This window comes from Bubalus bubalis, chromosome 2 (genome assembly GCF_019923935.1).
Source record: "Bubalus bubalis isolate 160015118507 breed Murrah chromosome 2, NDDB_SH_1, whole genome shotgun sequence".
NCBI lineage: Eukaryota > Metazoa > Chordata > Mammalia > Artiodactyla > Bovidae > Bubalus > Bubalus bubalis.
In genome coordinates, this window is record NC_059158.1 from 123,323,347 (window position 1) to 123,462,837 (window position 139,491).

The window sequence follows — 139,491 nt, forward strand, 5'->3', positions numbered from 1 at the left end:
AAGACTTACAGAATTTATCTTCAAGTTGCTTCTGCTTTCAACCCTTCAAGCACCCCTGGGCTAGGACACCAAAGAGCCCAACTATCTTAGAATAAGAAGAGGGGAGAATACAGAGGACCACACACAAATTCCTGTCTCTATAGTACTCTGTCCCCTTGTGCTGGAGACCTTGAGGAAGGGCAGTCACCAGGCCTTTGCACAACAGGTAGGCTCCAACACATTTCCATGAAATATAGGAGACCTAAGACCACAGAATGCTCACTAGATCAGAGAAGCCCCTTTCATCCCAGGGCTGTAAGAATTTGGAAAATGGAGAGGTAGGGGGGTTGGACTCATTCCGAGGCTTCTTAGAATTCTCCTCTTCCTTTTCAGTCACTGTGTTTCATCTTACACTTTGCCAAGCCTCTCATCAATGTCTTAGTCTGGAAGCATCCACCAGCTGTGGTACATGCATTAAAGAGCTGAGTGACATAGACAGCACTGGGAGCTGAAATTAGACACCAATAGAGTCCCCAAAGCTACAAAAAGACACTGCTACTTCAAATCTACTGTCAGGGGTTTCCCTGGTGGTCCAGCAGTTAAGAATCCACCTTGCAAAGCAGGGGACACCAGTTCAATCCCTGGTCCGGGAAGACTCAAATGCTGCTCAACTACTGAGCCCTCGTGTCATGCTGCAACCACTGAAGCTTGTGTGCCTTGAGCCTGTGCTCTGCAATGAGAGAAGACACCACAACAAGAAGCCCACACACAGCAATGAAGAGAAGCCCTCACTCCCCATGCAGCAACAAATATTTAGCACAGCCAAAAATGAAAAATAAGGAATTTTTTTTTAAAGTTTTAAAATCTACTCTAGGCCCCACTCCCAGCACAAGCTCAGCCCTCTGTCTACACAAAAAGTTCTCTTCTAATGGCCAGACTGAAGCCAAACCATGAAGGGAACCCACAGAGGTAATTCTGTACCATGCCGTATTGGTTTTTAATTCTGTTCACTAACTCAAAATGATGTTTTAAAAATTGTTTTAAATAATTCAGAAACAAACACAGGGGTTTTTGTAAACTGTTAGGGGTTAAAGGCATTGCCAAATCATGTGTGAGAACACTCAGCCTTTAAAAGGGAAGCAAGACACACCTTGTGCAAAGTAATTTTTATGTCCTTGAGCTGCGAGTCTCTCTTTGCTCCCGGAGCTGTGGGCACTGCTTTAAAGCTCAAAAAAAGAGAGCTCCCAAGGCCTTCCACCAAGTAGAATGTTTTCACAAACATCACTGGTTTGGGAAGGAACTGGCTTAAGCATCTAACTTCAGCCGAACAAAGGAAGTTGCACATAAGGCAGTATACTTGGAAGCTTTTAACAAAGGATCTATTAAGACTTGTTCACCACCTCTTGATCCTTACCTTCAAAAAATAATCCTCAACAAATAAGTAGGAGCATTTTCTGAAGCATGAACACCTTACTGGTATTCATTGTAGAAATAAGGAAGATTACAGAGGTGCAACTGACTAAAAGTAGCCATTGGTTTTGTAATAATTAGGCACAGATTTCTGAAACAAATTAAAATTTTAGGCAGTAGAAACCACAGGACCATTTTGAACAGGAGTACAACAAATCATTTACTGGTTGAAGGCTTTGACTTTCTGCTGAAGTACTGCAAGGCCGACTTGACAGGTGTACAAACCTACCTTCTGCTGCTGCTGCTGCTAAGCCACTTCAGTCACATCCGATTCTTTGTGACTCTATGGACTGTAGCCTGCCAGGCTCCTCTGTCCATGGGATTCTCTAGGCAAGAATAGGAGTGAGTTGTCATGCCCTCTTCCAGGGGATCTTTCCAATCCAGGGATCGCACCCGCGCCTCTTCCATCTCCTGCACTGGCAGGTGGGTTCTAGCACCTCCTGGAAAGCCCATCCACTAAGCACAGTCTTTGACAAAGGGCTCAGCCCTCTCTGCCCTGGCAACTCGGAGGCCCAGCGGCCTCTGCTGACACCTGGTGGCAGAAGAGCAGGCAGATGGCGCTGAGTCCACGGAGGATTTCCTTCCACCTGCCCTGCTGCCTGGACTTCTGGTCTGCAGTGGATATCGGCTAAAACGGCAAGAATGATGTTACATTAGAGGAAGAGCTGCTGTGTAAGATCGTCACATTAATGGCCAGAAATTAATCAGCACCAATAAAGAATCCCAAGCAAGTATCTAGAAAATTCAAATGGCAAAATCTGCTTTTCAAAATTGTTCTTCCCATAGATGAAATTTGTTTGAACAACCTCTGTATCCACCTTTCTGGAATCCATTCATTCTACCAGCTCCTGCCCTTATCCCCATTTTAAGCAAGTTATATCCAGAGAATAGAAAAAGAATAGTCCTTATTCTTTTAAAGGGGGCATTTAAATTGTTCTGCTGTTGTCAATTAACTCAATCCTAACTGGGAACAATGCCAACCAGAAGAAAAGGGACAGGTACAAGAAACATTTAACATTGTTAATGGTTAGCTGCATTCAAGGACAAGGCTCTGCAGGAAAGGGAATAAGATGGGAAGATTTCTTGGAAAAAGAAAAATGAATTCTTCACCAGGTCCCAAGAACATTACTGGGCTGTATCATTGGAGCCAACAGGTCAAGAGAAAATTGGCAAGCAGCAGGAAATACTTGTAAAGGCTTGGCTCTACTGCCCAGTGTTTGATGTAGGACAACCCCATTCTCTGTTTAGATTGTCCCTAAATAGGATGAATGGTCTTCTTTGTGAAAACGGCCAACATATAGTTCCTCCCAAAACAGAGTATCTGTATGCCAGGCACTGAGTAGGCCATTTTGCTAAAGCTCAGAGCAATCCTGTGCAGTCAGTTATTATCCCCCTCCCCCCCACCATGTAATGGGAGAAAAGGGGCTTCCCAGGTGGCTCAGTGGGAAAGAATCTGCCTGCCAATGCAGGAGACACAGGTTCGATCCCTGGGTTGGGAAGATCCCCTGGAGAATGAAATGGCAGCCCACTTCAGTATTCTTGCCTGGGAAATCCCATAGACAGAGACTGGAGGGCCACAGTCCATGGGGTCACAAGAGTGGGACACAACTTGGCAACTAAACAACAACAGTAGAAGAAACTGAGACCCAGAGAGGCCGAGCGGCTTGCCCAAGGGTACACCTCCGAACGCGTGACGGTGTGTCTGTCCTTCCAACCCAGCGCTGACTTCAGAGCCAATGCTCTTTTCTCCTGCTCACACTTGCTTAAAGCAAACAGTGAAAGATAAACAATTCCAATACAGGCAGAAGTGTACCATTTGCCTTTTTCAATTTGTATAATTTTAAATGTCACCACAAGTTCACTTCTAGGTCACTTTTAAAACAAGAAACTTTGCTTTAAGGCAAGTAGGGGAAAAAATACTGCTGTAATTTGTACAGTTGTAGGATCCACTGTGCAGTTTTCTACTCAGTTTTCCAGGGATGGTTCAAACAGAAAGAGATGACAATCTAGGACACCTGTCTTGTCTATTGTGAGTGCTCAACACTGTGTTTTTTTCCAGCTGGTAAAAAACCCTCACACGAGGTGCATGATGGCCTCCAGGCACACACAGGGACTGCACAGTGAAGAGAGCTGTCAGCTGCACGCATCGGCAGGTGTGACAGCCACCAGGTTCAGACAAATAAACACCAACTCTAACAAGATTTTTAATCTCATTTCCTCAATACCATTTGAAACACATATGCCCTAAGGACTGCTGGCCAATTACTACAGGGCCCAGTCTATTAGTATACAAATCTAGATGACTGTTTTCAAGTAAAAAAGTGTCTAGAACTCATCCAATCTACTTCGAGTCTACTTTGCTAAGAGATGAGCTTCAAGAGTCTATAAAGTTTTAAGATTCAGATATAGTCCCAAAGGCATTCATTCAAGAAATATTTATGCTGGGCTATTGCCAGCATGGTTCTATATAGTGGGGACAGCCTGGTAGCAGACTGACCAGAAACAGATTTTTTTTAAGAGTAGATAGAGTTAGAAGGGACTTCTAACTTATCCACTGGTGGTGCAGTAGATAAGAATCTGCCTGCCAATGTAAGGGACACAGGATCAATCTGATCTGGGAGGATTCCACATGCCTTAGAGCCTCAACTACTGAGCCCACGTGCTGCAATTACTGAAGCCCTCACACCTAGAGCCTGTGCTCCATAACTAGAAAAGCCACTGCAATGAGAAGTCCATCACTGCAACTAGAGAAAGCCCGCACAAAGTAACAAAGATCCAGTGCAGCCAAAAATGAATGAATGAATAAAATTACTAAAAAATCAGGAGTCCACAGCATCTAGTTGTCATTTAAAACTGTGAGATGCACGAGGTCATCAAGGGAGTAGAAAGGCAAAGAAGATGAGGAAGGACCAGTAAAGGAAATCAGGATGAGTGGCCAGGGGAGCACCAGAAAGCCGAATGAAGACAAGCAGGAGGGTGCCAAGTGAATCTGTATCAAGTGCTTCTGATAGGCCCAGTAATTTGAAGCCAAAGCATCATACTCCTTTGGCAAGAGGGAATCCACTGGTGATCCTGACCAGACCCAAGTCAGTACAGTGATGGGGATGAAATCCCAACTAGAGTGAGTTCAAGGGAAAATGGGAAGAGAGAAAGTGGGGAAAATAGGGTATGATTCACTCTGTTAAGGAACTTTGCTGTAAAGGGAAAATGGGACAACTGTTGTGGGTCAAGATGAGAAACGTTACAGCATGTTTATATGTTTATACACTGGTGGGAATGATCTGGGGGACAGGGCAGATGTGACAACACAAGAGAGGGAGAGAGGCCAAGTGCTGTGGTTCTTGAAAGGCAGGGATGGATACACAAGTAGAGGCCAGACTCGAAAGGAGTATTCTCATTCATCAGTAACTGGCGGGACAGAAGCAAGCTATCTTCTGATGACTTCTATTTTCTCAAGTGAAATAGGAAGCAGGGATAGCAGCTCAAAGTTGGAAGGGAGGTGTTAAAATTGAGGGCCAAGGAGAGTGATGGAACTAGGGAAGTGTAAGAACTGCAGGGCAGCATTAGGAACTCACCTGAGTTTAGCAGTCACAAACCAAACAAAACGGTTTGTCAGCCCACATGTTTTTATCCAGCCAGGCAAACGTGGAGAAGGCAGAGGGTAGAATTTAGCCTGGGGACTTGGGAGTTCAGTCGCTAAGTTGTGTCCAACTCTCCACAACCCCATGGACTGCAGCACACCAGGCTTTCCTGTCCTTCACCATCTCCCAGGGCTTGCTCAAACTTACGTCCATTGAATCGGTGATGCCATCCAACTATCTCCCCCTCTGTCACCCCCTTCTCTTCTTGCCTTCAATCTTTTCCATCAGGGCCTTTTCCAATGAGTCAGCTCTTCGCATCAGGTGGCCAAAGTATTGGAGCTTCAGCTTCAGCATCAGTCCTTCCAATGAATATTCAGGGTTGATTTCCTTTAAGGTTGACTGGCTTGATTTCCTTGCTGTCCAAGGGACTCACAAGAGTCTTCTCCAAAGGACCAGAGAATCTCAGTGGGGTTAGGAGAAGCGACAGTGGAAAGACAGTAGAGTCAATGCTGGTGGCCTCTTGCAAGTCTGAAGAACTGCAGGAGGGGGCACCAGAGGGAAAGAACTGGAAAGACAATACACAGTGGTTGACGAATGAGAGGCATGATATTGAGAAGTTATGGACTAGGATGTGATTCGGAGAAGGCAATGGCACCCCACTCCAGTACTCTTGCCTGGAAAATCCTATGGACGGAGGAGCCTGGAAGGCTGCAGTCCAAGCAATCGCTGAGGGTCGGACATGACTGAGCGACTTCACTTTCACTTTTCACTTTCATGCATTGGAGAAGGAAATTGCAACCCACTCCAGTGTTCTTGCCTGGAGAATCCCAGGGACAGGGGAGCCTGGTGGGCTGCTGTCTATGGGGTCGCACAGAGTCGGACACGACTGAAGCAATGCAGCAGCAGCAGCAGCAGGATGTGACTAGTGATGATAACTATGGCTAAAGTGTGAACATGAGAGTAAGCAGTTGGCTGAGACAGTCGAGCTGCAAGGCTCCATGGTACCGGAAGGCTTGTCTATACCAAATCATGACAGCAGTAGTACTGGCATGAGCCAAAAGCGGACCTGAGTTTGCAAGGAATAAGCGGGACTGGTGCTGGGTCCTGCAACAAGGGGTTGGGCAGGCAGGTGATGTACAGTCTGATGGCAGAAAGCACAAAACTGGGGATTATGTGAGGGAAGAAGAGGCAAAGAGGCAATAATGATGAAATTAAATGAGATTCTTGTTTTTCACTATGTAGGACTGAACAAAGAAAGGAATGCAGATAATAGTCCTTGATCTTTCTCGCTCTCATTTCCCACCAAGTGAGAAATGGGGGGAAGAAGCCCCTACAATCTTGTCTTTATCACTTGCCTTAGTCCTGTTAAAGAATCAGAGCCTCTACTCACTCATGAACGAAAAAAATTGTATTATTTGGGGTGGCATTTTTCCTGTGTATTGGACTTATGAATGAAGCTAAAACCAAAGGCCTGATCTCTAAGGCATTCCCAGCATTCCCCAAACCATATGCCTTCACATATTTCAGGAGTCGTATGACATCACCTGGGACCTGAAATGCATTTTCTCCATCCTAAATCTTGCTGCCTATGAATGACATTATTGACTGAATACTTGTGTGAAGAGCCAGAAGCACAGAAGAGTTGAGTCACTGCTCTCTAGAAAACCCACATCATAATGCAGCATGACACATATCCTGTATGTTTTCTTTTAAGTCATTGCACATTATATAATCCTCTCACTGACTAACAATCAAAAAAAAAATGAGTCTCCAAGGGCCGTTATCCAAGGTCAGTGTTAGTATTATAACCCAAAATGCACACCTGGGGATGGGAGAACTGGTCTCCGGTCTGATTCATTGAAGAAATACATCTCCCTTGATGGAGAGAAATGACAAAAGCCATGCTCTTCTCTATCACGCTGGAAGTGCTGAGTGAAAGGTCGATAGTGGCCATGAGCTTCACGCAGGAGGTTCAAAGTGAAAGACGGGTATTTTCCAGGCCCTCAGACACCCAAGCTCCCCCATCATGATGGTGGGGTTCAAAATGTTCACCTCAAACCAAGGAATTAACTATAGACTTGCTTCAGTTACCTTTGCTAACTAACCTGATTAACTATGAGAGTGTTTTAAGAGTAAAATAAAAGGAAACTGCCTATAACCAATAATCAGAGCCCCTCCCCTAATACACATGCATGCCCACACAGTGAAGAAAAAATGAACAAGTCCAGATCCTTGGACTTACTTGTCTTACTTGGACTTTTCTGTGTTCTTGAGATGTGGTTCAGCAGCCTCAGACTCCTCTGGCCCCTGCCCCTGCATGCCCGAAGTAAGAAAGCCTCATTTTTCCCTCCCCTCCCATCCTTAGCAATGAGCAGCAGTTTCCCAAGAGGCCCAGGCCAGGCCAGCTCTCTGGGTGTCCCACATAGGCAAGAGCATCACCACCTCTCCTGCATGTATCTAAAACAGGCAGAAAGAGAAGGGAAATAAAACACCTTTGCTGTGTTAAAAAGCCTCAGACACATAAAACTAGGTGTGGTTATTAAGTAGGGCTAGAGCCTGTGTGTTTGTTTGGCACAAGAAGAGGAAGAAAGTTCTCTTCAACTGAGAATGGCCAAAATGCTTGGAGAAGGGGTGACAATCAACAGAAATGGGACACCACCTCTCAGCCCATGGTTGACAACCTTCATATCATGTTTCTCCAAGTGCCCAACACACCTTGTTTTTCAAGAGTGGCAGAACATGGTATCTGAAGCCAGAAGAAACCCGCTCTTTGACCTTCCAGATTTTAGGCCTTGGGCAAGTGGCTTAATACCTGAGTGCATCAGGGTCTGGGGCTTCAAACTGAAGCTGATGCTGCTTCATGATTCGTGACTATCGTAAGACACTCGATGAGCACTTACCCCACACCAGGCCCTGCCTATTAAGTGCCCTGTGGGCAGTGTCTCACTTGACACTACGATCCTGTAAGGTGGGCATCATCACCTCCACTTCACAGATGGAGCTACTCATAGCTCTATCCAACTCGAGGACTTAATATATAAAACACATGCAGTGTCTGGTACACAGTGATTTTTCAAAAAGAAAATGAGACTTCCAGGACTTCCCTGGTGGTCCAGTGGTTAAGAATCCACCTGCCAATGCAAGGGACACCAGTGTGATCCCTGGTCTGGGAAGATTCCACATGCCTCAAGGCAAGTAGACTCGTGTGCCAGAACTACTGAGCCCCTGAGCCACAATTACTGAGCCCAAGTACTGCAAATACTGAAGCCTGCTCACCCTAGAGTCTGTGCTTCACAAGAGAAGCCACCGCAATGAGAAGCCTGAGAACTACAACAAGAGAGCATTCCACACTTGATCCAACTAGAGAAAGCCCACACACGGCACGAAGACCCAGCACAGCCAAAAATAAATAAAGGTTTTAAAAAGAAAGAAAATGAGACTTCTATATATATGAGAATATTTTACAGTATACTAACATATATATGGAATTTAGAAAGATTGTAACGATAACCCTGTATGCGAGACAGCAAAAGAGACACAGATGTATAGAACAGTCTTTTGGACTCTGTGGGAGAGGGAGGAGGGGGATGATTTGGGAGAATGGCATTGAAACATGTATAATATCATATATGAAACAAATCGCCAGTCCAGGTTCGATGCATGATACTGGATGCTTGGGGCTGGTCCACTGAGACGACCCAGAGGGATGGTACAGGGAGGGAGGGGGGAGGGAGGTTCAGGATGGGGAACACGTGTACACCTGTGGCGGATTCATGTTGATGCATGGCAAAATCAATACAATATTGTAAAGTAAAAAAAATAATAAAAATATTTTCAATTAAAAGATAAATAAAATATTCAAATGATAATGCTTTAAAATGCACACTTAAAAACTGATATATGTGCAGAAAAAAAAAAAAAAACAAAGTATGAACACCAAGTCATGCAAAAAGAGACCACTGAAGTGCATTTTATTTCACCTTAGAGTTGTTTTCAGTTATTTTACTTAGGCTGCATTGAGTCTTCGCTGCATCTTTGGGGATCTTTCATCATTGTTCACAGACTCCTTAGTTGTGGTGCTTGAACGTTACAGTGCACGGGCTCAGTATCTGCAACTCACAGGCTTGGTTGCTCCATAGCATGTGAAATTTAAGTTCCTGCACCGGGGATTGAACCCATGCCCCCTGCATTGCAAGGTGGATTCATAACCCCTGAACCACCAGGAAAGTCCTCTAGAGTTGTTTTTAACAAGCACGTATTACTTGTATAACTCAAAACACATCAAAAAGATCAGAAACATTTAAAAAATACATAGAAAAAATAACCTAGGTGGAATATGCCAAAATATTAATAGCAATTGTCTGATGGGTTCTTTTCTTGCCTCTTTTAATTTCTATACGTGTACTAGTTTTTACTAATTTTTAACACAGATACATTCTCCTTAAATATTACAGATAAAGCCTTTTACCACTTTCATCTCCCAATCCTAGGCCCCTACCAAGGGGTAATTAATGTTATCAGTTTGGTGTATGTTCTTTTGTGTATATGTACATATGTGTATACAATGTGTGTATTCATACACACACATGTCTATATAACATTATATATATTATCATTTTGTGCTTTTAAAACAAATGACATCAGTTTGAGACCCTTTGCAATTTCACCCATCAAGATGTCTCAAAGATTATCAAACATTATTGCTTAGATGTCACTAAGCAATATGAATGGCCCTCAATGTTTTAGATTAAGTAGCAACACACAGTATAGATACACCAAATGTCACTTGCTGCTGCTGCTGCTAAGTTGCTTCAATCGTGTCCGACTCTATGCAACCCCATAGACGGCAGCCCCACCAGGGTCCCCCGTCCCTGGGATTCTCCAGGCAAGAACACTGGAGTGGGTTGCCATTTCCTTCTCCAATGCATGAAAGTGAAAAGTGAAGTCGCTCAGTCATGTCTGACTCTTAGCGACCCCATGGACTGCAGCCCACCAGGCTCCTCCGTCCATGGGATTTTCCAGGCAAGAGTACTGGAGTGGGGTGCCATCACCTTCTCCAAAATGTCACTTAGCTACTCTCTACTAACAGCATTTAGTGTTTTTCTACTAAAAATAATTCTGCAGTCAATTCTTTTATAAATGCCTTCTTCTGCAGGCTTTAGAGGGTTTCCTTGAGATTCATTTTAAGAAGTGGAACTGCTAGGTCAAGAGAAGACACACATTTGTTATTTTAACAGACAGTCCATCAAATTGCTTGACTAAGTGACTGCACATGAATTTATACTCCCTGTGTAGGCACACATCACTGTCAATACTTGCTAACAAAACCTTTAACTTTTTGCCAACTTGATGAATAAAAATGACTCTCCACTGTTTTAATTTCCTTGAATCACAGGATGTGTGTCTTTTCAAATTTTTATAAGCCATATGTTTCCTTTTTTACAAATTTCTTCTGTACAAAATGTATCCATTTTTCTGTTGCAGGTTTGTCCTTTTCTCATTGATTTTTATAAGAGTTCTTCATATATTCTGGAAACTAATCCTCTGTCAACCTTATATGTGCAAGTAGCTTTTCCCAGTCTTTGTCTTTCAACCTGTTTATATTGGCAGAGAGTGGGAGAAGAATCTAGTTTTTCATACCAATACATCAAATTCAGCAAATGATGGCATTTGCACGTTTTGTGTTTTAAAGCCAGCCTTACCCTGAGGTCATAAAAATAATCACTTTTTTTCTAATAAATTCATTTCTTTTTTCATGTTTATTTAGTCCATCTGAAATTTCAGTGAATGGTAGGAAGTAAGGTCCTTAATCATTTTTTTAAGACCTGCTGCTGCTGCTGCTGCTAAGTCGCTTCAGTCGTGTCCGACTCTGTGAGACCCCATAGACGGCAGCCCACCAGGCTCCCCCATCCCTGGGATTCTCCAGGCAAGAACACTGGAGTGGGTTGCCATTTCCTTCTCCAATGCATGATAGTGAAAAGTGAAAGTGAAGTCGCTCAGTCATGTCCGACTCTAGCGACCTCATGGACTACAGCCTACCAGGCTCCTCTGTCCATGGGATTTTCCAGGCAAAAGTACTGGAGTGTAGGCAGGTGCTAAATATACAACTTTTTTCCACTGATTATAAACACCTTTATTATATTCTAAGTTTCCATAGACATCAATCAGTTTCTATTCACTGATGTTTTGGTTTGCTGTATCACAATCAAGCTGTTTTAATTACTTCAGTTTTACAAAGTATTTTGACACGGGGTAGGCAATCCTCCCTATGCCTTGTTTTTACAAATTGATCTTGGCTCTTCTTATACATTTGCTTTTCCAAATGAACCTTAAAATCAATTTGTCCAATCCCAATATAAATACTGAGGTTGCACTAAATTACAGATTAGATATAAATCAACATCTTTACTACACACCAAAGTTTCCATCTATGAACGTGTAGTATCTCTCTACTTAGGTCTCTTATATCTTCTAGTTAACAGTTTTATAGCTTTTGTGCACATTTTAAGCTCATTATTAAGCACTCAAAGTCTCCTGTTAGTTCTTATAACTTGTCAGTTGATTCTCCTGCAATCATATTACCTGCAAATGTTTTGTCTCCTCCTTTTCAACGCCTGTGGTTCTCACTACTTTTCTTATGCACTGGCTGCAGTATGAAGCAGGACCATTCTGAATCGTACTGGTAATAGTAGTCCTCCCCATCCCATTCATCTCACAGGTTTGCTAAGCACTTCTCCATTAGTGTGTTTCCTGTGGGTAACCTTCATCAGGTTAGGGAGACTCTGTTCTACTGTTATTCACACATGGCGTTGCACATCATCATATGCTTCTTTCTGGCATCTCTTGAGATAGCACAATTTCCTTCTTCTTTATAGATTTTGCAAATTATGTACAATGGTAAATTTTTTATGTTTTAAACCAATCTTTCACTCATGGTAAAAATCCTTCTTAGTCACAATATATTTTAATTTCTGACTTTTACATCTGTGTTTACAAGTGAGGAAAGGCTATATGCAACTTTCTAATAAGGAAAATAAATACAGGCCAAAACAAAGGTTAGACATACCTACATATTTTTGCATTATTTGTTAAAAAGAAAACATACAGGTAAAGAATGCTTAATTTTTATTAAAAAAGAAAAAAAAGTGTGGGTATACTGAATGTTTGAAAAATAATCAAACTGAATATGCTTCAACTTATTCTTCTACTTACTTAACTTTCTGTTTGGTTCAGGCTGTCACCATCAATGCAGTCACTTGCTCCAGCAAGAGGCTGGAAGAATTAAAGTCTCCTTTCCTCCTTCTTCTACACCTTCCACAACAGCCATTCAGCAAGTCCCAAAGATTCTACCTCATAGCTCTCCTAGGAGGCCACAGGATAAAATGGGCAAGGTCAAGAATTTAAGACAGACCTGGCTCCACTCACAGTGCACTGTGTTGCCTTGGCTAAGTTACTTTACCTCTCTGGGCCCTAATTTCTTCATCTATAAATAGATATGATACTATCAAGACTAAAGAGCTATGCATGCTAAATCACTTCAGTCATGTCTGACTCTTTTCAACCCTATGGACCACAGCCCACACCAGGCTCCTTTGTCCAGGGGATTCTCCAAGCAAGAATACTAGAATGGGTTGCCATGCCCTCCTCCAGGGGATATTCCCAATCCAGGGATCAAACCTGTGTCTCTTATGTCTCCTGCACTGGCAGGCAGGTTCTTTACCACTAGTGCCACCCTGGGAAGCCCCTTAAAGAATTGTGGTAAAAATTAAATAACACATGTAGCTACCCAACACAATGCCTGCCATCCAATGCATGACCAAAGGTTAGCACTACTTCAGCAAGGTCTCCTCTTCTCCCCCCCTTCTGTTGGGTCCTAGGTTGAGGCCTTTCAACCTTCACCTGGTCTATGACAACTATCTTCTAGTCTTTCTGCCATATGGACACTGCTGCCAAAGCTTAGTTTCTAATATACAAATCTAATCATGCAATTTACCTGTTTAAATCTTTCCAATGGCTCCCAACTACCTACTAGGTAAAGTTCCAACTCCTCAGCATGACTTATAAGGCCTAGCTCAATGGACTTTCTGCCCTTACCTTCTTCTACTCCAAGTGCTTTGCCTTTAAACAAAGCAACGCATCTTCTGGCTATGTTAACCAGACTTTCAAGTTTTATTTTTGTTTGTTTGTTTTAGCAGAATAGATTTTCTTATATTAGCCTCACCACAATGAAGCCTTACTAGCAATTTAAGGCTTCATGGAACAATTCAAGAGCCAACTAACCTCTCTCAGAGTTCTGATTAGATACATGCTGGCTGAGAGGGCCCCTTGAATCCACTATTCTTCAGATGCGGGTAGTCAGACATCAAAGTATTATTTTGAAAGAATGTATCATCCATGACTTAGACTTGTTCTCAATGGACAATCTCCTTCCAGAAGTGCAAACTTCCCACTACCTCCTCTCTCCAAATAAATGAGTTTGATTCTATTATACTTTGCTCCTGAAGTCAGGAAACCATGTTTCAGAAAAACACATTTCGGCAATGTTATTTGTGTGGGCTGTAACATGAAAAGAAAGAAGAAACTCTTATATCAGAAAACCTCCCTAAAATATACCCAATTTAATTTCATGTGTGGTGGTGTTTATCACAGTGAGTGAAAAGATGGCATTCATGGTCATAAGAGACTCCTATGGTCATTCATGGTCATAAGAATCCCTGCTAGACAAAGATAGTAACAGGAGCTCTAATTAGAAACTTTGGAGAAAACACAAAATAAAAGAGAATGACCTTAGTCTTATAATCTTTTTTAAATAATCCAACATGCAAGTCACCAAAATGACCTCTAATTTAGAGAAACAAATTCTAACTAAAGAGCCAACACTCCATGGTGATTTTTGAATAATTATTTCTTTCACTTAAAACCAGATGTTTTTCCCATAAATAAACACATTATTTTACAACAAGAAAGAAAGAAATGAGACCTGCACAAGAGAGAACACACCACAGATTTTACCTCAAATGGCAGAGGCTGGGATTAATTTTTTTAAGTTTATTTGTCAATTTCAGAAACTCACTAGTGGAATAAAGAGCTTAATACAAGTATGCAAAAAAGAAAGCTCTGTGAGGTTTTCACCAGGATGAAATGGGATTAGCTTTGTAGTTCTTATAGTCTTCTTCACAGAAGAATGCAATTTCAGTTTCACTGGCTGAAAAAAAAAGAAAAATAGAAAATGGAAAAAAATTTTAATGTAAAACTAGATTTTAAATAAGTATGGAAATCCATATTTCATTGATTCAGTGCTTCCAAGGCCTAAAGTTAGAAAAACAAGTATGGTTTCACATTTCACAAAATCACCAAGAAGTTTAAGTACGAGAATCTAGAATTCAACCAATTTAAAAGTAAAAAGAAAAATAACCAAAAAAATTAAAAACAAGAGTTAACACATGAATCTGGTTTCCAAGAAATCATAAAATGTTCATTTATAGTCCTCTTGACAATCCTAGAAATAATAAGCCATTATTTTTTTTTCCAAATGTGTTACTCTGTTCCTGAAGGAGGATAAAAACTCTTTTCTCCCCCCTCTGAAATTAGCCTGTAGGTATAATAATTTAATACTTAGAGGATCAGTAGAATATTTTACAGATCACTTTACATTCTCCCTCATGACCCATCAAAATATGTGTCTGAAGAAGTTAATTTTTTGCCCGCTTATGACTAATTCATGAGGCTTCAACAATATGCAAAGTGAAAGACACAAATTGGCTTCTACCGCAATACCTTCAAATACCTCTAATTATTCACAAGGGATATGGCACAGCTAAAGGACCCACAAAGGTTCAGAGCAGTCACAATTCTTTCAACCTAGCAGGTCAAGGACTCTGTCTTCTAAAACAGTAAGTCAGCAACATTATTAATTCAGACTGGAGACAAATCTGATGGAAAGCCTTCCAATTATTAAACATGCAATTCTTAAAGGTGTTGCACCAACAAGTTCCACATTTTTTAAATTAAATCAGAAGTTAATACAGCCTGCTTAGCTTTTACAGAAAGAGCAAAAGGGCCTTCAGAATCTTGACAAGAAAACAGACAAGATTATTTGTAATGAATACTGATCACTCAATTAACATATTCTCTAAAAACAGACAAGTGAAACTCTTCAAGCCAAATAAATAGGATAATCAGGAAGGATGCCAAGGATTACCACTGGTCTCCCAGTTTAAAGCTCTCATCTCTTCATTAGAATTTATCACAGAAGAATGAAATTAAAGAGCTTAGCATAACATTTCATTAAAAATGTTTTTGCTGGTTTTAAGTATACCAAATTTAATGTTTCTCAAACCTAAATTCCTGTGGTCTTTACAGAAAATATGGAAATGTTGAAAGAAGAAAATAAAATCACCCAGAGTCTCAGATCCTCATTCCAGCCCTTTTATATATTCAAGATTAAATGAAGATTAATCTTGATAAAAATCATATTATGAACTCTTGTTACAATAAGCCTGAGTGTGTGTGTGTGTAGGCAAGCAGGGAAGACACAGCAGAAAGAAACTGGGAACTGATGAGAGGGGCTGTATACAAATGCACCCTGGGCAAACAGTAAGTTAATATACAGTTAAATTTTACAAGAAAATGGCATTTAAATTAACAGCTAAGAGCTCTAGACTAGGAATTAGTAAAAAGTTGAAAAGGGGGCTTCAAAAAATTCAGTATTCAAAGAGAAGATATTCTGAGATCTATCCTTTAAATAAAAAGCTCCTTTTTTGAAGAGAAGCAAGCCCAAAGGTAGACCTACATAATTTGCAAGTGATTCTAATATCCTCCTCCTGATGTTAGGAGAATAAGCAAAAGTCCCCTGTTCTTAATAATCACAATGCAAGATTTCATACGAATGTGCTATTTACATACAGAACCTTACACAGTGCTTTGCCCACACAGCACTTTGCTCAATACACACTAAGTGTAATTACCATTTTCACTTAACCGCAGTTGACATTTATCTGTACCCCTTTTGAGAAACTAGTACATCTTACGGCTCTTCAGGATACCAATAATAGGTTTAGAATTAAATGAATGTATAGAAAGAACTGACAAAGCATTTCTGTTTTGACACATAAGTTCTCTTGGGTCTAATTAAGTTATAGATCAATCCATTATTTATATACTACAGGCTTAAAAATGAGGTCATCTAAGGTAAAGATTTTATTTTCAGATGAATGATTTTTTTTTTTTTTTTCCAGGAAAACTAGATTGACAAATGGGTTAAATTCAAATGGTCCAGGTTGATAAAAATGTTCACCCTTAACAAATTGGAGAATAACACACAAATTAGGAGTTAGCTGCTTTGAACATTCAAAAGAAAGACTTAAGGTGGATTTTAAATTTTAGTAACATTTCTTAAGCAGAAACAGAATATAATGTTTTTTCTTAAATCTACATAACCCTATTGAAAATGTCTGAGACAATGATTTCACGTATTTAGACTGAAAATTTACTTGCCAATTACAGTGAAAACAAATTGAAAAAAGATTTTCAAGACCTCTACATAATCACCCTTTCCTCCATTATCCCAAATTCTATTTAAAATGGCTCCAGAAGAACCCTCAGGAAGTCTACCACATGCTGGTCCCCTAGGGCACCTGATTTTAAATTAAATGTGCTGCAGGCGGCAGTGCACTCAGGTGCATAGTGCCTTGGCATGTGAATGGGAAATGAATGTGCATTCTCAAATCCAATAAATATACCACCAGCTCATCCCTTTGTCTTACTAGCAAATGAAACCAAATAAGAACTCTCCAAATACATTTGTGGATCATTTTAATACTGACTTTCATGTTTAATGAAATGAACACAAGCCAGGACATTCAAATGTTGGACATGAAATTAATTATTAAGAATTTTATGTTTCCATTATAAAATGCACATATATACACCTTGAATGGGAAAATAATAACTTCAATTTTTTTTTAAAAGAAGAAAAATCAATTTTAAATGCAAAAATCTCAGGAAAGTTGAGTATAATATATATACTTAAACTCCTCAACTAACTTATTTCAATAAACCCATCTATCAACAAGGATTTACTGTATGGCTTCTAAATCCCGAGCCTCATATCAAAGCTGTGTGCAGCACAGCAACTGTTGTCCAAGAAAGAGGCTGAGAAAAGTGTCCTGACTGCAGTACAGACAATTAATGATCAGAGCAGGTTGTAATGTGAATAATAACTCCAGATTATTGGCAAAAAAAAAAAAGCCAGGAAGGGCAAGGTGTGATTTCTGCAGCAATTTGACACCAAAAGGACAAAGTTTCACTGTCTCGCCTGGTCCAGGACTCATCCTTGCAAGTTTCACAAAAGTCTAATCTACAAATCATTCAAAACCATGCCCACAGCTGTGTTATATTTCTAACTTTTTGCCAAAGGAGGTCAACAATCCAACAAGTAGTTCCAAACAACCGTGTGTCTTTTATTTCTTATTTGCTTGAGAATCTGTTTTCAAGCTGGTTGAGAAAGATTTCAAACTACAGTTTGGAGAAAACAAATACAGAAATACATCTGACCTTTGATAGACTGGACACTGTGATTTCCACATCAGCATGCAAAGTAAAAATGTTAGTCGCTCAGTTGTGTCCGACTCTTTGTGACGCCATGGACTGTAGCCCTCCAGGTTTCTCAGTCATGGAATTCTCCAGACAAGAATACTAGAGTAGGTTGCCATTCCCTTCTCCAGGGGATATTCCTGACCAAGGAATCAAACCCGTGTCTCCTGCATCGGCGGGCAGATTCTTTACATCTGAGCTACCAGGGAAGCCCGAGGGGAGAGCAAAAAGGGAAGAATCATGTCTGGAAGGCTCCTTCTCATCTTCTTTCTCTGGGATCCCAAATTCCCAGGGCCTGCCACCTATTTTAGCAAGTACCAGATCATCGCTGCTGTGATGTTAACATTGAACAGCCAGTTAAACACGCTGTCAAAGCAGGAAAGCATGTATGCCCCAAGATATTACTACCTAAAAGAGAATGGGAAAGGGACTCAAACCTTCAGGAAACACTAACCATATATGATCCTGATAAAGAAGTGGAGCCAAGGAATCCTACAATTTGAGCTGCCTAGAAGGAAATGGCAACCCACTCCAGTGATCTTGCCTAGAGAATCCCAGGGACGGCGGAGCCTGGTGGGCTGCCGTCTATGGGGTCGCACAGAGTCGGACACGACTGAAGCGACTTAGCAGCAGCAGCAGCCAAGATCACCGGGAGGGGCCGGGCACCGAGACTGGGTTTCGGTTGTGGGCAGACAATAGAGGAGTGACTCACAAAGTGAAAACAAGCCACAGGGAACTGGGGAATTATTCCAAGATGTGGCCTGATGCGAACTCTTCCCAGAGGTGAGCACTTAGAGTCTGCCAGACTGTGTCTTGTTTTAACATATTTCCAGTAAAACACAACTGACTTTAGAAGAGTTACCCTATCTCAGTTTCTTTCCTAAACCGGAGACGATTCAAAAGATAGCAATAGTAGAATGCAGCAAAATCAAAGAGATAAAATATAACCCCAAAAATATTTAACATGAAAATTTATTACTTACGGGAATTAGTCCATAAAACCACAACTGTTAACAACAAGATCTTTAAATTATAAATAACAATTCTAGGTAAGGCCTTCTTCCACAAAACAAATCTTTTTATTGATGTATTTCAGGACTAAATCCACAAGCAAAAACCTCCCCTGACACCGAGCGTAGAATATACAATTGGGATCTGCAATGTAGATAAAAGGCTAGAGAATTTCTTGGTGAGAAAAGAAATCTTCAAACCAGTTTGTTCCCCTAATTTCCCCCCTCACAGTCTTTCTTTTCCTTTCATGATTTTTACAGAAAAGTCATAATGCTACATTTGTTACACTGGCCTTATTCCCATGGCAACTGGCTGTGATGGCAGAGTGACAGCTCTACAGCAAGATCAAGTGGTAAGAAGGGAGGAAGCGATGACTTAGAATTTTTCTCCTAAACCTCTTAAAAACCTAACCAGGCACAGCACCAAGGGAGGGAAAACTCCCTAGAAAAATCACACATTTCAAGTACTGCTTTTACAACTCTACTCCCACTTAAGAGTTTTTTGTTGCTCTCCAGGGGCCATCACCTCCTTCCCCATGAGTAATAACTGTGGCTTGTTCTCAAGGGTACAGAAACACTGCTCTCAGCAACAAAAGGGAACATGCAGAAGAGGGGGTTGCTCCCAACAGGGATGGAAGACACCCTCAACCAGGGCTACAGACTTGCCAGGGCATGAGAACAGTTTGAAGTGACAACCTGAAACCAGTGGAGAACCCATGAAAATGATCCGATTCTGATCGAAGATCTATATGGCCTTAAAACAAGAACGACCCAAAAAAAAAAAAAAAGTGATTTGATTTATACCTTTATAGGTGGTTTGTTATATAAGTCTGAAATTGATGACAATTAAACCAACAACTTGAGATTTTAACAAATTCAAAACATTTGTCAATTGCTTTCTCTAAAATGGTTTCCAAATAAAATGAAGTGTTTTTGAGGGCGTTTACATGCATTGCTCCAGATGCTTTCATATACATTCTTTTACTTCACCCTATGACAACCCTCTGAAATAGGTTTATTATTTCTGTTTCATTTTACAGAAATCAAAGTAGAAGTTCAGAGACTCTAAATGGCTTCCAGAAGGTCACAGATGCAGAACCATCATTCAAACCAATTTTCCCTAAATTTAGGAGTTGACTCCTTAAAATTGGGCCCTTACTTTATAAGTAATACATGTAAATTATAAAAGAAAGTTTAAATTACAAGAACAACTAGATAAAATGGAGAATAAAGAAAAAAACAATTGCTAGCAATGCCACCACCCAGGGAAAGCATTTTTATAATTTTACTATATGATCTCTTCTTCATATACATATACAGACATGTAAATACATATATTTAAAAATAAAAATGGCATCACACAATACATTTTCTATTTCCATTCAATAAAGCTCTACATCAATGAATCTCAGACCAGGAAGATGAGAGAACACTTCTGAATGTGCACCACAACCTTGGAGGAGTCACAGAGCTGAGGGAGCATACTTCTGCTGGCTTGGTAATAGATGTGACAGAAAATTACTTAGTAAGTTTGAGAAAGTCTTACTGGTAAAATTGATCAACAAAGATAGAGGTAATACACGTTCCCAACAGTAGTACAAGGGAACATCCATTTTCTAACATTCCTTCAGATACAACCACCATTCTTCGTGTCTGCTAGTCTTAAATTATTGCTTGTCTAAGGTCACCCAGACAGTACGTGGCAGTCAAGCTGCTAACCCAAGCACTCTGACTTCAGCCTCTAATTCTTAATCACTAAAGTAGTAAGCTACATAAAATTTAGTCTCTATTTTCATGTATATTGCTCTCGTTACTAACAGGGCTGAACTATTTTTTATGTTAGCTATTTCTTCTATCAGTAGTTTATTTCTCCTTTTTATGCTAATTATACGACCTCTTTATAAAGTCAGGCCTTCTTTGTCATATATGCTGCAAATATTTTTTCACAATTTATTGCTTCTCCTTTAACTCTGTTTATGTGGTCAAATCTATCATTTCTCCCTGCTTTATGGCTTCCGGCTTCAAGGGCATGCTTAGAAAGCTCTTTTCCCCAAGATTATGAAACTACTGACCTACATTTTATCTAAAAACTTTTTTACATTGCAAACATTTAATCTATATAGAATTTATTTTAGAATAAAGACTAAGAACTTAAGTTTTATTTTCTCAAATGTTTTGGCAATGGGCCCCACAGTTTCTGGCTAATTCATTCTCTTCTCCACTTATTTGAGATGTCAAAATTTTTTTATACCATGAAACTGCTTTTTAGTTGGTTTTTTAATTTTCTAGTCTTTTCCATGGAGCTGTCAATTTCTGTATCAATACTGCTGCTGCTGCTAAGTTGCTTCAGTCGTGTCCAACTCTGTAAGACCCCATAGACGGCAGCCCTCCAGGCTCCGCTGTCCCTGGGATTCTCCAGGCAAGAACACTGGAGTGGGTTGCCATTTCCTTCTCCAGTGCATGAAAGTGAAAACTGGAAGTGAAGATGCTCAGTCATGTCCCACTCTTAGCGACACCATGGACTGCAGCCTACCAGGCTCCTCCATCCATGGGATTTTCCAGGCAAGAGTACTGGAGTGGGGTGCCATTGCCTTCTCCGGCCTGTATCAATACCAGTCTGTTATACTAAGTATAGTTTCATGCTTAATAAGCAGTTAAGTGCTGCCTGCTGTAATAAAATAAGCACCAAATTAAGAAGAAATAAATGCCAAATTAAACATTGTTTTTTCAAATAACAGCAATCAATCTTATTTAGTCACAATATGCTAAGTCGCTTCAGTCATGTCTGACTCTGTGTGACCCCATAGACGGCAGCCTATCAGGCTCCCCTGTCCCTGGGATTCTCCAGGCAAGAACATTGGAGTGGGTTGCCATTTCCTTCTCCAAGTCACAATATGGAAAGACACTAAATCTAACCAAGAATATAGACTTAGACACAGAAAACAAGTCTGAGATTATATAACATGGCATTCAAAATCCTATCTAAGTTAGAGATGTCAGGAATCCACTTCAACCACATGCGTCATTTAAAAATGAATTCCTGACAGATGTGACAACAATAAAACACCTGTCAAAAAAATGTAAGGATTCCTAACATGGACTTCATGAACCTTAGAGTGTCCCTTGACCAGTGCATATAAAAAGTTAGAAGTAAGTGTGATTTGTGCTGCTTCATTATGTCAGAGGCATAATGCCTTCAACTGCTCACATTTCTCTCAAAACCTTTGCTGTACTACCACATCATCTGAGTATACATGTAAGTAGAATTATAGTGACATCTAATGGTCACAACACATGTCACACAGCATTTCTTTAAAATAAAACTGCATGCATATTCCAAATTGAAAGGTTAAATCAGGCAATTTTTCAGCTGCATACCATAGGCTCCTATTTGAAATTTCATGACTTGGTCGGATTGCAATGATTTGGATAACTATCAGAAACCATGCTGCTTGTTATACAAACAACATCTCACTTCATTATTCCACGATATTTCTACTGGGCCCTTTTCTCTTAAACTATCAGCTCAAATGAAGCTGATATGAGTAAGTAGGTTATTAAGTGAGTAATAACCTGTCAATCACTTAAAATAACCCTCAGCAGAATTCTGAGCATACTTTCTGGAAAGAACTATTTGCATGCTGAACATTGGGAGAGCAGATATCTCCTGCCCTCAGTCAAACGATCTGAATGTACATCATTCTTGTCCTTCCCCTCTGAATAATTATCAGGTAGTGTAAAGAGCACCAAGGGTAGCATTTACTTTGCATTAAGTTATCTAAATATAATCAGCCAGACATCACCATCCAGGCCGGGAAAGACAGTGCCCCCTCCAGCTCCGCATGCACACACACACACACACTTTCTCACCAATTCCAGCTGCTTTCAGGGTGCTATCTTCTTTTAACAGGAGTCTGTCATCATCTTCCAAACTCAACACAAGTTCATTTGTCTAGAAAGAAAAACAAATCCACTTTTTACCAGTACTTCTATTAGTTTCACATTTGGTGAGATTCCTCAAAGACAAATGAATTGTTACTTTGGGTCACAGCAATAATCCAAGTCACATTTTGTTCCCATTGCTGTAGGGAAAGCAGTGAACATGTACATAGTGAGTGCTTACTAAACACACGCTACATAAAGCACTAGGGAGGCAGGGCTAGAACACAGAGCTTTTGTGCTGGGGCTTGGTTAAAATTCAGGTTCCACAAATATCCAGCTGCGTGGTCTCAATACATTACATAGCCTTAGGGAAAAAAAAATGTAGGGGTAGCAATGCATCTTCTTATTGCCACGTGGTGAGGATGAACAGAGATGAAGTATATTAAACCCCCAGTGCAGTGTCAGTTACATAGGGAGTAGTGTTAGCTGTCAGTGTTCTGTTTCATCATCATCTCATCCTCACAATAACCCAGGAGGATTCAGAGACGTTAGGACACAGGCTCAGAGGATGCAGTCGAGGGACTAAGGTTCTGTTAGTGGAAACACTGACTGAAACCGCCCACCCTGGTCAGGCACGACAGTAACCATTTGCATGATTTTACAACAGAAGATCCTAGTAAGGAAAACAGAACTAACAAGCCACCACCAACTGGGAGAATTTGGGAAAGGTCAAAAGGAGATGCCACATGTCCTACTAATCTCCCAGAATCCTTCTCACTGGAATCCATCTTGGCTGAACAATGCTTGCTCCACCAGGAAGGACCCTGAGTCAGAATGACTGGCCAGAGACAACCCAGAAGCCTATCTCATCACCATAAAACCTGAGACTGCAGGCCACATGGTAGAGCAGTCCCCCTGGGTTCCCTTACCCTCCTGCTCTTCACCCGGGAGCCCCTTGCCAGTAAAGCCTCTTGCTTTGTCAGCATGGGTGTCTCCTCGGACAATTCATTTCCCAGTCTTAGACAAGAGCTCAGTCTTGGGTCCTGGTAGGTGTCCCTCTTCCTGCAACAGATCCAGTTTTGACCAGTCTGACTTCTGAGAGAAGCAAGCTTGCCTTTACTGAAAGCTCACGTATTTAAAAACCCTGCTCCAGCTAACAAACACTTGGTCCCAAGTCCTGTTAACTAACATTTCTCTTTGTGATTTAGGGAGAGTTTGCTCTCCAATGCTACTCACAAATCCACTTAAACATAAATGTTGATCCTGCCTCTAAACAGCACCTGGTAGTGAGCACTCGCTGGGCACACAGTACCACCTGTCAACCAGAACGCAGTTGTTTAGTACCAGATTCTCTTTCCAGAATATGGCTGAGAGAGAGGCTCAAAAGAAAGGCCTCTCAGCAGTCAAAAGAGCTGCCCCAGGAGCCACGCTCCACAGCTTTACTCACTAGAAAGAGCACAGGGGCTTAAACATGCACAGATTAAAAGGGGGGGAAAAAAACTACTGAAAAAATCATTTTAGAATAGGTAATATATACTCACAAGACAAAATGCTCCAAGTACATAGGGACAGAATGAGAAGTAGGCTTCTCCCTCCTCCACCCAGCAACCCAGCTCTCCTCCAGAGAATTTGTACTAATTCTTATGCATCCTTCCAGAGACTGTCCTTGTACCTTCCAGAGACTGTTGTTGTACATGTACATGCAGGCAGAGATGTGCCTATAAACTTTTCTACACAAACAATGGCATGGTATATGCTGTATTCTAACTTCTCTTAAAATATCTTAAAGTCATTCGGATACAACTGAACTTACAAAACAAAAAGAGACTCACAGACTTAGAGAACGAACTTATGGTTGCTGGGGGAAAGGACAGTCAGGGAGTTTGGGATGGACACATACATACTGCTATATTTAAAGTGGATAACCAACAAGGACCTACTGTATAGCACATGCAGCTCTGCTCAATGTCATGTGGCAGCCTAGATTGGGAGCAGGGTTTGGGAGAGAATGGATACATGTATATATATGGCTGAGTCCCTTAGCTGTTCACCTGAAACTCTCACAACATTGATTATCAGCTATACCCCAATACAAAAAAAAAAATCTTAAAATCATTCAAAATCAGTTTAAGAGCTGCATCATAATTTATCAAGGCTTCAGTATATTCCAATGGAAGGATTAACACTCTCTCTATCCCTACTGATGGACATTCAGGTTGTTTTCTATCTCTTCCTATCCTACTCAGTCCTGCATCAAATATCCTTGTCCATGTATCATTTGGTGTATGTACAAGTTTTGTCTGTAAGATAAATTCCTAGAAGTAGAACTATTCGGTCAGAGAGGAAGTACAATTTTTATTTTGACAGATATTTCCAAATTACTCTCCAAAGAAGCAGTACCCATTTATACCACCACTACCCATCACTGGGATTCCCTGGTGGCTCAGATGGTAAAGCATCTGCCTGCAATGCGAGAGACCTGGGTTCGATCCCTGGGTTGGGAAGATCCCCTGGAGAAGGAAATGGCAACCCACTCCAGTATTCTTTCCTAGAAAATTCCATGGACGGAGGAGCCTGGTGGGCTACAGTCCATGGGATCGCAAAGAGCTGGACACAACTGCGCAACTTCACTTCACTTCACCCATCACTGAGAGTCCCTGTTTCCCATACCCTCACCAGCACAGTGTATTATCGAAAGATTTTGATATTGCCAATCTAGCAAATGTAGATTAAGAATAGTGTTGTGGTGGCTTAGTCACTAAGTTGTGTCCAACTCTTGCGACCCCTGGACTGTAGCCCTCCATGTTCCTCTGTCCATAGGATTTTCCAGGCAAGAATACTGAAGTGGGTTGCCATTTCCTTCTCCAGGGGATCTTCCTGACCCAGGGATTGAACCTGGGTCTGCTGCACTGCAGGCAGATTCTCTATCTACTGAGCTACCAAGGAAGCCCCCAAGAAGAGTAATTTATATTTATTTGGGTGTGAATAAAGGTGTGAATAGTTTCTATTTTTTAATAAACTTGTTGGATAATTTTTTTAATGGAATTGTGGAATATTGTTACATTCTAAGAAAACCGAGCTTCCCTGAAGGCTCAGATGGTAAAGAATCTACCTGAAATGCAGGAGACCTGGGTTCAATCCCCAGGTCAGGAAGATCCTCTGGAGAAGGGAATGGCTACCCACGCCAGTCACAAAGAGTCGGACACAACTGAGTGACTAACACTCACTTTTCACTAAGAAAATTAGGTCTTTTCTGTAATACATGTTAGAAAATCTCCCAGTTTTCATTTGTTCCTTCATTTTCCTTCTAGAGCCTTTTTTTAAAAGAAGGTGCTTAATGTCTGCTGAATGAATAAAGGAAAATGTATCAATCTTTTATTTTTCTATTATACTTAAAAAGACCTTCAGTGTAAGATTACTTTAAAATCCCATGTTTCCTTAAAATATTTTTAATTAACTTCATCTTTTAAACTTCTAATCATAGAATATTTCAGACATAAAATGTATGCAGGATAGTACAATGAACCCTTTATGTACCCAACACCCAACTTGACCAAATTATCCATTCATGTTAATCTAGTTAATCTCTATCCTTACCTATGGGTTTCATCTCAGACTTATTTGAGTATTTATTTTGGCATAAGGAAAAGGATATGGATTCATTTAACTGTTTTCCAGTTGTTTCAATAACATTTACTGAATCCTCCATATTTTCTCCATAAATTTTAAATGCAATGTTCACTATATATTAAATTCCCATATATAATTGGGTCTATTTTTGGACTTCTGATTCTGTGTCTTTGAACTAACAGTTCATGTGACAGTACCACACTGTTTTAATTACTATAGTTTTACAATATGTCTTAATGTGCCAGGGTTAGTCACTCTCATTTCTCTTTCTTCTGACTATTCTTCATTATTTATCTTTTGCATGTTAGTTTTATAATCAGTTTCTTTAGCTTTTATATACACACCACATACACACACACACACACACGCATATATACAAATACATATATACACACAACTGTTACTAGAATTTTATTTGGGTGGCATTAAATTTGTAAATTAACTATAAGAGAACTGACATCTTCATACTGTTGCCTCTTCCCATCCAAATATCCTTTACATTTCCACTTAAATCTCATCTTATATCTCTCTTTGCATGTTTTTCTTTTTTGTTAAATTAAGGTGGAATTTCATATAAAGATAGCACATAGTTCTTAAGAGAAGTTCAGCTCAATGAGTCTGGACAACTGAATAACCTCTGCAATTTTAAAGTTTTCTTCTTAAAGATCTTGCATATTTCTTACAAAGTTTACTACAGGGTGTGACTTCTTTCTTTCATAAACTTTTAACAAGGATAGCTAACCGGTTTCCAAACTCACAAAATATAAGACAGAAATTGGGGTTTTTCTTTCAAATCTTGATAGGAATTATTATGACTTTGGGAGAAGGCAATGGCAACCCACTCCAGTGCTCTTGCCTGGAAAATCCCATGGATGGAGGAGCCTGGTAGGCTGCAGTCCATGGGGTCGCGAAGAGTCGGACATGACTGAGCGACTTCACTTTCACTTTTCACTTTCCTGCATCAGAGAAGGAAATGGCAACCCATTCCAGTGTTCTTGCCTGGAGAATCCCAGGGACGGGGGAGCCTGGTGGGCTGCCATCTATGGGGTCACACAGAGTCGGACACGACTGAAGCGACTTAGCAGCTGCAGCAGCATTATGACTTTACAAGTAGCCTACTGATTATACTCCATACTACACACATAGACACACAAGTACATTTTCTTGCCAAAATAAACCATACTATAGTAATTACTTGCACTGGACTACTGATTCATTCAATAAACACTGAGCTCATCATCCAAACAGGAGGCTTGGTGGGAAGGTATCCAGTCACTTTTTTATTGTGGTGATGGCACCAAATTTCTGTGGACACCTGGTAATTTCAATTAAGAAAGTCTAAACCTAGAAATTTGGGGAAATGGGGAACATGCCTTGTGAACAAGTTCATTAAGATACAGGAGTTAGTTGGAAGTTTTTCGCTTTGGCTAAGTAAGAAGACTAAAATTACAGCAGAGTTGGAAAACTGACTGGCTGGGCCAGTGATGTCTATAGGCCTTGTAAATGGGAAGCAGAATGCGCATAAAATGAGAAAAACGGTTGGCGGTTGGAAAAGGCACAAATAAGGAACATGTGGGTAAAAGTTTTAAGTCTTAAAACTGTATCTGTAAAAATATATTGACTCCTTCCTTACAAAAGTTAAAGAGGAAATCTGAAGAACTATCTCTTTACTGGGTTTCCCTGGTGGCTCAGGGGTAAAGAACCCACCTGGCAATGCAGGAGACACGGGTTCCATTCCTGGGTCTGGAAGATCCCCTGGAGAAGGAAATGGCAACCTACTCCAGGATTCTTGCCTGGGAAATCCCATGGACAAAGGAGCCTGGAGGGGCTACAGTCCATGGGGTTGCAAAAGAGTTGGACACAACTTAGCAACTAAATAACAACAATCTCAACTAGAATCTCTATGATTTAGATGAGAAGTTTATAAAGCCAGATTCCAGAAACATCCTCAGTGACTCAAATTTGTTTGGAGAATCTTTAAGTAAATACATGGCTCAACTGAAAAATGGGCTCTAATTTCACAACTCTAATGTGCCAAGATGGAACATATGTTTTAAATATAAGAAACAATTCTAAGATATTTCCAACTATAGCAGGAAAACTTTCTGATTTTTTTAAAATATCATAATACTGATTAATTTGAATATTATGAATTAGGTCTTCATTAGGATAAAGGAATACTCTATTTATTATTTCCTTTTAGGAAACATGAGCATATGAGCAAGCTATGATATAAATGCAACACTAAATGGAGGATGACAACCTTTTTAAAGAGCCTTTTTTTCATTTTAACTTTATTTATTTTCTTTCTACAATAAAATCAAGATTCCTACTCTCCACATTTTAGGGACAAGCCTAAAAACAGTCCTGGCTTGGACAAGAGAAAACGGATGGAGTCTGTGGCCAGATATAATTCTAGCATCCATACAAAGTAAAGATTCCATACCATAGTCCCAGACATACACAAGCACCAAATTTCAAAGCATTTGACAATTGGATGCTGTCAAATTTGTATACATAGTCCTTGGTATAGAAAAATAAAGTTACTGGAAAGAACCAGCTTGATTTTAGCTCAGGGAAACTGATTTCAGATTTCTGACCTCCAGAACTATAAGACAGTAAATGTGTGTTGTTTTAAGCCACAGGGGGAAAAAAATTTGAGTTACTAATCCACAGTCAACAGACATATCCTTATACCATCTTCTTTATGATCTCTTGTTATACATTTATTTGAAAGCTGACTGTGTTTGTGGGGGGCATCATCTATGACTAGCAAAGAGAATAAAATTAAATGAATCCATGAATAAACACTTCCTTCAAAAATTGTTATGGAAACATTCTTTTGAATGAGGCATTGTGCTAGGTACTGGAGATATGAGGAATAAAATACAGTCCCTTGTCCTTGAGTAGTTTCTATATAGAAGAGATTATTGTTTTAATGAGAAGTCTATACAAGGTCACTGAGATTCAAGAAAAAAGATCACTCTGGTCTATCTACATGAGATGCAAACATAAAAACATTGTTCTGAAAAAGTATGAAGACGGAAATGTAAACATACTATAAACACATAACTAAGCAGTCCTCTCTGTGGCAGCCCATGTCCTCTGTGAAACTAGCAAGCCTGTTTCCGAGAGCCACAGTACGGGGCCTTAACACACAGAGAGAGTCAAATGAGAGAAAACACGTTATTTTCATAATGCCCTCTTCTGGTATAGAAATAAGAAAATCAAAGAAATTGGACTAGATATAATATTTGATTTCCTTTATTTGTAAGCTGAATTTATTTCAACAAGTTTTATGCTTGTTAAACATTTGCTTGATATACTGGGTTGACCAAAAAGTTCATTCAAGTTTTTCTGCACCAGAAAAACCTGAACAAACTTTTTGGTCAACTCAATATATTAACAACATTTTTTTTTTAATTAACACTTTTTTAAAAAAGAATCTATTACCAATAGGAATACAATTTAGAGGGTTTTTTTTTTTCTTTTAATGGATAAAAGGCTATTTAAAGGGTAAATTAAAAATGAAAAATGCTACTATAATGAAAAATATCTTAGAAGTACACATGTTCATTCATTTATTCACTAAGTCAACCAAAATTGATTATCTGCTATGTGCCAGATACTGTACATATGAAACATACCTTTGATTTATGTGCTTGATGAACAATCTTCAGTTTATCTGAAAGAAAAAAAAAAAGTTGTCTTTTTACTAAAATTATTCTAAACCTTCGTTTCAAACTTATTAAAGTGAGATTAAAAGGCTTCCCTGGTGGCGCCAGTGGTAAAGGATCTACCAATGAAGGAGACACAAGAGATGAGGGTTCGATCTCTGGGTCAGGAAGATCCCCTGGAGAAGGAAATGACACCCCCTCCAGTATTCTCGCCTGGAAAATCCCACAGACAGCCGGGCCTGGTGGGCTGCAACCCATGGGGTCACAAAGTCAGACACAAGTGAGTGCACATACACAAAGTGAGATGAGGTGTGTGGTGAGCTGGGGAGGGTGGCAGCTAGGAAGGTGAGGAATCTGGGTCCCTGCCTTATGATCAGGTTCACTTAAAAATCTAATACGCAGTAAAAGAAATATTACATTTGCATATTATTAAAATTAAAGATCACTGTATAAAATATTTTAAAGCCCTTTGACAAATAGAGCTGTGTTTGTACCATAACCTGTAGTCAACTCAGCCCTTTTTCCCTTAGAAAACAGCTGAATGACATAACTCTATCTTGTTTGTTAGAGTCCCAAAATGCTAAGATTAGCAAATAAGGTTTTTTAAAAAGTCTGTCTTTGTTAATGTCTACTACTACTATTTTTCTACTAATCTCTCAGAAGAGATTCAGTGACAGGAGGTCAAATGATCATAGCAACAAGTTGCTACCACTCTCAGAATTTAAACACCATCAAAGATGCACTGGTAATCTGATCAAGGCTGCTAATACCCAAAGACTACCAATGTCTGTCTCCTGGTTTTCAAATACTGCACAGGCTCACACCATCTAATCTGCTTTATTCAATCTCTCCTTCACTCCTTAATCTGTTTATCTTGAAATCAGGCTACACTGTGTTTTTCTAGTAAGTAGTTTCTCTACATTGGGTATTTCTAACTGGGCAATAATTAGTTCTTAATTATATAACAGACAAAGCATTCAACAGGTTTAAATTCAGAAAGTTACTAAGTCTCCACTCAGTTTTACCTAGCCATTTAATTAATTTACTATGAAAGTGAAAGTTAAAGTGAAGTCACTCAGTCGTGTCCGACTCTTTGTGACCCCATGGACTGTAGCCTACCAGGCTCCTCCATCCATGGGATTTTCCAGGTAAGAATACTGGAGTGGGTTGCCATTTCCTTCTCCAGGGGATCTTCCCAACTCAGGGCTCAAACCCAGGTCTCCCGCATTGTAGATAGATGCTTTACCCTCTGAGCCATCAGGGAAGTCTAATTTACTATAGTTACATATATTATTATATCTGAATAAACTCTTAACCTTAAGCTAAAATTCATTTCTATCAATCATGCTATTTGATTCAACAAGGAATTTCAGTGAAATGAAAGATGCAGTAAAAGAAAAAAAAAACCTTGATTTAACTATGTTCTAATAATAAAGAAGAATTAGGGTACCTATTTAGTTAAGAACAGGCACTATGAAATGCTCATTATTTTAAATAGTAAACTTTCAATTGCCTATTACAATTTTTAATATAAGGTTGCCTTATAAAAATCAATCTTACCTAAGTGAAATATACACATTTAGGATGGCTAGAAATAAGCTTACAATGTACATAAGAAAACAAACAAATGTGACTTTTGAATTATCTATTATACTGAGTTACCTATTACACTCTTTTTCTCACTATAAATATATATTGTTTGTTACTAGAGACAAGTTAGAGAAGCCAATAGTAGTTGCTTTTTTTTTTTTTAAACAAAAGGACCTTGATTAAAGTCTATTATAATCGACCTGCAAAATTGCATACTGACCTCTCCAAGCGTCATCATGTTCTATATATTTTGCTAATAACTCTTTAAGTTAGAAATATCTTTGCTCTGATATGCTCTGCAACCCCACAATAAGGAGGCAACGTTTTATTTTTATTAGAAAAAGAAATGTTTTGAACATAAATTTTCACCAGATTTTTCTCTCCAACAGAAACTGGTAAGAATTGGGAAGAAAAGAAATGCCCCTTTCTTTGTTAAATCATCTTTTTCACTTGTTTTTACTTCTTAAAAAAAAAAAAAAAACAATTTTAATTATTAACAGAAACAACTTCTGCTGGTATGGTTTCCTTAGTGCAGATTTCTTGAGGAAAACAACCTCATAAAGATAAAAACAAGATTTACGTTTGCAGAGTATTTAATGTGTTCACATTGTTTAATGTAATCTCACACAGCCTTAGAAACAAACAGAATTAGCAGCCTCACACTGTACAACAACGAACATTCACTGCACACATACACCATGCCTAAACAAAAAGAATTTAAAAATAAGACAACATCCCCTGTGCTTTAAGAACACACTATCTGGCCAGGGTAAATCAGTAATAGATGCAGATGCCAATTAAATGGGAGGCAGGGCTCTGAGAAATCTCTGACTCTTGGCAGCCTGGCAGAGAGACTGGACCTTTGTCCAAGGGCACAGAGATGGCAACCAACAAAAATGAAATCTGACTCTGCCCTTTCCACTCCCCAACACCCAGTGTGTTCAGTCCCTCAGAGAGTGCAGCAATACTGCAGGACAAGGACAGGTGAGCAAGGAGCACTTCAGCGTTTCTTGTCAAAAACAAAGTGGCAGATTGTTAAAGAGCCAAACACAGTCAGTTGAATTCTACCAAAACCATGGTGGTTCTCTAATTTCCTCACAGGTAAATGTGTTCATTTTTCCTGCCAATTCATCTGAGTAGTATAGAAATAATAGGACAAGTGGATGTTAATAAGGTGGACTAATAAGAAAGATACATTATCTACCACCACGGAAAGAGAAAAAGGAATAAGGAAAAAGTACAAAATCAACTGCAAAACAAGGTTTAAATGGCAATAAAAACATATCTGGCAATAATTACTTCAATTATCAATTAAATGCTCCAATCAAAAAACTTAGAGTGACAGACTGGATAATAAAACAAGCTTACAATATGTTGCCTACAAGAGACCCACTTTAGGGTGAAGGACTCACATACATTGAGAGTGAGGGGATAGGAAAGACTCATGTATAGAGCTATAAAAGATCACAGCTGTGAGCACTCCTGAGGGAAAAACAAAACAGGAGGCAAACTCTCCCAAACTTCAGGAAGGAGTCGATTGATATTATAATATTAACAATACTGCAAAGCTACAGTAATCAAAATAGTGTGGTTTGGGACAAAAACAGACATATAGATCAATGGAACATAACAGAGAGCCCAGAAATAAAGCCACACATACAGTCAATTAATCTTTGACAAAGTGGCAACAGTATAAAAGGGGAAAGTCTCTTTAGTAAGTGATTCTGCCACATGTAAATCAGTAAAGTCAGAACACATCCATACAACATGCATAAAAATAAACTCAAAATGGCTTAAAGATGTAAACATAAGACAAGACACCATAATACTCCTAGAAGAGAACACAGACAAAACATTCTCTGACACAAATTGTACCAATATTTTCTTAGGTCAGTCTCCCAAGTTCAGTTCAGTCACTCAGTCATGTCTGACTCTTGGCGACCCCATGGACTGCAGCATGCCAGGCTTCCCTATCCATCACCAACTCTCAGAGCTTGCTCAAACTCATGTCCATCGAGTCGGTGATGCCATCCAACCATCTCATCCTCTGTCATCACCTTCTCCTCCTACCTTCAATCTTTCCCAGTATCAGGGTCTTTTTCAATAAGTCAGTTCTTCATATCAGGTGGCCAAAGTATTGGAGTTTCAGCTCTGGCATCAGTCCTTCCAATGAATATTCAGGACTGATTTCCCTTAGGATTGACTGGTTTGATCTCCTTGCAGTCCAAGGGACTTTCAAGAGTCTTATCCAACACCACAGTTCAAAAGCATCAATTCTTCGGCACTCAGCTTTCTTTATAGTCCAAGTCTCACATCCATACATGACTACTGGAAAAACCATTGCTTTGACTAGACAGATTTTTGTCAGCAAAGTAATGTCTCTGCTTTTTAATATGCTGTCTAGGTTTGTCATAGCTTTTCTTTGAAGGAGCAAGAATCTTTTAATTTCATGGCTGCAGCCACCATCTGCAGTGATTTTGGGGCTCAAGAAAATAAAGTCTCTCACTGTTTCCATTGTTTCCCCATCTATTTGCCATGAAGTGATGGGACCAGATGCCATGATCTTTGTTTTCTGAATGTTTAGTTTTAAGCTAGATTTTTCCCTCTCCTCTTTCACCATCATCAAGAGGCTCTTTACTTCCTCTTCATTTTCTGCCATAAGGGTGGTGTCATCTGCATATCTGAGGTTATTCACATTTCTCCCGGCAATCTTGGGTTTTATAGATGCAAAAATTACATATAGAATGGATGGACAACGAGGTCCTATTGTATAGCACAGGAAATTATATTCAATGTCCTGGGATAAATCATAATGAAAAAGAATACACACACACACACACACACACATACATATACATGAGTCACTCTGTTGTATAACAGAAATTATAAAGTATAATTCAATTAATAAATAAAACAAAAAAGGTTTTTAAAGATATTTTATGCAAACAAAAAGGATAAGAAAGCAGGGGTGGCAAAATACTCATGTCAGACAAAACACTTTTTAACAAAGGCCATAAAGAAAGAACGACAATATAAAATGATAAAAGAATCAATACAAGAAGATACTCCACCCTTTAACAAACTAATATATGTACCCAACATCACACCTAAATATACAAATACCAACAAAGGGAAAAATTGAAGGAATATATTATTTACCATCATGATGATTAGTAGCCAGATATTTTGATAACTTCACTATCTAAAACTTATCTTTCAAAATAATTTACATGGAACACAAGTTTGAATACACATCCACAGCATGTAAAAAAGGGAACCCATATGTAACTATGCCAATCTGAAGTGGCATCTGTAGGCAGATTCAAGTTTAAGGTTGTATTTCAAGGCTTGACACTTTGAAAGCCGTGAAAGACAGAACTGAAAAGTTTCATATTTACTTAATCATGCTTTTTATTCCTTTCTCTTATTCAATATTTAGTATGTAAATTCTTTAAGTCCAATAAATCAAAGTACTTTCGACTCAGTGCCTTTAACTTCTGCTTGACTACCCCTTGTGACCTCACAGTTAGTCTATGAATATTAAAATGCACACACACGGTGAAGACTGTGATTTCAAAGTATTTTATGTCATAAGTTGCTCTACCAAATGGCAGCAGAATTAAAAACCACTCCAGAAATGATCTAGGGTAATTAAAAATTTATGCTTTAAAATGTCTGCACCAATTAACAGAAATATTTATTAGGTGCATCGTAATTCTCAAGTGAAGTCTCAAATCCAAAGTTTGGTGAGTGTCAATATCCTGAAGGTTAATAACTGTACCATCTTTATAATGAATAATGAAACCTAGCTTCTTGACTTATTACTACATTTTAAAGTCAGTAACTGCAACATATAAAATTACTGTGTAACATGCTCAAGTTGTTGCTGTTGTTGTTTAGTCAGCTAAGTAGAGTCTGACTCTTTTGCTAAAAGCCCTATGGACTATTGCCCACCAGGCTCCTCTGTCCATGGGATTTTCCAGGCAAGAATACTGGAGTGGGTTGCCATTTCCTTCTCTGGGGGATCTTCCTGACCCCCATTGAACCTGCCTCTCCTGTGTTGGCTGGAGAAGGCAATGGCAACCCACTTCAGTACTCTTGCTTGGAAAATCCCATGGACAAAGCAGCCTGGTAGGCTGCAGTCCATGGAGTCTCGAAGAGTTGGACACGACTGAGTGACTTCACTTTCACTTTTCACTTTCATGCATTGGAGAAGGAAATGGCAACCCACTCCAGTGTTCTTGCCTGGAGAATCCCAGGGACAGAGGAGCCTGGTGGGCTGCCGTCTCTGGGGTTGCACTGAGTCAGACACGACTGAAATGACTTAGCAGCAGCAGCAGCAGCTCCTACGTTGGCAGATGAATTCTTTACCACTGAGGCACCAGGGAAGCCAACATACTCAAGTTATTGACATCTAAAATGTTAAATCTCTTCTTTTAATTCCCAGTCTTTAATCATTTCTCCTTTTCTGATTACCTAACAAAGCAATTCATTTCAAATCATTTTCCAAACATGCTATTCCTCATAAATACGCCACTTGATGACACAAGTAGTATTTGCTTTAACGATATACTAGAATTCCTATATTTTTAAATAACTTCCATATTGGTTTGTATATACAGATTGCAAACTCATTTTTGAAAACCAAATTTAAATTCACTTCAAAATAAAACTAATGTGAAATTATATGTTTTAAAAGAATAAGAAAAATTGGTTACCATATTTATAATTTCTGAATGGTGGTGGGAGGCTGGTTCTCAAAGGGATATCTGTAAGATAAAGAGTATTTTTATTATAAAATATTCAAATAGTCATAGTATTAAGAGAATTGGCATTTTATTATACAATAGCATCTACATACACTTGAAATATATAGTAAGTATGTGTGAAACATTATTATATAGTTGATGTTCATTTAGCACATGAATCTGAGAATCCCTTGGGGTCAGTAGTAGAAACCAAAGATTTAGAACAATCTTATCACTCTTACCAAAATTCATATAACCTATAATGTAACTACTCTAACTCAGTAAAGAAACTGTAAAATTTTCTTAAAACAGTGTTTTCAAACACTAGTATTAGTGTTCATTAATAATTAATTAAACTACAACCCTTACAGAGGGAATTAAGTAACATATATCTAAATTACATATGCATATATCCTTTGACCTAACAATTCCACGTGGAGAATTTACCATAGAAATATACTTTGCACACTCATGTGTGTGTGTGTATGTATGAAATGACTTAAACAAAGGTACTAACTATAGCACTGTTTGCAATAGTAAATGCCTGGGAAAATCCAAGTGTCTTTCAATGAGGGGACTTCCTAAATAAACTATAATATGTCCAAACAATTAAACATATTTTTCAACAACCAGTAAAACAACCAAAAAAGAAGGAGAAGGAAGCTCTTTACTAACATTGTAAGATCTTCAAGATATGTCAAGAGTAAAGAACGCAGATTTTCCTGGTAGTCCAGGTGGTTAAGAATCTGCCTGCCAGCGCAGAGAACATGGGTTCAATCCCTGGTCCAGAAGACCCCACATGCCACAGAGCAGCCAAGCCTGTGCGCCACAACTACTGAACCCACGCTCTAGAGCCTGGTGCTCCTTAACAAGAGAAGACACCACAATGGAAGCCTGTGCACAGCAATTAGAGAGTAGCCCCCGCGTGCCGCAACTAGAGGAAGCCTGTGCACAGCAATAAAGATCTAATGCAGCCAAAAATTAAATAAAAATTTTTTTTAAGAGCAAAGCAGGCATAAGGCAGAGCATTATTTTTAGTATGCTACCTTTTGAATAAAAGAGAGGAAAAATAAGAATATGTATTTGTTTTTGTTTATACTTCCATGGGAGAGAGCATGATGCACTGGTCAGATAAAGAACAGAAGTGGGAAGGAGATTTTCACTGTATTCCTTTTTACATATTCATCCTTAAAAACCATAGGAATGTGTTACCAAAGAAAACTTTTTTAAAAACCTACACATCTGAATTAGGAAAAGTGTTCAAGGACATTTAACCTTTTAAAGGTCAGTGAAAGTGAAAAAGTGTTATTTGCTAAGTTATGTCTGACTCTTTTGCAACCCCAGGGACTGTGGCCTACCAAGCTGCTCTGTCCATGGAATTTTCCAGGCAACAATACTGGAGTGGGTAGCCATTCCCTTCTCCAGAGTATCTTCCTGACCCAAGGATTAAACCCACATCTCTTGCATTGCAGGCAGATTCTCTACCACTGAGTCACCAGGAAAGCCCAAATTTTAAAGGTCAAATAAATACCAAAATTAAAATATAATTTATTCATTTACGTTACAAGCATTTAAAGTACCCACTACCAAGTATTCCAGGGACAGGGAAAATAAGAAGTTACTGAGACAAGTCCCCACTCTTGAGAGGGCACGCTCCCTGTGAATCCTGTAACAAAGGTGTGTTCACAGCTAGGGCTATGATCTCACCTGCCACATGCTAGAATCACCCAGCCCCACACTCGTAGATCAGATTCACAGCCGGCCAGTCCCAAGCATATTTAGACTCAAAATGAAAACCTGCTAAGATGATTCTTAGACAAACACAATCACAGGAGGCCAACCAGATGACAGGAATGAGTGAGGCTGGGCAAACAGGAGGGCCATGAGGTAAGAGCAAGCATCCCATTAAAGGAGGTGCAGTCCCTTCATTCTAATTGGTCACCTAAAGATTTAAATGGAAACACTAAGTCTGGGGTGAGGGGGAGGTTAGGTGAACTGTATTGACTTTTAAAATACTGTAGGCAGGGACTTCCCTGGTTATCCAGTGGTTGAATTCACCTTGCAAAGCAGGGGACACAGGTTCGATTCCTGATTGGGGAACTAAGATCCCCACACTGGTGGTGATTTGGTCCCTCAGTCATATCCTACTCTTGTGAACCCATGGACTATATCCCACCAGCTCCTCTGTCCATGGGATTTCCCAGGCAAGACATGCCACAGGGCAACAAGCCCACATGCCACAGTGAAGATCCCATGTGCAGCAACTAAGACCCAATGCAGCCAGAAAAGAAAAAAAGGGAAAAAAAAAAAAATGCTGTAGGCCAAAGGAAACCTGTCTGTGGAGTCCATATTCGCCTGCCCAACGTCCATCTGAAACCTCTGTTTTAGCCTTAGCGGAGCACAGAACTTCATTTTATCTTTTGTTTCTCACTTTTGAATTATAAGCCAAAGAAGTGTTGACTAAATATCAGAAGAATTAAATCTGTTTAATTTATTGCCATTTGTATTTCCTAAACTAGACAGCAAAACTCCCTGAAGAAAGGACTAAGGTACAGAAGAAACAGTGCCATGAAACTATTTTCATTTAGAGATGTCTACAGTCAGGACACCAAATCACCCCCTTAGACCTCACAAGTCTAGGCTTCTGAGAGAAGAGACTATGACAGAGATGAAAGGAGCCGTTTTTTTCCACCTGTGGATCTCAGCTCAGCTGTCACCTCCACATAGACGCCTTCCAGGACAGCCCTACTAAAAGAGGGGGTCTCCTCTCATATTCCTCCATTCATAACATTTTTTACAATTAGAGCTTTGTTTACTTAGTTTGGTCTCTCTTCTCTACTAATTCATAAATTCCTAGAGATTAAGACACAATGGCCTGTCTTCCCAAAACCTAGGACAGTGCCTGGCACATTATATGTTAATAAATGCTGGTTCCAGTGAGGGCGAGGACTACAGCCTATTTCCTTCATCATGTTGCCAAAGCCTAACAGAGTGCCTGGCACACGGCAGGTGCTCAAAAACAGACATGAGTAAAAATGCATCATTTAATCCCTTTAATCAGCAGGTTAGGGCACTGAGGTCCCAAGAAGGCAGTCGATCAGCCCAAAGTGTCAAGAGCCAGGACTAGAATCCAGCCCTCCCAACTTCCATCTGCCACACTAAGAAGGGTAGGACTAAAGCTGGTATCTTCTGCGGTGGCAAAAGAAAAGAAAGATTAGATGTTAAACACATTCTGGTGAGGTGAACTTTACATATAAAAATGCTTGAAGAGGAAGAGGAAAAGAACAAACACTTCCTTATGAAAAAGGTTGTTTCCCATTTTGTACCGCTATGAATACAGCCATGAGGATTCATATGTAGACATACACTTTCATTACACCTACAAGTGGAATGGCTGGGTTGTACAGTAGGTTCGTATGTTTAACTTGTCAAGAATTTGCCGAATCATCTTCCAAAGTGGTACCTTTTTAACGCTCACACTAGCAACATATAAGAAGCTCCAGTTCTTTCACATCCTAGCCAAAACCTTGGTTTTTAACTTCTAAAGCTTTCTTATTTCAGTCTTGTTAAGTGGGTGTGTTATGCTCTCATTGTGGTTTTAACTTGCATTTCACTAAAGACTCATGATGAGTATCACCGAATGTGCTTATTCGTCGTCCATATATTTTCTTTGATGAAGTGCATGTTCAAATATTTTGCCCATTTTTTTAATTGGGTTGTATGTCATATAACTTGAGTGGTAAGAGTTTGGTTTCTTTCTTTAGTTACTATTATTCTAGACATAAATTTCTTGTTGAATATATGTTTTACAAGTATTTTCTCCAAAGTCTGTGGTTTGCCTCTTCATTTTCTTAACAGTGTATTTTAAAAAGCAAAAGTTTTTAATTTTGATGAACCCTAGCTAGATTTTGGGGGGGGGTGCTCATTGTACTTTAATAAATTTTGCAAAATCAGTCTTTAAGATTTTCTCTTATGTTTTCTTTCAGAAGTTTTTATAGTTTCAGATTTTAAATTTAGGCCTTGACCAATCTCAAATCATTTTTTGTGTATGGCAACAGGTGAGAGTTCAAGTTCATTTATTTGCATGTGAATATCCAATTGCTTCAGCTCCTTTTTATTTATTTTTTTATTTTATTTTTAAACTTTACATAATTGTATTAGTTTTGCCAAATATCAAAATGAATCCACCACAGGTATACATGTGTTCCCCATCCTGAACCCTCCTCCCTCCTCCCTCCCCATTCCATCCCTCTGGGCCGTCCCAGTGCACCAGCCCCAAGCATCCAGTATCGTGCATCGAACCTGGACTGGCAACTCGTTTCATACATGATATTTTACATGTTTCAATGCCATTCTCCCAAATCTTCCCACCCTCTCCCTCTCTCACAGAGTCCATAAGACTGTTTCAGCTCCTTTTTAGAAAGATGACAGCTTCCCCTTAAAATGTTGTGACCAAAAACCAATTAAACATATGTATAATACTATTTCTGGACTATTTTTCATCGATACACATGTCATCTGTATAACAATACCGCTGAATCCTTCCTGATACAGTTTTACAGTAATAAGTCATTAAATCAGATAGTGTAACTCTTCCAACTTATTTCTTTCTGTGATTTATTTATATCATTATTTATTTATATATTATTGTCTTTTTTACTTTCCTTAAAATTTTTGAACACGTTAGAATAACTTATTCATAAAGTTTAGAATAAGTAGACATTATCTGAAGGAAAAAAGAAAGCTTGCTGAGATTCTGATTGGGATTGGAATCCATACATTATTTTGAGGAGTCATGACGTCTTAACCATATCGAGGTTTCTGATCTATGAACATAGTATATCTTCATTTATCTAGGTCTTTTTAAACTTCTCAGTGATGTTTTAGATTTTTCAGTGCAAAAGTCTTACAACTCTTATCGAATATACCCTATTTCAATTTTTTGGATGCTATTATTCTTTTTTAGTTTCCAACTGTATATTGCATAATTAGTTTTTATATATTCATTTATATCCTACAACCTTGCTAAAAGCTCAAGTTACTAGTTCCAGTAGTGTTTTTATAAACTCCATAGGATTTTCAACAAAGATAATCAACTCACCAGTGAATAATGACAATTTTACCTCTTTCTAACTTGGATGCCATTTATTTCTCTATCTTGTCTTACTGAACTGGCTAGAACTTCCAGCACAGTGTTTAATAGAAGCAATTTCTAAGAAAACACCTTGCCTAGTTTCTTATATTAGGAGGAAAGTCCTCAGTCTTTCACCATTAAATATGATGAAGGGTATCATTTTTTTCAAAAATATCCTTAATCAGGTAGAGAAAGTTCCCTTCTATTCCAACTTTACTGAAAAAGTTTCTAACAGAAGTGGATGCTGTAGAAGCATACACACTACCGTATGTAAAAGAGACAGCCAGTGGAACTTTGCTGTATGACTTGGGGAACTCAAACCAGGGCTCCATGACAACCTAGAAGGCTGGGAAAGGGTGGGATGCGGGAGGGAGGCTCTGGAAGAAGGGGACATAAGTACACCTATGGCTGATTCATGTTGATGTTTGGCAGAAATCAAAGATTTCTTTCCTTAGTACCACCGACCTCCCTTCCCAGAAGTAACCACTAACTATCTTTAAGTTAGCATTACTTTCTTCATTGCTTATATTTTCACTCTGTTAAGTCATAGCCACAGAAGATAAAGTATTATTCATGTTTTAAATTTATGGAATATTTAAACTAAGGAATCTATAGTACATTTGTAATACAAACAAGAGAGTATTACCCTAACACTGTATTGAAGGAATGGTCCCTTTCTGATAAGGTGATAATATGCTATGATTTTGCTACTATAAAACTATCCTGTTTCTTTCTAAATAGGAGGGGCACCAGGAGAGTGCCTCTTTACAGAAAAAAGTGCTAGATAATAAACATGGAAGGAGTCACAGAGTTAGAAAAAAATCCCAGTTACTGCAACTACCAGAGATTTGGGTAAAGATCATCAATAGATACTAAAACTTGGACTTCCCTGAAGTCCTGAAGTTAAAACTCCAGGCTTCAATACAGGGGGCACAAGTTCGATCTCTGGTTGAGGAACTGTTTTGGTGTGGCCAAAAAATTTAAAAATGAATTCAAAAACAAAATAGATACTAAAACTACTGGAAACAACATACACATATGCTCTCAACTATTTATTAGTTGAAAAGATATCTTTACAACAGAGAAATCTAGTAGACAGCATCCTAACCAAATGACTTAAACATCTATCATGAGAGCTTCCAGGCTGGTGAACACATGGTGATACCAGGGAGAATGGTGCACTCCAGGAGGGCACGGAAGCTCCACCCCCTTTCCCCATGCTTTGTCCTATGCATATTTTCCATCTGGCCATTCCTCAGTTTAATTCTTCTCTAATAAACGGCTGATCCAGTAAGTTCATAAATACTACCAATAACCAAGTGCTTCCTGATATGATGCAATGAGGAGGAATCACCAACGTTAGGGATCAGCAAACTGTTTCTGTAAAGATCAGTAAAAAATATTTTAGTTTTTGTGAGCCACATGGTTTCTGTCACAACTATGTAAGTGCCACTGAAACACAAAAGCAGTACATATAATATGTAAATAAATGGGTGTGGCTGTGTTTCAATAAACTTTATAAAAACAGGGGGAAGGTCAGACTGACCCATAGCTCTTGATTTGTTAACCTGCAACCTACACGGTAATCCTGTCAAAAATGTCTAATCTGAATCTAATCATATGAAAACAATCTGACAAATTCAAATTGTGGGGCATTCTATAAAAACTCAGATTTGGATTTTTTCTCAAAATAAAAAAAATCAATAAAATGACAGATAACTGAAGGTGAGGCCTATTCCAGGTTAAAGGAGGTTAAGAAGATAGGACTTGCCATGAAAACATACAGAAGATCCTTAAATGCATGTTTCTAAGTGAAAGAAGCCAGTCTGAAAAGACTATATACTGTATGATTCCAAGTACATGATATTCCGGAAAAAGCAAAACTAGAGACAATAAAAAGATCAGTGAACACCAGGGGCTTGCAAAGAGGATGAATAGAAGAAGCATGGGGGATTTTTACAGCAATTAAACTATTCTGTATGATACTATAATGGTGGCTACAAAACCCATAGAACTTTACATCACAAAGAGTGAACTTTACATCACAAAGAGTGAACTTTACATCACAAAGAGTGAACTTTAATGTATGCAAAACAAACTACAAAAAAAACAGGACAGAGGGTCCCAGGAAAGAACACAGAGGGTGAGAAGAGAATATAAATGTATTGCAAATATATGAAACAATCTTACTGAAGAGAGAGAAAAAAGGTGCTGACCTAAATAACTCTGGCAATGAACAGATTTTGTAAGACTAAGGCAAAAGGAAATCACAAAAGCACTGTATTCTAGTTAATATCAAGTTGTTTCCCACAGAGTACCAAATAACAACTCTAATACAGCTATACCTGTATGTTAAGTTTAAGTTGCTCAGTCGTGTCCGACTCTTTGCAACCCCATGGACTGTAGCCTGCCAGGCTCCTCAGTCCATGGAATTTTCCAGGCAAGGATGCTGGACTGGGTTGCTATTTCCTTCTCCAGGGAAAGTGAAAGTTGCTCAGTTGTGTCCCGACTCTTTGTAACCCCATGGACTGTAGCCTGCCAGGCTCCTCAGTCCATGGAATTTTCCAGGCCAGAATACTGGAGTGGGTAGCCTTTCCCTTCTCCAGGGGATCTTCCCAACCCAGGGATCAAACCAGGGTCTCCTGCATCACAGGCGGATTCTTTACCAGCTGAGCCACAAGGGAAGCCCAAAAATACTAGAGTGGGTAGCCTTTCCCTTCTCCAGGGGATCTTCCCAATCCAGGAATCAAACCAGGGTCTCCTGCACTGCAGGCGGATTCTTTACCAACTGAGCTATCAGGGAAGCCCATACGTGTATACTGGAATTAAACAGGTAAGTAAATGGATGGCAGATGATGGAAGCCAGGTTTCTCACAGTTGGAGTGAGGATGTACAGATAAGCAAACAGAGAAAGCTGAAATGATCCACGTGATAATGGATTAGAGTTGGAAACATCAGTAAGAACTCACATTTAACATACAGATTCAGGTGGTAAATATGAAAATATTTATACATATGTGTAAATACACAGGTTGACATATTTCCTTGCTCTGTCCAGAAAGCCTAAGAAATTAGTGAAGAGCATACCTAGCACACAGATTTTGGTCTAAAACCATACTCCAATAAAAGCAACCAAGGCTCCTGGAGAAATGGCTGGTTCTAGGACTGGCATGGGAAATACACAAAATTAGCCTGGACCATCTTAAAAACCACACACAGATGGCATACGTCAAAGGGGCACAGAAGACAACTCAAAGTTTTCAGTGACCAAATCTATAACAATCTGAGCAACAAATATCTCCCATGCAAAAGAATTTCAAATAAATTATGTAGCTATTCCACACTAAAGGAAGGAGAACATAATTCCCCACTCCTTAACTGTGTGCTGTGCATAGTGACTTCCTTCCAGAGTACCTTATGAACAGGGAGATACCAGAGTAACCAGTGATCCAGTGGAGAAACCTGTACTACTTTAGCCAAGTGGTCAAAGTCAACATCAATAACCATAAATCATTTAGAAAATATGTACCCTTGTGCCGAGGTCCAGCCCCGGCTGATCCAGGGTATTCGAAGGAGAGACGGCTAGGCGACCTATTCAAATGTTAATTAGAGATAATAAAGAGTAATAGAATGAGGATAGCTCAGTAGGAAAATTCAGTGGAGAAAAGAAGCTGAGTGGCTTGGTTTACGCAGAAAATCAATATAACCCGTGACACCAGGTTAGCTCTGACCACGGAGGCCGCAGGCGCCCTCTCGAATAGCCGAAGGTGCCCCACCTTAGACACCTTCTCGAGTGGGTCTTAGAAGCCCAGGCAAATAAATGGTCGCAGAGGATATCTGCGCTCCAGATGGACACTCAGCTGGAAGTTAAAGGGAAGAATGACATGGGGAGACCAAGCGTTGGTGAGCAAGGCCCATAGCTTTATTTTCAACAGGGGCTTTTATACCCTAAGTTACACATAGAGGATAATAGGGGATGCAAAGTCAGCAGTCTTTGATGCTTATCAAAAACCAGGGTTTCTTTGGCCTTTTAACTTCAGAAACTGTTTTCTCTCTCTAAGTCTAACACTTTAACACTTTCAACACTTCCCACTCCTCTCGCCCTGTCTATCCTACAGGGGGGTCCGCGGCACCCTTGAGTGGGGTCCTAGCCATCCCGAACACTGGAAGAACAATAGGGCTGATGACCCAGATTGTTCCAGGGGAGGAACAGTAGGCTGATGACCCAAACTGTTCCAAGGGAGGAGCAGTAGGGCTGATGACCCAAACTGCTCCGTGGGGGAACAAGAGAGCTGATCTTTCTTTTCATCCCTATCTTCTACATGCTCATTGGCAGTCATAGCGGCTAGCCATTCATTTAGCTGTCGATAGCTAGGTATAGCCTCTTCATTTTCACTTTTCTTTATAACAGGTACCTTTTCAGATTTGCTTTTTTGTTTAACAGGTACTTTTCCAACTTTACTTTCCTCTTTAACAGGTACCTTTTCAAATTCATGAGCTGGATCTAAAGCATCTCTAGTCATGTTCCACAGAGGAAAGGTTAAGTAGGGATTTTTTCCAAGCCTTGCTGAGCACAATAAGCTCTTAGCTGTTTCCCTACTTTTTCCCAGATATCTAGGTTAACAGCTAGACAGATAGTTATGTCCAAATTGTACTTAATCACTTAAACGTAAACACACAGGGGCAGACTACAATGATGAGACACTAGATGCCTGAATTACAGGCTACGACTCGGCCCCTGGTCAAGTAAAAAGACCTCCATACTGGAGAGTGAAAAAGGCCAGATGTGTTGCTAACTTGTGGGAGAGGGTATGCTTGTATATTTCTACAGAACGCAGATTCTCCGATTTGGATCTCAGACAAATTCGTCATGTCACGTTCCCCAAAGACCAGGTTTGCGGCGCACTCGCTCGCTCCCCCTCCCCCAGCCAACTCTCGCCTCCGCGCCGCCAGCAGCGCCCCGTACCCTTCTCGCTGCACCCCGCGACCTAGAGCAAAGAAGTCTGCGGCGAGTGAGGGCCAGAGAGGAAAGCGCCCCCGCGGAATGCAGTCCAGACCAGCGCGCTCCCGCAGGCGAGAGGGAAACGCAGGGAGGCCAAGCCGCAACGGCTAGCCCAGGGCCGCGAACCCCGCCCCTCCGCCCGCCGTAAGCGAGGAGGCCCACAGCCTGCCGCTCGCGTTCTGCCTCCTGCTGCTGGGGACACTGCTCCCCCGGGCGGACGCCTGCAGCTGCTTCCTGGCTCATCAATGAAATCTTGTACTAGTTTTATTCTGACAGTTTCTAACTCTCTGAGAGGCTCTAAGCTATTTGAATATCTTAAGCTTCCCATGCCTCTCGAGGCTGGGAGACTGTAAACAATCGTATGCATAGCTGTGGGTGTCCGGGTAAACTTGTCAGGCGAGTTAGAGAGCCATCTGAGGGGTTTGGATTTAAACACTCCTAATTGCCCAGGAACTTTATTAATTGGAGCTGTAAGTTAACTCTTTGACAGAGAGAGCGAGATGGTGGTGGGGGACAGCCCCCAGTAAAGTCAGAGGTGAGAGCACAAAGCAATAAAGTAGGCAGACTCTGGTTTTTTGGGGGTAGATGCTCGAGAATATCCAGGGGCACTCCCGAGGCTCGATCCCGCCTTTGCGTATGCCGAGCCTCCTTCCTCATGACCTTTGTCACGAGTGGAATGTCTCCCGCCGGCTCCCGGCACCCTTGATATGATGTGATATGATAAAAGTGACACTATCTGTGTGATTTTCCTCTCGAAAACCCATAGCTCCAGTCTAATCATGAGAAAAATCATCAGGCACATTCCAATAGAGGGATATCCTACAGTAAGCTTGATCAGTATTCCCCAAAACTGTGTAAGTCCTCAAACAAGGAAAATCTGAGAAATTGCCACAGTTCACAGAGCCTAGAGAGACATGACAACTACGTGTAATGTAGTATCCTGGCTGGGATCCTGGAGCAGAAAAAGGACATCAGTAAAAACTAAGGAAACCTGAATCAACTATGGACTGTACTTAATAAGACATCAACACTGGTTCATTAATTGCAACAAATGCAGCATACTAATATGTTAATAATAGGGGAAACTGTGGAGGGGAGAATTAAATATAAACAAATAAATAAAGATTTAAAAGATAAGGAAAATTTTTCTAACTATTCTAGTAGTCACCCATCAGAACAGACTGCTCTACAAAGTACCAGTTCACTGGGAGTAACGGGGTATAAAGAATTGAGTTCTGAATTGGACGTTTGGATAAAATCTCCACAGCTTTTCTTTATTTAATAGATGAAATGATTTTACATTCAGAACACAAATCTAAAGTATTGCAAAGTATTAAAATGCCAGATCAAGAAATAATTAAAATGTCATATAGTCTAGATAATTGGTTTGTATATTATTCTGAAAATTTGTCATCTATATAAAGTAATACATGATATCTCTATGATATCAAAATATCTGATCAATATCCATTTCCCCTATGTTAATAATAGATTTGTTTTACTATATTTATATGCTTATATATGGATACAATCTTAGGTATTATTATATTTACACTTATTTATAAATGTTAGTTTATATCCACTACACTTATTTGTTCTATTTACACAACTTTAGATTTTAATGGCATGGTATAGTGGTTCAATGATTCTCAAGGCAGAATGGATCCAATTTAACCAAAGTTTCTTGGTTGAGGGACAAAAAGACAATTATGGGAAGAGACCATGTTAAGCTATGGATGGCAAAAGTGATTTATCAAAAGGACAGCTGGAAAGGCAAGAAGGCATCTAAAATAACCCCAATGAACATTTGGTTTGTATACAAGATTCTCTGTGCCATGATGTCAAGCATCCTTCCAGCTTTCAGTGTTCAAAACATTAAAGCAAGGCCAACAGGCACATGAAAAGATGCTCAACATTGCTAATTATTAGATAAACACAAATCAAAACTATAATGAGATCAGACCAGACCTCAGACCAGTCAGAATGGCCACCCTCAAAGTCTACAAATAGTCGACTCCCCTGGTGTCCAGTGGTCAAGACTCTGTGTGCCCAGCACAGGCGCCTGGCTTCAATCCCTGGTTAGGGAACTAGATCCCACGTGCCCAGAGACTAAGACCTGGTGCAGCCAAATAAATATATAAATGAAAATATTTTTAAAAGTCTACAAATAATAAATGCTGGAGAGTGTGTGGAGAAAACAGGACCCTCCTACACTGTTGGCGGGAATATAAATTGGTGTAGTCACTATGGAGAGCAGGATGGAAGCTCCTTAAAAAACTAAAACTAGAGTTACCATATGATCTGGGAACCCCACTCCTGGGCACATATCCAAAATAGACAAAAACTCTTAACTGAAATGTTCACAGCAGCACTATTTACAAAACCAAAACATGGAAGCAACCTAAATGTCCATCATCAGAGGAATGGATAAAGAAGATGTGATATACACATAAAATGGGATATTACTCAGCCATATAAAAAAACAAAGTAGTACCATTTGCAACAACATGGATGAACCTAGATATTATCATACTAAATGAAGTTAAGTCAGACACAGAAAGACAAATATTATATACTTATCTGTGGAATCTAAAATAATAATACAAATGAACTTTTTTACAAGACAAAAATAGACTCACAGACATAGAAAATAAAATTATGGTTATCAAAGGGAAAGGGTGGGAAGGATAAATTAGAAATTTGAAATTAACAGATACACACTACTATGTATAAAATTTAAACAACAAGGACTATTGTAAAGCACAGGGAGCTAACTATATTCAATATAATAACCTATAATGGAAAAGAATCTGAAAAAGAATATGTATGTGTGTGAATCTGTTTGTTATATACCTGAAACATGGTAAATCAACTATACTTCAACTAAAAATAAAACAGTAGAGCATGATGAACTAAATTAAAAGACTCTTTTGACTCTAAGCAAACCCATTTATTTCAGAGATTCTATTTAAGCAAGTAAGGTAATAGAGAAGAATAAAGAGTCAACTGAGTGTACTGCTTAGGAGTACATGGTTGTATAGCTAAACTGCAAGGGTTGGACTGCAGCTTTGCCTTGTTTTTGCCATGTAATCTCAGGCAAGCTTCTCAACTTCTCTCTCTGTTCTTTAGTTTCTTCATCTGCAAAATGGAGATAATACCAGTTCCTAATTTAGAAGGATGCTGTGAGGATGAAATGAGAAAATCTAGGTAAAGCTCTTAGCACAAATTAGTTCAAAAATTCCTCAGTAATAAGCTATTTGGTCTTTGTTATGTACACAATTCATAAAAGGTAAATTCACTAACTTTGCAGAGTTCCACTGTACCTCAAATTAGAGGACAAAGGTAGGCACAGAGCACACGGCTCAGAAAGGCCTGAAGCCCAAAGTTTATCTTTTAATCTGTGGAACACATTTTCCACATGCACAATATTAATAGAAACAGGTAACAGATGAAAGATGTGAGTAGGCTGTGCTGAGCATTTGCAGTGATCCACACCACTGCTCTAATGGGGAGCAACTCTGTGGTACTTGGGAAGGAAAAGAACACAGTGACCCCGGGGAGAATATATCTTCCCTTGGCACTAGAGCAGCCTGATGATTACATCTTGTTCTCAAGGGCTTCAGAGAATCTATTCTGCACTGTACCAAGCAGAGCACTTACTGTACTAACACTAAGAAACACTGTAACCCATAATACACACAAAGATTTTAAAATAAGAAAAGTAGGGATTTGTTTTTATTTCAAAATCTGAGTATACTTTTGGTGATAGCCTTTCAAAAACAGGACACTGTAATTGGCAATATTTTAGCACCAACTCTCAATCTCCCCCTAACAAGTAGAGTGACTAGCCTGTCTTCTCTATGAGTTAAAACACCATGCTTTCTTCTTAGGCAAGTAACATCGAGCAGTAAAGCCACTTGAATTAGATGAAAAAAAAAAAAAAAAGGGAAGGGAGAAGAGTTTAGAAATTTTACAAAGTCAATCAGGAAGCAAAATGTCAAGACTTCACTACATTTTTAAAAGTTAACTATGTACACTTACACTGCACACATATAAACCAAGTTTGTGGTTTCCCAATAACATTCTCCAGTAATGGAATCACAGCTCCTCAGAGAAATGACTGATCCCAGGGCTGGGGTAGGAAAAGAACAGGACACATCTGCAACATCTTAGATCAAAAAGTAAGGAAGTGCTCAAAGAAGGATGTGGACATGTTAAAAGGACATGGAGCCTTGTCCTTTCTTTCTGTAACAAAAGAAAATCCAAGGACATATGTTAGTTCAGTTCCTTTAATCTGAATTAATTTCTTCATTCAGGAGTCTTTTATTGTCTTTCATTGGCAATTTTGAATAGTGTTTTTGGCTACCCCCAGCTAAAATGAGGATGATTAGACCATCAGAGTAAAATAAAAATAAAGAATTATAATCCTCTGAATAAAGTAAGTATCCGTGAGTGCACAATGATATAAACCAAAGATTAAATACATGGGGCAGGAGTAGGAATGAGGGGGTAGGATAAAAAGCTCTTCCTTACTGTAGAAAAACAACTAATATATGTAAAATCAATGATGGAATAAGAAGAATCATCGTTTGCCGAACATCATAACTGTTCATCAAAGAATCATCAAGAATCATCAAATAATGCTAAACTAGTGGATGAAAGATTGGGAAGTAACAGGACATTCACATAGTCTCAGAATGTATCCCTAACAAGTTACTTTTCAAGTACAACCAAAATTTACAGTAGAGAAACCTGGCAGCTATCACCTTCAGTTCAGTTCAGTTCAGTCGCTCAGTCGTGTCCGACTCTTTGCGACCACATAGACTGCAGCACACCAGGCCTCCCTGCCCATCACCAGCTCCCAGAATTTACTCAAACTCATGTCCATTGAGCCGGTGATGCCATCCAACCATCTCATCCTCTGTCGTTCCCTTCTCCTGCCCTCAATCTTTCCCAGCATCAGGGTCTTTTCGAATAAGTCAGCTATTCACATCAGGTGGCCAAAGTTTCAGCTTCAACATCAATCCTTCCAATGAACACCCAGGATTGATCTCCTTTAGGATGGACTGGTTGCATCTCTTTGCAGTCCAAGGGACTCTCAAGAGTCTTCTCCAACACCACAGTGCAAAAGCATCAATTCTTTGGTGCTCGGCTTTCTTTATAGTCCAACTCTCACATCCATACATGACTACTGGAAAAACCATAGCCTTGACTAGACGGACCTTTGTTGACAAAGTAATGTCTCTGTTTTTTAATATACTGTCTAGGTTGGTCATAACTTTCCCTTCTAAGGAGTAAGCATCTTTTAATTTCATGGCTTCAGTCACCATCTGCAGTGATTTTGGAGCCCAAAAAAATAAAGTCAGCCACTGTTTCCCCATCTATTTCCCATGAAGTGATGGCCATGATCTTAGTTTTCTGAATGTTGAGCTTTAAGTCAACTTTTTCACTCTCTTCTTTCAATTTCATCAAGAGGTTCTTTAGTTCTTCACTTTCTGCCATAAGGGTGGTGTCATCTGCATATCTGAGGTTATTGATATTTCTCATGGCAGTCTTGATTCCAGCTTGTGCTTCCTCCAGCCCAGCGTTTCTCATGATGTACTCTGCATAAGTTAAATAAGCAGGGTGACAATACACAGCCTTGATGTACTCCTTTTCCTATTTTTAACCAGTCTGTTCCATGTCCAGTTCTAACTGTTGCTTCCTGACCTGCATACAGGTTTCTCAAGAGGCAGGTCGGGTGGTCTGGTATTCCCCGCTCTTTCAGAATTTTCCACAGTTTATTGTGATCCACACAGTCAAAGGTTTTAGCATAGTCAATAAAGCAAAATTGATGTTTTTCTGGAACTCTCTTGCTTTTTCAATGATTCAGTGGATGTTGACAATTTAGTTCCCCTGCCTTTTCTAAATCCAGTTTGAACATCTGGAAGTTCACAGTTCACATAGTGCTGAAGCCTGGCTTGGAGAATTTTGAGCATTACTTTGCTAGCAAAGTGATGAGTGAGATGAGTGCAATTGTGCGGTAGTTTGAGCATTATTTGACATGGCCTTTCTTTGGGACTGGAATGAAAATTGACCTTTTCCAGTCCTGTGGCCACTGTTGAGTTTTCCAAATTTGCTGGCATATTGAGTGCAGCACTTTCATAGCATCTTCTTTTAGGATTTGAAATAGCTCAACTGGAATTCCATCACCTCCACTAGCTTTGTTCCTAGTGATGCTTCCTAAGGCCCACCTGACTTCACATTCCAGGATGTTTGGCTCTAGGTGAGTGATCACACCATCATGATTATCTTGGTCATGAAGATCTTTTTTATACAGTTCTTCTGTGTATTCTTGCCACCTCATCTTAATATCTTCTGCTTCTATTAGGTCCATACCATTTCTGTCCTTTACTGAGCCCATCTTTGCATGAAATGTACCCTTCGTATCTCTAATTTTCTTGAAGAGATCTCTAGTCTTTCCCATTCTATTGTTTTCCTCTATTTCTTTGCACTGATCACTGAGGAGGGCTTTCTTATCTCTCCTTGCTATTCTTTGGAACTCTGCATTCAAATGTGTTTATCTTTCCTTTTCTCCTTTGCTTTTTGCTTCTCTTCTTTTCACAGCTATTTGTAAGGCCTTCTCAGACAGCAGCCATTTTGCTTTTTCGCATTTCTTTTTCTTGGGGATGGTCTTGCTCCCTGTCTCCTGTACAATGTCCTGAACCTCCATCCATAGTTCATCAGGCACTCTATTATATCTAGTCCCTTAAATCTATTTCTGACTTCCACTGTATAATCATAAAGGATTTGATTTAGGTCATACCTGAATGGTCTAGTGGTTTTCCCTACTTTCTTCAATTTAAGTCTGAATTCAGCAATAAGGAGTTCATGACCTGAGCCACAGTCAGCTCCTGGTCTTGTTTTTGCTGACTGTATAGAGCTTTTCCATCTTTGGCTGCAAAGAATATAATCAATCTGATTTTGCCTTAACCAACTGATTGAAGTCACCATTGTCAGCAATGTGGGCATTTGACAGCATGTGTGTCTTGGTGTAAATGCACTGAAGGTCAGCATCATTTCAATGATTTCTCTGCCAAAAGCATAACCTAAATCTAATAGAGAAAACACTGGAAAAACCCACCTGAGGGAAGCATTCTACAAAAAAACTAGCCTGTACTATTCAAGATTGCCAATGTGATGAAACACAATAAAAGACTCCCAAATGGGTTTATTTCTGGGTTTTCTATCTTGTTCCATTGGCCTATGTCTCTGTTTTTGTGCCAGTACTATACTGTCCTGATGACTGTAGCTTTGTAGAATAATCTGAAGTCAAGAAGGTTGATTCCTCCAGCTCCATTCTTCTTAAGACTGGTTTGGCTATTCAGGGTCTTTTGTGTTTCCATAGGAATTGTGAAATTTTCTGTTCTAGTTCTGTGAAAAATACCATTGGTATTTGTTAGGGATCACACTGAATCTGTAGATTGCATTTGGTAGTATAGTCATTTTCACAATATTGATTCTTCCTACCCAGGAACATGGAATATTTCTCCATATGTTTATGTCATCTTTGATTTCTTTCATTAGTGTCTTATAATTTTCTATGTACAGTTCTTTTGTTTCCTTAGGTAGTTTATTCCTAGATATTTCATTCTTTTTGTTGCAATGGTGAGTGGGATTGATTCCTTAATTTCTCTTTCTGACTTTTCATTGTTAGTATATAGAAATGCAAGTGATTTCTGTGTATTGATTTTGTATCCTGCAACTTTGCTAAATTCACTGACTAGCTCTAGTATTTTTCTGATACTATCTTTAGGGTTTTCTATGTACAATATCATGTCATCTGCAAACAATAAGAGCTTTACTTCTTTTCCGATCTGGATTCCTTTTATTTCTTTTTCTTCGATGATTGCTGTAGCTAGGACTTCCAGAACCATGTTGAATAATAGTGGTGAAAGTGGACACCCTTGTCTTGTTCCTGATCTCAGGGTTAATGCTTTCAGTTTTTCCCCATTGAGAATAATGTTTGCTATAGGCTTATCATATATGGCCTTTACTCTGTTGAGGCAGGGTACTTCTATGCCCATTTTTTGAAGAGTTTTAATCATAAATAGGTGCTGAATTTTGTCAAAGGCTTTTTCTGCATCTAATGAGATCATCATATGGTTTTTATCTTTCAATATATTAATACGGTATATCACATTGATTGATTTGCATATATTGAAGAATCCTTGCATTCCTGGAATAAACCCAACTTGATCATGGTGTATGAGATTTTTGATGTATTGCTGAATTCTGTCTGCTAAAATTTTGTTGAGGATTTTTGCATTTGTGTTCATCAGTGATATTGGCCTGTAGTTTTCCTTTTGTGTGTTGTCTTTGTCTGGTTTTGGCATCAGAGTGATGGTGGCCTCATAGAATGAGTAATGGAACAAGATTCAAAGCCCAGAAATAAACCCATGCACCTATGGGTACCTTATTTTTGACAAAAGAGGCGAATATACAATGGGGCAAAGACAGCCTCTTCAATAAATGGTGCTGGGAAAACTGGACAGCTGCATGTAAAAGAATGAAATTAGAACACTTCCTAATGCCACACACAAAGATAAACTCAAAATGGATTAAAGACCTAAATGTAAGACAGAAATTATAAAACTCTAAGAGGAAAACATAGGCAGAACACTCGATGACATAAATCAAAGCAAGATCCTCTATGACCCACCTCCTAGAGTAACGGAAATAAAAACAAAAGTAAACAAGTGGGACCTGATTAAACTTAAAAGCTTTTGCACAACAAAGGAAACTATAAGTAAGGTGAAAAGACAACCTTCAGAATGGGAGGAAGTAATAACAAATGAAACAACTGACAAAGGATTAATTTCCAAAATATACAAGCAGCTCACACAACTCAATGCCAGAAAAACAAACAACCCAATCAAAAAGTGAGGAGAAGACCTAAACAGACATTTCTCCAAAGAAGACATACAGATGGCTAGCAAACACATGAAAAGATGCTCAACATCACTCATTATTAGAGAAATGCAAATCAAAACCACAATGAGACATCACCTCACACCGGTCAGAATGGCCATCATCAAAAAGTCTACAAGCAATAAATGCTGGAGTGGGTGTGGAGAAAAGGGAATGCTCTTGCATTGCTGGTGGGAATGTAAATTGATACAGCCACTATGGAAGACGGTATGGAGAGTCCTTAAAAAACTAGGAATAAAACCACCATATGAACCAGCAATCCCACGCCTAGGCATATATCCTGAGGAAACCAAAATTGAAAAAGACACATGTATCCCATTGTTCATTGTAGCACTATTTACAATAGCTAGAACGTGAAAGCAACCTAGATGTCCATCAACAGATGAATGGATAAAGAAGTTGTGGTACATATACATAATGGAATATTACTCAGCCATAAAGAAGAATGCATTTAAGTCAGTTCTGATGAGGTGGATGAACCTAGAACCTATCATACAGACTGAAGTGAGTCAGAAAGGGAAAGTTAAATATTGTATTCTAATGCATATATATGGAATCTAGAAAAATGGTACTGAAGAATTTATTTACAGGCAATGGAGAAACAGACATAGAGAACAGACTTATGGACATAGGGAGAGGGGAGGAGAGGATGAGATGTATGGAAAGAGCAACATGGAAACTTACATTACCATATGTAAAATAGATAGCCAACCATCTATTTGCTGTATGGCTCAGGAAACTCAAACAGGGGCTCTGTATCAATCTAGAGAGGTGGGATGGGGTGAGAGATGGGAGGGAGGTTCAGAAGGGAGGGGATATATGTATACCTATGGCTGATTCATGTTGAGGTTTGACAGAAAACAACAAAATTCTGTAAAGCAATTATCCTTCAAAAAAAATAATTAAAATCAACAACAACAAAAAAGACTCCTGGATGAAGAAATTAATTCAGATTAAAGAAACTGAACTAACATACATCTTTGGATTTTCTTTTGTTCAGAAAGACCTTACTGAGACAGGTAAAATCTCAGTAAGGTCTGTAAATTAGTTGATAGCATTGTTTCAATGTTAAGTTTCTGATTTTCATTACTTTAACTATATATAGTTAATATATAATATAAGCAAATTCCCTGTTTTTGGAAAATACACCCTGAAATATTTAGAGGTAAAAGGGAATAATGTCTGCAACATACTTCTAAATGGTTCAGAGAGAAAAATGAAGTGGAAAAGTAAGAAAGGAACTGGGGAGGAGGAGGAGAGAGAAAAACAAATGTAACAAAATGGTGACATTTGGGGAACCTGTGTGAAGAGCTTTCAGGAGTTTCCACAACTTCTCTATCTCAAATTATGTCAGTTGAAAAACATTAAGTTGGATATAAAGTGCTACATCTGCCAAAATTCACAGAAATGTACACTAAGATCTGTACATTATACCATATATAAATCGCAATTCAATTAAAGCAATAAAAGCTTATTCTAGATGTTTCATCAAATGTTGATGACTGGAACACTTCTGTAATTAAGACCAGAGGATAGAAACCCACCAAGGACCTATCTAAATGAAGACTACATTCACACCTGCTGTATGCTGAGCTTGGAATGATACACTACACCAGTGAGGCTGGTCATCACTCTGTGCCCACAATGACCAGATGCTCTCGTGATCTCCTAGCTGGACAGATAGAGGCCTGCTACCTTCCTGTCATGCTCCCCAGGATGCCCTCTGTGTGCTCAGCCAGGTAACACTACCTTCTCTTGTTAACTAGCCTCCAAATACATAAAGCCATTTTTCATGAGGAATCATAGATCTTCAATTTTTTTTAATTAAAAAAAAAAAAAAGGAGAAGTCAAACATGATAGTGACAATCCCTGAGGAAGGCACACATGTTGCTAAATAAGCCTTGGAGAGATACTGCTGCTGATACCAAGGCCCAGAGCAAGAGCAAGGCTCACACCTGGATTAGAACACAGATTGATATCTTTCAAAGTGCTTTTAAAAGATTACTATCACTCTAATACTCACTATTCTTTTTTGAAACACTAATAAAACAAAGTGGCTGAGACATCTCATACCTTGCTTTAGAAATACTATAAAATCCTTTACAGTTTGGTCCAAATGAACTCCATGATATACTACAGGTCTGAAATTGCGATGCTCAAATGAACGAATGAGGCGAACTGTAATGGTCACATCTTCGGAAGCCATGTGCAGAAATTCCTGTGGCAAGGGATAATAACATCAGCTCATAATTATCCACCAGCCTGCATTTCCTCCATCAGCTCTCAGGCACCCAGCCCATCTCTCCCACACTGCACAGTTAACGACAGAATTCCCAGAACCAGACCAGATTCCGGGACAACCAAAGGGTCCCAAGGTCGCTTCCACCTACCCACTGTGATCCTGGACAGCTTTACCACAGTTCCTGGTGTTCTGACAGGTAGAAAACTGACAAGGTACAGAAGATGAACACCAACTCAGGAGTGTGGGTGTATGTGGAGAAGTGGGGCTGCACGTGTTACTGCTCTGGTGTGCTACACCACCAATCTCATTTGGCCCTGAGAGGAAGTTCACTTATATTAGCATCAAATATCAGGTTGCATTTTCATTTCACAAATGCTGCCAGATTTCAGAACTGATTTAATCATGTGTCATAGTATTATCCAGGCTTCCCAGGTGGTGCTAGTGGTAAAGAATCCACCTGACATTGCAAGAGACGAAAGAAAATCAGGGTTCCATCCATGGGTTGGGAAGATCCCCTGGAGGAGGGCATGGTAACCCACTCCAGTATCCTTACCTAGAAAATGCCATGGACAGAGAAGCCTGGTAGGCTAGAATCCATAGGATTGCAAAGAGCTGGACACAACTGAAACAACTTAGCGTGCATAGTATCACCCATTGTCCACACTATTGTTTAATTTGAATATGTTTATTTCACCCTAAACTATGTAATAGTCCTACATACCAGTGTTAATATTATCAGATTTAATTCTATTACCAAACCATACTTTAATTTTATTACCAAATCATACTTATTTTAAGATGAGGAAAAATTCATTGCACTAAATGCCCAAGGTCATAAAACATGGAGCCAGGATTCAAGCACCAACTTAATTCCAAATTTCATGATCTAATATATAATATACTGTTAAAAAAAAAAAGTCCCCCCAAATAATTTCCTCCAAAAAATCTGCAAAGTTGACAATGTTTTAAAAATAAAATTATGGTACATTTCTAATTAGTAGCAACTACTTAATGCTTTCAACTTTGCATATAACTTTCAGCCATAATACACAATACTGAAAACAAAATAGCTGTAATGCTAGTAAGATAAAATAAGATGTCCAATCTCACCAGTAATCAGAGAAATTCAAAATAACAATGAGCTATATATTACTCATCAAACTGACAAACAAAAAAGCCTGACAATACCTACTGTTGGCAAGAGTGCAGAACAATGAGAGTTTAATCAGTTAAGGTGGGCATCCAAGTGGATTCTACTTCTGGAGACAATTGGGCAATATTTAGTAAAGCTGAAGATTCATATACCTTTCAATCCAGCAATGTCATTCATATGTAGGTGCTCTTGGGAATCTCTCACATGTGTGTACAAGGAGAACTGTAAAAGAACATCAGTATTAACATTGTTAATTACAAAAACTGGAACCAACTAAATGTCCATCAGCAGGAGAATAGATAATTATGGTACTTTCATTCAACAAAATACTTCAAGCAGTGAAAATGAATGATCTAGAACTATGAACATCAACACAGATGAAATCTCAGAAATAGTATGGTGAATGCAAAAAAAGCAAGTCACAAAAGCATCAGAATAACACATCATTTACACAAAATTAAAAAACATAGGTTTCATTATGTTGAAAAAGAGATGATTCTTGGAGCAAAGAAAGGATTATGCAATTAGGGAGAAGTAAAACAGGTGTTTCCATCATACTGGTTGCATTTTATATCTTAAGCAGGATGTTAAGTATGGAGACAGTATAGCTACTATTCTTTAAGCCTTTTGGTGTGTCTGGAATAGTTCATAATATACACAAAGAAGCCACACTAATTTGATCTGGAAAGTTTCTTTGAATCACAAAATGCTTATACAAATATTTCACTAAGTTTGAGAGAATATACAGCACATTACGTGTGAAAAGCAAAGGTTCAAGCTGTTTTAATGCATAAAATAATCTTTGATTATAGTGTACTGTTTATAATTAAACAAATGGTTTTAATTGAATGGTCTTGAATTAAAAATAGTATTTTTCCTTTAAAATAAAGGGTTCATTGTATAATCTTATTTTGTGGCTTGAGAGCTTAAATAAAATCTTTTGGAAATTCCATTATTAGCTGCTACACTATTTGTTATTAAATCTGGTTTTACAGGGCTTCCCCAAAATTCTGACCCTAAAATTTACCAAATAATGGCAGTTTAGCAAGACATCTACAAAATTATAATTTAAAATTTACTGAGATACCTAATAAAGGATCTCTCTCAAGAAAGGGATAGCATAAAAGACTCTAGGAACTTCCCCTGTGGTCTAGTGATTAAGAATCCATTACAAGAATCCCTTGCAATGCAGGGGACGCAGGTGTGATCCCTGGTGGGGGAACTGTGATCCCACATGCCGAGGAACAACTAAATGCTGCAGTTACTGAGCCCACTCACTCTGGAGCCTGCAAGCCACAACTGGAGAGCCCCCACCACAACGAAGATCCTGCGTGCTACAACTAGGACCTGAAGCAACCAAATAAATACATAAATACATTTAAAAAAGAAAGAAAAAAAAGACTCCATATTTTAGAGGCAGGGTTAACAGGTCTGTGGAAATTATGACCAATTTCTTCCTTCTCTCACTTAGCCCCCAAAACAATAAAGAAGCTCTCCAAAACACACTACACACACACACACGGACAGAAGCCCTACAATGAAGTCCAAATTCCTAAAGAGTTCAGAGCCGGACAGATCAAACTTAATTATTGACTCTACTTCTCAGCCCTAACATATAGTTGGATCTCAATAAATAGTAGCTGCTTTTATCTAGGGTCTACTTGGGATTAAACAGGTTTGGGCATAAAGACAGCTCATGTAGACAGCAAACAAAGATACAAGATTCCCAGGTGCAATGAAATAAATTATGTAAATGGACTAACGAAAGAGGCCAAGCAAGCTAGCACATGTATGCCTTATGAAACTTTTATAATTGTAGGCTTTTTTTTTCCACTTTAAAAAAAGCTGCCCCATATGCTGTACTTAAATAGCTGAAGTTTTCAATTTAAAACTCCAAATGTGCATTACTGTCTAATTTGATTAACAATGTATTGTCATCTTCATCAGAAATTTGTAGTAATTTATACTCAGTAACTAAGCCATATTAGCTACTATTAGAATGAGGCCATTATTTAATTTGTCTCATGGACTGTGGGAAATCTATGTTGTTAGTTTAGGGAGCCAGACATACTGAAGAGACAGCTTGGAATGCTAGCATTACAAATTATAAGTGTGATGTTTTCCCAGAAGGTTTGACCTACTTTTAAAAAATGAATCTGATCAAGTTTAAAAGGTATTCAAATGAAGGGATAGAGAAAGCAAAAGCAATAATTTAGAGGTAAATTAACAAAACATATTCAAAAACAAGAAAAAAGGTGTGAATAAATGAAATGATAGACCATGTTCTTAACTATGAAAGCTCAGAGTTGTAAAGAAATAATTCTCCCTAAATTAATCTATAAATTAAATAAAATCCCCATCAAAATGTAACAGGGTGGTCTGGACTTAAAACAAGCATTTCTAATCTAGAAGAAAATGCTTGTGAACTTAGCAAAGTCATAAAAGAAAAAAAATAAAAGAGAGAGAGAGACAGAGAGACCAGCGGTACCATAAATTAGGTGGCACTGCTGCTGCTGCTGCTAAGTCGCTCAGTCGTGTCCGACTCTGTGCGACCCCAGAGACGGCAGCCCACCAGGCTCCTCCGTCCGTGGGATTTTCCAGGCAAGAGTGCTGGAGTGAGGTGCCATTGCCTTCTCCATGTGACACTGAAGACTGACAAATCAGTAGAAGAGAATAGAAAACTCTGAAAAGACTCAAGATTCAAGAATTTAGTATAAAAATGGCATTTCACATTTGTGGGGAAAAGACACCTTAATCAATGGCATTAGGAAAACTGGTCAGACATTTAGAAAAAGGTAATTCTGGATCCTTACTTCATATCTTATACAAAATAAACTATATGTAAAACAAATATTTAAACTAAACTGTAAAATCACAGGAAGGCATCAAAAAATAGGTATAAACTTTTATAATCTTAAGGTAGAAAAGACCTTTCTAAGCAAATAAAAATCAGCAACCACCAAGGAAAAGGTTGACAGATATAGCAAAAAAAAAAAAATTATAAGAAAAGACAAATGTCTTGATAGAAACATGGATAAAGGTAATCAATGAGCAATAGGCTAAATCTTTAAGTCAATATTACTGGTAACTATAGAACTGAAAAAGAGAAATAGTAAGATACTGATTAGCCACAGATTGGTAAATATATTTAAATTAAAAACTGGCCACACCAGTGTTGGCAAGGATATAGAAAAATAAATATTTTACATACTCCTGCCAAGAACATTAAATGATAGACTTCCTGGAGAGGAGTGGGATAACCAATATCAAAATTTTAAATTTGCCTACCTTCTGACATGACAATTTTCATTCTACTAATTTACCCAGAGAAGACAATCACATCAAATATTTTAAAATCCATGAGTTTATAATGATTTTTTTTAAGTCGATTAGTCACTCAGGAAGCTAAAGGAGCACTTATTTGTTTTCCTGAAAACTGGCTTACCAAGGTAGGGAACGGGGCATTGAAAATGAGAAAAATAATCAGATTCTTATACAGTTTGTATTTCAAGATTATCAAATAGCTGATGAAAAGTTTTTTCTTTAAAGAAGAATGACAGCTAAAAAGCCCTGAAGGAATGACAGAATTTAAAAATTATGATTTACATAAATATCAAAATGGCTAAAATAAAAACAATGATAACACCAAATACTGGTGAGGGTATAGAGAAACTAATCTTTCACTCACTACTGATGGAAATGCAAAATGGTACAGCCACTCTAGAAAAGAATATGATAATTTCTTATAAAACACATGCTTATCATAGACCTAGCAAATGCACTCTTGAGCATTTATGCCAGAGAAATGAAAACTTATGTTCACACAAAAAACCTATATATAAATGTTCATAGTATATCCATGTTTAATACCCCCAGACTGGAAACAACCCAAACATCCTTCAACGTGTGAGTGGTTAAACCAAGTGTGGTATATTCATATCATGAAACACTGGGGAATAAAAAAGAAAAAACTACTAATACACATAACAATTTTGATAGATCTTAAGGGAATTAAATTGAAAAGAAAAATCAACCTCAGAAGGTTACATACTGCGCAGTTCCATTATACATCATTCTTTTTTAACAGTAGACTTTTACTTGCTTGTTTATTTTCGGCTGTTCTGGGTCTTCACTGCTGCACACGGGCCTTCCCTAGCTGTGGCAAGCAGGGGCTACTCTCTAGTAGCGGTGCACAGCTACTCACTGCAGCGGTGTCTCTTGTTGCAGAACATGGGCGGTAGGGCACCTGGGCTTAGTTGCCCTATGGCATGTGAAATCTTCCCGGACCAGGGATCAAATCCATGCCCTCTGCATCAGAAGATGGATTCTTAACCATTAGACAACCAGGGGAGTCCTGTATGTCATTCTTGTAATGACAAAAGTATAGAAATGGAGAATAATTAGTGTCCCTGGGGTTAGCAAGGAGGGAAGGAGGTGGCTCTGGCTATAAAAGGGTAACAAAAGAGATCCTTGTGATGGCAAGTTTCTAATTCTTGACCGTGATGTTATCCACACTTATCTACACATGTGATAAAATTGCCTAAAACCAAATACACATGCACATGCACACAAGCCTACAGAAGAAGATGTAAAACTAGTGATACGTGAATATGGTCCATGGATTGTATCAACATCAATTCCCTAGATGTGATTGATATAAGACCACCCTGAAGCAGGATGTCACCCTTGGGGAAAGCTGGATGAGGGGCAGAAAGGATCACTGGTATTATTTCTTATAACTGCATGTGACTCTGCAATTAGCTCAAAATAAAAAGTTGCTAAAGGCCATCATTTTGGAAACCCTAATGAAGTAATGAAAGTAGGCAGTGATCATAAAGGGGTGACAAAACCATTAGGTAAAAGATTGATGGGAAACTTTAGAATGGATACTTCAGGGGCTAAACTTAGTAATCCAACTTAACAAATGAATCCAACTTAACAAATGAATTAAGCCTCTGGATCTAACTCCCAGTTTAGGGGCTATGACAGTGTCTGCAAGAACAAGTTAAATGACACCATAAGGAGGTCATCAGTAGACTGTGGAAACTCTACTGAATAAATGACTTGTTTTCTTCAACAAATAATTAGCATGCAATACATAGAAGGGGAGGAAGGTTATAAACTAAGAGACTTAAAAGAGATATATCAACTAATGTTTAGATCATGCATGGATCTTAATCTGCGTAATACTAGAAGATATTAGGAATCAATATCAATTCTGTTTATTTAATATTATTATGCTTGTGAGTCTAACTTAAAAGACTGAGGTATATAGGTAAAATGATACTATGACTGGTACTTGCTTTCAAATATTCTCGACAGAGGAAAAACAATTATGGATGTGTAGATTGAAAAAAAAAAAAGTAGAACACTGGTAACTGCTGAAGCTGAATGTATATGGGACCTTATCATACTACACAGTTTTTAGATGCTTGAAGTTTTTTAATAATAAAATCATTTTAAGAAAAGATGAATGTAAAAAATGTACATTCAAGGAAGATTTTTTCCACTGATGTGCTTCTAATAGTTTATAAAAATTAGAATTCAATGAAGTAACTGAATTCATCAATTGAATCAATTGAGTTCATCAATGAAGTAAATTATGTCATGCCATAAAATGAAATCCCTTACAGCCACTGAAGGGTGAAATGAATCCACAGATATTAACTTTAAAAGATGGCTACTCCAATCCCAAAGAAAGGCAATGCCAAAGAATGCTCCAACTACCACACAATTGCACTCATCTCACACGCTAGTAAAGTAATGCTTAAAATTCTCCAAGCCAGGCTTCAGCAATATGTGAACCGTGAACTTCCTGATGTTCAAGCTGGTTTTAGAAAAGACAGAGGAACCAGAGATCAAATTGCCAACATCTGCTGGATCATGGAAAAAGCAAGAGAGTTCCAGAGAAACATCTATTTCTGCTTTATTGACTATGCCAAAGCCTTTGACTGTGTGGATCACAACAAACTGTGGAAAATTCTGAAAGAGATGGGAATACCAGACCACCTGATCTGCCTCTTGAGAAATTTGTATGCAGGTCAGGAAGCAACAGTTAGAACTGGACATGGAACAACAGACTGGTTCCAAATAGGAAAAGGAGTTCATCAAGGCTGTATATTGTCACCCTGCTTATTTAACTTATATGCAGAGTACATCATGAGAAACGCTGGGCTGGAAGAAGCACAAGCTAGAATCAAGATTGCAGGGAGAAATATCAATAACCTCAGATATGCAGATGACACCACCCTTATGGCAGAAAGTGAAGAGGAACTCAAAAGCCTCTTGATGAAGGTGAAAGTGGAGAGTGAAAAAGTTGGCTTAAAGCTCAACATTCAGAAAACGAAGATCATGGCACCCGGTCCCATCACTTCATGGGAAATAGATGGGGAAACAGTGGAAACAGTGTCAGACTTTATTTTTCTGGGCTCCAAAATCACTGCAGATGGTGACTGAAGCCATGAAATTAAAAGACGCTTACTCCTTGGAAGGAAAGTTATGACCAACCTAGATAGCATATTCAAAAGCAGAGACGTTACTTTGCCAACAAAGTTCCGTCTAGTCAAGGCTATGGTTTTTCCTGTGGTCATGTATGGATGTGAGAGCTGGACTGTGAAGAAGGCTGAGTGCCAAAGAATTGATGCTTTTGAACTGTGCTGTTGGAGAAGACTCTTGAGAGTCCCTTGGACTGCAAGGAGATCCAACCAGTCCATTCTGAAGGAGATCAGCCCTGGGATTTCTTTGGAAGGAATGATGCTAAAGCTGAAACTCCAGTACTTTGGCCACCTCATGCGAAGAGTTGACTCATTGGAAAAGACTCTGATGCTGGGAGGGACTGGGGGCAAGAGGAGAAGGGGACGACAGAGGATGAGATGGCTGGATGGCATCACTGACTCGATGGACAGTGGCAACTGTCCAGATGGCAACTCTGACTCGATGAGTCTGAGTGAACTCTGGGAATTGGTGATGGACAGGGAGGCCTGGCGTGCTGTGATTCATGGGGTCACAAAGAGTCGGATACAACTGAGCGACTGATCTGATCTGATGAAATATTAGTGAATGAAAAAATAAGTTAGAAAACCATAGGTGTATGGTGTCTGCATAAGATCAGAGACAGGTTCAGAGCAGCACTGACCAAAATGTTCACAGCAGCTATGAATGGTAGAAATCCAAGAGACTGCTACTTGTTTTATAAATTTTTAATATTTCTTGATGTTTTAAGAATGAGTATGTGTTTTGAAATTAGGCTAATTTCTCTGTATACTTACATTTTCACTTTTCTGAGGTATGTGGTATACATCAACAAAAAGTTATTTTTAAACTAAGGTATTTCTATTTCCTTTAAGAGAAAAGAGCTTACTGAGCAAAGGCAAACAAAACAGAACTTAGCAAATACTGGAAAGGACAGAGAGGGTCAGAAACTTAGTTATATTACTGATATGTATTGAAGGATACCCACTATTGATAATCCAGAAAGTATTAGCAGTTAAGAGGCACTAGAAACAGGTCACATGCCCAAGACGAGTCTACACTTGTCTAAGAAGTACAAAAGCCTTCCACACTCAGCCCCTCCCTGCTCCGCTGATGGGATTTGTCACCACCACAACCCACTTTGTACATATTACCCCGGCAGTAATGTCAGCCTATAATTTCCCACACACATCAAGCTGTTCCCAAGCCCCTGCCACACCTGTCCACCCCCAGCTTTTCTCCAAACTCCCTTTGTCTCTCCACTCTTCACCTTACTACACAGGCAAGCCTCCAAAACCCAGCCTGGCACCATGCTCCAGGACAGCATCCCAATACTTTCTCCTCTGCCCCAACTCAGCTAAAGGCCCTCTGTGCACCCACAGCACCTGACCACGTCATACTGCAGTCATCTGTTATGGCTTGTTTTTGTACCAAAGCAACATATGTGTCATGAGGCACGTCCGAGCCCTCATCAGTGTCTGGATAACTGCAATGCTAAGGAACACCTGAATTCCTGACACAGTCCAGCACTACAGACACGGTTATTGTTGTTTAGTCGCTCAGTCGTGTCTGACTCTTTGCAGCCCCATGGACTGTAGCCCACCAAGCTCCTGTGTCCATGGGATTCTCCAGGCAAGACTCCTGGAGCGGGTTGCCATTTCCTCCTCCAGGGGATCTTCCTGACCCAGGGATCAAACCCACATCTCCTGCACTACAGGAGGATTCTCTACCGCAGAGCCACTAGAGAAGCACCCAGGTACCTATGAGTTTTTTCCAGGGTCCATGAAAATGCTTGAGATCTGGAGAAAAAACTTATTGCTCTAGAACATGAAATTTTAAAAAAATCAAATTTAACATTTAAGTAACTACAACACAAGTAACATTTCAACAGCAATTCAACTCTATTTATAAATCTTAGATTTAATACAGGATACAAGACCATTTTCTACAACGTAGGGAGGGGATTTGAAAAGTAACAGTGCCTAGGGCTTACGAGGGCTTCCCTGGTGGCTCAGACGCTAAAGCGTCTGTCTGCAATGCAGGAGACCAGGTTCGATCCCTGGGTTGGGAAAATCCCCTGGAGAAGGAAATGGCAGCCCACTCCAGTATTCTTGCCTGGAAAATCCCATGGACGGCGGAGCCTAGTAGGCTACTGTCCATGGGGTCGCGAAGAGTCGGACATGACTGAGCAACTTCACTTCACTTCAGGGCTTAGGAAGGTCTTTAAACTTCCCTGCCTTAGAAACCTGTTCTGGCTGGTACCTTACCCAGCTGGTTTGCGATAATGAAGAAAAACCCATAACCACAGCAAAGCAAAACTCTTAAAAACAAAGAAACAAACAAAGCAAGCACGAAACCCACATAGGAAGGCCCTCACGAGGAGCTCCCACATTCCACGTCCCTGCACCATCAGAGCCAAGAACGGATGCAGTCCAATATCCTCCCCTCCTGGACCAGTGTCACAGGTCAGGTCGGAGCTGCTTTTCATGGCCCAGACTGCAGCAGCACGAAAAGGGAAGGTGGAAAGTCAGGATGGAATAGTCAGGGAAAGCCAAGCCAAGCTGCAAGCCAGGTTCCCTAACCACCCAATGGCTCTCATGCCAGAGCTGATGCCTCTCCCTGAGGCAAAGCTCTGAGCTGATGAGCTGTAAACTAGCTAGGGCGCTCCTGAGATGAAAGTGCACAGCCCAGCATTAACATAAACACCAAACACACATATGCCTAAAATACTTGACTGATGATCTCTATCAGTTCAACAAAATAAAATAAAATAACTACAGCTGATTCTAGTTACTTGCAGTGGATGCTGTCTGTAAAGTGGTCTCAAACACTGAACTCATGAATACTAGACCAGTGCTCCAGGGGAAATATAGAGTCAGGTTCTGGGACACCTATTTCCTCTAGTCACAATGTTCATTAACTGGTAAATACATAACCTTGTTTTATGTGCATTTCTGCTTAAAGACACCTTATTTGATATATACTGTACACTGCTGATTCATAAATGTTAAACTCACAGCCAGGAGTATTAGAAGTCATGCCTGAACAAAGTTTGCTTAACACACATGTTTTCTAAGGCACACACAGACAGCAAGATATTTGGGGGCCATTTTAAAGTGACATCACCAACAAACAACCATGAAAATGTGAAAAGCATGGCATTAAACGAAGCACAATGTGGACACCTGTTTACAATATGAACTGAAACAAGAAGGCAGCAAGTTGCCTTGTTTCACCTCAGCTGGTAACGTGAATTTTGTTGATTCAAATGTGTCACAGCCCTGCAGACTGGAGAATGACCAAGAAAGTGCCTGGGTATTGCTTTGGGGGTTGAAAGTAAATTTAATGAGTAGGCAAATCACAAATACACAGTCTGTGAATAACAAGGATTGACTGCATTACAATTTAAAAAAAAAAAAAGTATATGTGCTTTCCGGGTTTCCCTGATAACTCAATTGGTAAAGAATCCACCTGCAATGCAGGAGACCCCGGTTCGATTCCTGGGTGGAGAAGATCCACTGGAGAAGGGATAGACTACTCACTCCAGTATTCTTGGCCTTCCCTCGTGGCTCAGCTGGTAAAGAATCCACCTGCAATGCGGGAGACCTGGGTTCAATCCCTGGGTTGGGAAGATCCCCTGGAGAAGGGAAAGGCTACCCACTCCAGTATTCTGGCCTGGAGAATTCCATGGACTATACAGTCCACGGTGTCACAAAGAGCTGGACACAACTGAGCAACTTTCACTTTCACGTGCTTTGCAGTATATGAAGAAAGCACACTCTTCACTTTTTGTCAGAGAATGGAAGAGAATCCAAATGTCCTTGAGAGTTAAAAGCTTTTTTAAAAAATTTTTTATTCTGTACTGGCGTATAGCCAATTAACAACGTTGTGATAATTTCAGGTGAAGGGACTCAGCCATAAACATACATGTAAAGAATCAGAAGTTTTAAGTGTAGAAAAGCACTCACCATTCAGGCAGTTAGCATTCAGATTCTATAATCACCAGGAAAGAGAAAGGGTGCACATAACTTGAAATTTAACAGATTCCTAACGTGAATCACTTTGAAAAACCAAAATACTTTGTAAAGTCATATCTACCCCCTAAATTTAAGTATTGTAAAATCAAAATTGTCATAATACCAAGTTTGCTTTAAAACTTGTCTTACCCATATGAAAAAGGTACAGCTTTCAAAAAACTAATGTTCTAAGCACATACAAAAAACATGTATTACACTAAATGCTTAATTTTCCTCTAGATTTAGGAACTAATAAAACACAGCAAAGAGTTAATTTGCCTTCCTTTTGAAACAAATAAATAAAAAGAAGAAATACAGTTTATTGCTCTTTTATATGAGGAAACTAAACTGGCATAAAAGTAGGAAAAAGAAGAGTATTGCTAAGATGAAAATTATTCAGTATGCAAGTGAGTCTGACAATGATTCTGAAGAAAATAAACATATGTACTACTAAATATCATCCAAATATGTGATTTTACCCCTAGAAAAAGTTGTTTGAGGCCAAAGAGAGGGGAGAAAACCTACATTCTTTTTTCTTTTAATGTTTTTTCCTTTTTTTTTTTTTTAAATGGAGAATAACTGCTTTACAATGTTGTGTTGGTTTCTTCTAAACAACTTGAATCAGTCATAATTATATACGCACACCCTCTCTCCAGTGTTTCCCTCCCCGGTTCCATCACACCCCTCCAGGAGGTTACAGAGCTCCAGGCTGGACTCCCTGTGTTATATAATGGCTTCCCACTGCTGCTGCTGCTGCTAAGTCGCTTCAGTTATGTCTGACTCTGTGCGACCCCAGAGACGGCAGCCCACCAGGCTCCCCCGTTCCTGGGATTCTCCAGGCAAGAACACTGGAGTGGGTTGCCATTTCCTTCTCCAATGCATGAAAGTGAAGTCGCTCAGTCATGTCCGACTCTTTGCGACCCCATGGACTACAGCCCACCAGGCTCCTCCGTCCATGGGATTTTCCAGGCAAGAGTACTGGAGTGGGGTGCCATTGCCTTCTCCGACTTCCCACTAGTTATCTATTTTACACATGACAGTGTATATATGGTATGTGTAAGAATTGATGCTTTCAAATTGTGGTGCTGGAAAAGACTCCTGAGAGTCCCCTGGACTTCTAGGACATCAAACCAGTCAATCCTAAAGGAAATCAGTCCTGAATATTCATTGGAAGGACTGATGCTGAAGCTGAAACTCCAATACTTTGGCCACCTAATGGGAAGAGCCGACTCATTGAAAAAGACCCTGATGCTGGGAAAGACTGAAGGCAAAAGGAAAAGTGGGCAGCAGAGGAAGAGATGGTTAGACAGCATGACTGACTCAATCGCCATGAATCGGAGCAAACTCTGGGAGACAGCCAAGGACAGAGGAGACTGGTGTGCTGCAGTCCACGGGGTCACAATGAGTCAGACATGACTTAGCAACTGAACAACAACAAAGTGTATACATGTAAATGCTATTTTCTCCGTTCATCCTATACTCTCCTTCCCCTGCTACGCCCCTATGTCCGTTCTCTACATCTGCATCTCCATTCCTTCCCTGTAAGCAGGTTCATGAGTATATGCTTTAATATATGATATTTGCTTTTTACTTTCTGACTTACCTCACTGTGTTTAACAGGCTCTGGGTTCATCCACCTCACTACAACTGACCTACATTCTTTATACTATTCTTAAAAATACTGAGCACCTAGCATACTGCTAAATAGGTGAATGAGAAATGTTCACCTTTTAAAGAGAACATAACCTTGGCAAATTAGTAAGTTTATATAAAATTCCAATTTAACTGAAGTTGATAAGAATGACAAATTATAATCAAGTCAATTATTTTAGACTATGCCTAAAATGTTAATTCCATTCTAATCTATTCCAGCCTACTTTAAAAGTGTAATAATTTTTAAACTCATAAATAAAGAACAAAATTTTATTCTAAAAATAGACCTTGGTAAAAATGAAATACCAAAAACTAGTCATTATAATAAAAAGAAAAAAGTTAACAGAAATTTGCTTTAAATATTTTCAAAAGTATAATTTTTAAGATCATAAGCTAAAACTTTTTAGAATAGGTCCATGAGAGAATCAAATAAACATGTGAAAACCTCCTAGACTTTTTCTTCCAAATGTTTAGTTGTATAATTCAAATCAAAACACTACTATATTAGAAAAATCAGTTCATTCATCTTTCAGTGACAGAAAACTTTTGAGAAAGAGATTTTCAATGTATTAACTTATGAAAGACTTTAAAGTCTTTGACCTCAGCCATTTTTTAGATAGGTCAGAAAAATAAAATCTCCAGATGTTTAAGATAACACAAAAGGTGTAAGACAAATAATTAGCTAAATTAAGGCTTCCCTTATGGCTCAGTGGTAAAGAATCTGCCTGCCAATACAGGAGACATGGGTTCAATCCTTGGGAGGGGAAGATCCCCTGGAGAAAGAAATGGTAACCCATTCCACTATTCTTGCCTGGGAAATCCCATGAACAGAAGAGCCTGGCAGGCTACAGTCCATGGGGTCTATAGAGTCAGACATAGTTTAGTTTAGAGACTAAACAACAAATTTTAGCTAAATTAGATGATTATGCAAATAATTCTCATACTGTAACTACTTCACTGCAAGATGACATTAGCAGCTAGCCTTTCCTGAGAAAGAGTCATGGTCAATTCTAATAAGTAAACTCTTGCTGTTCACCCTGAGTATATCACTCACTGACAAATCAACACCTATAATTCCACAGACCTGCCTTTATGACCTTTGATTTGGGGCAAATACACAAAATCAATATCTGGTTTCTCTGCTCAAGGACGAAAACAAAACTCTCAGAGAACTATCTATTCTGGACAGTTGAGTTTTCCAAAGGGTTTAAGAGTTAACCATTTGGTAAAAATATTTCACGCCGTCCTTCCTGTTTGTAACAAGGTACATGGAATACCAATTCAATTTTTCCTGATACACAATCATCAGTAAGAATGTCAATCCTTACACAGTGTGTTGGAGATACTTCTTCATGGTGCTCTCACACTTCTGCACACCTTGTGAGCAGAGGCACTGGCTGCTCTAGCTCTCAAATATTCTTTTCAAGGATGTGTATAAAGCAAACAGTCCAGGAAGACAGATATTCTCCCCCTCCAGAATAGTGGGCAGGTGTGTTTCCTGTCTGCTGCTGCTGCTGCTGCTGCATCACTTCAGTCGTGTCCGACTCTGTGCGACCCCAGAGATGGCAGCCCACCAGGCTCCGCCGTCCCTGGGATTCTCCAGGCAAGAATACTGGAGTGGGTTGCCATTTCCTTCTCCAATGCATGAAAGTGAAAAGGGAAAGTGAAGTCGCTCAGTCATGTCCGACTCCAGCGATCCCATGGACTGCAGCCTACCAGGCTCCTCCATCCATGGGATTTTCCAGGCAAAAGTACTGGAGTGGGGTGCCATTGCCCTCTCTGTGTTTCCTGTCTAGTATAACAAAAACAATGGTTCCCTCTGGGCTAAGGTTGGGTAGGCTTGCTATAGTTCTTTAAAAACATTGCAATATTTGGATTACCTAAATTAAGGGTTCTACAGCTGTGGACTCATGGGTCTAAAAAATATTGCAATATTTGGATTACCTAAATTCAGGGTTCTACAGCTGTGGACTCATGGGACAAAAGGAAATGACACAGACAGGGAGCTCATGCTGTTGGCTGTGCTGATATACAGTCCCTTGTCTCAGAACCAGGAGTCCCATGTCTTCTGCCAGCATCCAGGAAACTATGACAGGCTGACTTGATGGCTTCCAAGTTGGGTAAAATCTCAAGACTCTTCACAGTTAGGTGACAAGGATGGGATGCTGGCAGAAACATGGCTTTCTGGAACAGAAAAGACAAGGGTCCCATGGGTTTAGGGTACACAAGAAGATTCCCTGGTATCCAGTAACAAATGTTCTTCTCCAAGTGATGGGTGTGGGGGTGTTAGGGCTAATTAACCTGAGAGGACAAGCAGCAAAAGGTAGGACTGAAATAACCTGCCCACCTTTTGTTGTTGCTCACTCTCCCTCAGGTGGGAGGAGGAAGGAATATTACTGAGGCAGTGAAGCACAAGCCCCTGACTCCAGATGAGAAGCAATGTGGCTGCAGCTATTGAGTAGAGTCCTCAGAGCTGAAACAGATTATGTCATCAGTGAGGATGCAGAGCTTTTGGATAACTGAAAAATTCATTAAGTTGAGCCATGTTTAGTCACCAAGCCATATGAAACTGAAGATAAGTGGGGCTTCCCAGGTGGCGCTAGTGGTAAAGAACTTGCCTGCCAGTGCAGGAGACATAAGAGACACAGGTTCAATCCCTGGGTCGGGAAGATCCCCTGGAGGAGGGCATTGCAGCCCACTCCAGTATTCTTGCCTGGAGAATCCCATGGACAGAGAAGCCTGTGTCCATGAGGTCACAGAGAGTTGGACACAACTGAAGCGACTTAGCATACACACACACACACACACACTTACTGGCACAAAGCTCCTCTACCCCTTTGTAACCCTGATCCTGCCCTGTGCCCTCTATCCTGACCTCTGCTTTTAGGAGAATCATCAGGGGTGGCCTGAGGCCTCTCTGCTCCCAAGAGAGACTGAAGACCTGACATACCCAAGCATACTGGAGAACTCCAAAGAAAGGAGGGACTCAAATATCTGTGGCTCTGTGGATACAGGCACCCACGTCACTGTGCTACTTGGCCCTGTGCAGGAAGAGGTACTCAGATTCAGCTAACGGAATCTGGACAAGATTCACAATAGGAGAGGAAAACTAACACGATGTAGCAGATGGGTGCTTCAGGCCAATTCAAAGTACTGTTGTTGTTTCTCCATCTGATTGTACAAATGATGCTTATATATCCTTAATACTTCCCCGTCCACAGTGCCAGAGGAGATTCTTCCCCATGAGGAAGAGCTATAGATAGAGAAATGCTAGTGAGAGAAGCTCCCCTGCTGTGTGTCATCAGTGAGTGGGTCAAGACAACATGTAACTGCCCTACCCATTGATGTTCAAATTTTTCAATATATAAAAGATGTCCTGTTGGCTGGCAAATCAGACACCTCAGTCTCCACAGTCCTGCCTGTGCTGTTACCACACCTCTGCCAGCCAAATCCAGGGCCCTACTCAACAAGTTAAGTTTCCTGGGATTATGTGGGTGGATTCACAATGCCCAAGCCCTTTGGTGATCAAGGAACAACAGCTGCCTCCTCAGCCTCCCACCACCAAAGAGAAAGCCTAGCACCTTGCTACACTCTTTGGGTACTGGAGACAGTATATGCCTGGGGTGGCTCATCGTGGCCAGGCTGAGGTACAGTCCACAGAATGCACAAGGGATATTCTCTCCAGAATGTCAGAGGAAGAAGGGGGCAGTGACCATTTTGTAGCATATTCATTTTGTAGATATAATTAAAGTCCATAATCAGCTGGCCTTAAATTAATCAAAAGGGAGATTTTCCTGGGCGGGCCTGACTTAATCAGTTAGAAGCCCTTTAGGAGGACTTCCCTGGTGGCTCAGGCAGTAAAGAATCTGCCTGCAATGCAGGAGACCTGGGTTGGGATCCATGGGTTGGGAAGATCCCCTGGAGGAGGGCATGGCAACCCATTCCAGTATTCTTGCCTGAAGAATCCCATGGACTGAGAAGCCTGATGGGCTACGGTCCATGGAGTTGCAAAGAGTTGGACACAACTGAGCAACTAAGCACAGCACAGGAGGACATAGGCATCCCTGAGCTCAAAGAGTCCAAACTACAGTGAGGCCTGTGCTTGCTCTCCCTCCCCCTGGGTCCTCCCTCCTGACCGCTGCCTGGGACCACGAGCCTTGGTTGGTGTCTGTGGGGTCCAGTGTGCCCCTCGTGGGCCCTTCCTGACTGCTGGCCTCTGGATTTCCAACCTGCTTATCCATTCCCCACCATGGAGTAAGTCAATTCCGTGTGTATGTGTGTGTGTCTGTGTATTTTGTCCCTACTGGTTCTGCTGCTTCTCCAGTTGAACCCTGATTGATAAGTCCTCACATGGACACTCTACATGGTCTTTTAACCTACAAGGCAGCATCCTGAGTGGTGCCCAAATCAACTGGCTGCATCAAAAATGGTCCAACAAGCTGCACTACATGTCTAACTTTGGTTCCCACAACCCAACGACCTCGCTGAGGTACCAGTCTCTGTGGCTGATGATTTTGCAAACTACAGCCTCTAGCAAAGGGAGACAGCCTCCATTCGGAGGCACTCCTTTGCGTTTGGGGCTCCTCACCTCCTTGACACAGCTACTGACTCAGCAGGACACTCTGTTCACCAAGGTTGCCCTAAATGCCTGGACTTAGTTCACGGATGGTTTGGCTAAGCTCAAACCCAGCAGTGTCCACGGGCTTGGAATGTGACACATAGATTTTTGTGGAGGTGAAGGGAGGGAATTAACCTCACCATTGAAGAACAGAACAACTTGTACCCCAGGAGATACGAGTGGGAAGGATCATTCCCTAACGATCTTTCTTCTTTCCAAACTGCCCCAGAGCAGTTCACGTGAAGCAAAACACCCTGACAAGCTTCCCCAAAATTGGTATAAGCACTTCAAATTTAACTGACTCCTGAATTTGCCACCCCTGACAGATGGCTCTGACCCCAATGTGATCACTGTTACCAAGAAAACAAGTGTCTTAGAACATCTGTCCCAGCTCCTGTACTTCTCATACAAGACATCTGTCCACACTTCCAGACATCTTCTCCACCCCATTTCCACAGCCACTGCTCAGCATGTCATGTAACAGCATGTCATGTAACATGAGCAAGCAACCTAAACAAACAAGACAGACTGACTGCCGGCCCTCATGCAGTGCCTCCAAAAACAAGGCCTAAATGCAATAATGTGAACCCAAGTGATCCAAAATTGGTATAAGCACTTCAAATTTAACTGACTCCTGAATTTGCCACCCCTGACAGATGGCTCTGACCCCAATGTGATCACTGTTACCAAGAAAACAAGTGTCTTAGAACATCTGTCCCAGCTCCTGTACTTCTCATACAAGACATCTGTCCACACTTCCAGACATCTTCTCCACCCCATTTCCACAGCCACTGCTCAGCATGTCATGTAACAGCATGTCATGTAACATGAGCAAGCAACCTAAACAAACAAGACAGACTGACTGCCAGCCCTCATGCAGTGCCTCCAAAAACAAGGCCTAAATGCAATAATGTTAACCCAAGTGATACATTTGGGTTGAGCAGGTCAAGGGTCATACTGGAGGCCCTGATAACCTATGTGTTCCGAATCATGTGAGTACCAGTTGCAAACTGTAAAGAAATTTTTTTCCAGGGATACCAAATGCACCTCCAGGCCTGTGACTGGTTGTATGCGTGAATGTGTATGTGTGTATGCGTGCACATGCACACCACTTGCCTCTCTCCCAAAAAACAGGTCTAAGAACACACATGAGTAAGATCTCAGATGACCAGCAACTAGATTAGAGGTAGCAATCTCTCCAAAAGAGCTCTAGGGAACTCAGGAAAGCTTCTAGGAGGGTTAACTATCTTAAGTAGACCCTATGGGCAGTTTCCCCCACAGTGAGCCATCCAATCAGAAAGGGTGGTTTGAAATCCATCCCCAGCTTAAGCTAAAGAGATAAGTAACACCACGTCATCCTGCAGGTTAGCAAGGGTCACTCACTGGCCAGCGTGGCTATGGGTGGCAGACTCTAGACTCCTGCCTTTTGCCCAGGGTGAAGCCTCTGCCAAGGCTAATACAAGCTGCTGCACCTGGATTGATGTCTTGTACCCAGAGGGAAGGTCAATACAGAAACTTAAAGAGAAAGGGCCCTGGTTTTTCAAGGCCCATGGTTGGTTTCCGGGATTTGCTCAGGACCCTGGTGGTATGGTGGAGGTCGATACAGCAGGTTCCCCTAATCCTGCTGCTTGGAGTCTTACTGACAATAGTCCTAATGAAATGCTGTCTGAGATGAACAGAACTGATTTAGTCCCAGCCTGTCAGTAGATTAACCAGACTGGCTGAGAGAGTGGCATACTCAGAGGAAAATTCACTGGAATATGCTATAGAAATGAGGAGTGGCTCTTGCCATGTGTGCTAAGTCACTTCAGTCATGTCTGACTCTTTGTGACCCCATGGACTGTAGCCACTAGGCTCCTCTGTCCATGGGATTCTCCAGGCAAGAATACTGGAGTGGGTTGCCCCTTCTCCAGGGGATCTTCCAGATCCAGGGATCAAACCGCATTCCTTAGATCTTCTGCACTGGCAAGCGGGTTCTTTACCACCAGTGCCACTTGGGAGTGGCTCCTAGCCAGAGACAATTTTCCATGAGTCTGAGTTTCTGCATATCTTACTGAGCAGAAGCACTGGCGGCCTTTGTTCTCAGCTATCTTTTCTCAGGATATCTATATAGTCTATGGCCTTGGAAGATAGTGTCTGCCCCCAACATAGGGCTGGTATGTTTACTCTGCTTATCCAATTCCCCACCTCCCATTCTCTCTTCAATCTATTCTAAAGAAGACTTTAGAATAAAGGTTCCTAATATTGTACAGGAGTCGGTGATCAAAACCATCCCCAAGAAAAAGAAATGCAAAAAGGCAAAATGGTTGTCTGAGGAGGCCTAACAAATAGCTTAGAAAGAAGTGAAAGGCAAAAGAGAAAAGGAAATTTATATGTTCATCTGAATGCAGAGTTCCAAAGAACTGCAAGGAGACATAAGAAAGCCTTGCTCAGTGATCAATGCAAATAAAGGAAAACAATAGAATGGGAAAGACTAGAGATCTCTTCAAGCAAATAAGAGCTACCAATGGAACACTTCATGCAAAGATGGGCACAATAAAGGACAGAAATGGTAGAGACCTAACAGAAGCAGAAGATATTAAGCAAGAATATAGGATATTAGGAAGAATATACAGAACAACTACACAAAAAAGATCTTAATGACCCAGATAACCATGATGGTGTGATCACTCACCTAGAGCCAGACATCCTGGAATGCAAAGTCAAGTGGGCATTAGGAAGCATCATTACCAACAAAGTTAGTGGAGGTGATGGAATTCCAGTTGAGCAATTTCAAATCCTAAAAGATGATGCTGTGAAACTGCTGCACTCAATATGCCAGCAAATTTGGAAAACTCAGCAGTGGCCACAGGACTGGAAAAGATCAGTTTTCATTCCAATCCCAAAGAAAGGCAATACCAAAGAATGTTCAAACTATTACAAAATTGTACTCATCTCACACACTAGCAAAGATATGCTCAAAATTCTCCAAGCTAGGCTTCAACAGTACACAAACTGAGAACTTCCAGATTTAGAAAAGGCAGAGGAACCAGATATCAAATTGTCAACATCCATTCCATCACTGGAAAAGCAAGAGAGTTCCAGAAAAACATCTACTTCTGCTTTATTGACTATGCCGAAGCCTTTGATTGTGTGGATCACAATAAACTGTGGAAAATTCTTCAAGAGATGGGAATACCAGATCACCTTACCTCCCTCCTGAGAAATCTGTATGCAGATCAAGAAGCAACAGTTAGAACCAGACATGGAACAATGGACTGGTTCCAAATTGGGAAAGGAATACGTCAAGGCTGTATATTGTCACCTTGCTTATTTAACTTATATGTAGAATACATCATGAGAAATGCTGGGCTGGAGGAAGCACAAGCTGGAATCAAGATTGCCAGGAGAAATATTAATAACCTCAGATATGCAAATGACACCACTCTTTTGGCAGAAAGTGAAAAGGAACTAAACAGCCTCTGATGAAAGTGAAACAGGAGAGTAAAAAATCTGGCTTAAAACTCAACATTCAAAAAATGAAGATCATGGCATCAGTCTCAGCATTTCATGGCAAAGAGATGGGAAAACAATGGAAGTAGTGACAGACTTTATTTTCTTGGGCTCCAAAATCACTGCAGATGATGTCCACAGCCATGAAATTAAAAGACGCTTGCTCCTTGGAAGAAAAGGCATGACCAACCTAGACAGCATATTAAAAAGCAGAGACATTACTTTGCCAACAAAGGTCCATCTAGTCAAAGCTATGGTTTTTCCAGTAGTCATGTATGGATGTGAGAGTTGGACCATAAAGAAGGCTGAGCGCCAAAGAATTGATGCTTTTGAACTGTGATGTGGGAGAAGACTCTTGAGAGTCCCTTGGACTGCAAGGAGATCCAACCAGCCAATCCTAAAGGAAATCAGTCCTGAATATCATTGAAAAGACTGATGCTGAAGCTCCAATACTTTAGCCATCTGATGTGAAGAACTGACTCATTGGAAAAGACCCTGATGCTCAGAAAGACTGAAGACAGGAAGAGAAGGGGGCAACAGAGGATGAGGTGGTTGGATGGCATCACCGACTTGATAGACATGAGTTTGAGCAAGCTCCGGAAGTTGGTGATGGACTGGGAAGCCTAGCATGCTGCAGTCCATGGGGTCGCAAAGAGTCGGACATGACTGAGTGACTGAACTGAATAGAACTGAAAGACTTTGCACTCACCCCTCAGTTAAAATAGCAGAGGTCAGATCCACTGAATACATTTCTCTCCTTTTCTTCATATCCCTTTGATCACACTCAACTTCTTAGAAGCACTCAACAGAGCTGAAGAACCTGCTCATCCTTGTCTGCCTCTCTCCAGCTGTCTATTACTGCACTGCTCCTTTCCTAGATCTTCTCCAGGCTCCTCTCCTCTCTGAGATCTTGAAATGTTACTGCTCCTCTGATCATTCTCTCAAATACATTTCCAGACCTAAGTTCAAAACTCAGACATCAGTGGGCTACTTAAATCCTCTAGTTAGTTATCACCCCAGGCATTTAACATATCCCAAACTGAACCTGGCAGTTAAATCTGACCTCAACTCCTAATCCTAAATTCCCCATCTCAGTCAATTACACTGAGTTACTCAAGCCATCAGCAGAGCATTCCTCCTTCCCTACTCTTTAGCTAACCCAGCAAATCTTCTCAGCTCTTTCCCCAAAACTTATCTTGAATTTCCCCATTTCTCTCCACCTCCATTACACTAGTCTAAGCCTCCACTCTCACTGTCTCTACTGAAATAATAGAAACTGGTCTTGGTCCCAATACCAGTCCAGTTCTCTCAATCCATGTGACATATAGCAGCAGGAGTGATCTCCATAATATGTAAATCTGAATATGTCTCCCCTGCTTAAAATTCTGCACAGGCTCCCCAGAGCCCCTAAAGGAAAGAAGTGAACTCATCATTACTCCAGCTAGTCCCTGCATGGTTTGGCCCTAGACACCATCTCCCCCTATGCCACTGCTCAACAATTACACTGGTCCTCCTTTGGTTCTTCCAATACATCCAGCTTTCTGGATTAGTCCAGAAACTAGACAACAGGTTGTTCTCTAGCTTGAAACATTCTTGCTTTTTCTAAAACTGGATCCTCCCTATCAGGAGGACCTTTTCTGACTGACTCAGCTCCACTTATTATTCCTTTGCTCTGTTTTCCCCTACTATAAAACAATAATGCTTGAAGAAAAGCACTTGTTTTTAATACCGATTCATTTATTTCTGATTTTTAGGTGAATGTTCTTGTGGGTGTTACTGTGTTCTCCCTAAAAAGACAAGTTGACATCCTAATACCTACCCCTTCCTCAGAATGTGACGTTACTTGTAAATGCAGTTGCTGAAGATGCAACTCATTAAGGTGAGGTCATACTGGGATAGGCTGGGCCTCATATCCAATACAACTAGCGTCCTTATGAAAGCAGAGGGCCTTGTAAAGACAAGCACACAAGAAGACCACCATGTGAAGATGGGGGACTGAAGTGATGCCTCTACGAGCCAAGGAATGCTTGGGGCTACCAGAAAATAAGAGAGAGACAAGGAACAGATTCTCTCTCACAATCTTCACAAGGAATCAGGCTTGCTCACTGATTTTGGACTTCTGGCCCCCAGAACTATGGGACAATAAATATCTGTTGTTTGAAGTCTCCCAGCTTATGATACTTTGCTATGGCAACCCTAAGAGACTAACACAAATGCCAAATTGCAAAGACATATATAGAAGTGAAAGGTGTTCTTACAGAGGGAGGCAGTAGATAAAGGGGCATGAATGACAGTTTTAACATATGTCTGCTTAAACTAAAACTTTCATTTTTGAAAGTAACCTAATTATTAAAATATGAACAACAGGAGTTCCCTGGTGGCCCAGGAGTTATGAATCAGCACTTGCACTGCAGGGGGCACGATTTGGATCCCTGGTCCAGGGAACTAAGACCCTCCACGCTGCATGGTGCAGTAAAAAAAATACATATGAGCCACAGTGACAGTGAAGCCTCACTACACAGAAATGTCATGACTTATAGGAAATATATATATATTTGGTCCTCATCCATAGTTGCTCACAGTTTCCAAATCTCTTAGAATCTCCTGAACAATGGAATGGAATTTGGTCTCTCATCCTCAGTTTCTGAAAACCACTCCAGGGAAGGTGACTTTTGGGGTCTACACAAAGGTGGGGGCTGGTGGTTAGGAAAACTAACTTTCAGTCCCACCCTGTGCTGGAAGTTGAATCGATCACCACTGGCCAGTGATTTAGTTAATCATAACCATGTAATGAAGCCTCCATAAACAACTCCAAAGGACAGCTTTTTGGACCTTTTTCAGAGATCTTCCATGTTGGGGAACCAGAACACTTCCACATGCCCCCATGCTCAGCTTCATCAGCCATGACGACAGAAGTCCCTTTGTAGGACCTCAACCCATGTATCTTGTCTGACTGTTGATGCATATCCTTTAATATCCTTTTATAATAAATTGGTAATCTAGTGAGTAAACAGGTTTTCCTGAGTTCTGTGAGCTCTTCTAACAAGCTAATTGAACCCCAAGAGGGAGTTGTGGGAACCTCTGATTTACAGCCAATTGATCAGAAGTATGGTCTGCAACCTAGACTTGCAGCTGGCATCCTGAATTGGAGGGGTCAACAGAACCTCCAGTCTGTAGCTGGTCAAAAGCACAGATAACAACTTGTATGACTGGCCTCTGAAGTGGAGGGCAGACTTGTGCAACTGAGCCCTTTGTCTATGGAATCTGATTCTATCTGGACAGGTAGTGTCAGAACTGAGTTGAATTTGTGGATACCCTCCTAGCATCAAGAACTGCTTGTTGATGTGGGGAAGCCTCCATATATGTACACTGGAATTGAGTCTAGGAACCCAATTCACCAAGCCACCCCCCCAAAAAAAAATCTCTATTATTACACCAATCCGTATTAAATGGCACTGCAAACAGTTCCTGAAAAACTACAATGGAGTCAATGAAGAAAAGTCACAGATTCCTCAATCTCAACTCTATGATCATTTATAACAAGGACTGGGGCCAAGTTATCCCTAATTTTGTTATGAATCTGCTTCAAGGTTTTTGCTTTAACAAAGTGCATTAAGGATGATAATAATAGCTACTCGGAATGTGCTAAATGCTTTAGAAATATCATTAGGTTCAGATCAGTCGTTCAGTCATGTCTGACTCTTTACGACCCCATGAACCGCAGTACATCAGGCTTCCCTGTCTATCACCAACTTCCAGAGACCACCCAAACCCATGTCCATTGTGTTGGTGATGCCATCCAACCATCTCATCCTCTGTCATCCCCTTCCACTCCTGCCCTCAATCTTTCCCAACATCAGGGTCTTTTCAAATGAGTCAGCTATTTGCATCAGGTGGACAAAGTATTGGAGTTTCAGCTTCAACATCAGTCCTTCCAGTGAACAATGATCTTTAGGATGGACTGGTTGGATCTCCTTGCAGTCCAAGGGACTCTCAAGAGTCTTCTCCAACACCACAGTTCAAAAGCATCAATTCTTCAGCGCTCAGCTTTCTTTATAGTCCAACTCTCACATCCATAAGACTACCGGAAAAACCACAGCCTTAACTAGACGGACCTTTGTTGGCAAAGTAATGTCTCTGCTTTTTAATATGCTGTCTAGGTTGGTCATAACTTTCCTTCCAAAGAGCAAGCATCTTTTAATTTCATGGCTGCAGTCACTATCTGCAGTGATTTTGGAGCCCAAAAAAATAAAGTCAGCCACAGTTTCCCCATCTATTTCCCATGAAGTGATGGGACCAGATGCCATGATCTTCGTTTTCTGAATGCTGAGCTTTAAGTCAACTGTTTCACTCTCCTCTTTCACTTTCATCAAGAGGCTCTTTAGTTTTTCTTCAATTTCTGCCATAAGGGTGGTGTCATCTGGATATCTGAGGGTATCGCTATTTCTCCTGGCAATCTTGATTCCAGCTTGTGCTTCATCCAGCCCAGCATTTCTCATGATGAACTCTGCATATAAGTTAAATAAGCAGGGTGACAATATACAGCCTTGACGTACTCCTTTTCCTATTTGGAAACAGTGTGCTGTTCCATGTCCAGTTCTAACTGTTTCTTCCTGACCTGCATATAGGTTTCTCAAGAGGCAGGTCAGGTGGTCTGGTATTCCCATCTCTTTCAGAATTTTCCACAGTTTATTGTGATCCACACAGTCAAAGGCTTTGGCATAGTCAATAAAGCAGAAATAGATGTTTTTCTTGAATGCTCTTGTTTTTTCAATGATCCAGCGGATGTTGGCAATTTGATCTCTGGCTCCTCTGCCTTTTCTAAAACCAGCTTGAACATCTGTAACTTCATGGTTCATGAACTGCTGAAGCCTGGCTTGGAGAATTTTGAGCATTACTTTACTAGCGTGTGAGATGAGTGCAATTGTGCGGTAGTTTGAGCATTTTTTGGCATTGCCTTTCTTTGGGATTGGAATGAAAACTGACCTTTTCAAGTCCTGTGGCCACTGCTGAGTTTTCCAAATTTGCTGGCATATTGAGCACAGCAGTTTCACAGCATCATCTTCCAGGATTTGAAATAGCTCAATTGAATTCCATCACCTCCACTAGCTTTGTTTATAGTGATGCTTCCTAAGGCCCACCTGACTTCACATTCCTGGATGTCTGGCTCTAGGTGAGTGTGAGTGATCACACCATCATGATTATCTTGGTCGTGAAGTGCAGTAAGCCAGGCTTTCTTCCTGCTACAAGATTTAATGCGATCGCGACGGTTTGTGGGCTTGCTTATCCTGGAAATAGCAGCTTTAATAACCACAATTACTTCTGTTACTGTGGCAGCAATATCATTGACTCAACAAGTGCATACTGCCCAATATGTTGATACCATGTCTAAAAATGTTTCTCTAACTCTAGCAACACAGGAAGCTATAGATAGAAAGTTGGAGATGAGGGTAGATGCCTTGGAAGAGGCAATAATGAATATTGGGACTGAGTTACAGGCTTTAAAAGTGAAAATGGCTCTGTCTTGCCACGCTGATCACCGGTGGATATGCGTGACATGTTTGAAGGTGAATGAGACAGATTATGAACAGGAAAAAATCAAAAATCATATCTCAGGTGTTTGGAACAGCTCTGACATTGGCCTGGACTTAGAGAAACTTCATAATCAAATACAGACCCTGGAACACTCTCAACTGGATTTTACCGCTGCTGGAGCAGCAAATGACTTTTTTCACACTTTCTCTAACTTCATTTCAGGAAAAAACATTCTGTCTAATCTGTTGGTGCTTTAATTTTGCTTCTCATAATCATTCTTCCTTGTATTGTCAGGATTCTTCGGCAGAACATTCAGAAACTCGCGACTGAGCTGCATCTGGCTGTTTTAAGAAATAAAAAAGGGAGAGATGCCGGGAGCCATCTCCCGGCATATTGCATATTGAGTGAAGCATTTTCACAGCATCATCTTTCAGAATCTGGAATAGCTCAACTGGAATTCTATCACTGCCGGGAGCCAGCATGAGGAACTCTGCCCGTGGCAAAGGTCATGAGGAAGGAGGCTCGGCATATGTAAAGGTGGGATCAAGCCTCAGGAGTCCCCCTGGAAATTCTCGAGCATCTACCCCCAAAACCAGAGTCTGCCTACTTTCTGCTTTGTGCTCTCACCTACACCTCTGACTTTACGGGGGGCTGTCCCCCACTACCTCTCTCTGAAAAAAGTTAACTTACAGCTCCACTTAATAAAGTTCCTGGGTATGATAGTGTTTCAACCTACAAACTCCTTTGGAAGTCCTCTAGCCTGCCTGAATAGGTTTTTCCGGCCACATGTGATTATTCAGAGCCTCCCAACTGTGAGACGCATGAGATGTTCTAAACTGTCTAAATACAGATTCCTTTGAGCAGTTAAAAGATTGATTAGAAATTTTATCGGTGAAGGGTTTTTCACTTGTTGGGCCAATGTTTGCTGCTAAATCTCCATATCCCTTACCTGCTGTGTCCCTGGCAGTGTATTGATTAATATAATTGGTGTAAGCAGTAGCTTTACTGTTTGTAACCTTGGACCCTTGAGTTAAATTTTCTTGTTATAGCCCACCACACCTTTGCCCTGTAGGAATGCAACTTTATCTAATGCTTTTGGAGGGTGGCGCCTGACTAATCACCTTTAGAGAAAAATAAGTTTTCTGAAGAAAGGGTCTTAAAATGTTAACAGGCCTCCGGGCCAGAAGATGATGCAAATCGCCTAAACTTTTGCATATGATAAGTTTGCAGGAAGAAAGCCTGGCTTACTTCATGACTCTACCCCTTCCCCCATTATCCTCTATGCATAACTTAAGGCGTAAAAACTACTTTGGAAAATAAAGTGCAGGCCTTGTTCACCGAAGCTTGGTCTCCCCATGTCGTTCTTTCTCTCACCTTCTGGCTGAATTATTCAGCCTCTTTTCTCCACTAAATTTTCTCACTGAGCTATCCTTATTTAACCACTCTTTATATCTTTAATTCTATCATATCCTGATCACCGAAGCCGTCTCCCCTTCGAATTCCCTGGATCCACCGGGGCTGGACCCCGGCAGTGAAGATCTTTTTTGTACAGTTCTTCTGTGTATTCTTGCCACCTCTTCTTAATATCTTCTGCTTCTGTTAGGTCCATACAATTTCTGTCCTTTATTGAGCCCATCTTTGCATGAAATGTTCCCTTGGTATCTCTAATTTTCTTGAAGAGATCTCTAGTCTTTCCCATTCTATTGTTTTCCTCTATTTCTTTGCATTGATCACTGAGGAAGGCTTTCTTATCTCTCCTTGCTATTCTTTGGACCTCTGCATTTAAATAGGTGTATCTTTCCTTTTCTCCTTTGCCTTTCGCTTCTCTTCTTTTCACAGCTATTTGTAAGGCCTCCTCAGACAGTCATTTTGCTTTTTTTTGCATTTCTTTTTCTTGGGGATTGTCTTGTTCCCTGTCCCCTGTACAATGTCACTAATAATCCTCAATTACCTATCAGCAAAGCAGGTGCAACTGCCCCTATTTTGCCGATGAGGAAACAAAGGATATGTGAGTCTAGAATAACACAGCTAATTCAGTAGCAGAGACAAGACTAGAACACATGCCTTCCATCAAGAGCTACCTACACACAAATAATGTATTTGGCAGACTTTACTAAAGAACAATCAGTGTCACTGCAGCAACATTTCAGGTACTGTTACACATAATCAGAAAATACAGTCATGTGCTAAGTCACTGTAGTTGTGTCCGACTCTGTGTGACCCTATGGACCAAGGGACCCTTCGGACTCCAGGCTCCTCTAGAGCCTGGGATTCCTCTGGAATCCCTTGCCAGAGATTCTCCAGTCAAGAATACTGGAGTGGGTTGCCATGCCCTCCTCTAGGGGATCTTTCTGACCCAGGGATCAAATCCAAGTCTCTTACTTCTACCTGCATTGACAGGTGAGTTCTTTACCACTAGGGCCACCTGGGAAGCCCGAAAATACTGTTACGATAAATTCAAAACTTACTTTTTGTATCACCCATCCCAGGAAGGATGCTTTTTAAAATAAATTGTTTCTAAGTTAATATTTTAAAACATACATTATATTAAGCACTAGCTAAAGTTGGATTTGGCCTTACTGAAACTCACTTTCTGGGCTTCCCAGGTGGGGCTAGTGGTAAAGAACCCACCTGCAATGTGGGAGACACAGGTTCGATCCCTGGGTCAGGAAGATCCCCTGGAGGAGGAAATGGCAACCCACTCCAGTATTCTTGCCTGGAGAATCCCATGGACAGAGGAGCCTGGTGGGCTACAGTCCATAGGGTTGCACAGAGTCGGACATGACTAAAGCCACTTAGCATAGCACAGCACAAACTCACTTTTAATGGCAAACCACTTGGCTTGTACTTGACCACTTGGCTTCTTTTTTTTTTTAATTGAAGAAGTTGCTATAGAATACTATATAAGTTATAAGAGAACAACATTTTTTAAAGGTTATACTCCACTTATTACAAAATATTGGCTATATTCCCCTACCACTTGGCTTCTTAAGAAGAAAATAATCCTGCTATTGAATTTGGGAGGTTGTAAGCTTCAACCACATGAAACAACTTTCAAACAGCCAAAAGAGAACTAATGCTCTTCTGAAAAGAATGGAGAACACTGAGTTTTTATTCAACTTCAAAAGCCACAACTTAGGTTATGAATTCAGAATCTAGTCTAACTCACGGAGAAACTAATGATGAATTTTAAGTGGTACTATTCTTCATTTCTGTGTCTAGGAAGATGGAGTAGATGTATCTTTCCCTATATGTCCTGATTAAAATACAACTAAAAATCCTGAACATTATCTATAAAACAAATGTAAGAGATCAGAAAGGTGGAGGGAGGGCAACAGATTAGCTAGGGATCTACAGACCTAAGGAACATGGTGGAGAGGTCCCTGGGTTTTCATATATCTCAGACACAGAGCTGAAGAACTCAGCAACCCAGAATCACAAACAGGTGCAGGAAAAGGAAAAAAAAAAAGCTTGAACAAGTCTTCTCTATCTAGCCAAAGGACCAGGAAAGGGGCAGCCTAGCCAAGAAAGAAAACTTTTAGACAAAGGAGCCCTCTAATCCAGCCAGAAATCACATAAGAAACTGATGCCCCACCCCCACTAGCAAAGGTAGAGCTGGAGCCTAGACTTCTGCCCTCCCCAGGCCTTAAGGAGGAGCCCCAACCCCCCGCCAGGGTCACATTAGAGAAGGCTGAGTAGGGAGCTGGATAATCACCAGCTTGACTCCTCGGCATCCTGGAGTCAGTAAAGAGCTCAGACTCCCACCTCCACAGTAATAAAAGGCCCCCGCCTTCCCCACGGGGGCGCTGTGGCGAGTTTAGCTAAGCTACTACGTGATACTGCTGCCCCAGCAAACATTTTGTTTGGCTGTGTAGCCCCACAAGGACCTTAAACTGAAACTTGCCTCCTCATGGAAGAATGTGCCCTAAATAACAGCCCTGAATCACAAAGAAATACAAGCTCCTGATAAGACTTCCCCCACAGCCCTTGTGATCACCAGTTTCCCCTGCCTCCAGGGCCTGCCCTTTGACACTCCTTAGATAAAACCTCCACAGAGCTTCCTAGAACCCTGCATGTTTGGTTTGAACTGATCAATCCAGTGTTAGCCGGGGAACCCCAGGGATTCCACCCATAGACCATGTGTTCCAGGTCTTACAGCTCACTCTCTCCCTGTACTCAGTCTTGACCTCCTCCCCATGTGGGTTCTCGAGTAGTGCCATGTACTTCCTTCAGGACGGGTGAGTAATAAAGATCTCTATTTCAACTTCTCTGTGGTCCTCCGTTGACCACAGCTCGCCATCCAGCAACCTGTGCTCCACTTCACAAATGTTAATATAACAAAGCAGCTAGTGTCACAGGGGGCCTGGTGAAGAGTCAGAAGCTTTCATCTCAGGAACCTAGAAAAATAAATGCAAAACAACCCAAAATAGGCAGAAGGAAAGAAATAATAGAGGACAGAAATCAATAAAGTTGAAAACAGAAAGACAATAGAGAAAAAATCAATGAAAAAAGGGCTAGTTCTTCGGAAAGATCAAAAAAATTGACAAATCTTGTGCAAGACTGGCCAAAAAAAGAGAGAAGATCTAAATGATCAATATCAGAAATGAAACAAATATTCGCTAAGACTCTGTACATTTCATAAGGGAATACTATGAACAAATCTACATACACACATTTCACAACTTAGGTTAAAGGGGCCAATTTCTTGAAAAACACCAACTACCACCATTAATCCAATAAGAAATAGATAATCTGAATGGAACTTTTAAGGAAACTATTAAGGAAAATCCATAATTTTGATACTCCCAAAAGAGAAATCTCTAGGCCCAGAAGGTTTCACTCAAGAATTCTACACATTCTCTTCTAGAAAACAGAATAGGAGGGCACATTTCCTAATTCATTTTATGAAGTTAATAGTTACAGGATAACCAACCAAAGGCATTATAAAAACAAAAGCCACAGACCAATATTCTCTACAAATCCAAGGCAAGTATATATCCACTCTCATCACTCTTATTCAATATAGTTATGGTTCTAGAACTTAGTTCTGGAAGTTCTAGACATAGACAAGTTTATTCTAAAATTTATATGGAATGAGAAAGGAACTAAAATAACTAAACAATTCTGAAAAAGGAGAATAAAGTAGAAAGAATTAGTTTACCCAATTTCAAGATTTATTATACAGCTACAATAATCAAGACTGTGTAGTATTGGTGGAGGAACAGATGCACAGATTAACAGAAGACAGGACCCAGAAAAGACCACATAAATATGCCCAAGAGGTTACAGACAAAGGTGCAAAAAGCAATTCATTAAAGGAGAGATATCTTTTCAACAAATGGTGCTGGAACAATTAGACATCCAAGGTAGGGGAGGGGAGGAGAACCTCAATCTAAATCTTATACTTTATACAAAAATTAACTCAAAATAAATTATGTGAATTTTAAAATGCAAAACTATAAAACTTCTACTAAAAAAAAGAGGAAATTCTCAGAATCTAGGGCTAGGTCAAAATTTATTATACATGACACCAAAAGTGTAATCCATAAAAGAAAAAACTGGAAAAACTGGATTTCACCAGAATTAAAATTTTATGGTTTGTGAAAGACTCTGTTAAGATAAAAAAAAAAAAAAAAAAAAAAAAACAAACTAAAAATTGGAAGAAAATATTTGTAAACCACATATCCAACAAAGGAATAGTATCTGGAATATATTAAGAACTCCCAAAACTCAACATTTAAAAAAATCCAATTTAAACACAACCAAAAGACACAGAAAATTCAGAGAAGAGATGGTACATGTGGCACAAATACACACACAAAAAGATGCTCAACATCATTAATAATTAGGGAATGCAAACCTAAAACCACAATGAGATACCACTACACACATATAAGAATGCCTAAAATAAAAAATAGTGATAACACCAAATTCTGGCAAGGATGTGGAGAAACTGGATCTCTCCTTTATTACTGGTAGGAATGTAAAATGGTACAGACACAATGGCAATTTCTTACAAAACCAAATATGGAATGGCCATATGGCCCAGAACTGCACTCCTGGGCTTTCATTCCAGAAAAATGAAAACATTCACAGAAAAATCTGTACATGAGTGACTAGCAGCAGCTTTATTGGTAACAATTAAAATGTAGAAACAGTGCAGATGTCCTTCAACAGGTGAACAGTTAAACAAACTGGTTCATCCATACGATGGAATACACTCAGCAATAAGAATTAATTACTGGTACATACAACAATCTGGATGAATCACTAGAGAATTATGATGAGTAAAGAAGCCAATCCCAAAAGGTTACAAACTACATGATTTCACTTATACAACATTCTTGAAATGACAAAATTATAGAAATAGAATAAATTGCTGGTTGCCAGGAGCAGAGGAAGAGTAAGGACAGGAGGGAAGTGGTTGTGGCTATCACAGGGCAATAAAAGGACGATGATGAAAATGTTCTGTATCTTCAACCCATTATTGTCAATATACTATTTATGGTATGTACAATAGCTGTGCAAGCTGTTACCATCAGGACAAAACAGGTAAAGAGCACAGAGGGACGTCCCTGACTGTCCAGTGGTTAAGAAACTCCACACTTCCACTGCAGGGGGTACAGGTTTAAACTCTGGTTCAGACCATGAACTCCTTATTGCCAAATTCAGACTTAAATTGAAGAAAGTAGGGAAAACCACTAGACCATTTAGGTATGACCTAAATCAAATCCCTTATGATTATACAGTGGAAGTGAGAAATAGATTTAAGGGCCTAGATCTGATAGATAGAGTGCCTGATGAACTATGGAATGAGGTTCGTGACATTGTACAGGAGACAGGGATCAAGACCATTCCCATGGAAAAGAAATGCAAAAAACCAAAATGGCTGTCTGGGGAGGCCTTACAAATAGCTGTGAAAAGAAGAGGAGTGAAAAGCAAAGGAGAAAAGGAAAGATATAAACATCTGAATGTAGAGCTCCAAAGAATAGCAAGAAGAAATAAGAAAGCCTTCTTCAGCGATCAATGCAAAGAAATAGAGGAAAACAACAGAATGGTAAAGACTAGGGATCTCTTCAAGAAAATCAGAGATACCAAAGGAACATTTCATGCAAAGATGGGCTCAATAAAGGACAGAAATGGTACGGACCTAACAGAAGCAGAAGATATTAAGAAGAGATGGCAAGAATACACAGAAGAACTGTACAAAAAAGATCTTCATGACCCAGATAATCACGATGGTGTGATCACTGACCTAGAGCCAGACATCCTGGAGTGTGAAGTCAAGTGGGCCTTAGAAAGCATCACTACGAACAAAGCTAGTGGAGGTGATGGAATTCCAATTGAGCTATTCCAAATCCTGAAAGATGATGCTGTGAAAGTGCTGCACTCAATATGCCAGCAAGTTTGGAAAACTCAGCAGTGGCCACAGGACTGGAAAAGCTCAGTTTTCATTCCAATCCCAAAGAAAGGCAATGCCAAAGAATGCTCAAACTACCGCACAATTGCACTCTTCTCACACGCTAGTAAAGTAATGCTCAAAATTCTCCAAGCCAGACTTCAGCAATATGTGAACCGTGAACTTCCTGATGTTCAAGCTGGTTTTAGAAAAGGCAGAGGAACCAGAGGTCAAATTGCTAACATCCGCTAGATCACGGAAAAAGCAAGAGAGTTCCAGAAAAACATCTATTTCTGCTTTATTGACTATGCCAAAGCCTTTGACTGTGTGGATCACAACAAACTGTGGAAAATTCTGAAAGAGATGGGAATACCAGACCACCTGATCTGCCTCTTGAGAAATTTGTATGCAGGTCAGGAAGCAACAGTTAAAACTGGACATGGAACAACAGACTGGTTCCAAATAGGAAAAGGAGTACATCAAAGCTGTATATTGTCACCCTGCTTATTTAACTTATATGCAGAGAACAGCATGAGAAACGCTGGGCTGGAAGAAACACAAACTGGAATCAAGATTGCCGGGAGAAATATCAATAACCTCAGATATGCAGATGACACCACCCTTATGGCAGAAAATGAAGAGGAACTAAAAAGCCTCTTGATGAAAGTGAGAGTGGAGACTGAAAAAGTTGGCTTAAAGCTCAACATTCAGAAAACAAAGATCATGGCAGCCGGTCCCATCACTTCATGGCAAATAGATGGGGAAACAGTGGAAACAGTGTCAGACTTTATTTTTCTGGGCTCCAAAATCACTGCAGATGGTGACTGCAGCCATGAAATTAAAAGACGCTTACTCCTTGGAAGGAAAGTTATGACCAACCTAGATAGCATATTCAAAAGCAGAGACATTACTTTGCCAACAAAGGTTCATCTAGTCAAGGCTATGGTTTTTCCTGTGCTCATGTATGGATATGAGAGTTGGACTGTGAAGAAGGCTGAGTGCCAAAGAATAGATGCTTTTGAACTGTGGTGTTGGAGAAGACTCTTGAGAGTCCCTTGGACTGCAAGGAGATCCAACCAGTCCATTCTGAAGGAGATCAGCCCTGGGATTTCTTTGGAAGGAATGATGCTAAAGCTGAAACTCCAGTACTTTGGCCACCTCATGCGAAGAGTTGACTCATTGGAAAAGACTCTGATGCTGGGAAGGATTGGGGGCAAGAGGAGAAGGGGACGACAGAGGATGAGATGGCTGGATGGCATCACTGACTCGATGGACGTGAGTCTGAGTGAACTCCGGGAGTTGGTGATGGACAGGGAGGCCTGGTGCGCTGCGATTCATGGGGTTGCAAAGAGTTGGACACGACTGAGCGACTGATCTGATCTGATCTGAGAAGCTAGAGGTTCCACATGCCTGGTGGCCAAAAAAATGAAAAACATAAAACAGAAGCAATATTGTAACAAAAGCAATACAGATTTTAAAAATGGTCCACATCCAAAAAAAAAATATCAAACATAAGCAAATAAATAAAACTGTATTATCTCGCTAAGAGTCGGACACGACTGAGGGACTTCACTTTCACTTTTCACTTTCATGCATTGGAGAAGGAAATGGCAACCCACTCCAGTGTTCTTGCCTAGAGAATCCCAGGGACAGGGGAGCCTGGTGGGCTGCCGTCTCTGGGGTCGCACAGAGTCAGACACGACTCAAGTAACTTAGCAGCAGCAGCATTATCTCCAAAGGAATTATCAGCCAAATCATTTGTCATCAAATATTAATATTTCTATTTTTTTGCTGTTGACAGGCAATAGGAAAGCACACTAGAAAATTCATCTGTAACAACCTAGTTTCAAAGCATTTACCAAGCGCTTGTCACATGCAGCTAGGAGCTAGGGAAACAGGCAAAGTGAGGAAGACAAAGTAGATTTAGAAGAGAGTTCATATTTCTTCTAGTGAAGTTGAACAGGAACTACAATACTGAACTTAAGTTATCTTTGTAAAGCACTTCATTATGCCTGCCCACATTCTTAAGTATTTCTAAACAGAACACAGGTAGCAGCTCACCAGTGCATGATCAACTTATAAGTAACTTTCCTTACTTCTTAACTCCCAGCCAGTGAAGGTCACTTCCTGCCAGGAATACCTCCACCTCTACCCAAGCCCTGGTCTTCATGTCTCAGCTAAGTCCAAACCACGCCCCCACCCCATGTTGGCTGGGCAAAAACAGGACAGGGGAAAGGTGAGACTCACACACTCATGTGTCTTACACCCATGCCCATTCTTCTCTCACCCAATTTCTCCAAATATAAATACCCAAAGGAAGAAAAGAACGGCAAAGGGAAAGGGCTGGTTAAGATCTCTGGTAACCAGGCCTCCTCTTACCAGTTTTTTCATCAGAAAAGGAAAAGAGACAAAAGAGGAGAAACGGCAGAGGGGTGGGGGGCAGGCAGGAGAAGAAAAGCTATGGTACATTTTCACCTCAGCTGTCAGTTCCCCCCACCTTCACAAAATAAAAGCCACAACTCTATCCAGCTCTCCCCACTCCTATCCCAGCAGCAGTTCCAAGTGCCTCTGAACCCAAGTCTCCCTAAAATCAAGTTCCCTTACCAAGTTTATGGTTAATCTCTCTATCCAAAATTGTATTCCCTTTTTTAATCCCCTCTGACCTCAACTGGGTGCTGAGCACTAAGAAACCAGAGTCCGATGGCTACAATCACTGTTACTGATAACATCTTTCTAAAATGACTATTATAGGTAGCATCATTAATGAACAAACTCAGGATGTTTCTCCAGGACAATATGAGCTAATAGACCCCCAGGCCATGGACTACCTGGCCAGAGAACGGTAAACCAGAGCACCCTGACTCCTGAAAATAGAAACTACAATTTTAAAATGTCACAGAAATGATTAACCCCAGTCTCTTATGCCAAGAAACCAGAAAATACAAAATGAATATAATTCATCATTTGTGAATACACTAACCCTTGCCTTCTAGTAAAGCTTTACCATAACGCTTTTGGTAATGATTTTCACATTTTAATGACTAGGTTACTCTTAGAAATTAGAGATTTAGTTTATACCAAGAAACATAATATTAAATTACTATTCACACCCACTAGGCAAGAACTACTTTCACCTCTTAATATAACTTGCCTGGCTGGCTTTACACTGACACCCAGCAAGTGAAGCCTGTGAGTAGCCAAAACTGGAAAGACAAGGATGTGGGGGGAAACTGCAGTAATGGTAATGGCCCCTCCACTAACTAGGAGGGTCAAGTAGGCTGACAAGTCATCAGGTTCTCATCTTCCCTTAACATTTCAAGTGTTCTATTTCCAAGACTGAGGGCAGAACATAGAGATGACACAGCCCTTCCACCAGAGTTCATCTACTTTACTCTAGCTCACAGTTTCACATTTAGTTCTAATAAACTTGGTTGGTTTCTAAGTTCATGGCTAATCAGAAGGAAAACGTTTCATAGAGAGAAAAGCACTCTGTTCATTCACCCACCATTTAAGTGCCCGGTACTTGGAGACGGAGCACTAACTGATACTCAGTAATCCCTATCCTCCCTGACTTAGGTAGGGCAGGGGCTCAGACAGTAGAGGAGTAAATTAAAATAAAAGTAATTGTAAATAAAATAATTACTAACTGTGACAGCTGCTAACAAGAATATGAACAGAGCTAACAACCTTGTTCTTTCTTGGGATATGAAGACCCTTCCAGTAGTGTCAAATGTAGAATCAAAAAATTCAGGGCTTCCCTGGTGGGTCAGTGGTAAAGAATCCACCTACCAGTGCAGGAGACATGGTTCCCTGGTGCAGGAAGATGCCACAGAGCCAACTAAGCCCATGCACCACAACTATTGAGCCCATGCTCTAGAGCCTGGGAGCTGAAACTACTGAGCCCATGTACCAAAACTACTGAAGCCTGCACGTGCCCTGGAGCGTGTGCCCCACAACAAGGGAAGCCACTGCCATGAGCAGCTCTTACACCACAGCTAGAGAGCAGCACCTGCTAGCCACAACAAGAGAAAAGCCTGCCTGACAACAAAGACTCAGCACAGCCAAAAACAAATTATTTTTTAAAATTCATATCATCTATTGACCCCAAATATACTCTAAAATTTACTTTTAAAAATTAAATACCAGCTGCTGACTTGTTACCCTCTCTTTATGTTAAAAGCTGAATGACATTCCAATTCCCTAGAGCAGAGATGGTTCAGTTCAGTTCAGTCACTCAGTCATGTCCGACTCTTTGTGACCCCATGAATTGCAGCACGCCAGGCCTCCCTGTTCATCAACAACTCCCGGAGTTCACCCAAACTCATGTCTATAGAGTCAGCGATGCCATCCAGCCATCTCATCCTCTGTCGTCCCCTTCTCCTCCTGCCCCCAATCCCTCCCAGCATCAGAGTCTTTTCCAATGAGTCAACTCTTCACATGAGGTGGCCAAAGTATTGGAGTTTCTTCAGCTTTAGCATCATTCCTTCCAATGAACACCCAGGACTGATTTCTAGGGCATAAAGCAGTATTTGCATAGGTGAGGGAAGGAAGCACAAAGTAAGCATGCCTTCAGCTATTTCGAAACTTGGCCTAGGCTGGATCCCCTAACAAGGAAAAACATTCTTCCTTCTTCTCAAGATCACATAGCACCCGGTTCCCTGGGATCTGCAATCACTACTAGTTCTGAGGCAGGAGGCAGATGCCACAGCTCCCCTCCCACCCACCACCCCAGGGTAAAGCAATTGAAGATTCATTCTCTGTGGACCAGAACTCCAGGTGGAGAACAGCAGGACAATTGAGAGAGGAGGCTGTTCCCTGCCCAGACCACGTATTTCCCATTCTTGAAGTCAGGAGACTCCCCAGCTACATATGTGCAAAAGGGTTCTGTGGAGGTCAAAAGGGGAGTGATGATAAGAGATGTTCTACCCTTAGGCCTTTTCGGTAGAAACTATCTTGGCTAAGAGATACATATACACATGTGGGAGGACCCTGAGATGTATCTGAACCAGGCAATTCAAAATGACTGGCCAACAGAAACTTGGAAGAAATGCCCCATAAAAGTTGCGGGGAGCTGCCCGTGAGAATGGGGTCCTTTGTCCAAAGGACACAGCTCTGGGAGCTGCCTCAGTCCTTGAGGGTTTGCTTGCAAACACAGCTCTCTGTCCCGCCACCCCAGATATTAGGCGCTTATTTACTGCAGGCACCTGGAGTTCTGTGCAAACTTCTCACACACAGAGAAATGTTATCTGGTGTAAGAAATAATAACAGGGTGCCATTCCCATGCTCTCAAGATTTCTTGTGACTGTTTGTAAGATGTGTAGGTCAAACAAAGAAAATGTTAACTGTCTTGTCTTTCTCACGCTCTTCTGTATAAATATAAGATGCTGAATAAAGTTGGTGTCAGACTGCATCCCTTCGTGGAGATGTGTCTGAACCTCTCGACCCCATCATTGTTGTCTATTTCTCTTGCTTTAGTTTCCTTTCTCAGCCCCGCCGTGCACATTCTCGGGACCTGATCGACTTTGCCGGCTGGCACCGGCAAAAAGTAATTCAAATTACCACGAAGGCACAACTCAGGGACTCTCTCTGTCCACCCGTGTCTCTATCCACATATAATGTACTCTTTTTCCTCTTAATAAATATTCCACATGCTTCACTACTTTCTGACTTCGTGGAAATTCTTTTCTGCAAAGCTGAAGGGCTGGGGCCCTTGTCACTGACCACTGGCCTAGTGGCTAGGATTTGGGGCTCTTACCACAGCGACCTGGCCTCAATCTCTGGTTAAGGAACTGAAGCCCCGCTTCAAGCTGCTGCAGACTCAGGCTCCCTGAGATCAGTTCCATACTTCCGTCACTTTAAGCAACCTGGGCACAAAACCACCGTGTGGAAGGTCGGTTTTTTCAAGAAAAGTGGCATATATTCCAAAGAAGCAACCAAAAAATCAACCCCACTTAAGCTGGAGATTACCAAGTTAATTTAAAACACTAGCTTTGCTTTCTGCAATGTTGAACTTCAGTCAAATTCAATCATACTAGCCAATCTTGGAGGAATAAAAAGAAAATTCCATTTTCAGAGGTACCTAATCTTTTCAAATGTGCCAAACACAATAACTTTGTGTTTACCCATGTCTCCTAAGGCTCCGCACTGCAGGCAGAATCATTGCCATTGAGCCACCAGGAAGCACAAAACCTACCTACTAGAAAATATATTTGACTGCAAATATGATCCACACAGGGAATAATCTGAATTTCATCAAGGAAGCTGTAAGCACCAAATGATGGAGGCAAAAGTGAATCCAAGTTTCATATGGGACTAAGAGCAAAAAGACAGTTCTGAATTGTCATTTTGGAAGAAACTCACATCTCTTACAATTCAAATGTAATTTTCCCCAAAGTTAGCTCCAAAATTTGTTAATTCGTTTGGCTTTGCTTTCTCAAACAAAATTACACATAGGCTGAAGACTCAGGATGTGCTCCCTGCTATTGCATCTCCATTTTTCCCATTTTTATAAAGCCTGATCTCCATTAAGTTAGTAAGTTATATCTGAAAGCATCTACCTGGCCTTTCTTTAAACACCTACAGCTATAAATTAATGTGGGAAGGATCTGGAGGTTGATCTGCAGTCCACTCCTCCTTACAAATTAGGAATTGGAGAGGAATGGTCTCTCTTTATCAAAAGATTACTGGAGACTTATTTTCCATCAATTCCCTCCTTTCACCTAGCTCCTTTGTAGCTGCAGCCAGAAAATTCTCCCTTTAGTCTCTTAGGTATCACCTTCAAACTCCCCCACCCACCTTTCTCCCATGGAGACTATCAGCCTCTGCAACAACTTTGCAAAACTGTCCTAGTCTTCTTATTCTCTGCTCAAAAGCCTCTAATTCACTCAGAATAAAATTCAAGGTTCTGCATCATCCAGCCAGCCTGCCACCTACTTAAACTTCCAGCCTCATCTATCCTCCCCTCACTCCCTGCTCAGACATTTACACTCATTTTCTGCCTGCAATGCTTCCTCTTGAGGGGCTTTCTCAAAAGTTACCTTTCCTTAATCCTTCACCCTACGGTCTGGAGCGTGCAAGTAACCTGACAAGACTTCAGTACACACTCATGAACGAAGGAAAGTCATAACAGGTGTCTGCTGAGCACCTAGTCCGGGCCAAGTCTGTTAACGTGAAAGTGTTACTCGCTCGGTTGTGTCCTGCTCTTTGCGACCCCATGGTCTGTAGCCCCTCCAGGCTCCTCTGTGCAGGAGATTCTCCAGGCAAGAATACTGGAAGGTGTTGCCGTGCCCTCCTCCTGGGGATCTCCCCGATCCAGGGATCCAACCTGGGTCTCCCACACTGCTGGGCAGATTCTTTACCGTCTGAGCCACCAGGGAGGTCAAGACAACTAAGACACTATCCCTGACTTAAGTGCACCAGACGGATTACTGCACACGAAACAGGACTGCAAATCACGGCCAATGGCAAGTCACAGAACGTGTCAAAAATTCAGAGGAAGAGGCCTCGGCTTCGACCCTCTGGGAACCAATTCAGCTTCCCTCCCTCGCGCAGTTCTCCAGGGACCACCCCCAGAAAGTCTCTTCTAGTCCCAACAGAAGGACCGGGCCCCTCGCCCTCCCAAAGCGTGAGCGTTTACTCGTCCAGCGGCACGACTTCCGGCATTTCACGCAGGACACAAGATTTAATGAAACAAATTTTAAAACCTCCGCTCTTCAACTTCCACCCCCTGTCTTCTGCCTCGCTGGTCACTCCCCACGGTGACTCAAGAACCCAATTCCCGCTCTGACCAACTGGCAGTCACTACCGAGAACGCTCTACTTCCGCGATCCTCACCTGCTCCCGGCGTCCCCTTCGACTCCTCCTCGCTGCGCTTGCGCAAGCAAACCCCCGCGGGTTCAAGCGAGGTTGGCAGCTTGGGGCGGTTGGACACGCCCCCAGCCTACATCTGGCTTCTGATTGGCTGTCTTTCCTGGTCCGAGCACCGGTGGAGAGGCCTAAGGCTGCGCTTCCAAAGGCGCTGCCAGTTGAGTCTCGTGTGCTGCTGCTACCTGCTCTTTGCGCCTCCGCGGGCTTCCTGGAATCTTTGCAACACCGCCGGCATGTCTCAGGTAATACGCGTGCCCAGCCTTGGCTGCGAAGGTGCCACGAGGCGGGAAGCTGGTGCGGGGTTATCCCGCAGACACAACCCCGCAGGGTCTTTCCCTTCCGTGCTCAGCTGTTTTTTCTGGACCCTTGCCCAGCCCAGACTGAACAGAATCCTGTAAGCGGAACTTTCAGGTTTTGGGCTTCTAACATCTTTACTGAGCCCACAACTGCTGGCAAGTTGCCCATAGGGAAGACTTCGTTCGCAGTGAAGCAGGAATTGAGGTCGGAGGCTAGCGTCCAACATAGACAGATGGGATGTAATGGTTTTTATAGATTGAAAGACTAAGGGGACAGAGTGCCCCATCCGGAAGGACACGGCAGGAGTAGGGGTGCCATATAGAGTGGAGAAGCCAGGAGGCCGCGGTTGAGAGCTTGGAGGTCAGGGGAAGCAGGGGCCGAGTGTCCAGCGCGAGGCCAGGGGAGGGTCACAGCCTGAGGAGGGGTGACCTCTTCTTTGACTGTAGACGATTTTCCGGGACCTAGCAGTGAGGGGGCGGCGGGTGGTGATCTTTGGCCCCTCCCCCGTCTTCAGGACGGACACTGGAACAGGGATCGGCGCCGGATCCCCTGGCCTCAGAGGGAGGGGACCAGCGGGCTCTGGCCGCTGACACCGCTGCGCTCATGCAGTTTTCTCCGCAGTTTCAGTCACCCAGTGCCAGCCCTATCGCAAGTCAGGGCTATCCTGAGACCTCTGTCTGGCCAGCCAGTTGGCCGTGCTGCTTTTTCTGTGAAGTGTGTGTCCACTGCAGCCAGTCTCAGCCTGCCTCCTTCACCACTGTTTCCAGCTTGTGATTCCGGGTTTAGTGAGAGCCCCATACATAGTTGTCCAAGTGAGTGAAGGGATGTGCTTACCCTCCTGGTTTTGCTGAATCTCTCTAGCTGCCCTGTTGAGATGAGGAAGACTGCTTTTCCTCACTAGCAGGGCAAGAGAGTGCTTCCTTTCCAACCCCTCCATCCTCATTACCGAACTCGTCAGGCCTCTTCTCTCCCTCATATTTAGGCTGAGTTTGACAAAGCTGCTGAGGAAGTTAAGCAGCTTAAGACCAAGCCAGCAGATGAGGAGATGTTGTTCATCTACAGCCACTACAAACAAGCAACTGTGGGTGACATAAATACAGGTATGTTGAGGTGGAGTTGGGAGGGCCCAGATTCATCAAAGTAGGCTTGGCAGCCTTGGTTGGTGCTGAAACTGTTAATCTCTGGGAACCTCATTCTCAAAACCACCCACAGCTCTACTCTTAAGGTGGTTCCTGGGGTTTAAACTGGGAGAGGTTGCCCAAAGACAATGTTCCTGAATGTGGTTTACAGACCCTGCACTGTTCTTGGTTTCTTGGTGGCTCAGATAGCAGAATTCAAATCCCAGTCTGAGGACTTATCTCGTTATCACCAGCATTTTCCATCTGTTTGGGAGGAACAAAGATCCCAGCTTTGAAGAGCCTTGCTCCAAGCTCTCAGCTAGTAGTAATTTTGTTGAACCACACTATTTCCACCCCAGTCGGACAGGATCAAAGTCGGGGAGCTTAGGGTAGAGGGTAGAGCAGGTGGGCTAGCTGCTAAGGATCCTGGGCAGTGCCAAATCAAACGTCACAGGGAGTGGGACTTCCCTGATGGTTCAGTGGCTAAGATTCCATACTCCCACTGCAGGGGGCCCAGGTTCTATCCCTGGTCAGGGAACTAGATCCCCTGGTCGGGGAACAGTTAAAGATCCTATATGCAACAACTAGGACCCAGCACAGCCAAATAAATAAAATATTTTAAAATAAAAATCATGGGGAGGGCTTAGTTAAGAAAGGTCTTGTGGTGAAGGTGAGTTTTACCCTGGGTTTATAAACTCTGCCTCTTCCCAGGGAGGCAGGGGAAATGAAGTAGGGGTGACCAGAGTGACTGAGACACTTTTCTGACAAACGTGATTGTCACAGAGACTGTCCTCTGCCCTGCTTTCGCATTAGTGTAGGTAGACTGGCTTGGGATTCTTATCACTTCCTTATCAGCTCCCTCTAGGGCTGTTCGGTCCAATACAGCAGCCACTAGCCACATGCAGCTATCTAAATTTAAACTGAGAATAGTTAAAATGAAATAAAGTCAACAGTTAACTCCCCAGTCACACTTCAGGTGCTCAGCTGCCACCAGTGGCAGGTGGCCCCTGAGTTCGACAGTGTAAATGTACCACCTTTCCATCATCATGAAAGGGCTATTGGGATGTGCCAATCTCAGATCCTGATGATTCTGGGGCGCGGTTTCCCTCAGGTGTCCCTGGCAATGCTTCCCGGCAAGCACTTCGGGGGAGACTTTATGTTTCTCAGTCACTGTGGTCCTGGCTGTGGGCACTGCGATTGCTCCCCTGGGCTTTCTTCTTAGCATGGCAGTGAACTAGGTCAGCAGGAAGGTCTAAGTGTGTTCCCCAAGTGCAACTGATAACATGTCTACAGGTATAAAACCATGGTGTACCTTAAAGGAAGCCTGCCCTCAGGGTGAGGGGGGTGGAATAAAATTCCCATAAAACAATAAGAAATAGACTAACAATTTGATAGCAAAATGGGGCAAGGATATGAACAGACAGTTCACAGAAAAGGACACCTACAAAACTGATAACAATAACATGGGAGAGAGACCTTGGGTGGGAAGAGTGGAAGGAAACTTTATAGTAATCCCTTTGTGGTGTTTGAATTTTAAGCCAGGTGAATGGACTGTGGTACTTGTTTAAAAAAAATAAAGTACGGTTTTAAAGAAATTTTGGAGTTAATTTATAAGAAAGGGGCTATCTGGTAATGAAAACAGTTTTCCTCCTATTTTCTCTAGATTTTAAGTTTGAATTTCTGTACATGTAGGTTTCTGAAGGCAGAACCCACTATACTAGACCCATTTAACTCCACAGCAGAGCCTGGAAAAAGAAGATAAAATATGACTATCATGGCAAAAAAATGGATAACGTTCCCCATTAGAACTTGCAGCAGGTCTAATGTCTTTCCTTCCCTTGTTTAAGAACGTCCTGGAATGTTGGACTTCAAAGGCAAGGCCAAGTGGGATGCCTGGAATGAGCTGAAAGGTAATTGTTTTAATACGCTTCCCTCATTTGGGAACCCCTGTCATGAAATACTGTTAAGGAGTGTAAGGAGTAAGGACAGAGAACAGAATGGATGAGGCACGTGCTGGGAACCAGTTTGACCTAGACCAGAATGGGAAAAAAAAAAAAAAAAAAAAACTAGACCACTTATGATACCATGTGTGCCATTTCCAAAAACACCATCTCTGAGTCATAATATCATCTGGAGAGTGGAGGGGCAGGGGACCAGGCCACTGACAAACAGAGGGGGAGGTGATGAGTTGCCTTGGTCTTTATGATATTCAGAATAGGGATGGTTTCCTGTCCACACCTTCCTTTCCCTCACAAGGCCAGCCAGTGACCCCCTGGCCCAAATAGCCCTCCCTAGTTCCCTTCCAGCCAGAAAGGCACCTAAAAACAGAAATGAATTAATGCATGGCAGGCTGCTGGCACATCGTAGCCTCGGTGAATGGAGCTATTATATGCTAAGAACAGAGGCCAAGAAGTATCCCGGCTGTGACTTAATCACATGCCACCTGCGGCAGCAAGACCCAGAAGTTGGCACTGAAGTGCCTGCCAGCTTTTGTGTCCTAGCTTGCTCGTTTCTGAATAAGCCCTCTGTCTTCCTGCAAATGAGAAACCCTTGAATTCAGAAGGGGCCAGAATACAATAAATACACTCCTAGGATCTGCAAGTAAGTGAAACAGGAATGCCCCTCTGACTGTCCATTCCCATTGGGCATTTCCATACCATTCTGAGGCCCCATGTACTCACCCTTGCTCCAGAACACACACTAATTCCCACTGAGTATCTCTCCTTTAGCATAGAATCCAGGACACCAGGCATCACTATCTCTGAGGGATATCTCCAGTGTCCTCTGTCTTCCCCTCCAAGGGCCAGCTGCTTGTCTTTAGAGTTCCCAAAGCTGTTCTCTGGGGAGAAGAGGGTATCTGGCTTTGTTTCTTCCCTGGCAGCTTAACAGCTCTGAGAGATAAGAGCCCAACAGAGAAATACTTGATAGATCAAAGCCAATCGTGAAAGTCAATGGGACACAACAGTGGGATACTCACCTGGCCAGCAAGCCAGTGACAGGCCTCAGGCTGCTGCACACGCATTATGAGCTCAGTGCTTTATGGAGCCTTCCCTGTGGGCCAAGCTCCTTAAGGACTTCAAAAGTCACATCCTGGCCAGGTCTGTGAGGTGTAGGTAGTAGAACCCCCATCCCCGTCACAGGTGAGAAACAGCCTCGCAGCATTAACCTGGGGCTCTAAAGTTTGCTGCCTTTCTACAGTACTGCCTCTCTGACAAATAATCTTGTTGATACCTTGCAGGGACTTCTAAAGAAGATGCCATGAAAGCTTACATTGACAAAGTAGAAGAACTAAAGAAAAAATATGGAATATAAGAGACTGGGTTTGGCTGCCAGCCATTCATTTCACCTAAACTGATTTAATGCCTTGTTTTTCTAATACTGTGGATGAAGTTAATAAATAACTAGCTAAACCAGAAGCTCAAGACAGCCCAGGATATGACTCTAATAGAGTAGAAGCTGAAACGGTTACTAATCCTTGCTGAGTAATTTTTATCAGTAGATGAATTAAAAGTATCTTTGTTACTTTACTTCGATAACTTGTGTTCTTGAAATAATGTCCTCTATTCCAATCTCTCTTCCTCACTTTTTCCAAAGATTTCATCTAGAAGTGTTTGAACTTACCTATCTCCGCCTGTACACTTTGCTGGAGGGTGGGCAGGCGCACCCACCTGCTCAGACCTGGCCTGTGTTCACCTCGGCACAGAGGAGTTATTATAGCAGTGGCCTTCCCTGTCTCCATCTTCCCCAGCTTCAACTACACCAGTCAGGTGGGCTGAAACATCAATCTGCAAGGACTGCCAACTCTCTGTCAAGAACATTGCTGGCCTCACACCCTGAGGAAGGCAGGGTTAATGAGCATTTGAGTTTTGGCTGAGGTCCAACCAGTCCATGGTTGCAGAGTAAACAAGCAAGGAGGGAAACCCCAGTCAGGGTGAAACATGCATTTTCAGGAAGCATCCCCAGTGTCCTCTGGGGAAGCTTGGCCACATGCACCTGGGCAAGCAAAAAGCCAGTAGGGGAAGTGAGGGCTCAGCAGGGAGAAGGGCAGTCAGGACCTCAGAAGGGCAAGGGGTTAAGGCTGCAAAGAAAACAGGCCGAAGCTTGACTTTGCAGGTGGTTGAATAGTAAGAATTAAAGGAGACAGCAATCAGACCCTCTGTGCCTCATGTTCCCCCTCAGTCACTTCCACAGTCCTGCAAGGGAGGCAGTCATATTTCCATTTTGCAGATGAGGATGCTGAGGCAAAAAGGAATTAAAGAGAGGCTCTCTGAGGCCAGGCAGCTCTTAGATCTCCCCTCCAGAGCCAGTGCCCTGTTCCTAGACATAGTTCAGCCTTGCTCCAGAACAGTGAGACCTGAGCACTACAGTAACTTGCCTAAGGTCACTCAGCTGCTAAAGAAACCCAGGACCAGCATTCAGGCGCAGGTCTTCTTGGTTCAGACACCTGTACCAGCCAAGGCGGCCTCAAAGGAGTGAGTAGCACTGGTGGGAAAAACAGGAGCAAGCAGGGAGGGCATCTGGTATGGCTGGATACAGCGTGCCTTCAATGTGGAAGGAGACTAGGTAGTGGGAAGTTGACAACCAAGTTAAAAAGTACAGAATTTGACCATAGGTGATGGGGAGATGCAGGGGAGGCAACATGGTCAAGGCATTCAGACAGTCAGTCTGACCATCTCAGTGATTATTGAGAATAGTGAGTCATCCAGTTCCAGCCCAGGCTGCCTATGGAAAATGAAGTCCCACAGTTCAGATGTGCAGTGTAGGGAGGTGATGTCCTGAGCAGCAGTGTCATTTGTGCAGCACCAGTTCCTAGGTGCTGATGTGATTAAGGGCATCTGAGGCAGGGCACCTGGCCTCCCACCTGGCTCCACTCCACCCAGGCTGCCAAGACCACCCAACTCAGGGGGCACCTCTGAGCCCTAAGGGAGGCAGTAAGGAGCCATAGCCACCACCTGGACCCATATTTAGATCATCTTTGCTCAGTTATTGGCTGTTTTGGGGAGTAAGCCAAAGGAAAAACAATCTTAGAGTCCAGGGTATGGCGCTTGTCTTAAATAGACCTGGCTCCAGGGTCAGGCCTAGTGTAGCCTCCAGGGGGTGTGAGAAGGTCCTGCCGTAAAGGAGGTACCACAGTGTATAGCACGTTATCAGGAATTTCTCTCTCACCCTCCTTCAAACCAGTTTTTGTCCCTGGCAGCATCCCTTGCAGTATCTATCAGTCAGGGACCTACCCCAAGAGCCTAACACTGGATATAGTGTGGGTAAGAAAATCAACTGCCTGATACCCTGCCCTATTTCTAGCTTGGAAAGGCAGCACAGACCTGTGCTTAGACGTCATTGCCTCGTTGCCAGCCAGGATCCCAGAAGAGTGGACCTGAGCTTAGGGAAGCCCTGACAAAGAGCACAGTATGGCCCTCTGCAGTTACACTCTGCTTAGATTGTACTATGATGACTCGTATCTCTTCTCCAGTGGATGCCAATGGGAGAGACACTGGAGTGAAAAGACAGACCCAGGGCCCGTCTGCCCACCAAGGGCATGGCCTCTGATGAATGGCCATTATTTGCAAAGGACCTGCAGGGTCAGGCTCTTTGCTTCAGTTCTGAAATTTATCCGTGGTGCCTTGAGGTGGGAACAGTTCCTCCTTGCTGTGTTACCATGCCCATTATTCAAATGAAGAAAAGAAGGCTCAGGTGATGAGTTGATCCAAACCCAGGGCTCTCTGACCAGAAAGGCCTTGCTTGTCCACTTCTGTCACATCCCCACTGGTCACCACTCATTACCTGGTGACCCCTGTCTCACTAGGCTAACATAAAGTCAAAGTCACTCAGTTGTGTCCAACACTTTGCAGCCCCCGTGGACTGCAACTCACCAGGCTCCTCTGTCCATGGAGTTCTTCAGGCAACAATATAGAGTGGGTCACCATGTCTTCCTCCAGGGGATCTTCCTGACCCAGGAATTGAACCCAGGTCTCCTACATTGCAGGCGATTGACAGACTTACATGTGAATCCTGCTCCAGCCTCTCTCAGGTGCTGAATCACATATCTTCTTTGAGCCACACTTTCTTCCATCTGGAAAATGAGCCGATAAAATGGGGAAAGTGCTTGGCACAATGCCCAGCAAATAGTGACTGCTAGCAGCTTGGAGGCCTTCCCTAGCCAGCATCCTCACCCTGAGTACTTCCCTGCCCAACTGTTTGGGCAAGCCTTGGTCTGAGGGCACAAGCTGCAGCTCCCCACTTTGTTGCTCTTTAGTTGCTTTTGTCCAACTCTTTGCAACCCCAGGGACTACAGCCCCTGTCCATGGGATTCTCCAGACAAGAATACTGGGGTGAGTTGCTATTTCCTTTTCCAAGGGATCTTCACAACCCAGGGAAGGAACCCAGGTCTCCTGCATTGGCAGGCAGATTCTTTACCACTGAGCCACCTGGGAAGCACCGCCTCCTTAGTAGTGCTTCAATAATAAGGTCAGCGGGGGTGGTGGGGGTCACCATGTTTCCCCTACACTAAAGGAGTTCCAAGATCCAAAAGCCTGGGAACTGCTGCTAGAGACCAGGCATCTTAGGGGACACAGAAAAGCCCCTGGATTGCAACTGGACAAGCGCTTCTCAAGTTACATAGACATAGGGCAAGTTGTGTCACCTCTGTAACTCTCAGCTTCTTCATCAGTAAAATGGGGTCCAGTACAGAAAGGAAGGAGAGCAGAACAGGGGAATGAGAAGGCCCCAGGCGTTCCTGGCTTGCAGGAATCAGGCTGGAAAGTTGTGAGGGGGCAGTTTAAGCAGCATAAAGGTGTGTAAAGTAAAATTACAGGTATTCAGAGTTGAGGATGAACCAAAAGAAATAACCAGCGGAGGCAGGCTTTAAGGAGTTGAGGCTTTGGACTGGCTCAGGGCAGGACAGCGCCTCTGCCCTCAGCAGCTCCCAGGAAAGAAAGGGGCAGAATGGTTCTTCCCTTTTATTTATTTGTGTGACCACACACAACCTGTCTTTTGAAAGGACTTGGGGTAGCTAAGAACAGACCCCCCAAATGAGCAAAGCCCCACCAGGATCCTAGGGTTTAAAGATCAGTCAGATGCCCTCCTTGTTCTGAAAGAGCCATAAAACAGGAAGTGCACCAGAAGGGCCCAGGAATGCCCTCTGTGCACACCTCCAAGCAGAGAATCCCCCTTGCTTCACAACACCCTCCTGCCTTGGATACAACTCGATCCTTGGAGGACCAGGAATTAGTTGACCTACACCTTTTATGTTTTATGATTTTTTGATAAGTATCCTTGCTCAGGAATGAACGAACTAATATAAGTCTAGCCTGCAAACATTTAGATACCCCTACAAAGCCTTTCCAGAGTAATCAGTGAGATATCAAACACAGTAAAGGACTCTGCACTTGGTGGGGGGGTAATCTCAAGTAGCTTCAGTGTGTAACTTTTGGGGCTTCCAAATACTCTGCTAGAGTGGGATAGATGGTGTACCCTCAGGATATAGGTCCAAGTCCTAAGCACCACCACCCCCAAATACACACACCACACCTCAGGATGTGACCTATTTGGAAAGAGGATCTTTGCAGTTGCAATTGAGATAAGGATCTCAAGACAAGATCATTAAGGTTGGACCCTAATCCAATAACTGCTGTTCTTATAAGATAAAAGAAAGTGAAATTTGAGACACAGATATGCACAGAGAGAAAGACAATGTAAACATGGGGGCAGAGACTGGAATTAGGCAAGGAATGCCCAGGGCTACCAGCCAGAAGTTAAGAGAGAGGCATGGGACAGAGCTTCTCTAGGTCTCCAGAAGGAACCAGGCCTGCCGACACCCTGAATCTGGATTTCTAGCATCTAGAGCTGTGGTAAAATAAATCTCTGTTGTTTTACACTATCCAGCTTATGTGATTTGTCAGAGGAGCCCCAGGAAACTAATATGCCTGCTAATAATCCTCATATGGCTGTCTGTGGGCTGGTCTTGTCCACCAGCGGCCCTTCTTCAGAAGACCCTCAAAGGTCTTTGTCAAGTACAAATGAGACACCATTACCCACAGGGCTCTCTGATGAATACCTGATTGGGCTCACATCAGTTAAAAATCCAGAGAAGGCAATGGCACCCCACTCCGGTACTCTTGCCTGGAAAATCCCATGGATGGAGGAGCCTGGTAGGCTGCAGTCCATGGGGTCGCTAAGAGTCAAACACGACTGAGCGACTTCACTTTCACTTTTCACTTTCATGCATTGGAGAAGGAAATGGCAACCCACTCCAGTGTTCTTGCCTGGAGAATCCCAGGGATGGAGGAGCCTGGTGGGCTGCCGTCTATGGGGTCGCACAGAGTTGGACACGACTGAAGCGACTTAGCAGCAGTAGCAGTTAAAAATCACCAGCCTTAAGGTATGGGAGTTAGCACAGTTTTGGTGGAAATCATGAAAAAGCCAAAGCTCAGGTTGCTGCTAAGGTGACCATACTTAGAAATCACCCATGGGCACCAGGGCATGAGACTTATCAAAAGAGAGTGGGGACTGCAAAGTGGGAGGGTGTTGTAAAGAATGATTACCTCAGCCCTTCACACAGCTTTGCCTAAGTGTGGCCCTGAGGGACACTGTTCACCAGAAGATATGTAGTGGTGGAAATAGCGTGGGCTTCCCAGATCGATTTAAATTTGAACCACAAAGTGGCTACTTTTGCTCTTTCTGACCTTGAGCCAGCTTATTTTCTCTGAGCCTCAGATTTTTTTCTTTTTTTTTTTTTTTTTGTCTATAAAATAGGGATAATCTCTATGGTGCAGAATTGAGTGGAGATTTTAATAAATGCCAAACACAAAAATAGAAAAATGAATACACGCTATCAACAAAAGCATTTAGGATGACTAAAGAATGAATTCATCTATTTAGAATTTTAAAATTTGAGAGGTTCTGGTTGAGATAGCCCAGACTCTTCCCTGATCTTAAACTGTATCTTTTGTGCTCGTGTGTGCTTGGACCGGCATCCCTGCTTTTGAGGAATGACGCCTCCTCCCCTATTCCAGGGCAATTAGTCCACCAGAGTCCTGGAGTATAAGAGGGGTCATTTTTCCTGAAGGTCCCAGCATGAAAATCCTAGGGAAGAAATGCCTGGGTCACTTGACTGTCTTTGAACCAACCTCATGGCCAGGGGCATAGAACACCTTAAAGTGGCCAGGCCTTGTTGGAAAGGTCTCCCGTCCTCCACAATCTCTAACTGTAGGGACTTTATAAGAGGGAGCTGCTTGCTGCCATCTTTCCCAGAAGCACGGAAGAAGCTGTTTGGCATAGCAAAGAATGATTTCGGTAAAATCTCTTACCTGAGATTCTATTTGGATACCAGAAGAAAAAAGATATCTGTTGCTGTAAAAGTCACCCCCAAGGTTAGTGACTTAACAATGATTTCATTATCATTCTCACGGTTCTGGACTTAACTAGGCTCAGCTGAGTGGCTCTTGTTCAGTTAGGATGGCTCATATGGTTGAGGCTAGATGATGGTGGGGATAGGGGTCACCTCAGAGCTTCCTCACTCGCATGTCTAGTGGTTAATGCTGGCTGTTAGCCAGGACACCAACCCACAATTCTCCACATGGCTTGGACTTCCTCACAGCATGGTGGCTGAGTTCCCAGAGTGAGTGTCCCAAGAGACTCAGAGTGAATCCGTACTGCCTTTTATAACCTAGCCTGGAAAGTCACATGGCATGACCTCTACCATAGTCACAAGCCTACCCAAATTCAAGGAGAAAGAACATGGACCCCATTCTTGATGGAAAGTCTCATGATCACAATGTAGGAAAGGCTGGTGAGATGGGAGACACTGTTGCTGCTCTTTTGGGAAAATATTAGTATAACCTGCCAGAGATTTATGACCATATAGCATGTGGCCACCATCAAACTGTCCTTTCCAGATAACTGAACCCCTACACTCCCATTCTGCTTCAGCTGGCTTAACATAGGTTTCTGTCACTTCCTGGTTACAACACCATATCAATATCTCACAGGGCTACTCTAAGGATTAGATGATTGCTAATGCTTGCAAAACTCACAGCACAGTGCAAACTATAGGAGCTCCATAATCAGAAGTTCCCTTACCCCTGCTCCTTTCCTTCCAATATCTCATTTCCCCTGTGGTTAGTGAGAATCCTCAACTAAGGCCATCTATGTTGCAAAACAGCAGTAGCAGCAACCTTTATCATCATGGACAGTTCATACCCTATGCTTACAAGTACACTCAGGAAATTTGTAGTACATGGCTCCAGCCCAGTACAGACAGAGCTCTGCTCTTAAGCACCAATCTTTGTTCCTTCTACTTACCAACTCAACATTTACATCAATATGATCCAAAAGTGGGACCTGCACTGACTTTATATTATAAACAAAAGATTTTGCAAATTGATTTTTAAGTTTTTAAACAAGTCTTTTAAGATACAGTTTCTTTATAACATATCCCAAATCCCTTTGCAGATATCGCTCTCATATCCTGGTCCCAGACTGTGCAGCATTTAAAAAATTTTTTTTTCTGGACATCCCTGGTGGCATAGTGGACAGGAGTCTGCCTGCCAATCCAGGAGGCACAGGAGGATTTCATATGCTCGGAGCAACTAAGCCCGTGCTCCACAACTACTGAGCCCACATGCTGCAACTACTGAAGTCCGAGCTTCCCAGAGCCTATGCTCTACAACAAGAGAAGCCACCGCGTTAAGCCAGCGCACCACAATCGCGAGCAAGCCCCCGCTCTCAGAAACCAGAGAGAGCCCATGCAAAGCAGTGAAGACCCAGCACAGCCAAAAATGAAATAAATAATAAAAAATTAAACAAATTCTTTTCTGATTTGAAAAACAATGTGCATGCATTGCAGAAAACTTGGGAAATGCCAGAAATGTGAAAAAGAGAAAAGTTAACTCTCACAGTCTTATAGCATATAATGGGAATCACATTGTATATAAAATTCTGTAACCTGATTCTTCTTTCCTAAAATCATTTCATGAAAAATGTCTGCCTAATAGTTGCATCACTTTGTTGGACTATAATTAGTACCCTGATAGACAATATCTACTTTTTGCTATTATTATGATAATTTGTTAAACATCTTTATATACAGATCTTTGAAAACATTTTGATTTTTCACTTAGAATGTAATTTATTGATTCAAAATTTATCATCTTTTATACATATTTTTAAATCATTTCCATGAAAAGTTCTTACTGCTAATGTACAATAGTGCCTTTTCACTATCACCTCCTTGCCAGCATTGAATATTATCACTTAAAATTTCTTTTGTTTTTACAATCTGGCAGGTAAAAAGTGGTGTCTCGCAGTTTGAAACTCCCTTGAAAGTGAGAGCGTTTGAGGGCTGTCTTTTCCAGGTTCTTTAGTGACCTCTGCTCCTACAGATTCTTTCTCCCTCTCTCTCTCTCTCTCAACCTCCTGGCCATCTTTCACCATCTTGCACAGTTTCTGCTCATTTCTTTGGAACAGACGTTTCTTTCTCAGTTTCACTTCTGCTCTCCAAAGTATTCTGCCAGGGAGCACAAGGCCAGATGTTTTCCATTAATCAAGGCCATGTATATTAAATGGTCAGCTAGGAAGCCCCTGGAGATGGCAGGAGTGCAGAGTTGGACTACACCCAGGAAAGCGGCATGGGGCAAAGGTGCCTCCCCCAGGCAGGCTGGGCAGGCTGGATGTCACAGGCTGGGAGAAGAAGGCTAAGTGCCTAGCCTTTCCTGGAGTCACTGCAGGCAGTAGGTGAGGACTCAGTCCTCCTACACCAGGCCAACCAGTCAAGACACACAAGCCTGCTCAGGAACACAAGCTCCTGGCTAGGAGGGAGGAAGCCGCTCTCCTGCATGGGCAGCCGCAGGACAGGAGGACACAGATTGAGAAAGGATCTGCAGAAACAGGTGGCTGCAGAGCAAGAGGGGCGTCTCTGGTGGCTCAGCTGGTAAAGAATCCGCCTGCAATACAGGAGACCCCAGTTTGATTCCTGGGTCGGGAAGATCCTCTGGAGAAGGGATAGGCTACCCACTCTAGTATTCTTGGGCTTCCCTAGTGACTCAGACAGTAAAGAATCGCCTGCAACGCAGGAGACTTGGGTTCAATTCCTGGGTTGGGAAGGTCCCCTGGAGGAGGGCATGGCAACCCACTCCAGTATTCTTGCCTGGAGAATCCCCTGGATCGAGGAGCCTGGCGAGTTACAGTCCATGGGGTTGCAAACAGTCCTATGCGACTAAGCACAGCACAGCACAGCAAGAGAAGCTGGCCTTCTTTTAGCCTCGCCGAACTTTAAAGGACTTTTCAAGGACTTTCAACTTATTTCTGCCCATTTTTAATGAAACTGAAAACATAAGGTGAAAATACTATTTTTTACAGTGAGCCCTCGAGTACTCCCTACCTAGATTTTTACCACAGCATTTTACTCTAGCCGTTTTATCATAGAGCTAGCTCTCCTTCCACTACTCTATCCAGCAACCTGAATGATTTTTGGATGCCGTTCAAAGTAAGTTGCAGGCATTCATATGGTTCTCACTGAATATTTCAGAGTATATATTGGATTGGCCAAAAAGTTCATTCTGGTGTTTCTGTAAGATGTTATGGAATATTATTAAGTACAGTTCAACATTTGCTTACAGTTTTATTATTTCTTTGGAATAAAATTTATTTATAATAAAATGCAAAATCTTAAATATACCAACTGGTAAGTTTCAACAAGTACATGTACCTGTACAACCCAGATCCCTATCTTAGGGGAAACACTGACTGAAACCACTCACCCTGGGCCAGGCACCATAGTAATCATCTGCACCAGTTACTTTACATCAGGAGGTCCCGGTAAGGAACATGGAACTAACAAGCCACCACCAACCACAGGAGTTCGGGAAAGGTCAACAAGAGATGCCAAAAGCCCTACCAATCTCCCACAATCCTCCTTGCTGGAATCCATCTTGGCTAAGCAATGTGTATACCACAGGAAGGACCTTGAGCCAGAATGATTGATCAGAGAGAATCTGGACATTATATCACCTAAAACCAGAGACTGCAAGCCACATGGTAGACATGTCTCCTGGGTTCATTTACCCTCCTGCTCTCCACTGGGGTGCCCCTTCACAATAAAGTCTCTTGCTTTGTCAGCACTGTGTTTCTTGTTAGACAATCCATTTCTGAGTGTTAGACAAGAGCTCAGTCTAGGGCCCAGGAAGGGGTCTCCCTTCCTGCAACAAAAATATAGAACACTATCATTGATCCAAAAAGTTCCTTCACGTTCCTCTCCAGTCACTGTCTGTCATCATGCTCCCAGAGGCAAACATCACTCTCATTTTTTTTCTACCATAAATTAGTTTTGCCTGTTCTACAACTTATGTGAGTGAAATCATACCTGTGTTTCCTTTCTGTAAGGCTTATTTCACTTCATCTAAGGACACTTTATTATGTAAGAGGAAAGTATCAAACTATAGGGCCCACCAGCAAGTTTTCATTTGAGACGAAGGAAAACTGTTCATTACCTAGAATTTCATTTAAAACCACAATGGGAAATACCATTAAGAGAGTACGAAGATGCTTTCCAAGGTCCACTTGACTTCGCATTCCAGGATGTCTGGCTCTGGGTGAGTATTCACACCATCATGGTTATCTGAGTCATAAAGATCTTTTTTGTATAGTTCTTCTGTGTATTTTTGCCATCTTTATGCTTCTGTTAGGTCCATACAATTTCTGTCCTTTACTGAGCTTATTTTTGCATGAAATGTTCCTTTGGTATCACTAATTTTCTTGAAGAGATCTCTAGTCTTTCCCATTCTATTGTTTTCCTCTATTTCTTTGCATTGATCGCTGAGGAAGGCTTTCTTATCTTTCCTTTCTATTCTTTGGAGCTCTGCATTCAGATGGGTATATCTTTCCTTTTCTCCTTTGCCTCTAGCTTCTCTACTTTTCTCAGTTATTTTTAAGGCCTCTTCAGACATCCATTTTACCTTTTTGCATTTCTTTTTCTTGGGGATGGTCTTGATCACTGCCTCCTGAACAATGTCACAAACCTCTGCCCTAGTTCTTCAAGCACTCTGTCTATAAGATCTAATCCCTTGAATCTATTTGTCACTTCCACTGTATAATCATAAGGGATTTGATTATGGTCATACCTGAATGGTTTAGTGGTTTTTCCTAGTTTCCTCAATTTAAGTCTGAATTTTGCAATAAAGAATTAATGATCTGAGCCACAGTCAGCTCCCATTCTTATTTTTGCTGACTATATAGAGCTTTTCCATCTTCGGCTGCAAAGAATATAATCAATCTGATTTCGGGATTGACCAACTGGTGATGTCCATGTGTAAAATCTTCTCTTGTGTTGTTGGAAGAAGGTGTTTGCTGTGGCCAGTGCGTTCTCTTGGCAAAACTCTGTTAGCCTTTGCCCTGCTTCATTTTGTACTCCAAGGCCAAATTTGCCTGTTGGTATTTGACTTGACAAATATACCTGACGAATATCAGTTCAGTTCAGTCACTAGGTCATGTCCGACTCTTTGTGACCCCATGAACCACAGCACGACAGGCCTCCCTCTCCATCACCAACTCCTGGAGTCAACCTAAACCCAAGTCTATTGAGTCAGTGATGCCATCCAACCATCTCATCCTCTATTGTCCCCTTCCCCTCCTGCCTTCAATGTTTCCCAGCATAGGGTTTTTTCAAATGAGTCAGATAGCATCAGGTGGCCAAAGTATTGAGTTTCAGCTTCAACATCAGTCCTTTCAATGAACACCCAGGACTGATCTCCTTTAGGATGGACTGGTTGGATCTCCTTGCAGTCCAAGGGACTCTCAAGAGTCTTCTCCAATACCATAGTTCAAAAGCATCAATTCTTCAGCGCTCAGCTTTCGTTATAGTCCAACTCTCACATCCATACATGACTACTGGAAAAACCACAGCCTTGACTAGACGGACCTTTGTTGACAAAGTAATGTTTCTGCTTTTTAATATGCTGTGTAGGTTGGCCATAACTTTCCTTCAAAGGAGTAAGCATCTTTTAATTTCATGGCTGCAATCACCATCTGTAGTGATTTTGGAGCCCCCCAAAATAAAGTCAGCCACTGTTTCCACTGTTTCCCATCTATTTGCCATGAAGTGATGGGACCAGATGCCATGATCTTCGTTTTCTGAAAGTTGAGCTTTAAGCCAACTTTTTCACTCTCTTCTTTCACTTTCATCAAGAGACTCTTTAGTTCTTCTTCACTTTCTGTCATAAGGGTGGTGTCATCTGCATATCTGAGGTTATTGATATTTCTCCCAGCAATCTTGATTCCAGTTGTGCTTCCTCCAGTCCAGCGTTTCTCATGATGAACTCTGCATATAAGTTAAATAAGCAGGGTGACAATATACAGCCTTGACGTACTCCTTTTCCTATTTGGAACCAGCCTGTCGTTCCATGTCCAGTTCTAACTGTTGCTTCCTGATCTGCATACAGGTTTCTCAAGAGGCAGGTCAGGTGGTCTGGTATTCCCATCTCCTTCAGAATTTTCCACAGTTTATTGTGATCCACACAGTCAAAGGCTTTGGCATAGTCAATAAAGCAGAAATAGATGTTTTTCTGGAACTCTCTTGCTTTTTTTGATGATCCAGCAGATGTTGGCAATTTGATCTCTGTTCCTCTGCCTTTTCTAAAACCAGCTTGAACATCTGGAAGTTCACAGTTCACGAACTGCTGAAGCCTGGCTTGGAGAATTGTGAGCATTACTTTAATGAGTGCAATTGTGTGGTAGTTGGAGCATTCTTTGGCATTGCCTTTCTTTGGGATTGGAATGAAAACTGACCTTTTCCAGTCCTGTGGCCACTGCTGAGTTTTCCAGATTTGTTGACATATTGAGTGCAGCATTTTCACAGCATCATCTTTTAGGATTTGAAATAGCTCAACTGGAATTCCATCACCTCCACTAGCTTTGTTCCTAGTGATGCTTCCTAAAGCCCACTTGACTTCACCTTCAGGATATCTGGCTCTAGGTGAGTGTGAGTGATCACACCATTGTGATTATCTGGGTCGTGAAGATCTTTTTTATACAGTTATTCTGTGTATTCTTGCCACCTCTTCTTAATATCTTCTGCTTCTGTTAGGTCCATACAATTTCTGTCCTTTATCGAGCCCATCTTTGCATGAAATGTTCCTTTGGTATCTCTAATTTTCTTGAAGAGATCTCTAGTCTTTCCCATTCTATTGTTTTCCTCTATTTCTTTGCATTGATCACTGAGGAAGGCTTTCTTATCTCTCCTTGCTATTCTTTGGAACTCTGCATTCAAATGGGTATATCTTTCCTTTTCTCCTTTGCTTTTCACTTCTCTTCTTTTCACAGCCATTTGTAAGGCCTCCTCAGAGAGCCATTTTGCTTTTTTGCATTTCTTTTTCTTGGGGATGGTCTTGATCCCTGTCTCCTGTATAATGTCAAAAACCTCCGTCCATAGTTCATCAGACACTCTGTCTATCAGATCTAGTCCCTTAAATCTATTTCTTACTTCCACTGTATAGTCATAAAGGATTTGATTTAGGTCATACCTGAATGGTCTAGTGGTTTTCCCTACTTTCTTCAAGTTAAGTCTGAATTAGGCAATAAGGAGTTCATGATCTGAGCCACAGTCAGCTCCCAGTCTTGTTTTTGCTGACTGTATAGAGCTTCTCATCTTTGGCTGCAAAGAATATAATCAATCTGATTTCGGTGTTGACCATCTGGTGATGTCCATGTGTAGAGTCTTCTCTTGTGTTGTTGGAAGAGGGTGTTTGCTATGACCAGTGCGTTCTTTTGGCAGCACTCTATTAGCCTTTGCCCTGCTTCATTCTGTACTCCAAGGCCAAATTTGCGTGTTGCTCCAGGTGTTTCTTGACTTCCTACTTTTGCATTCCAGTCCCCTATAATGAAAAGGACATCTTTTGGGGGTGTTAGTTCTGGAAGGTCTTGTAGGTCTTCATAGAACCGTTCAACCTCAATTTTTTCAGCATTACTGGGCAGGCCATAGACTTGGATTACCGTGATATTGAATGGTTTGCCTTGGAAACAAACAGAGATCATTGTGTCATTTTTGAAATTGTACTGCATTACGGACTCCTTTGTTGACCATGATGGCTACTCCATTTCTTCTGAGGGATTCTTGACCACAGTAGTAGATATAATGGTCATCTGAGTTAAATTCACCCATTCCAGTCCATTTTAGTTCACTGATTCCTAGAATGTTGATGTTCACTCTTGCCATATCCTGTTTGACCACTTCCAATTTGCCTTGATTCGTGGACTTAACATTCCAGGTTCCTATGCAATACTGCTCTTTACAGCATCAGACCTTGCTTCCATCACCAGTCCCATCCACAACTGGGTGTTGTTTTTGCTTTGGCTCCATCCCTTCATTCTTTCTTGAGTTATTTCTCTACTGATCTCCAGTAGCATATTGGGCACCTATTGACCTGGGGCATTCATCTTTCAGTATCCTATCATTTTGGCTTTTCATACTGTTCATGGGGTTCTCAAGGCAAGAATACTGAAGTGGTTTGCCATTCCCTTCTCCAGTGGGCCACATTCTGTCAGACCTCTCCACCATGACCTGTCTGTCTTGAGTGGGCCTACATGTCATGGCTCATAGTTTCATTGAGTTAGACAAGGCTGTGGTCCATGTGATCAGTTTGATTAGTTTTCTGTGACTGTGATTTTCATTCTGTCTGTCCTCTGACAGATAAGGATAAGAGGCTAATGGAAGCTTCCTGATGGGAGATATTTTCACATCTGTTCTAAAAAGTACTTTAAACACTAATAAGAATGCCCAATGGGCATCAAGATGAAATGCAATCAGCTACCATCTCATGCAAATTAACTACATTTAGCAAATATTAATATGTATCCTCTTAAAGCATATATTAGTATATGATACAAAACAAAGTAAAAAATACTGTATTATTAGATTAATATTTTAAATAAAATCATTATTTGAAATCTAGAAAAATGGTATAGATGATCTTATTTGCGAAGTAGAAATAGAGACATAGATGTAGAGAAGAAACATATGGACACTAAGGGGGTATATGGGGTGGGATGAATTGTGAGATTGGGATTGACATGTATACACCGCATGCGTGCGAAGTTGTTTCAGTAATGTCTGATTCTTTGCAACTCTATGGACTGTAGCCCATCAGGCTCCTCTGTCCATGGGATTCTCCAGGCAACAATACTGGAGTGGGTTGCCATGCCCTCCTCCAGGGGACCTTCCCGGCCCAGGTATTGAACCCACATCTCTTGTGTCTGCACTGCAGGCAATTCTTTACCACTAGTACCACCCAGGAAGCCCTAGATATATGCTACTATGTTTAAATAGATAACTGAGAAGAAGAACCTACTGCATAGCACAGGGAACTCTACTTGGTGCCCTGTAGTAACCTAGATGCGAAGGAAATTCAAAAACAGGAGTATATAGGGGGATGCTGCTGCTGCTGCTGCTAAGTCTCTTCAGTCGTGCCCGACTCTGTGCAACCCCATAGATGGCAGCCCACCAGGTTCCTCTGTCCCTGGGATTCTCCAGGCAAGAATACTGGAGTGGGTTGCAGCAGAAACTGACACAGCAGTGTACAGCAACTATACTCCAATAAAAAAAAATAAAATGACATGAAAAAATAAGATAAAATAAAGTCATATTAGGAAATATACCATGGTGAAATCAGAAGCACGTTGGTAAAAGGACATTATTGTACAAATATTTGTGCAGGATTCAAGACAAGATGATACTGTAAGCCAAGTGGAAACTGTTAAGTGCTCCTTGGAAAATTCCTGATTATATATATAATGCATGCTTATTAGAAGGGCTCTCTCCTTGTTTACAGGAAGAGAATGTACCTCCTGAAATACGTTAGAAGAATGAAAAGGTTTAACAAGACACAGACATACATTTTCTGATATAAAAAAATAAAAAAAGGAAAAGGAAAGAAATGGGGAATGAAGAACTACATATAAAAATATCAATTCTTTTGAGAAAGGAGCTTATTAAAAAATAAAATTATAGACATTCTAATTTTCCATTTGAATAAAGATATACAAAATTAACCTAAATGCTTTCAGATATTGAAGTTATTAGGAGAAAGTTTATAATTTACAAAAGTTTCTAATTTGCAACAAAAGTGTCTAATTTACAAAAAGCAGCCATTGTCTCGGCTCTTAAATACGCTAAAGTTTTGAGTTTTAATATATTTCATCTTAAATTGTCTTAATAGGCAATGGCTAGTATTTTTTTTTTTTAATCACAACTGTCTTTGGATCTTCTAAAAGTGATTTGCAGTATTTTCACTATATTCTTATAAAAACTTGGTAGTGACCTGGATATTATTATTTTAACATGTCTAGTTGCATTGTAATCCTGCAAAAGATGTTTCAGTGACCTAATATTTATACATATCTAAGATGGTCACTGTGTTAAAAGAAACTGTCAAGCATGGCTAGTATTTTTTTAAATACTTTTGTAAATTATAAACTTTCTCCTAATAACTTCAATATCTGAAGGCATTTAGATTAATTTTGTATATCTCTATTTGAATGGTAAATTAGAATGTCTATAATCTTATTTTTCAATAAGCTCCTTTCCCAAGCATCTTAATCTGGAAATGAGGTTAAGAAGTATATTAAGTATATTTTAGATAATTTGCATTCCTTTAAAGTCAGGAAATTAAAGTTATAGAAAATTCTAGGTTTTGCATACTTAAAATATTAAAGTAATGTAACACACTTCCTCTTTACTTTTTCAGTATTTTTTCAACTACTATTCCATTCTACCCGTACTGTCCGCACATACCAGGAATTTAGTAAAGATCTTTGCACCAGTGACTGAATAGTTCAGTGCCCTATGGACAAGAGGAGGCAAACACTCTCAGTCACTAAGGAAAACAGACATTTTTATAACCTTTTGAGGGCAAGTGAACAAACAGTAACGGAAAAACGGGGATAACTGTAAACTCTCCCTTCTGCCCAGGGATCCTGCGTCTCCCCAGGCCGGTCCCTAGTCCCGCTCATCCCTCTCCCGAGGCTGCGGGGTCCCCAGCACCAACTCTCCCTCCACGACGACACATCTGTGCTGCTACTGCTAAGTCGCTTCGGTCGTGTCCGACTCTGTGCGACCCCATAGACGGCGGCCCACCAGGCTCCCTCGTCCCTGGGATTCTCCAGGCAAGAATACTGGAGTGGGTTGCCATCCCGCACAAACCACCCTGCCCATGACAGACATCTCGGCAGCAAGACCTCCGTCCCAGCTCTCTCACCGGCTCCCGCTGCACAACCAGCCCCTTCACATGATCACCTCCTCAGACGCGCGGCGTAGCCGGAAGCGCTTTGCCGCCTCGGACGCCACCACCCCAGGCACTGCCCCAGAGCCACCGTGGCGGGCCCACGGTCTTCCTGAGGGAAAAAGCCGCTCCGTTGCCAAGGACGCCGGAGAGGTGCGCATGAGCCCGTGCAGAGACCAGGAAGGTTCTGGCGCCACCTGCCGGCCACTGAGGGCCGAGCAGGACGCTCGGGGTCAATAGTCCTAGGACATGCGCCTGCGCCCCCTCCTGGCCGGGATGCAAAGCTGTTCAATGAACTAGTGCCTCAGCCTCTCTGCTGATGAAGCTGGTGATGCCTTGCTCCAGCCATGCCTGCTTACCTGCCTGGGACATGCCTCATTCTTTGGAACCACCGCCTGAAGAACAAGAGAGTCATCAGTCTTTTCAGTTCAGTTCAGTTCAGTCGCTCAGTCGTGTCCGACTCTTTGTGACCCCATGAATTACAGCACGCCAGGCCTCCCTGTCCATCACAAACTCCCGGAGTTCACTCAGACTCACATCCATAGAGTCAGTGATGCCATCCAGCCATCTCATCCTCTGTCGTCCCCTTCTTCTCCTGCTCCCAATCCCTCCCAGCATCAGAGTCTTTTCCAATGAGTCAACTCTTCGCATGAGGTGGCCAAAGTACTGGAGTTTCAGCTTTAGCATCATTCCTTCCAAAGAAATCCCAGGGCTGATCTCCTTCAGAATGGACTGGTTGGATCTCCGTGTAATCCAAGGGACTCTCAAGAGTCTTCTCCAACACCACAGTTCAAAAGCATCAATTCTTCGGCGCTCAGCCTTCTTCACAGTCCAATTCTCACATCCATACATGACCACTGGAAAAACCATAGCCTTGACTAGATGGACCTTTGTTGGCAAAGTAATGTCTCTGCTTTTGAATATGCTATCTAGGTTGGTCATAACTTTCCTTCCAAGGAGTAAGCGTCTCTTAATTTCATGGCTGCAGTCACCATCTGCAGTGATTTTGGAGCCCGGAAAAATAAAGTCTGACACTGTTTCCACTGTTTCCCCATCTATTTCCCATGACATGATGGGACCAGATGCCATGATCTTTGTTTTCTGAATGTTGAGCTTTAAGCCAACTTTTTCACTCTCCACTTTCACTTTCATCAAGAGGCTTTTTAGTTCCTCTTCACTTTCTGCCATACGGGTGGTGTCATCTGCATATCTGAGGTTATGAGATTTCTCCCGGCAATCTTGATTCCAGCTTGTGTTTCTTCCAGCCCAGCGTTTCCAATGATGTATTCTGCATATAAGTTAAATAAGCAGGGTGACAATATACAGCCTTGATGTACTCCTTTTCCTATTTGGAACCAGTCTGTTGTTCCATGTCCAGTTCTAACTGTTGCTTCCTGACCTGCATACAGATTTCTCAAGAGGCAGGTCAGGTGGTCTGGTATTCCCATCTCTTTCAGAATTTTCCACAGTCTATTGTGATCCACACAGTCAAAGGCTTTGGCATAGTCCATAAAGTAGAAATAGATGTTTTTCTGGAACTCTCTTGCTTTTTCCATGATCCAGTGGATGTTGGCAATTTGATCTCTGGTTCCTCTGCCGTTTCTAAAACCAGCTTGAACATCAGGAAGTTCACGGTTCACATATTGCTGAAGCCTGGCTTGAAGAATTTTGAGCATTACTTTACTAGCATGTGAGATGAGTGCAATTGTGCAGTAGTTTGAGTATTCTTTGGCAGTGCCTTTCTTTGGGATTGGAATGAAAACTGACCTTTTCCAGTCCTGTGGCCACTGCTGAGTTTTCCAAATTTGCTGGCATATTGAGTGCAGCATCATCTTTCAGGATTTGAAATAGCTCCACTGGAATTCCATCACCTCCACTAGCTTTGTTCGTAGTGATGCTTTCTAAGGCCCACTTGACTTCACATTCCAGGATGTCTGGCTCTAGATGAGTGATCACACCATCGTGATTATCTGGGTTGTGAAGATCTTTTTTGTACAGTTCTTCTGTGTATTCTTGCCACCTCTTCTTAATAGCTTCTGCTTCTGTTAGGTCCATACCATTTCTGTCCTTTATTGAGCCCATCTTTGCATGAAATATCCCCTTGGTATCTCTCATTTTCTTGAAGAGATCTCTAGTCTTTCCCATTCTGTTGTTTTCCTCTATTTCTTTGCATTGATCACTGAGGAAGGGTTTCTTATCTCTTCTTGCTATTCTTTGGAACTCTGCATTCATATGCTTATATCTTTCCTTTTCTCCTTTGCTTTTCACTTCTCTTCTTTTCACAGCTATTTGTAAGGCCTCCCCAGACAGCCATTTTGGTTTTTTGCATTTCTTTTCCATGGGGATGGTCTTGATCCCTGTCTCCTGTACAATGTCAAAGTAACAGGAAAATTTGGCCTTGGAATATGGAATGAAGCAGGGCAAAGACTAATAGAGTTTTGCCAAGAAAATGCACTGGTCAAAGCAAACACCCTCTTCCAACAACACAAGAGAAGCCTCTACACATGGACATCACCAGATGGTCAACATCGAAATCAGATTGATTATATTTTTTGCAGCCAAAGATGGAGAAGTTCTATACAGTCAACAAAAACAAGACCAGGAGCTGACTGTGGCTCAGATCATGAACTCCTTATTACCAAATTCAGACTTAAATTGAAGAAAGTAGGGAAAACCACTAGACCATTCAGGTATGACCTAAATCAAATCCCTTATGACTATACAGTGGAAGTGAGAAATAGATTTAAGGGCCTAGATCTGATAGATAGAGTGCCTGATGAACTATGGACTGAGGTTAATGACACTGTACAGGAGACAGGGATCAAGACCATCCCCATGGAAAAGAAATGCAAAAAAGCAAAATGGCTGTCTGGGGAGGGCTTACAAATAGCTGTGAGAAGAACAGAAGCAAAAAGCAGAAGAGAAAAGGAAAGATATAAACATCAGTCTTTTAGGCCACTGGAAAGTAAAACCTATTCTCTCCCTAGAAAAGAGATGCCCATTTCCACCATCACATTCTTTGCTGGATCGTCAACCTATTAAGATACATAGTAGTGCAACTCTGATTGGAATAAAATCCTCTGTGATTAACTACAATGCAGTCTTGATCATAATCACAAATAACTGAAGCAGAAGATAAAAGTGGAAAACTCTGGACTTGTCTCAATTTGGAAACTGAGAGCCAGGGGTGACTCCAAGAAAGCGAGAACTATCTGAAGCACTGGGACACAGTTGTCATGCCTTGGAGCTTGCCAGGAAGGGGCTCAAACTGTGTTTTTCTCTGATTTAACAATTTCTCTCAAAATACAAAGAAATAAGGAAGAACATTATGCTCATGACCCTCTCTATTCAATTGTATTATTACATATAAGAAAGTAATCTGCATTCATACCAGCTATAAAATATCTGGAAACAAAATAATAATCATAGATTTTAAGTATGATACATCTTGGTAATTCCCTGGCTGTCCAGTGGTTAGGATTTGGCTTTTTCACTGTCTAGGGGCCAAGTTCAATCCCTGGTCAGGGAACTAAGATCCTGCCAGCCAAAAGTATATGTTCATATATAATACATCTTGAATATCCAAAAAATAGGATGGAAAGTGACCACCCCTCTAGGGAGCCCCCAGCTTCCTTCTTGGGGGTTTTTTCCTCCACTTGTTTTAACTCCCACAGCAAACCCTGCTCTCAAGAAGAACTGGGCATCCCACTCAGACTGGATCCAGGAGCTGTGACGCTCTGCTATGGAAAATAGACATTGGCCTGCTTCCCTCCTGCTGTGGATGGGTTACCTTATGCCAGGAGGAGGACTGAGGCCACACGTAGCCCAAGCTGACGACCCGCCTGAGAGACCCAGAGCAAGGGGATGTAAGCTTGTTATTGAATCACGCAAAGACACCGGCATTCTTGGCTCCCGGAGGAGAAGAATTTAACCCGGGGCCAGAGACGAGGCCTGATCGCTCAGAGCTTTTTTGTAATAAAGGTTTATTAAAGTATAAAGGAGATAGAGAAAGCTTCTGACATAGGCATCAGAAGGGGGCAAAAAGAGTACCCCCCTGCTAGTCTTCAGCTGGATGTTATATAGTCACTAGCAGTCTGTTAATGAAAGAAAGGAATGTCTTAAAACTCAGAATGGCACCAGGCCCCTCACCCATAAGATGCATTTTGGGATAATCTTGGCACCAAATGGTTCATCCTGGGCCATAAAATGATTAACTTGAATCTTGAAGAAGGGCAGATCACCATACAAATAGTTTTGTTTACATAGATTAGGGGAACAATATCTGAGTGTAACATACTGGTTTGTCAAGTAGGTTCTGAGCCAAGAGGCGGAACCGACTTGAAGACGGAGTTTGGGTTAATGCATAGTACAATAGCATAGCTTAAGACAAACATTTCTATAAGAAAAAGTCATTGGTTACCTCTAGGTTTGGAGGAGGCAATGGCACCCCACTCCAGTACTCTCGCCTGGAAAATCCCATGGGCAGAGGAGCCTGGTAGGCTGCAGTCCATGGGGTCGCTAAGAGTCGGACATGACTGAGCGACTTCACTTTCACTTTTCACTTTCATGCATTGGAGAAGGAAATGGCAACCCACTCCAGTGTTCTTGCCTGGAGAATCCCAGGGACGGGGGAGCCTGGTGGGCTGCCGTCTATGGGGTCGCACAAAGTCAGACACGACTGAAGTGACTTAGCAGTAGCAGCATCTCTAGGTTTGAGAATAGTTAACTTCAGGTGAAACCAGGTGTCATTAAGGCAACACAGTATTTTAAGAGAAACCTCCTTTTAAATTTGTATAGAGAAGGAAAAAATATCACTAGTTTGTTTCCTCCTGCCGCTTAAGAGAGAGAAAAATGTCTGACACTTGCAGGCTATTTCCTCCATTTGGAGACCCCAGCCTTCCTGCCTGTTACCGTCTCAGGGACTAGCACAGTGTACCTATATGAAGCCCGGGACCGGCCTGTCTGGGTTACGTGTCCACCCATCAGGCCATCACTGTTGCTGCCCCGGACCGTGTACCTATTGTCATAGCCAGGGTGTGCGATTCTGAGATTCTGGCTTCAGTGGGATGGAGTGACATGGACAAGATGACAAGACTTCATGGTGGAGAGGACAAGACTCCTCCCACAACACCCACAGCCGTACCTTGTCCAGGAGAACTGGGCGGCATCAGCAGAGGTGTGTGTTGAAAGAAGGCAATGGGGTGCCAGGCTTTGCGGGACTTACAAGTGGATTCTTTGCCTGCAGTGCTGAGACGGAGCAGGACCGTAGGCCCCCCCACCCCACCCCACGTCCTCTGCCCGCCTTTGCCTGTGGAAAACTTCAGTCAAAGGATAAGTTTAATCAGAGACGTGAGAAATGCGGACACAAAGGAAAACAGTCAAAGGAGACTAAATAATAATAATGTAGTCATTAGACATAGTCAAGGACCTTTAGTTCTTTCTCAAGGGCTATAGATAATATTCTGAGCCATATCCTGTGACCCGTCTTATAGATACCAAAACACCAGATGGAGGAATTAGTTACATGATGACCAGACTGTACCCAGGACATGAGCTGCCACAATTCTTAGAATGGACCACGAAGAAATGGGAACAAGTGCACCCCGGAACTGCAGATTAACTGTACCTAAAACAATCAAGATGATGCTGGTCAGACCGCTGACGACCAATTTGAAGATAACTGTTAAAGATGACTGTGCTTTTCCTGCCTGTAACACGCCCCCCACCCCCCAACCCCCGCCCCGGCAACTCTGTCTGTAAAGCCTGTTTGTCAGGGGCAGAGAGCGGGCCTTTGGACAGATGTCTGCCACCCTCGCCCAGGGCTGTTGCTCTGAAATAAAACAAACTTTCCTTTCCACCAACCTGACCTGTTTATTGCCTTTGGAGTGGTGAGCAACCATACCCACGAATTCCTTTCAGTAACAATACGAGACAGAGGCCAGCAGAGGGAGGTGTAGTGATTTGCTTGGATTTTGTGGCATCCTGCCCAAGTAGACAAGACTTGGGAAGCCCCATGTCTTCCCAGCTGGGACCAGTTCTGTGGGTGGCAACCTGGGGTGAGTGGCAAGGGAGGAAAAAGTGACAGAAGGTGTCTTCCCTTGTCTCTAGCACTGCTTAGCCGGGCCAGACTGCCTGGGGCAATGGGGTGGGTAGGCTGAGAGCCCCAAATCCACAGTTCTCCCACTCTGTCCGATCCCCACTGATACTTTCCCCAGAGAGAGGCATTTTCTGGTTCCCCACTCACCATCTCAGTGGCTTGGCATTCTGCAAAGTCTCTAGGAAATATCTGAACTAGATTTGTGAAACCCTTTAAAAAGAGCACCCAGGATACCAAGCAGTGAGGTTATGAAGTTATGTACCCATCACAATATTTTATACCCATCAAAATAGCAAATGTCCGCAGGAGGAGAAAATCACATTTGGCAAGGATGTTGGGAAATGAAAACTCTGCTGCTTTGGGTGCTCGTGTCCAGAGGGGTCATTCTATACAGCCATGGGCATGTGTAACAAATCTAAGTGTGTACATGTGCCCCTGACCTGGCATCTAGGGAGCAGGTAATGTGCATCCGCCAGGTTGCTGGAGAACATTCAGTTCCGTCAGGCAAATGGGAAGGGTGAAACTCAGAAGGTTTGTGAAGTATAGGTAGATACAACATATGAGACAGATCCAGAGAATGCACTGAATATAGATGTAAAGGGATGGAGGGCCCAGAAGATGCTCAGTACCCCTGCCCCACTCAGTTTTCATGAGGCACAGACTGTAAAACATTAGGCACATAATAGTCATGATCTGGATGCAGCTCTTATTCAGTGACAACCATTCTGCCCTAAGGGTCCTCTGCTGCAGAAAGCCCAGGGCTGTTGATCAGACTAAATGTTGAGTCACAGCTGTGGACAGACCTACTCATCCTTTGTCCTTTGACTCTCAAAGCATGAGTGTTTGCCCTCAGTCACCTTGTCTACTGGGACCCTGGCTCAAACCTCAACTGTTGTGCTAATAATTCACCTTCTTTGGAAAAGGCTAATATCAGAGAGAGTAAGAAGGAAAAGACAGGTGAGGACCACATACCAAGATTCAGGTGGTACATACCTCCCAGCCTCTTGTACGGCATCCTAGGTCTGCATGTGAACCCACTGCATCTCTCCCGCCCACCTGGTCTTCTCGCTGAGCGCTAAATGACTTATTAGTCTGTGTGATCCAGGCATCTAATCTGGCCTCTGAGCCTTTCTATTTTGTGAACGCTGGCTCAGCCTGTTCAGTGTTGTGCTTGGAGGCATCCAAGACATAAAGGCTCACATTGACAGACATGGATTAAGACATTCACCAGTGTGGTTGGTGGTAGGGTGTGGGTTCTGGAGTGACCTATTGTTCATCACTAAGGTGAACAGATTAAATGCAGTGGATAAGTAACAGAGCAATCGAAAGCAATAAGCAGCAATGAACTTGACTGTTTAGTTTTCTTACTGGGACCCTCAGTAAAGAATACTTTTTACAATGCAACCTACACCTGTCGATCTATTTTTTATTAGTATTTTTTAACACTTTATTTATTGTTTTTGTCTCCACTGGGTCTTTAATGCTGCATTCAGGCTTTCTCTAGTTGCAGCAAGCAGGAGTGACTCTTCAGTTGCGGTGTGAGGGCTTCTTGTCTCAGTGGCTTCTCTGGTTTCAGAGCACTGGCTCTAGGCAGCAGTGGGCTTCAGTAGTTGTTGTGCGTGGGCTTAGTTGCCCTGTGGCTTGCGAAGTCTTCCTGGACCAAGAATTGAACTCATGTCCCCTGCATTGGCAGGTGGATTCTTAACCATTGGACCATCAAGGAAGTCTAATCGAACTATTTTTGGAAAAAAATTCATGGAACAATGTGTATGTGCTCAGTCACTAAGTCGTGTCTGACTCTGTGATCCCATGGACCATACCATGCCAGGCTCCTCTGTCCATGGGATTTCCCGGGCAAGAATACTATAGTGGGTTGCCATGCCCTCCTCCAGGGGATCTTCTGCACCCAGGGACTGAACCTGGGTCTCCTGTGGCTCCTGCAATAGTAGGTAGATTCTTTACAACTGAACCACCTGGGAAGCTCCCATGAAACAATATTTGCCCTGATGATGTTTGAGGCACTCTGATATTGTCTTATATATTGTATTCATTTCCTGTATATGGTGATTATGCCCTGGCAGAATTGATCTCACCAGCTACTACTGGGACCCAACCTATTATGTATAAAACATTGAGTCCAATTTATATATATTATCAATAAGGATGGCCTCTCATCATGCCGTTGGGTGAGAATAGTGGGAAACAGAACAAGATTTATAGCATAATGCCACTTAGGAAAGCAAAAATCACACACACACACACACACACACAAGGATACACAATGGTTGAGGATATACATCAAACACATAAAGGCAGTCCCATTGGGGAAATGAAAAAATGGAAACTCCTGAAGGATCTGGATGTTCAAGTGTTATGGTCTAAGAATGATGGGCTAGGCTCTGAATCTCAGTTCAACAAAACAAAAAGATGAGGGTGGGTCATTTATAGGAGAAGTTTGAGAATCACATGAATAGCCAGGAAATATATCAGAGTTGGAAAATGCTGCATTTAGATTCTTGAAATGTAAATAAATGATCAGTTCATGAAGTCAGAGATGAAATATCACCCAGAGCAAAGCTTGAAGAGAGAAGGAAGGGTCCCCTCACCATGCACGAGTTGATACCAGGTGGGAAGGAGGTAGTCAGCTTGGAGGCTGGCAAAGAGGAGCGTCTGAGAGGCCTGGCTGGACAGCGTACCCTCGGCACACTTCAGGGGAGGGGCCCAGGATGGGGGGATACCATTATTCCAGGGAGGGGTTCTCTGTTGAGTGTACAGCCCCTGCCTCATTGCTTTCTTGCCCAGAGCCTCTGCTGCTCAGGAGGATGCCCTGCCCCCAGCTCTTGGTTATAGCTCTTTTGGACAAGGTTGGACCTAGCCCCAGAATGACCTACTCAGGCCATCTGCTTCCTTTACATCAAGTAACCTCACTTTTCTAGACTAAGGAGATTCTCTCTCAGGAGCCTGAACCAGGAAGGGGGCAATCACTGCCATGGGGGTAAAACTGCAGCAGAAGGTCTCAAATCTGAACAAGAGCAATGGCTGGGTCTCAAGCAAGCAGTTACAGAGAACAAAATCTGGGGCCTGTCAGGGAAGAAGTGGTGGAAACAGATCCTAAAGGTGTGGCTGGGTTATTTACCAGCACAACACAGGGCTGGGATTATCAACTTAAATCGTACAAGGGCCAGGCAGGCAACATGGTGGAGTGAACAGAGCTGATGGTAAGATTGGGGGCCCCAGAGAGAACAGTCCATCCAAAGGTGTTTGCGTGCTCATTTGATAAGTTGTGCCCAACTCCTTTGCAATCCCATGGACTGTAACCTGCCAGGCTTCTCTGTCCATGGGATTTTCCAGGCAAGAATACTGGAGTGGGTTGCCGTGCCCTCCTCCAGGGCATCTTCCTGACCCAGAAATCAGACCTGCATCTCTTATGTTTCCTGCATTGGCAAGCGAGTTCTTTACCACTAGCACCTCCTGGGAAGGCCATCCATCCAAAGGGCAGTCATCCAAAGTGGCCACTGTTCACACAGTAAAAGGACCTTTGGGGGTCCAAATCATCTTTTCTTTTTGGCTGCGCTGCACAGCATATAGGATCTTAGTTCCCCAGCCAGGGACTGAAACCGTGCCCCCTGCAGTGGGAGCAAGGGGTCCGAACCATCAGGGAAGTCCCTGACATTTAGGGATGTTCCAAACCTCCCCCCCCCACACTTTTTTTTTTTTTTTTTAAATGGCTGCACTGGGTCTTCCTTGTTACGCACACATGGGCTTTCTCTAGTTGTGGCAAGCAGGAGCTAGTCTCTAGTTGCGGTGCTTCTCACTGGTGGTGGCTTCTCTTGTTTCCGAGCTCGGGCTCTACAGCTCTGCTCAGTAGTTATGAGGCACCGGCTTAGTTGCTCCAAGGCATGTAGGATCTTCCCAGACCAGGGACTGAACCTGTGTCCCCTTCATTAGCAGGAAAACTCTTAACCCCTGGTCCACCGGGGAAGTCCCCCAAACCTCCCAAGTTTTGAAATGACAACTTTTTTTGCTTTTAACATGTCTACAGACTGAGGTGGTAAGTGGCCAGACTCCCAGACCGTGCTGGCTCAAAGTCTGGAAGCTACCTCCCACTCCATCCCTCTACTCCCCTAGGGAGACCACACCTCTCTCCCTTACCACTCCTCTGGACCTTCTGAGGGAAGAGAAGTCTACCTTCCTTGTAAACATCAAATCTTATAAAGTGGGTGGTAGGATATTGCCTGGGCTTCCCCAGGATTTAGGTGAAGCCCTGTCCAAACCATTTAAATTCTTTTGTCACCATTCGTGCTCATGATCAATTCCTGGCATCTGATTTTGCTTTTTGGACACTTTGATGTGACAGGTGATGTACACTGATTAGGAAAGAGCACCAGTGCATTTTGGAAAGGGACGGGCCGGCAGTCTCCTCTATATAAGCACCCTGGATACGTCTAGTGTGTCTGGTTAGTGGAGACCATCCCCCAGAGACTAGTGTCTCAGCGTGTGTGCTGAGAAGTCCAAGGTCCAAGCCTGCAAAGAAGATGCTAGAGGGACTTCCCTGGTGGTCCTGTGGTTAAGACCCTGTGCTTCCACTTCAGGGGGCACGGGTTCAGTCCTTGGTCTGGGAACTTAAGATCCCCCAGGCCCTGCAGTATAGCCAAAAAAAAAAAAAAGAGAGAGAGAGAGAAGGTGCTAGAAGTCTCTCTGACTCTGTCTGGAAATATGCAGTTACTGGTGCCCTGAAGGGACACCCATTTTCAAGGGCAGACTTGAATTTAGAAAGGGAAGATCCTATAGAAAGACCACCCTCCGAGCCCACCTACATCACTCCCTTTCACCTTTGGACAACATGGCAGAGAGGTGGTTCTGATATACAGGGATGCTCAGGTAAGATGTCTGGTTCCTGCTTCATTCATTCATCCCTTCCACTGGTCAGTTCAGTCCCCTCGTCCACCTCCCGTCACCATCATTGATGCCCTGGGGCTCGCACACCTGCTGCCCTCCTGGCCATGGGGGATGTGCTATAGAGTAAAACCCCAGGGTGGGCAGAGAAGCCCCTGGGCCACTAGAATGTAACAGTCTGTTTGCAATCAGGCACCCTGGAGGAAGTCAGAATGTGGGGCTGGAGTTTGAGGAAGAGAAGGCAAAGTGCAGGGGAGGTCTGGCATGGAGGGGATGGGACTGGGCTGGAATCAAGAAACCTCAAGGAGGGGGCTAGGAGAAGAGGAAGACCTGGTGAGTGAGGGCAGAGTCGTGGGGAGAGGGTGGGGAGGGCAGGGGTCAGGTAAAGGGGCTGACCCATAAGGCAGGTGAGAGTTGGAGGGACCCGACATCCAGGCTTAAAGCAGGCAGAGGTAGTCATCAGCTTTGACACTGCCCAGTGAACTAGGCAACTCCTAACAGATTCCTCACTATTGCCTTTGGGTCTCCCTGGGTATCTGCCCCACCTCATCTTGTAGACCCTCAAAGGAGAAAACCCCAGGGCAGGGGCCTACTAAATGTCAAAGCGGAGCCGCCTGCCCCATCTAAGCTTCCTTGGGGTCAGGGGTCATTCCACACTCTGTGCCAGGCAGTTGGCTGGACCCTACACACCCACTGCTCCCGTCAACTCCCATGACCCTCGCAACACCAAGAAGGATGTGTTTCCCCATTTGACAGAAAGCTGAGGCTCACAAAAGAGAAGTGATTTGCCCACAGTGCATCTGAGGCTGCTTCATCAAATAGCAAGCTGTATGGACCAGTCCCTGCTCTTGCAATGCGCATGCAGGGGTGAGAGAGAGACCTAGTGCTAAGGTTGTGTGTAGTGTTTTAGAGAGGGAAACAGACAAGTAGAGAAGTTTAGCTAATGATCAAGAGAATATGAAGGTCTGCTGCTGCTGCTGCTGCTAAGTCGCTTCAGTCGTGTCCGACTCTGTGCGACCCCATAGACGGCAGCCCACCAGGCTCCCCCGTCCCTGGGATTCTCCAGGCAAGAACACTGGAGTGGGTTGCCATTTCCGTCTCCAATGCGTGAAAGGGAAGTTGCTCAGTTGTGTCCAACTCTTAGCGACCCCATGGACTACAGCCTACCAGGCTCCTCCATCCATGGGATTTTCCAGGCAAGAGTACTGGAGTGGGGTGCCATTGCCCTCTCTACAGCTTTGTAAATCAACAGTACTTCAATAAAATTTTTTTAAAAAAGAGAGAGACAATATATACAAAAGAAAAGAAAAAAATACAAAAGTAACAGGCTCAAGTGTGGGGAGTGCTACTCTGGCTGGTGAAGTCAAAGGAGGTCCTTGAAGAGGTGACAGCCTGTCCAGCTGTCACCAGGGAAGGCCTGTCACACCAGGGGACCATGAACATAGGAAGCCTGAGACTGGACAGAGCTCCCCACTCAGGGTGCCAGTGGGCACAGGCACCTGGAGCCAGCCAGGAGCATGAGGCTCTGAGGGTAGAGCAGCCAGCAGCCTCATGGGCCTTGGGAAGGAGGGAATGGGAAGCTGCATATAGGGACAGAGGAGGTTGAGAGTGGAGGCAGGGAGGTCCAGCTGGAGGCCATTAAATATCATCCACATTAGAAGTGCTGGAGCCTAGAGCTGGAGACAGAAGAGGATGGTGTGGACCAGGATATGAGGGAACAGACGGGAGGAGGATGTGGGCCTGAACTGGGGAGGCTGGGGAGGAAGCAGAAATGAAGGGGAGGCAGATTTTGACCCTAAAACCCAAGCATCTTACCCTGACAGGAACTTTGTCTTTTTCTTCTTTGTCTCTCATTAGCCAGGACAGTGGAAACACAATAGGCATACAGTTAACTCATCTATATATTCAATATTTATTGAGCTCCTACTAGGTGCCTGTTGCTAAAGTTGACACTCCAATACTTTGGCCACCTGATGTGAAGAACTGACTCATTGGAAAAGACCTTGATGCTAGGAAAGATTGAAGGCAAAAGGAGAAGGGGGAGGCAGAGGATGAGATGGTTAGACAGCATCACAGACTCAATGGACACAAATTTGAGAAAACCCTGGGAGACAGTGGAGGACAGGAGCCTGGCGTGCTATAGTCCACAGGGTCACAAAGAGACAAGATTTAGCAACTAAACAACAACACATGTGCCTGGCTCTGTCCTAGGCACCAGGGATACAATAGTGAACACGGCAGAGTCCTTGGCCTCTTGGAGTTTACACAGTGGAGGGAGAGGAGACATGTGGGGGGGGGGGGGTGGGGGGTGGTACGGGGGAAGCGAAAAGAGGACAAAGGAGCTCTGTTTCAGACTAGGTGATCATGGCAGGGCGTGAGGTGGTGGGTCTTAGATGTGAGGATTTTGAGGAAGTACATTTCCGGCAGAGGAAGCAGCCTAAAGATGGTCTGGAGGTGGGTGGTACTTGCTGACTGAGCCGGTTGAGTCATTAAATGATACCTGTGCCCTTGCCTTGGAATGTTCTGTTTTAAGACAAGTGCCTGAGTCTTTCTCATCAGACAAGAGTGGTCAGAGGGGCAAGTGGGGGCCACATCCTTGCTTTCTTTGTACTAGTCCTCTTTCCCTGACACTGGCCAGGCCTAGAAGTAGGACAGGTGGAGAAAAGGCAGAGAGAGCCAAGCAAGAAGGTAGCTTCTCTGCTCTCCCACCACTCACGCCAGGCTGTTCTGGTTTTCACCCCTGAAGGGCCCACCCTCTCATTCCCCCGCACCTCTGCCCCTGCCAACTCCCTCCTTCCACCCCGCACTGGGAAACCCTGCCCCTCCAGACAGTCACCACCTGCTGAGTGGATTGTCAGCCTCTCACTGTCTCACCTGGGAATGCAGTGGGCACTGCCAAGCTGTTCTGCTCAGTCCTGGTGAAGCCATGCAACTCAGGTTGGGACTTGAACCCACATGGCCAGGACTCAAACCCAGTCAAAATCCATTCTCCCAACTAAGGTCACACACCTGGTTTCAGGATTTGATGAAAGTTCTTCATGTCTCATCACAAAAAGAATTTGGTGAGAGACAAAGTTATAGGAAAGAAGTGGATTAATTTCTTCTTTCTTAATATATATTCTTTATTGAAGTATCATTGACTTACAATGTTTCAGGTGTACAGCAAGGTGATTCAGTTATACATATACACATATATTATTTTTCTGCTTATTTTCCATTATAGGTTATTACAAGATATTGACTATAGTTCCCCATGCTATACAGTAAATGTTTGTCGCTTGCTGCATATCTATTTTTTTAATTAGAAATCTAGCATTCTATTGGAGAAGGCACTGGCGACCCACTCCAGTACTCTTGCCTGGAAACTTCCATGGATAGAGGAGCCTGGTAGGCAGCAGTCCATGGGGTCGCTAAGAGTCGGACACGACTGAGCGACTTCACTTTCACTTTTCACTTTCACGCATTGGAGAAGGAAATGGCAACCCACTCCAGTGTTCTTGCCTGAAGAATCCCAGGGACGGGGGAGTCTGGTGGGCTGCCATCTATGGGGTCGCACAGAGTCAGACACGACTGATTTGACTTAGCAGCAGCAGCAGCAGCATTCTGTTCATACTGTCCAACAAGTGGAATCAAAATGACATAATTTTTTAGTCAGGCAAAAATTCATAAGCTTTCTAAAATATGTATTATATATACTACTTACATATATGTATATAAAAGCTTTTATACTATGCTTAATAAAGTCTTGAGAAAGAACATCAAAAAGAGAGAGAGAGAGAAAGAGATGGAGAAGCTGGAAAACATAAACTAAACAAAATGGGAGCACTGAATATGAAATAGAAAAAGTGAAAGAAACTAGATAAAAGTAAAAAAGTGTCATATAGTCCAGTGCATGGCTGCTCATTAGAAACATATCTGGAGCTCTGGAGAGAAAAAGCAATATCTGGGCTTTTTCTTTTTTCTGTTGTGTTTTTTTTTTTTTAATTCCAAGATAATTCTGATATGCATCTGAATTTTAAAAAGTGATTACAGGTTTTTCTATTAAATGATAGTTTATATAGGGCTCTATTATTTTTCTGTTGACCAATCATGAAACAATGGTATTAAGTGACTAATAGTTACATAATCACAATAGTAAAAGACCTTTATCAATTTTCACAATCAGTATGCTCTGCTTAGTCACTCAATCGTGTCCAACTCTTTGCAACCCCATGAACTGTAGCCCACCAGACTCCCTTCTCTGTTCACAGGGATTCTCCAGGCAAGAATAGTGGAGTGGGTTGCCATGCCCTCCTCCAGGAGATCTTCCCCAACCCAGGGATCAAGCCCAGGTCTCCTGCATTGCAGACACATTCTTTACCACCTGAGCCACCAGGGAAGCTCTCACAATCAACAGCCAGACAAAAACATAAAAGATAATTACAGTTGCAAGCCATAATGGGAACATGATTAACTTAACAATATAAAATAATTACATACAATTTGGGGGGTCAAGCAGAGTGATGTGGTAAGTGGAAGTGTATACATGCATGTGTTTTCATCCACTTAGCCAGGCTGTGTCTTTTGGTTGGTGCATTTAATCCATTTACATTTAAGGTAATTATCAATATGTATGATCCTATTACCATTTTCTTAATTATTTGGGGTTTATTTTCTGTAGGTCTTTTCCTTCTCTTGTGTTTCCTGCCAGAGGAGTTCCTTTAGCCTTTGTTGTAAAGCTGGTTTGGTGGTGCCGAATTCTCTTAACTTTTACTTGTCTGGAAAGCTTTTGGTTTCTCCATCAAATCTGAACGAGAGTCTTGCTGGGTAGAGTGTTCTTGGTTGTAGATTCTTCCCTTTCACCACTTTAAATATATCATGCCATTCCCTTCTGGCTTGTAGAGTTTCTGTTGAGAAATCAGTTGATAGCCTGACGGAAGTTCTCTTATATGTTATTTGTCATTTTTCCCTTGTTGTTTTTAATCTTTTACCTTTGTCTTTAATTTTTGCCAGTTTTATTACTATGTGTCTTGGTGTGTTCCTCCTTGGGTTTATCCTGTCTGGGACTCTCTGTGCTTTCTGGATGTGGTTGACTATTTCTTTTCCCATGTTAGGGAAGTTTTCAGCTATTATCCCTTCAAATATTTCCTCAGGCTCTTTCTGTCTTCATTTTCCTTCTAGGGCCCCTGTAATGCAAATGTTGGTGTGTTTATTGTTGTCTGAGAGGTCTCTTAGGCTGTCTTCATTTCTTTTCATTCGTTTTTCTATATTCTGTTCTGCAGCAATGATTTCCACCATTCTGTCCTCTGGGCCATTTATCTGCTCTTCTGCCCCAGTCACTCTGCTATCAGTTCCTTCTAGTGTATTATTCATCTCTGTTCTTTAGTTCTTCTAGGTCTTGGGTAAACATTTCTTGTATCTTCTCCATTGTTTTCCTGAGATCCTGGATCATCTTCACTATCATTATTCTGAATTCTTTTTCTAGAACATGGCCTATCTCCACTTCATTTGGTTGTTTTTCTGGGGGTTTACTTTGTCCCTTCATCTGGGACAGAACTTTCTTTTTCATGCTGATTTACTTTCTGTAATGTGGCTTTTGTTCTAGCCTCTGTGGGACTGTGGTTCTTTTTGCTTCTTCTGTCTGCCCTCTGATGGAAGAAGCTAAGAGGTTTGTGTAAGCTTCCTGATGGGTGACTGGGTCTTGCTCTGGTGGGCAGGGATTTGCTCAGTAAAGCTGTAATCCAATTATCTGTTGATGAGTGGGGTTGCACTCCCTCCCTGGTAGTTCTTTGGCCTGAGGTGACCCAGCCCTGGGTTCTATGAGCCCTATGGTAGACTTAATGGCAAACTCCAAGAGGATTTATGTCAAGGGGGAACCTTCCCAGACTGCTGCTGCCAGTGGTCCCATCCCTGTGGTGAACCTCTGCCGACCCACACCTCCACAGGAGACCCTCCAACACTAGCATGTAGTTTTGCTTTAGTCTCCTGTGGGATCACTGCTCCTTTCTTCTGGGTCTTGGTGCATGCAAGATTTTGTTTGTGTTCTCCCAGTCCTGTGGAAGTCCTATATTCAAATCCCTCTGGCATTCAAGGTCAGATTCCCTTGGATTCCCAGTCCCTATGTTGGTGCCCCAGACCAGGAAGCCTGACATGGGGTTCAAAATCTCCACAACAGTGGGAGAACTTCTTTGGTATTATTGTTCTCCAGTTTGTGGGTCATCCACCTGGTGGGTGTAGGATTTGATTTTATCATAATTGTGCCCCTCCTACCATCTTGCTGCAGCCTCTATTTTGTCCTGGACATGGGGTATCTTTTCTTGGTGGGTTCCAGCATTCTCCTGTCCTTGGCTGTTCAACAGCTAGTTGCGATTTTGGTGCTCTCACAGGTGATGAGCACACATCCTTCTATTCCACCATCTTGAACTGGAAGCCTGGAAATTCTTTTCCAGTTTCTAGAGGCTGCTCTCATTCCTTGGCTTAAGGGCTCCCTTTCATCTTCAGTGCCAGCAATGGTCTCACTCAGACCTCTGCTTCTGTCAAAACATCTCTTCCTCTAGAAATGGATTTATTTAGAGAAAAACACATTCCAAAGACAGAGTGTATGGGCCATCCCAGAAGGTGAGAGCAGCCTCAAAATGTGTGATTAGCTTTAATGGACTGAGTAATTTCACAGGCTAATGAGTGGGAGGATTATTGCAACTACTTTGGAGAAGAGATTTCCAGGAATTAGATTATCATCCACTTTTTGGTCTTTAATGGTTGGCTTTGGAACTGTCATGGCACCTGTGGGTAAGTCATTTAACTAACGTGTTACAGTGAACATATACTACACTCAAAATCTAGTGGAAGTTGGACTTGTCCACCATCTTGGAACCATTTGCTTCTAACCAGTTTATGTCATGTTCTCAGGCTGCCCTACCCCCTTCCCTTCTGTTTCACTGGTGCCGTGGAGGGACCTTGGAAAACCTGGTACCCTCTAATTCAAAGGAAGGGCCACCCAGGTGACCAGACTGGATACCTGGTCCTTGGCACAAGCTCCACCTAGACTTTGACTGTGTCTTGGGCCACATGCAGCATATGGGATCTAGTTCTCCAACCAGAGACTGAACTGGTACCCCCTGGAGTGGA

At 41.9% G+C, this 139,491-nt stretch overlaps 2 protein-coding genes across 10 annotated transcripts; one reads left to right on the forward strand and one right to left on the reverse strand.

Annotated features, from left to right (window-relative positions):
• Nucleotides 1-14,058: 14,058 nt before the first annotated feature.
• Nucleotides 14,059-121,567, reverse strand: C2H2orf76 (chromosome 2 C2orf76 homolog). 9 transcript variants are annotated; one of them, XM_006057166.3, is made up of 7 exons: nucleotides 99,680-99,763; nucleotides 58,815-58,884; nucleotides 57,341-57,485; nucleotides 36,132-36,182; nucleotides 29,794-29,831; nucleotides 22,505-22,586; nucleotides 14,059-14,235 (listed from the first exon to the last, which is right to left on the reverse strand). In XM_006057166.3, the coding sequence occupies exons 3-7, from the start codon at nucleotides 57,471-57,473 to the stop codon at nucleotides 14,159-14,161; spliced, it is 381 nt and encodes a 126-aa protein (XP_006057228.1). In that variant the 5' UTR covers nucleotides 57,474-57,485; nucleotides 58,815-58,884; nucleotides 99,680-99,763; the 3' UTR covers nucleotides 14,059-14,158. The 9 variants fall into 9 exon arrangements, with proteins under 9 accessions (XP_006057228.1, XP_044792303.1, XP_044792316.1 ...); XM_044936381.1 differs by lacking the exons at nucleotides 14,059-14,235; nucleotides 99,680-99,763 and adding exons at nucleotides 18,577-20,128; nucleotides 121,368-121,450; XM_044936372.1 differs by lacking the exon at nucleotides 14,059-14,235 and adding an exon at nucleotides 18,577-20,128 and having other exon boundaries at nucleotides 99,680-99,766.
• DBI (diazepam binding inhibitor, acyl-CoA binding protein) lies at nucleotides 99,796-104,654 on the forward strand. The gene is made up of 4 exons (XM_006057165.3): nucleotides 99,796-99,954; nucleotides 100,992-101,109; nucleotides 102,975-103,037; nucleotides 104,366-104,654. The coding sequence occupies exons 1-4, from the start codon at nucleotides 99,946-99,948 to the stop codon at nucleotides 104,437-104,439; spliced, it is 264 nt and encodes an 87-aa protein (XP_006057227.1). The 5' UTR covers nucleotides 99,796-99,945; the 3' UTR covers nucleotides 104,440-104,654.
• Nucleotides 121,568-139,491: the final 17,924 nt, after the last annotated feature.

Excerpts from the sequence above, each read along its gene's own strand:
- DBI (XM_006057165.3), top strand. Across the intron at positions 101,110-102,974 it reads TGTGGGTGACATAAATACAG|AACGTCCTGGAATGTTGGAC; the intron begins GTATGTTGAGGT and ends CCCTTGTTTAAG. Across the intron at positions 103,038-104,365 it reads TGCCTGGAATGAGCTGAAAG|GGACTTCTAAAGAAGATGCC; the intron begins GTAATTGTTTTA and ends GATACCTTGCAG.
- C2H2orf76 (XM_044936368.1), bottom strand. The coding sequence starts at position 121,552 with ATGCGCACCTCTCCGGCGTCCTTGGCAACGGAGCGGCTTTTTCCCTCA. Across the intron at positions 58,885-121,405 it reads TACGCCGCGCGTCTGAGGAG|TTCTCCTTGTACACACATGT; the intron begins GTGATCATGTGA and ends GTTCTTTTACAG. Across the intron at positions 22,587-29,793 it reads ATCAAGCACATAAATCAAAG|ACAAATGAACTTGTGTTGAG; the intron begins GTATGTTTCATA and ends TTTTCTTTCTAG.